Source organism: Dermacentor variabilis, chromosome 2 (assembly GCF_050947875.1).
Source record: "Dermacentor variabilis isolate Ectoservices chromosome 2, ASM5094787v1, whole genome shotgun sequence".
NCBI classification, from domain to species: Eukaryota; Metazoa; Arthropoda; class Arachnida; order Ixodida; family Ixodidae; genus Dermacentor; species Dermacentor variabilis.
The window spans coordinates 132,810,071-132,954,249 of NC_134569.1; the positions used below are offsets into that span (position 1 = coordinate 132,810,071).

Here is a 144,179-nt window from a genome sequence, read left to right on the forward strand (position 1 = left end):
TTTAGTTTCGATCTTAGCTGCAGTTTCGGCTGCAGGAGCTGCTTCTTCAATGTGTGCTTGAATTTCCTCTGCCGTTTTGGCTTCTGCTTGAGGTTCCGCTACTTGAACTAAAGCTCTGGTTTCTTCAGATAACTCTACCAAGGAACAAAGTGTGGCAACTGGCCCTTCTGTTGATGCTTTGGGTTCTTCAAGCATGGCATGCTCCGTAATCGCGCTGTTCCCTTCAAATAGCTCTGCCGTCGAACTTGGAGAAAGCCGATTCGTAATTTCAGGTGGCTGAATACGTGCCTTGGCTTCCAGGTCACCTCTTTCTTCTGTTGCAGTAGTCTCACTAGGAGATTTAGTTTCCACCTGAAGTGTAGTTTCGATTGCTGGTGCTGCGCCATCACTGCATGCTTGAACTTCCTCAGCTGCTTTGGCTTCTAGTTGAGATTGACATACTTCCACCAAGGCTCGGGTCTCCCGAGATATAGCCTCATCTTCATTCTCTAGCTTTTCTGGGTAAGCTGAATTTTCCATTGATGTTTGAATGTCAGATGCTTTCGGTTCGGCTCCTTTCGCGACTTCTTTTTCTTCTTCGGACTTTATATGTCGGTGACTTGGTGATGTCTCTGCGAAAGTCGTTGCGGTAAGAGCTTTATTTGTAGCTTCTGCGGTGGTTTCTTCTTCAGGTCCGAAAAGAGCTCCTGCGAAAAGCGGAGTCTTTTGAGAAGCTTCATCCTGCGCGGCGCTAATGAATCGATCTGCCTTGCGAATTTCCACAAGTGCTGATGCGTCCAGCTTCTTCCTTTCTTCTTGCCCACTTTGGAGATGGTCTGTTGAGAGTACAGGTGAGATAACAACCATGTCTGCAGCTTCAGTTTTATCTTGATCATGCTCGCTGAGGAAGTCTCTCGGCTGATATTCCGGCTCGGAGTCGAGTTGACCGATTCTAACCGCAGGAGCGGGAGCACGATTCTCCTCCGCTGGTGCTTGAGCATCTGCAGATGAAAGCATGTGAGTCAGAAGGGAAAAAACTACAGTGGTGGCTAGTGATCTGGGAAATTTGAATGTTGTTTATTGTGTTATTGTGATACAAAGTGATCAGGAGTGCCCATTAAAAGCACTCAAGTAGTGAATGAGTTGAAGAATAGCTATTGTGGCCGTGAATGAGTCGCATATCATTTCACTGCTTTCCTCACTTATGAAGAACAATAACTTTACAAGGGAAACGTTTCTCTCTCAGTTGTGCGACCTCACTTTGCTTTACTGGTTGTGGAAGAAAGTATGGTACAAGTTTTGTTACGAGTAGGAGTCAAAACAAGTTTTATATTTTTGTTACATATGCTGATTCTCTGTGAAAAGTTTTAACAGTGTGATTTTAGTGTACAAAGACAATACGATTTTCCAAGTTTGATTTGAATGTCCCACTTTAGAGACGTAAAACCCATGCACTGTTCTGCCACCTTCAACAAGGTTTATAGTGTGTTAATCCAAATCGAAGGCTGGCCTTGTCCTGCATTAACGCGATAGCGTTAAGGAGCCCGTGCCGCAGAAAATCCGGCGTCCCGCGTGGGCATCCGGCATCGGGCGTCGTTTCGGCAAAAACCATTTTCGGATCACGCATACCCAGTCCTTCCATGTGACGCAAGGAATTGACCGAACTAATTGCATTTCTCAAGTTAAAATACGCATAAGAATCGTAAACAACGACTTACACACAACCAACAGACATGATAGCTCTCGGATTGGGATTTTAATATACGAGAAAACGCAATTCTCTTAGGGGAAAGCTCAAACGAACCCCTTTGCAGTCATTTCGACAATTCATAGACAAGAGACGGCTTCCGCTATTTGCGCACGCTGGCGCGTAAATATCTCGAAGTCCACGAAGCGGCGCGCCCGCTTCCTTGGAACACTTCCAGAATGCGCTCGCCTCCGCCGCATCGTGGCCCATGCAAGAGGCCGCGCTTCTACCAGAAAGCCCGCCTTCGTGCATACTGTTCACCGCGAGCGTTTCCCGGTAAACATCACGGTTACACACGCGGCAGTTGTTTGGGAAGGGTGAGAAGCAGTCACGGATATTTCAATGATATCACGTTGCACTCTCAAGGCGAAGCCTAAGCGCACTCCAAATGTTTCACTCAGACACGTGATTCAGCAAGACAAGCGAATAGGACGCTGCCAAGTAATTACAGCTTAGTTAAATGGAGAACACACGTTGTGTGCGCATGCTATTTCCTAACGGACATGTAGTGTGAAGGAACATAAACGCAATTTTTGATCTTGCAATGATAACGTGTGCAGATTGAACATCGAGGGTTCATGGAGCATACGACAGAAATAAATTACAAGTATTAAAAACTACAAGTGTAGTTAGCGTAGGAGCATTTCTCGGTTTCGTAATGGTCAGCGCTTGGTGCATTGTGTGACAATACAGCTCCACCAGTTCTTAATGACGCAAATTATTCTGTTGAGCATTGCGCAACACAATTTTTGGCAGTTGTCTTCATCCTGATATTTTCGTGCATACTGTTTTTATTGGTGTAAATTGGGAGATAAAGCACATTCAGAGCCAAAATATCATGGCCGAATAAAAGAATATGATATTTGATACTACATATATTTTTATTTCTATGCAATCATAGCCGACGCTTAAAAGGTGGCACGAGTACAACATGCCACCTGGCCCGACAGCATTCTTTTTTCGTCACGGTCTCCGAGATCACGCTCCTTAATCTCGGTACAAATTTATTTATTTATTTATTCAAAAGAACCTTACAGGCCCTATGGAAGGGCATAAAGTAAGGGGGGCACATTGAACAGTAAGAGGTATAAAAAGTACAAATTTCTAATAGGAACAGTGCTATAAAAAGATTACCATGTTACACAATATTGAAGGCACTAGGAATACAAAGCAATATCTGAAGGCACACGAACACTTGTTACTGTTAACAGAGCAAAGGAATTCCGTTTATGAAAATGATATGCAACACGGCAAAAATGCACGATAACATACACTAGATTGGTCACTCGTGAACGGTATTAAATGGGAAAAGCATGAGTAACTGAGAGCGGAACGTGTCGGGATTAGATATGGAGGCTATGTTATCAGGGAGGTCATTCCAGAGACGGATGGCACGTGGTAGTGCCGATGAATTAAATGCATTTGTTTTACCGTATATGCGCATGAAACTGAACTGATTATGTAATCTGCGTGAAAAAGAGTGGGGTATTTGTAGTTGCAACCGGGTTCGTTTATTAGTGTAAATATATTTGTGGAATAAGCACAGAAGAGCGATGTTACGGCGGATATCTAATGGCGGCAACAGTAGGTCTAGTTTAATTTGTGTAATGCTCGAGTTTATACTGTAGTTCTCACTCTAGTGAACACTCTAGTGAATACTCACTCCTAGTGAACATTCTGTTCACTAGGAGTGAGTATCACGCAGGCGTGATACTCACTCCACACGTTCTACAAGGGAGCGGGGATATAAGAGCTACCGCTGTAAAAGATAAGTGCACACACGTTTTTCTCCATCACAAGACTCGAATAAGGCTATACAAGATTCCTGCCTCGCACTCGTCGTCTGATCTGTAGCGGTGACCAGTTGATCACGTAAGCGCAGGTGAACGCTTCTCACCCTGCACAAGCCGTCGCACGGCTTCGAGCCACACGTGACCGCAAGAGACTGACGGTGTGTCCCACTTAGTTCCAACTATAAAGGCTGTCGAACTTGGAATTAGAAAAAAAAAACGGGTTATTTTCTCTATGTTGGAACGCCTTGACGTCAAAGAGTTACGACTCGGTCTCGTTGGAATGGCACTTTCGGAAATTACCGGAACTGTAGCAGCGCGAGAACACAGGACTCAGTTTGGAGTTACACGCCTATCTTGACATTGATGTCAAACACTCGACGCCATTTGACATCCACGCTCTCTCTAAATCGAACGGTTACTGCAATTTCTTCTCGAATAATCGTGGGAATAAAAAGATGTCCATTAATCTCTGACATTATTTTAGGCTATGGTGCTGCTTCAATTTGTCATAGCATGTCACTGCAGTTCAACAACTCGCATTCATCCCTTTTTTGAAACCTGCGCTTCCTTTTTTCTTTTAGAGGCTGATGACTGCCGTCATAGCAGTACTGAGAGTTCACGGCTCAGCAACGACGACAGGCTTTCAACACAGTCGTAAGTCAGGCTGTCCGTGTTCGGTTGATCCAACCCTATCCTGCAGCGCTCAGTTACCCACCTCATCTATAACGCCGAATTCCTCGGCCCTGCATCGTTTCAGACTTCGATTCTGTCTCGACGAAACTGTCTTCCTTGTCATCCCCGCCATAATTCGAGGATCACAGCTTAGGACCCTGCTTGTGCGGCAAAGACAGCAATGTAGCAGCCTACAGCAAGATTTGGAACAAACTATGCCGAGTGGCGTCGATGGGCAATGCTTTTTTTTTTTTTCGTGTGTGGTGAACGAAGCACTTGCGTTAAGATACGTTAGCTCAATTTTGGATTGCCATTGCACTCACGACACGTATTGCGTGGTGAAATGTGACCCTGAAGCACTGCACGACAAGGCAAGGAAACATTTCGTACTTCAAAAGAAATTTCACACTCAACAACGATTTTATCGTTGAATAAGGCATGTAATCGCTGAACTTAGCCTGAGCCGCACGTACACTTAGCGGCGACTGACAAGCGGTTTTCTTGTCTAGAAGCTATGTGTCTTTAATCTGGACGCTGTGCACTGTACAGGAGATCCTACTCATTTTCTATATTGCGCCTGTTTCGCCTAGCAGTGTGTCACATGTCTGATGTAAGTGCTTGCCTGGAGTATGTTAAGCGTTTGGAGATCGGTCCACCTGTGATCTTATTGCCCAAGTAATGCGAAAGCAAACAGCAAGCAACAACAGCCTTTTAAGTATTGAAAAAAATTTAACAAAGGCAGAAAATGAGATCAGCTACGGCGGTACCACAGTACAGTTCACTAATGCACTCAGCGTTTAGCTGTCTACACACGATTTCACGATAAGTAGGTTTACACAGAGGATTGCACAGGATGGAGGCGTAGTTTTTACAAACGAAAATATTTCTTTCGCTTTACGATATGCTAGAGAATGGGCTTTACGCACACAACGGCTGAACTTATGTAACTGAAAGTTGTTATATTTTATAAATTCAGACATTTATTACCTCACTTTAAGCATAGTTTGTACATTAGGCTATTATACTTGTAATTTAATAAATTGCAACGTTTGAATGAAAAACTGAATTGGCAAGTGTACAACTCTATAATCACTCAGCAAATACTAATAAGCAAATAGGGCCCAGTATTTGATAAACGCATAAAGCGAACAAGAAAAGTGAATTGAATTTAAACAATAGCTTCTAAGCATGTGTTAACACGACCCTCCATGGTTTCTTAGTGGCTTTGGTGTTGCGCTGCTAAGCACGAGGTCTCGGGATCAAATCCCGGCCACGGCGGCCGCCGATGGGGGTGAAATGCAATAACACCCGTGCACTTAGATTTAGGTGCACGTTAAAGAACCCCAGGTAGCCAAAATTAATCGGGAGTCCCCCACTACGGTGTGCCTCATAACCAGATAGTGGTTTTGGCAAGTAAAACCCCATAGTTTATTTTCATTTAATTTGTTAACACGATTACTAATTATTACGAGAAATGCAACACGCATCGTCGCTCTAGCCTTGCCCGCTTTATCTCTCGTTATCGGCTTCCATACCGGTCAGGCGTTCTGCCTGCAGAAGTGCAAGGACGAATTAAGGTACTACGTTACATGCACGGCCTGTCAACAGATTTTTATGCCACGACCTTTTGCGCGTTAGGCTGCTCTCTAGGTATTGAAACAATATTTCGTGAAATGCAATAAAATGAGATCAGATACGCCGGTTCTATAGTATAGCAGCTTACTCAGGCACTGAGCCTTTAGCTGTCTACACACGCTTTCACGATAATAAGTAGGTTCACACAGAGTACTGCGCAGGATGGAGGCGTAGTGTTTATACACTAAAATATCTCTTCCGTTTTACGATATACAGGAGAATGGGCATTTAATTTACGAGACACATAAGCTGCCTCACTCGGATGGTGTACGCGACGCGAACGGTTATGGCGCTCAGCGAGAGATCGCGGATTAGATTCCCAATGGCTACGGCCGCATTCTGAAGGAGGTGGAATGAAAGAAAGATCGCGCACTTAGATTTAGGGGTTCATTAAAAAAAAATACCAATCGGCAGAAATCAACCCCAAGCCGTCTGTAGCTGTAAGGCGTTTTACCGACAGTGAAATGTGATTCGCCTTCATGTTTCAATGGAAGAGTGTCCGTCCATATATTCATGAGAAGTCATGGCGTCACGCTGGACCTGCCGCCCTGATGAGTCGCGCGAGCACTACACTTTGCGTCAAGCTGCGCGTTTTCCGTTCAGTGCACTGTCGCAGAGTCCGGCGGTACTCATGCGCGCCGAATGAAGGCACATATTGCAATTTTTACAAATGTATTGCATTGTCGCGGCAATCTCGTTTTGCGGCAGCGTCAAACTGGCTAGAAAAGTACTCAACGAAGTGATAGACCACACGGCGGCCACATTTCGGTGGGAGCGAAATGCGAAAACACCCGTGTACTTAGATTTAGGTGCACGTTAAAGAACCCAGCTGGTCGAAATTTCCGGAGTCCTCCACAACGGCGTGCCTCATAAACAGAAAGTGGTTTTGGCACGTAAAACCCCATCTGTTGTTAAAGTGATAGACAAAGAAACAGGAACAGGTGTATCTAAATCTTCCGAAACTTGCTAGCCACAGGACAATAGCGGTAATGTCATTGATATATATATATTAGTCACATCATAAGAGTGAGTGAGTGAGTGAGTGAGTGAGTGAGTGAGTGAGTGAGTGAGTGAGTGAGTGAGTGAGTGAGTGAGTGAGTGAGTGAGTGAAGAAACTTCATTGCTTGTCCGGCGAGGACGCGAACTCGTCGCGCACCCGGCTAGTCCCACGTCGGGACCGGCAGGTCTAGCCCACCGGCCCGGTCGCAGGCACGCCGGACGGCCAGGATTTGCTTTTCTAGAGCGGGGCTACGCAGAAGCGAGTCTCACATCTCCTTGATGAACTTGGGGTATGTCAACCCGCACTCGCAGAGCATGTGAGCTAGAGTGGAGGTCTGCCCGCAGGACGGGCAGGCGTCGTCGCGATACACGTCGGGGTAAGCCTCATGGAGAGCGGACAGACACGGATACGTGCTGGTCTGTAGAAGCCTAAGCGAAACGACTTGCGCCCTATTAAACTTGGGGTGAGGGGGTGGAAAGACCCTTCTGGACATAGAGAAATATTTAATAATCTCGTTGTGAGTAGCAGGAGCGTCCCTGCGGCCGTAGAGAGGAGGGGAGTCAGTGCTCCTTATAGAGGAAGCGCGGTCTCGTGAGCAGACTCATTGAGGTTCGGGGGAGCACCCTCGACCGTCCCTACGTGAGCGGGAAGCCAGTGAATTGAATGGTTTGTGAGAGCATATGGACTCGAGCCGCTAAGAAGACGAAGAGCTTCCTTGGCGATGCAACCCTTCTGAAAAGGCCTAACTGCCATTTTAGGATCACTATAGATTTCGGACCCACGACCGTCTAGCAGGGCGAGGGCGATGGCGACTTGCTCGGCGACTCCGGGGTCTGAAGTGCGAATCGAGGCGCTATTGGAAATCTTGCCGCTCGAGTCGACCACAACGACGGCAAAGGTCTTCTCGTCACTGTACTCCGCGGCGTCGACGAAGCTTGCTCTAATGTCGTGTTGCTTCATCTGTTTGAGGATGGCTGCTGCTCTGGCCTTGCGTCTGCCCTTGTTGTGGACGGAATGGACGTTTCGGGGCACAGGGGCCACTACGAACTTGTCTCGAATGCACCTAGGGATCGGGGTACTGACCATCGGGAATCCCGCAGGGTGGTAACCTAGCTCTTCGAGGATGCGTTTACTTGCCGCTGTGGTGGTCAGGCGAGTGAGTTGCGCGCGTTCTTGGGCTTCGGCAATCTCTTCAACGGTGTTATTTACCGCCATCCTGCTGTTAACAGTGCAAAATGCAGACAAGAGACGAGACAAGAAGCCACCACAAGCGCTGACTTTCAACAACGTTTATTTTGAAAGAAACACGGCTTCTTATAACCATTGCCCACACGTGTCGCAGTCACGTGGTCGCACATCATGTGAAGCACGCACTTTTTCTTTTTTGCACTCAAGATAGTGGTTGCACATGCAAAAGCTCAAGTTATTTTTTGTCAGTAACAAGGACGGCGTGCTAATGCATTGGTCACGAAGTCTGGTAATCTGGGCTGCCTCAATTATCTCCCGGACCAGCTGGTCATTGTGTTTCTTCAGCACTTCACAGCGTCTGAATTCTGCGGCGCAACATCTTGAGGGGCAATCCCTGACATGGATGCCTGGATTCCTGTTAGCCTGCTCGACGAAGTTTGTGTTCCTTTAGCCTTTCATTGATGCATCTCGAAGTTTGCCCTATATACCTTTTTCCACATTTCAAAGGTATTGAATACACCACGGCTTCTGTGCACTCCACAAAACGATTCTGGTGATTTATCGTGCACCCTTGCTGGTTTATCGGCTCTTCAGCATTGACGCGTCGGCAGAGGCTTTTTAGTTTTTTCGGGGCAGTAAGCACTACATTAACTTCATCTTTGCGCCCAATCTTTTTCAAGCGGTGAGATAAGTTGTGCGCGTATGGCAGGGCCACGGTCCTTCGCTTCTCTTTCATTTTTGGCTTCTCGCCACCTGGCTCGCCAGCAGGATGGAAAAAAGGATGGAAAACCAACAGCAGGATGGAAAACCAACAAGCCCAAGCTGCTATTCTAGCGTTATGTACCCCCAGCTTCAAGAGATCCTCGGTATGGGTCCTGATGGGTAGCCCAAGAGCCCGCTTGACTACTTTGCGGATGAGAACGTTGAGCTTGTCTCGCTCAGCTCTGAGCCAGTTGTGCATAGAAATAGTGTACGTGAGGTGGCAGAGTACGAAGGGATTGACCAGCCTGAGAAGATTGTTTTCCTTCATGCCTCGATGCCGGTTTGCGATTATGCGAACGAGGCGGAAAGCGTTGTCCGTCTTTGCGATGATCTTGCGGAGAGCAGTTCCGTTCCCGCCGTTGAATTCGACAAACATGCCCAGGACCCGAATAACATCGACCCTGGGTGTCACCCCCTCGTCACAAGTGCGAAGTTTGATGCTGCTTTCGGAGACTGGCTTCCAATCTTTGGGTCTGCCTCCCTTCTCTTTTCTGTAAAGCAGGAGCTCCGACTTGGCGGGGGAGCATCGAAGTCCGGTGGGGCGGAGATACTCCTCGATCACGTCGATCGCCTCCTGCATGGATTCTTCGACTCTGCCCTCGCAGCCACCGGAGCACCGTAAAGTGATGTCGTCGGCGTATATGGTGTGCTTGACGCCCTCTACGCGTGCCAACCTCTCGGAAAGAGCAATAATACAGATGTTAAACAGTGTGGGTGAGATGACGGCGCCCTGAGGAGTGCCCCGCCCTCCGAAGGGCACATCGTCGGAGCGGAAGTCCCCATTGCGAAGCTTGGCCTTCCTGTCCGTTAGGAAAGAGCTGACGTAGCTATGGAATCTGGAACCGAGACCCAGGTCTGAAATGGTCTTGACGATGAAGGTGTGGAGCACGTTGTCGAAAGCATTCTCATCAGAAACCAATGACACCAAGACCAGCTGAGGGAAAATTATCTGCAGTCCTGAATTGAATTAAAGAAATGAGAAATAAATTGAAATGCAAGTGGATGAAGAAACAAGCGGCCGCAGGTGGGATAAAAACCCACGTCTTCGCATTACGCTTGCGATGCTCTTACCAACTGAGCTACCACAGCGCCGTTTTGCCATCCATTTTCATGAGTATTTATGCTTTACTACTACAGTTGACCTTGGAGTAAGCAGTGCCCACGCCCTTGTACAGTGTACTGGAATTAAGGAAATAAATACCAAGGTCGATCCAAATAGGTCGCGAAGCTTCGTGCGAAAAGCGGTTCAGAACAAATTGTCACCACAATCAGCAAGGGTGGCTATAGGAGCAGCGACTGAAGCGTCACCATATTTGGAGGGAACAAACATTGGGAAAGAAAAAAGCGGCTTTTAATTAAAGCGAGACAGAATTAGATTCGTTCATTGAAAATAAAACACCTATCAATTATATATATTCCTGATGAATAAAGAAAAGACACATCTATCTTATTTTATTATTATAATAAATACCTTCTTTCAGCGCCCATCGTAAGAGGTAGCGGGGCTCTGACGCCGCTATGCCGCTATCACTTGCAATGCAATGCGGCTCTTGAAGTGTGCAGAAAGAGGGGGCTCGTAAAGTTCACCTGTTACAATACTCCTCCCTCGCACGTCGTGTTGCTTTGCTTGTCGACTTTGCTTGTATGAATTTGGTGACGCGGATAGCTTCATTGTTTCTTTAACTGTTCAGTCAAAACTAATGCGTCACGACCGCTAGATAATTGTTTACTTCAGTTATTTTCGTGGGACTGCTCTGGCCGACGGGTTTGCCGTCTGACGATGGGACCAGCACTCTACACCTAAAGCTTTTGCCGGCCTCCAAGGAAAGTATGTTCCGTGCAGGGGTGCGATTTCGACACCCGTAAGGCTGACCTTTTTTTCCATCGCTTTCGGCGCTGAAAGCTCGACACACCAATCAAGTAGAACGGCGGGGCGTTTGAATACACAGCTCTAATGTCAGGCCACCAAAAGAAATTCCGAGCCTTCGAGGACAAAATGACGCCACTTCTGTTTTTAACGGATATGGCGTCACATTGTTTCTTTCTTCCGCCGGGAGTGTTCCCTCCTCACACACATGGCGCTAAGCTCCATGAACCACCAATGAACCGCCATATCTTGAACGTACGAGCGTATGTGCTTCTATAGAAGCTTCGCTACCAGGCGAAGAATAAGAATAAGAATAAGAATGGGCTTGGGTGCGTTTGGCAGGCATTCTCAGATCATGAAGAGCAGGTTGTCATTATCCCTCAAGAGAAAAGTGTATAATAGCTGTGTCTTACCAGTACTCACCTACGGGGCAGAAACCTGGAGGCTTACGAAAAGAGTTCTACCTAAATTGAGGACGACGCAACGAGCTATGGAAAGAAGAATGATGGGTGTAACGTTAAGGGATAAGAAAAGAACAGATTTGGTGCGGGAACAAACGCGAGTTAATGACATCTTAGTTGAAATCAAGAAGAAGAAATGGAGGGGGGGGGGGCATGGGCAGGACATGTAATGAGGAGGGAAGGTAACCGATGGTCATTAAGGGTTACGGACTGGATTCCAAGGGAAGGGAAGCGTAGCAGAGGGCGGCAGAAAGTTAGGTGGGCGGATGGGATTAAGAAGTTTGCAGGGACGACATGGCCACAATTAGTACATGACCGGGGTTGTTGGATAAGTATGGGAGAGGCCTTTGCCTTGCAGTGGGCGTAACTAGGCTGCTGCTGCTGCTGATGATGATGCATAAGCGTCGGCCCGGGGTTTCACCCTACTCTGCACTACCCCAGTTCAGCACGTTTGTGCATGGTGGGTAGTGAAGCTTGTGCTTTGCGAGGGCACCCCGAGCCTACTGGACGGCCCGTAGCTGAGTGTCCTTGCCTATAGACTGCACTTCCCTTTGAAGTTCGGGTGGGTATATCCTGGAGGTAGCTTCGGTCGGGAACCTGGCACTTCTTTATACCTATGAGTGCATGTTTGTGGTCTTCTATTCCTATCCATGAAGTGGAGTTGTCGTCATTTTAAGGTATGACGCTTCTAATCTTACGGACCACTGTGCAGGTCGCAAAGGCGCAAATTTCGAATTCGAGACTATGTGTGCCCACACTTCGTGGAAATTCACATTTTTAGCACATTTCATGACCCGTAAAACTTTGTCACCGACTTCACGTGCTACCAGGATCGAGCGCGACCATGCCCAGTTAATGCAGCGCTGGTGCTCATTAATGTTTGCGTAACTAGAGTACACTATCCTCGCAATGTGAGTGTGAATTGTGTCCCTGCCGAATTTCGATTCCTCCGCCGCTGGTTAGGTTGCGCATTCTGGCATTGCTATCACTGTAGAAAATTTCAGAGGAAGGTAGCCCTATAGAGAAGCAGGACTGACCAACAAGCCGCGTATCGGTGAACTCTCGTTATAAGGTGACGGAACAGCATGCGGCAGTGCACGTTGCCAACGCAGTCAGATATCGACAAATGAATATGTTGTGGAAAGAAGTGACTTGAACGGATACTGATAGGCAGGCTGCGTGTTTTTAAGCAGGGCCCACGCCTTAGTATGGTTTACGAGAAGTAAAGAAATAAATACCCTGACATTCCGAACTTTTCTCCTTATTCGCCTCTGTGAACAGTAATTTCCGGCACATAACATTTAAAAATTCAGCCGCAATCGTTATTGCTATCTTTTGAGAAATCTAACGCTAACAGCCTTTGTCGAGAATAGCTTCTCCTGATGCATAAAACTGCCGACAGCGACGGTGCACTTCATGACATTGCGCTTAGCATGCTATTTCACGCTCGTATTAGACGCAATATAACCTCTGAACGAGCTAAATTAAATGACAAAATGTGATAATTTGGCACCAAAGGGAAGGAGGGAAGGAAGAGCTGCTATGTGAAATATTGGGTTGAAACGCGACAAATCAAGTGAGAACATGTGTAGTGGAGAAGTATGACTGCCAGACAGGCGATTTTGGGTACCGTTAAATACTTTCCCTTTCTCCGCAATGTTATGCAAAAAACGAATAAGTATTACTTTTGTACCTACAGCTGTAACACACTGTAATCACGATAAGCACAGAACGACAGCAGTTCCTGCACGGTTAGCAGAATTTCCGCACTCACTCGGCTCTTCTTTCGTAACGGAAACTTCTGCCGGAGGCGGCTGAGGCCTTGCAGCACGTTCAGTGGCGTCTTCCTCGGACTCGTCTTGTAACACCAGCGCCATTGACGGTGTATGCCACGACGAGAGCTCCCGGCGATGCTTCGACGCGGCGGTAGGGCCCTTACCCTCGGTTAATGGCTCTTTGGGCAGTTCTGTGCCTTCACTTAAATCGGAGAGCTCGGACGCTGGTTTAAGCACTAGCTCTGTTGGCGATTCGCGCACTGGCTCCTTGGCATCGGCCACTGGGGGTCCAAGCCGATGTTCCGAATGCTGAGGCTGAACAGTCCTCGGCTCCGTTAGTCCACTACCATCGTGAGGCTGCTCAGATTTCGGCTCCGGAATGGCGACAGCGACGCTTTCGCGTACGCTGCTAAGATTGGAGGGCTCGGATGATGGTTTCAGAAGTGCCCCTGTTGATGGCTCGCGCACTGTCTGCAGGGCATCGGTCACTGGGGGTCCAAGCCGAGGCTCCGAATGCTGCGGCTGAACTGCCTTCGGCTCCGCTAGTCCTCTAGCATCGTGAGGCTGCTCAGATTTCGACTCCGGAATGGCGGCTGCGGAGGCGTCGTGTACGCTCGCTTTCGGCGTCGTCGCCGCTGAGGACCCATCCGTGAAGGTTACGGCGCGACGACCTTGGCCCTCTCGTTTATCCGTCTTGAGCACTTCGGTAGACGCCCCCGTCGGAACGCTGGACCTTAGTGGCGTAACCGTTCTGGCGTGTGCTGGCGGCATCATCTCTACAGTGGTTGTGGCAACCCTGGCGCTCACCCTCGTTTCCAGGACGGGCCTCCTTAGCGGCGCGCCCAGCAATACGTTTGCGCTGATCGGAGGCGAGACGGTGCAGGTGTACTCCACGGAGCCGGCGGGTGACTTGGGTGCCCTCAGGTGTACCGACAGCGTTGAGCCCTGGCGCCTCGGCATGCTAACGTCGTCTGGTTCAAACGTGGAAGAGAGCACCGATCTGTCGGAGCCAGAGTGGATTTTATTGCTCGCTAGGGAGAACTGGAACTCACTGCCGTCGTTGACGACGCGCCTGCAGGCGCGCACGTGAGCGCCCGAGCAGGCGTTGCAGGAGCCGGCGCTGAAGCTGCGCCAGGCTTGAATTTTGCCACCACTGCGCTCGCGGGACGGCGGAGAACGGCTTCCCGCGGCGTCAATTTCGTCCTGGGCGGCCAGGTCGCTGCGGCCCCCGCGGGTCCCGTGGACGGCCGCGCTGCTGCCGCTGCTCCGGCTGGTCGAGGCGCTGAGCGCGAACACTCCGCCCGGCGACATGTGGCCGCCCAGGCAAGGGCGTCCCGGCGTGAGCCAGCGGTCCTGGCTGCGCGTCCCTCGCAGCACCGACCCCACGCGTACTCCGGAGATGGTGACGCCCTCATGGATGACCGAATGTGGCTTGGACGGCGGGGTCGGCCGGGACGGCGAGCCAGACATGACTCCTTGCGACCGCTCTCCGAAGTTCCTCTTTCTCTTCTTTCTTTCGTCGCGGTTTTACGCAAGCAATGCTTGGCCTGCGTCCCGATACTTTTGGCGGGTTCTCCATGCTCCGTATCTCCTCGGCGTTGTGTAGTGCGAGATTCTAGTGCTTGCTGATGGTGAGCTATTTACATAGAAAGCGGATGATATTAGTGAGCTCTTGTTGGCTCCATTCTTTTTCACCTTCGCGTTATAAAACTAAATCAACAGGGCGTCAGTGCACTGCGGCTCACACTTAGGACCGTGCTCACATACAAGGCGGATTTTTTACTGATAAGTTCGGTAAAGTTCCGCTTGGCAAGCCTTATTACCTTTACAATAACGCGCAGACCGAGTCTAGACATAGCATTTCACCCCATTGCGAGGAAACTTGCAGTACTTAGCAAATACACTTCGCCGGACGCTGGCCTAAAGAATAAAAACCCATCATGGAAAGCAGTATTGTTTCATTGACGTGCAACATGGTATCACTATTCATTCATTATATGAAATATCTCCCCAACATGCAGATTGCGTCCAACATTACCTTGCTCAACAAAAATAGTAATGTACCTACAACAAATGCTTGAGTACCCGAATCGACAAAGCACATAGAGATAGGATTCTTATCAAAAAGTTAAAGTAGGCTCGGGCGCCCTATGGCCTGACAAGAGCAAGGTAGTGATAGTAAGCCCCTAGTAAACTGAATGGATACATTCGTCTAAGTCATAGCCGACCCGAAACGTGAAAGAAATGTTCGGTAGCACGTTGCACTCATCTAAAATGTGAAGGCGAACGGCTGCTGCACACTTGGTAATGCATTAAGTTACAAGATCGGAGGGGTCAGACTTGCACGACATAATGAGCCGCAGTGTGAAGTAGACGTGGAGCAAGCCGCTATCTGTGAGGTGCGTTGCCGCCTCGCATCGACGCGTTGCTGCTTTCGCAGTTCCGCTTTTCTGGCTCGTCTTCGATGCTTACCTGCAGCTTCGCGCGATCGTATAGCGGAGCCAGACCCGCGCTAAGGACGTTTCTCTTCGACTTTACGTTGCATCCACTCAGCAGGAGATAGCAGCACTCGCGGTCGAACGCCTTCCTCTCGCCGCTTCGCATACCGCACCTCTTTTCTCGCTTGGCGAGCGCCCTCTTGTTCAAGTCTTGTTCGTGCTAGTAACCAAGTCACAGCAAGAGCATCCTCGGCCGTAGCGTACTCCCGTGTGGGGGGCGGGGGGGGGGAGGGGGGTTATGCACTGCTTTATTGAGGATTCGGATGCTTCTTTTGAGGTTGTCGTTTATTGAAACGTATGCTGTTCTGTGAGGTACATGGGTGATTTCAATGAATGTATAAGCCACTGCATTTTTATTTGCTTGCGGGGCTATGAGCCATGCTGCTGCTGATAATTGTTGTACCACTCGACTAGACGCCATCCTAAGTGGGTATGAGCCATTGCAACGAGCCACTTAAGGCTTCATTCACACGAGCAAAAAACAGTTTCAAGCGCGTACAGGAGGCATTCGCAAGCAATAAGCGGTAGCTTATTGCTTGAGAATGTCTCCTGAAGAAAGGCCCTTGAAGAAAGAAAATTGTGCCAAGCCAACGCCTTTGTTGGAATCTTTGTGAAGCGATGCTTTCGTCAAGCGGTTAATTAAATTCTATACAACTGATCCTCTTCTGCACAGGGCTTACGCGCCTGCTAGCAGGACGCGGAGATCCTCACCATGTGACCCATGCGACAGCATAGTGCACTAATTACCTCCAGGATCGGCGCACCGCACTCGGAAGGGCCGACCACGAAGATAGTGCAATAGTAAATTGCGCTATCTCTGTGACTGGCTATCTTAATCGGGCAGAAACCAACCAAGCAGACGCGTTAAAACCCGGGAAAAAAAGCACAGAAAGCTTTGCTTCGTTGAAGGAATTATGCGCTTGATGGCGTATAATTTGGTGCAGTTAGGATATTACGTACTATTCGTGGTTTCACCATGAAATTTCGTGCAGAAAAAAGCCGGCTACCAGCACCTATCCAGGGGTAATGCAGGTGGGGCTACATACAAGACATTTCGTTATATACGAGTGCTGTCCTGCCTGTGAGCTATTCAGGACGGTGGCAGCCAGCAGCAGCCACGGCCAGGAAAATCGGGGAGAGTTCGAAAAGAAAGATTCGCTTTGCTGGACGGTGTTATGACAATATGGCGACATGTTTGTTGCGGCACAGCACACGAGGTGGTGGTGGTAAAAACGTTTATTTCCTCTGAAAAGAGGGAGTTACATGGAGGGTGCTCTGGAGTCAGGCTTAGTGCCCTTCCCCTCACAAACACTAGGTGGAGTCCCTAGTACGGGACCCCAGTGGCTTCCGCTGCCGCCATAGCTCGTTCGACCATCGCCTTTTGGGCTTTCAGGTCGCAACAGGCGAGTAGGGTCGCCTCCCAGTCCTCCCGGGTGGGGTTTGGGTGTGGAGTAAAAGCAGGGTTGGAGGGGCACGCCCACACCATGTGGTAGAGGTCCGAGGACCTCTCCCCACAGTGCGGGCACTCCCCGGAAAAGGCAGGGTCAAAGTGCGTTAGCGAGGCCGGGCACATCATGGTGTTCGTGACAAGGCGGAGCTGCGCAGCAGAAACTCCGCTGCCGATCCGATTGAACGCGACGCGAGGTTGCGTCTACTTGTCTTCGTCATTTCTGTACTTGGCACTGTGTGTCTCTCGCGCCTCCGGAGACTGCCGAATACCCCGTGCGCGAGCCACGCTTGCGCCGCCTATAGCGCGACAGCACAACGGCGGCGGCGCCAACGCGTCTCGAGCGCCCGTATAATTTCTATCGCAATAAAAATGGTAGGTGCATGAGTGAGATAACCGGTGCTTCACGAGAATGACAGAATAGTAGCCAAGGAAAAGAAAACACAGTCGAGGGCACCAGATGATTAGGTGATGTAAAGAGACGAGTAAATTTGCAGACGTAGGCTAGAGTCTGTCGTTGCGATACAGAGATATTTTGAGATTTCCTGGAGAGGCTTTCGTCCTGCACTGGACATAACATAGTGCGATGATGTGGTGCACAAAGTGCATGCTATTCTCGTTGCCAGTGCGTAAAAATAAGCCAGAGCCTCATTCCTACAGTGGGCAGCTGAGAACACGAACGCTTCCTCATTAAACGAATGGCGGTTGAACAGAGATATGTCTCTGGAGCCCTGTTCAACGACTGTTATTCACTTCAAGCAGCCGTCTTCCTGTGCACTTGTTTTCCTTGGCTTCCTAATAAGCCGCACGATGTCAACGGCCAGTTTGGCTTGTTTGGTCAAAATTGCTGTCAAAATTACAACAATCCCTTTTAAACGACACTCGGGCGTTCCTTGCTGCATTCGCTTGTGTGCACGATAATTGCTAATAACTCCTTATGACCGCCGAAAACGACCTCACTACCTGTCGTCTGAGTTTCTTGAATTCGCTTAATATGTCGGCAGCCGGTGAGTGTGCATACGCAGTGTACGAAAGGCGGCCAAGGCGAATGCGGCGACGGAGAGCAGACAACGAGAGAGGAACGTTAACGATGTGGGCTACGGAGAGAAGGCGATCGCGAAGGCGTGGTGCTCGCAAAAAGTCGCAGTTTCGCTCGAAAGGCGAAGCACCGATTGCGAGAGCAAATTGGTAGATAGCTATACGAAGTAAGAATAGTGTAGTTTTATCAGCCGTACAAACTTGCAAAGATTCACTTACTAACTAAATTAACAAGCACGGTGTCACGTGCGCCCAGATAAACATGAACACATCTCACTCGATGACCGCGGAAACTCGCTGTCAAAACGATGGAGTGATGAATCGTGGCAGCAGTAGCGAGCCAAACTGACCTGCGTGCATCTCTCGCTTTAACGCGAACGAAGCGTAGAAAGCGCAGCGCATGCGAAGCTACCGGCACTACGCGCAGTCTGCAAGCATCGCAGATCACTTTGAAGATGGGGCGACACTTCAGGCGGGCGCGCACTTCGGCAACGTCGCAGATGGCTTTCAAGATACGTGGCCCGCACGGCCGCGCCCGGCGGTGAGGAACCTCCCCCTCCACTCCCTCGGCTCACCCCCATGCCTCACGCGCAGCAGAAGAGGGCGCGCTAAGGCCCCACCCCGCCTTTCTCGCTCGCGCACGCGAGATTGAGCCGCGTTCGTCGGCTGACCCTCGTATGCTTTCACTCGCACAAACGGCATACGACGCGCGGCGGCGATTTTATCGCCCTTGGACTTTACACAGACCCACACGGCGACGGCGACGGCAGAAATACGCTTGGAGTGTCCCTGTAATTTCTATCACAATAATAAAGCGAACGCACCTGGCCTTCTTATTCATTGTGTACAACGCGAACTCTCAGCTTCTATTTACACTATACAATAACCGTATAAGGGAGAATGCTACTAGGCAAAATATATATCTTTTTATTTGTACTAGCGATTTCAAAATACTGTCATTCATGGAGTTATTTATGTAGATTTCCAATACGTCATTAGTTTTTGTGTAGCTGCTGTAGTTTTTGTTAGTTACGTCCTACACAAGTGCAAAATATATAATCTCTGGAGGCGATTCCTTGTCTATTAAATTTTCGCGAAAGGCATCCTGCTGTAGCTTATTTCGCTCTTTTTAGACTGCAAAGTGCCGATATCTATCCAAAGTGCATGTACTCGTATAATTTGTTGAACTATGCACATACAAACACAGATTAGAACACTTCAACTAATTTTTTTGCTATCCCACGAGAATAACCTTGTGCACTTATAATTGCCCTGCACTAACAAAATCTGGCATACATACTCTTCAAGATATGTAGAATGCTGATATCTACTTGAAATTGCAATATCTTGCGGCAGTAGTTGCGAAAGTGCAAGGTTATATTTCATGGGATAGAGGAAAAAAATTAGTTGTAATGTCCTATTTTTTCTTTCGCCTAATTTCAGTGACTGTGCATGGTGTTTGGCTAAATATAGGCACTTTGTGGTCTACAACGAGCTAAATAAGCTACAGCACGATGCTTTTCGTGAAAATTTTATACACACGGAAGTGCCTCCAAAGAGAGAGAGAGAGAGAGAGAGAGAGAGAGATAGATAGATAGATAGATAGATAGATAGATAGATAGATAGATAGATAGATAGATAGATAGATAGATAGATAGATAGATAGATAGCAGCTACACAAAAACTAATTACATTTTTGAAATCTGCATGCAAACTCTATCAATGACAGAATTTTCAAATCTCTAGTACAAGTAATAAAAAAACTTTTTTTTAGCAGCATCTCCCCTTGTTTTCTTATGATGACGTTCTGGAATGATTAAGAAATACCACTCCTCTTGCATGCTTGGGCCTAGTTAAGCTTCTTTTGTTTTCAATAACACTAATTAAGAACATTTGAACACCAGCCGAACAAAGCCAGCAACGCTTGCATGCGAAAACAATAATTATCCTTAATTGCGGCAACCGTCAGCGCTAAACACGCGCTTCGAGCAGGCAAATCACGAGTGATCGAACGACACATGTAGCTCAGCATTAGTCGGGTGCTTCTAGTGTCCGCTGTCCAGTGTACTAAAGACAGCGCATTCACTATAGGGGAATATGTCTTGCACGAACAGTAAAAAGCGGTAACATCAAAGAACAGACTTGACATATTTACAGCTTGGCATCACACGGCGTAGCTACATTCAGTTAACGATGCGCATTTACTGCGGCGTAATCACGGCCGACATGTCTTCAGCATGGTTAGCGCAAAAGCTAGGTTCGATACTTAGGCAATATTAACAGCATGATTACAACGCAGCACGAAGTAACTCGACGCACCGACGCTGTGCGAAGTCGCGCCGAAAGTAGTACTCGACAATACGTTAGACACGGTAGCCGCTTAAGTCTTCTTTGAGCCCTGCCGAAGCGGGATGGACAGCTGTTGCATTACTGATATTTACCTGCCTGACAGTAAGTTGTGAAAAAGCTTGTTTTTGCTTATAACGTGTCGAAGTCTTTCGTTTTTTTTTTCTTTACCAGAAGCTTCAAAACTTCTTTCACAGGCTCATGGCCCGAGCACAAAGTTTGCCTTCGTAGGAGTAGTTCTCGTCGTGCTAGTTGGTGATGCATGGCTTTTAGAAGAGGGGCGCAGCTTTGCAGAAAGAGAAGCGCCACCTTTCCATGCGTCTTTGGCAATAATAGGGAGTCTATAGTGCGCGCGTTCTCGAAGCAGGCGTGAGGCTGCGCCGGCGCGCGCTCAGGACGATATTGTAGACGAGGCAACCTCAAGCTTGCCCGCGCGGCACCAGCGCCGGCCGAATGCTCTCCGAGCGGACCGAGGGAAGTTTCGAAGGTCGTCGCTGCGCTAGCGCGCGCCCGTGTTCTGTACGGCGGCAGCGCTCGCGCCCGCTGTTTTAACGCGATAGCGTTAAGGAGCTCGTGTCGCAGAAAAGCCGATGTCGTCGGCGTCGGTGTCCGCGGCGTTGGCCGTGAGCGATAAATCACGGCAGGCACTTCATAAATAAAAAGCAACTTCCAAGATGGGCTGGGTGGGAATCGAACCAGGGTCTCCGGAGTGTGAGACGGAGACGTCACCACTGAGCCACGAGTTCGATGCTTCAAAGCGGTACAAAAGCGCCTCTAGTGAACGCGGTGTAGCCTTAGAAACGAGCTGTTTCTAAGGCTCAGGCGTGCGTCGCTTGCTCAGGTGCACGTTTCGTTGCCGCGCCGAACGCTCCGTTGCTCGACGCTCACCGCGTCCGATGCGGGGCGCGTAGTCGCTGCGCCGTAGCCCATTGTCTTACACGCCTTGGCGGGTCGACGGGAACGCTGTCGCGTTCCACTCTTGAAGGCAAAGCTTAAGCGTCCTCCAATTTTTTGCGACAGCGAGTGCGACCTCGTCAGCCAGGAAAGGTGGCACGCAATGCTGCGGCGTTGTTGATTGCCACGGCAGCCTCGAAAACACTCAAGGTCGAACGCCGCCCGTGAAGTTCCACAGATTTCCGGGGGAAGTGGTACGGGAAGAACAGAACACAAGCATGGATGACTGCAGTGCGCCGAGCCAAGTAAGTCTCGCAATTTCGCATTCGCCTGCGATATCACGGCCGCTCGATGAAAATGGAATAGTGATATGCTTGTTTTTAGCGCACGGCCGTTTGTTTAGTCGTGTCGCGTAGTTGAATTGTGGCGACATCCGCCGTTTGTTAGCGGTAAATGCATGCGTGTTGCGCCGCTAAGCTCGACGACGCGAGCTCGATTCCCGGCCACGGCGGCCGCATTTCGATAGGGGCGAAATGCAAGAACACCCGTGGTACCGTGTACTTTGATTTTTGTGCAAGTTAAAGAACCCTTGGAGGGTAAAATTATTCACGAGACTCCCCGTTACAGCGTGCCTCATAATGATTTCGTGGTTTTGGCAAGGTTTTGGCACTTAAAACCCCCGAATTTATTTGATTGCACTGTGCTTTTTCTCGCGATCGGCATGGACGAGCTCAAAAGAATTACTTCCCTTTTCCAAACGCTGCAACTTGAATTACTAGTTGTGCAGGTAACGAAAGGGGCCGCGCGCTACTATTGTGTGGCATCAGTCCGTATTTAAGCAAGCCGCGGTCATCGCGTGCGTCGGTAAGCGGCCGAACGGAAAGCAGCCGCTCTAGACGTGCGAGTTATGTTTGTTGTTTGGCCATGCTTTTTAAGTTCACAATATCCGAGCATGCTTTAAGGTTATAACCACTTTTCACATTCCTGTTTCACTCTTCCTGCCAAAAATCTTCGTTTCCTGTAGTAGCCGACCATCGGCGCAAGCTATACTTTAGCTGCTCGCCCGACGAGGAACTTCATTTGCTTTGGTGAGGCATGTATCGCTAATGCTTTCGCTCGTGCTGCTGGTCCCAAGTTAATTCCTGGTTAACATGGTCTCGGTTGATTTCGCGGAGCAGTCTGTACGAGCCATTTCTCATGAGCAGTGAAAAGATACCTTGCTGACTAATGCAATTAGTTACAATGACTCCAACTCTGCATTGAATAAGGCGTGATACACATTAAATATATATTGCAGCATGATATTAGGCAATATGCGCCTATGTAGTACCAGAGTCCTTTCTTAAGAGGAAGCTTTAGCTCGGGCACAACTCTGACGCGGCCTATTCAAATACATGTAAAACGCAAAAAAAAAAAAACGTTTTTCTGGGATAACTCCTGGACCAATTTTAATGAAATTTGTTGTATTTGAGTGAGAATGTTAAATTCTAGGGACTGTTGCCAGCGGAATTTCGATTTAGGGCTTGATTTTTGTTAAAAAGATTTTCAAATATTGAACCGTTTGAAAAACATAGAAGCAAGAATTTTAAAAATTCATAGCTCTGCTTCAAAAACAGATATCACGCTTCTTTAAACGGCATCCATTAGATAATTCAAAGCGGACAAATTCGATGTATTATTTTACATCTTACGTGAATTTGTTACGTTGGTTACAAGGGCTTTGCAAAAACTGTAGTTCCACATTACTAATTTTTTTATATTCTTGTGTAACATATCAATTTTGTCCGCTTTAGATTTATTAATAGGTGTAATTCAGAGAATTGTATTATCATTTCTCGTTGTTGAGTTAACTTCATAGTTTCGTTTTTTGAAAATTTTCTATTTTTGCCAACTTTTAATAAAAAATTGAGGACTTAAATAAAAAATTCGAAACCAACAGTCACTAGATTTTAAGTTTTTCTTTTAAATGCAACAAACCTTGTCAAATTTGGTGCACTGGTTGCCGAGAAAAACGAATTCTCCTTTTAAATGTATTTAGATAGGAGCTTCCTCTTAAATTTTCAATTTTGAGCAGATGTGTGTTTTGGCTGTTGTGCTCTAGGATTTTGTGGAATCTGGTAAGGAAACTACTTTAGTGTTCTGGTGAAGCAGCGCACTGACCAGGACAAGGCGCACACACAAGAATACATGACACTCGCTGTGCTTGTAACACTCCCTTTGTACTGGTCAGTGCGCCGCTTCATCAACACGGCATGATTATTAATCACCAACTCGCCCAACTTTATATGTTATATATAATGTTATATATAAATTTATAACATATATATATATATATATATATATATATATATATGTTATAAATTTATATATAACATTATATATAACATATAAAGTTGGGCGAGTTGGTGATTAATAATCATGCCGTGTTGATGAAGCGGCGCACTGACCAGTACAAAGGGAGTGTTACAAGCACAGCGAGTGTCATGTATTCTTGTGTGTGCGCCTTGTCCTGGTCAGTGCGCTGCTTCACCAGAACACTAAAGTAGTTTCCTTACCAGATTCCACAAAATCCTAGAGCACAACAGCCAAAACACACATCTGCTCAAAATTGAAAAATTAAGAGGAAGCTCCTATCTAATATATATATATATATATATATATATATATATATGAATTATTAGTCGTGTCGCGTAGTTGAATTGTGGCGACATCCGCCGTTTGTTAGCGGTAAATGCATGCGTGTTGCGCCGCTAAGCTCGACGACGCGAGCTTAGCGTCGTCGAGCTTATATATATATATATATATATATATATATATATATATATATATATATATATATATATATATATATATATATATATATATATATATATATATATATATATATATATGTGTGTGTGTGTGTGTGTGTGTGTGTGTGTGTGTGTGTGTATATATATATATATATATATATATATATATATATATATATATATATGTATATATAACAATATATATTTATTTAATACAGTCGAGCGATTTAAATATACTGGAGTTCGTAGCATGCAAGATATCTTTTAGAAATAGAAGCGCACGGTAGTGATCATTTTCTGATCCTGGTAAAACATCACCACATACGGAGTGAGGGTACCCGGCGCTACTCAATATATACTAATTGGCAAAGTTTTCGTCACCATTTAAGTAACTCGTTGGGTGAAAATCTGAGCTTTCAAAGTTTTGCAAATATATTGTGTGAGTCTTACGAGATCTGCACAAAACAAGTCACTGTTCCAAATGAATACGCTGCAGTCGACGGGGAATATGAATGTCTAAGAGCAATTAGAAGACGCGCAGAACGGGCTTATCGCCGCAGTGGAAAGCTGGATGACTACAAGATGGCACAGAAAGTTCGGTCAACTTCGCGCAGACGCTTACAAAAATTAGGTACGAGAAGGTGGCGAGAATACTGCGCGTCGTTCTCTCCGTTTACTCCAGTTCCCAGAATATGGTCATTTGTCCGATCTTTTAGTGGTCCAGTTACCCAGAGCCATCCCTTCCGAGCCCTTGCCGTAGCTCGAAGCACTCCGGAAACATCTGTTGCTGACGAATTCTGTCAACTTATATGCAGACCAGGAATTCCGTTTACTTGCCTACAATTTAAAAGTTCGACAACACTAGCAGAACAGAAAGTTCGTGCGTGCTTTATGTCACAACATCCTCAACTTGACTGTGAGTTCAGTCTAAATGAATTGAAATGTGCTCTTTCGTCATGCCGTACAAAGACAACCGCAGGCCCAGATGGTGTCACGTATATGATGTTAAAGAACTTAGGTCCAATAGGAAGAATGGCTCTTTTGGAGATATTTAATGATATCTGGATAAGAGATACTCTTCCGGATTCATGGAAATTAGCCCGGGTAATTGCAGTTCTAAAACCAGGAAAGACTCCCCTTTTTCTTGACTCCTACCGACCCGTCAGTCTCACAAGCTGTTTTTCCAAATTAATGTAGATGATAGACCGTCGACTGCAGTGGTGGTGTGAATACACAAATGTGTTTTCCAATTACATGACCGGTTTTCGACAAAATCGGTGTACAATGGATTCAGTATTAGACATTGCCACATGCGTCGAACATGAACGTAGTTGCGGAAATGTGACAGTAGCAGTATTTTTAGACATTCAAAGAGCATTCGACACTATAAGTCACATACACATCCTTGCTGGTATGTTAGAGCTTGGCCTTCACGGTCGAGCACTGCGATGGGTATCAAATTTCTTAAAAGACAGAAAAATATTTATGGAAACAATCGAAGGAGAGAGTAATTATCACAGCATCACGCAGGGCGTTCCGCAGTGCAGTGTTCTCAGACCGTTTTTATTCAACTGTGTCATGGCAGCCTTGCCACTAAAACTCCCGTCTGGTCTACAGTATTCGCTGTACGCAGATGACATCTGCATATGGGCCTCTGGATCTCATATATAAGACATTCAAACAACGCTACAAGAGGGTCTTGATAATATCGACACCTTTTTAAAAGAAAGAGGCATGAGTCTTTCATACGCAAAGACAGCCGTACTTCCTTTTACTAAACGACAGCTGAATAATTTCCAACTTACGCTTGAGTGAGTGTAGTAATAAACTTACTTCGGCGACTCGCTGGCACAACGTGGGGGGATCAGTCTCTTCACTATTACAGGTTCATAACGCACTCATAAAACAAAAAATTGCTTACTCGGCACCTATTCTCCATGGTTTATCGCAAACTTCTGAGGAACGTCTTCAACATTTACTGGCAAGAGGGCTGCGAGTGTGTCTTGGGGTTCCGCACACTACCTCGAGTTCTTTAGTAACTGCTGAAGCTCGTCACCCACCATTTCCAGTCAAACGAACGGTTGAAACATGCCGACATATCTATCGCATCTTAACCCAACACGAGAAGCATCCATTAAACCTTGCGCTTACCGAAAGAAACAGAAGCAAAATTCACGATGTTGTTCGAGAACATAAAGCATTATTACCAAGATTTGAATTATTCAAAGTTGATGTTTGTTACCCTCCCTGGATGTTCTCAAACATGTCCTCAAATAGAATTATCGGTTGAAAGGATTATATCTAAGAGAGACATGTTCATAGTAGCCGCACAACAACTGGCACTCTTCCAAATTTACTCCTTATATCCCCAGTACACCCACGTTTATACAGATGGTTCGTGTCATAAAAATTCCTCGACTTCTGCATTCGTCATTCCACATTTAGCGCTAGAGCAAACATTTAAATTATCCCGGGAGACATCTTCCACCGTGGCAGAACTGTTTGCGATCCCGTGTGATTTGCGTTTCATAACATCAGAAAAACATTCGCAAAAATGGGCTATATTTAGCGATACGCAAGCCGCTCTCACATTACTACAGAGCAATAAGAAAAATTCTTTGAACACTTCGGTATTGTATGAGACACACAAAGAACTTACAAAAGCAAGCGCAATGAACCACGTAACTGCATTCCAGTGGATGCCTGGGCACTGCAATATTCCTGGTAATACTGCAGCGGACTCAGCTGCGAATCGAGCGCACAATAACGCGGAGACAACCAATATTCCTCTATTGCGTAGTGAAGTCCGTCTGCTCCTGAGACAGATTTCTTGTCGCCTCAGCAAAACTACCTGGTTTGATCAGCAAACTAAAAACTCGGAGTTATACTTTATAGACCTATGTATAAACTTATCAATGCCGGAAAATCTAACAGACAACAGAAAATTTGAGACATTGGTACACCGCCTGCGTCTTGGTACTGCGTTTACAAAACACTTCTTGTACAGGATAAAACGTGTCTAGTCCGCAGTGTTCTTGTGGACATCCAGACGAAGATGTGAATCATCTTCTTTTTGAGTGCACGAAGTACGATCCACAAAGAAGGGTACTGCAAGCAAATTTGCTGATGTTAGACAGAAGACCATTCACTCTAAAAAAGATACTTGGCCCATGACCAACTGCGGGCCTTCAAAAAAGAGCACTTCTTGCTCTGAAAAAGTTTTTAGAGGACACCAGCATTTTGGGAAAATATTAGGTATCAGATGATCCGAATGCGCTAAATGAGTAACACAAGCGTTTTCCGTGGTTCATAATTGGTTTATGTGGTGATCGCAATTTTTACGCTATATGTATAATTCTGTTGTGTACTTGCAGTGCATTACATGTGTTGTGTGTTTTGCCTTTACAAAATATCTGACTTTATATATGCGTACGTGGACTGAACTAATGAACAGAACTTTGCGACTGATGTACTGTTGGACTGTATAATTTTTATTCATCCAGTGTTCTACTGAGTGCCATATTTCGTGTCGCTATTCTCCCTTTTTACGGAAATTTGTTTTCTTTGCCAAGTGACAAGGAGTAGCCGGTGCCACCATAATGGCGCCAACCTCTCCTAATATTCACTTCAATAAAAAAAAAACGTGTACAGTTTGCCGAAAACATCTTAATTTGTGATTTGCCTGAATCTAATTGGCCCAGAGGGTATAAGGAGCTATAAGCTAGGCCACGTTGCTGAAGATGGGAAGAGGGTCTTTCTCGTTAGTATAGTGCCAAGCTTATTAGTGCATAATGCATGTGTTCTTTCTGTGCTCGCAGTGCTGACGACACTCCCTCGGAGCCATCAAAAAGCACGCGAATTTGCAGCACCCATTTCGTTGGCAATTGCAAGAGTGACCTAAGTCAGCATTCATCATCTATCCCTACCGTCTTCCCACCTGTGTACAGAAAGAAAGCACCAGATCGAGAGAGGGCGAAAAGGTATGACTGGCAGTGTGCAAATACCATAACTTGTAGCGGTAACACTCTTGTAGAATAATATATGCAAACAATCACAGGAACGTTACCTTTGCAAACGTATTATTGGGAGTAATTTAATTCCCACAACAAATAGGCACACATACTGTCTCATTTCTATGCGATGCAGATGGGAGCGGCGTCTAACAGACCAATGGCAATCACAGCAGTCTTCTCAACAGTCAGCACCACCGGGACATGCGCTTTCGTACTGTGGCGACACAGCTCTTGAGCAGCAGCAAGAGACATGTGAAACAGACTCCAGAACATGCCTCTCTGAGATGACAGAACCGTCAACAAGCAGCCCAATCGATCTGCAGTCATCGAGTACAGTGGCGAAGCCAGAAATTTCGTGTGGGGGGAAGGGGGGAAGGGCTCACAATGCAGCTCGGCCACCTCCTAGGAGGAAACATTAGGTTGGATGCTCCTATCTAAACACATGCAGAAGGAAAATTCGTTTTTCTCGGCAATCACTGCACCAAATTTGATGAGGTTTGTTGCATTTAAAAGCAGAACTTAAATTCTGGTGATTGTTTGTTTCGAATTTTCTATTTAGGTCGTCAATATTTTATTAAAAAGTGGCAAACATCGAAAATTTTCAGAAAACGAAACAATGAAGTTTACAACTCTGCAAATCAGCACTGAAAATTGACATCACAATTCTGTAAATTGCACATAATAGTACATCTACAGCGGACAATACTCATGTTACACATGAGTCTCAAAAAATTAAGTATTATGGAAATAAGGCTTTTGCAGAACCCTTGTACATAACATAACCAATTCAAATAGACATATCGAATTTGTCGGCTTTGAATGGTGGAATGGATGCCGTTTACAGAACCAGGATATCTGTTCTTGATGAAGAGCTATTAATTTGTAATCTTCGTGCTTCTATTTCTTTCGGAGTTTCGAATTTTTCAAAATATTTTAAACAAACTTCGGGTCCTAAATCGAAATTCCGCTTCCAACAGACACTAGAACTTAACTTCCTCTCTTAAATTAAACAAATTTCATTTGAACGATTCAGGAGTTATCTCAGAAAAGCGTTTCTGCGTTTTACATATATCTGAATAGGCCGCGTCGGAGTTGGGCCCTAGCTAAAGCTTCCTCTTAAACAATTTGCCTAGGGATTAAATACATGAATAATAACTGTATTGTCATTCCAAAGATGCTGCAAACAAATTCTTGAACGCTACGCACTGTCAATCAAGCAAAATATGTATTTTTTCATAGAATATTATACTCGTATGTGCCAAAAATTATGCCCAACATAACTGATGTCAATGCTTCCATGTTTTTGTCTATTTACTAAGTAAAGAATATATCACACGAGCTTTAGAACTACATCAGTTCGAAACCAGCAAAGCAGTGCATGCCGCTGATATGAAAAATGTAAAGACCATGAAATGAAGAAGTTGAGGACAAATATGTTAATGAAACTTTGTCATTCAAGATCCTTGTTTACATTCCTGTACATATGCAACGGCCAGTGAAAAATCCCAATGATGCTGTCATTTGTTCCAATGTATTACGCAGGAGCAGCTGTCCCCGGTCGTGTATCGTGAGTAATTGCACCGAAATTATAGTCGCAACAGAAAGCACGCATAAAAAGCAGGAGTTCTGCACAATTTACGAGGGCCAGTCAAATGAAAGTGAGCCAATGCGAATATATGACAAACGGGGTACTTTATTTAAAAGTAGCCTCCATGAGCATTTAGACATTTGTCCCATTGACTAACGAGTCGCGTAATTCCCGTCTCATAAAGCTCCTTGGGTTGTTGCTCCAAAACGTCTGCAACTGACTTTCACGTCATCGTTCGAGACGAATCTGGTTCCCTTGAGCTGTTTTTTTTTTGGTTGCCCCAAAATGTGGAAGTCGCAAGGCGACAGGTCTGAGCTATATGGCGGATGTTGCAGCGTTTCCCGCTTGAACTTTGCCACTTTTGTGTTAACCACATCAGCGACGTGTGCACAGGCATTGTCGTGGAACAAGATGACCCCATTCGTTAATTTTTCACGTAGTTTCTTCTTGATTGCAACATGCAGCCGATCCGGCGTTTCACAATATCAGAAACAATTGATAGTTTCTCAAGATTTGGCAAATTCTATCAGTAATGGCCCCTGACGATCGAAAAAATAAAAGTCAACAGCACCTTTCCGGCGGGAATGACGGCCTTTGCTTTCTTTGGGGGTGGTGAATTCGAATGTTTCCATTGTAAGCTTTGCCGTCGTGTTTCAGGCTCGTAGTGGTGGCATGATGGTTCGTCTCCGATCACAATTGCAGACATGAAATCGTCACCCTTATTGTGATACTGGATCAGATGTGTAAAGGCAGCGCCGAACTTCTCCGTACTCTGGCGGTAGTTCAAAATCTTGGGCACCCATAGCGCACACAAGAGCCGATAACCGAGATGTTCATGAATTATGGCGTGAACGGTGACGGTGAACCGATCCGTGACTGATGTTCACACGCTCTGCCAGTTCATCGGTGCTTATCCTCCGTTCTTGTGTCATCAGCTCATCAACCTTCGCAATTTTGTTAGGGGTGATTCCACGATGGCTTTGGTGCGGTCTGGTATCGTCTTTGCAACTTTCACGTCCTTCTTTGAACCGTTTGTTCTAACGCTTGACAGCGGCCAATGCAATGCATTGTTCAATGTTCAATAGGACTTAGTCAAGCTGCTGACGCAGCTTTTTTCCTCAAGACCTGTCCATATTCAAATGTATATTGTACATGAGAAATAAAGCACTTACTTACTTACTTACTTTACTCTTTACTTAATTAATTTACTAACTTACTTACTTTGCTTGCTTGCTTGCAATGTACACGGCAGCCATACAGTCACTAATTTCTTTTTGGGAAACACCTTCAGCTGTCAAAAACCTCATGGCACCACGCTGCTCAACTTCTGGAGCGCCCATTACGTCTCGCAACCATGTTCAACCCAGTGTATGAGCACATTAAAGAACATTTATCCTCACACCTGCGTGTCACTTTTGTAAATGAGAGATGCCTGTGTGCTACGCGCAGGCCTTGCAGATAATGAACAGGACCATAATTGCGCAGGATGGGTGGGCTCACTTTCATTTCACTCGCCTTCGTACATTAGAAACGCGAAGATACAATAGAATATACAAATGCCAAGACACAGCTTGATAAAGGGCAAAAAAGTGCCACTCGAAACAAAGTTCACTGCACGTATGCACAAAACCTCGCAACAAGATATCTAAACGTACGTATAAGTCTCCAATAAATCTACGTATCTAAGAAAAAGTCACGGTATATAATGGGTCAAGCAAGGCAAATAAACATGTTGCGCAATCACAGATTCACAGAATCCCAGATTCCTCCCCCATTCCATCCACTCCCTCCGATGTATCGCGCGCGACGGAAAGCGGCGCGCTTGCTCCTGCTTTCTCCCTCGCGCACACAAGACTGAGCCACCATCGTCGTCTCACCCATTCCAGCCCCCCATCCCCCTCCCGACGCTTTCACTCGCACATACAGCATGCGGCGCGCGGTCATGAAGTTATCGCCCTTAGACTTTATGCGGAATATGAGGGCGACGGCAACGGCAGGAATGCGCCTAGAGTGTCCATATAATTGCTATCGCAATAATATAATAAGAGTGTCCGGCAGCTGAAGCGTCCCATGGCCCATTACTTTCCGCAAAAGGAGAAGCAACAAAATCGAACTTTTACCATGCGACAATTCGCTGTGCCACAACAATGTCCTTTTCTTTCCTTTTGTGGGACGGGGGCACCGAAATGCAAAAGCGCAAACGAAAGTATCTCCACAATCGAATGCCTACTTTGGGCACCTAATTTGGCTACCGAAAGAATATTGAAGAAATCGTGAGGCGTTTCTGAAGAATCGTAAGACCTTGTGGAGAGGTTGTGCTCAGGCGAACGCGGTGCAATCCATAGAGTCCCCACAGTGATGGCGGCGAGCGACCATTGTTTCTTTTTCTCGTCTTCTAGCTAGAAAGCGTCCACAACTCTGCCAGGCGAAAATGCACTCGGCCAGAGGAAACCGAACGCGCACCGAAGTGCGCCGCGCGGTGGTCGGGGCAACACGAGAAAAACGCATGCGCTCTGGCTGGCTCTGGCAGCCCGCGGGTAGGGGAGCGAGAACAAAAAAAAAATTGAAGAGGCTCAATGTGTCCTCGCGATTAAAAGTCAAAGTAGAAAAAATAAATAGGAACGTAGTTACCTTGGCTGGTTAGTGTCTTCACTGGATGCTTTGGCGCACGTGAAAAAAAATTTTAATATTTTTTTATGTGACATGACTGCACGAAAGAACCACCACAACGCTTCGTCTTATCGGGCCTCGCTGCGGGCTTTGTCAACTTGTCTGATAGTGCGTTGATTTGGCTTGTCTCGTTGTATGGCCCGATGTGCGACTTTGGAAAAGTTAATGAACCTTTGGCGTCAAATATTTATGGGAACATTAAACTTACAATGTACCGCAATTGAAAATCTAAAGCACACGTTTGGAAATGTCAATGCACCTTCCACATCAAAAGTTTATGAGAACTTTATACCCATAAGGTTTCGGAATTGACATCCACGCGCTTCGTAGATTCCATGATAGAGTGTAGATTCCGCGGCCTCCGCGAGATGCCCCGGCGAGCCCGTTCGCCATCAAAACGTCTTTGAAACTTTGTGCTCGGATGGGGCTGCTTGCGTTATGTGACTCCCGGTGCATGGGCGTTGCCGCGAAATCCAGCCGGAGTTCGCAATTTTTGCGGTGAAATGGCTTTTCGAGCGTGAAGAAGACGTTCTAGACAAAATCCAGAATGATTTCCGGAGCCGGGGCTTGCTTTGGTCGGCGGTGCATGGACAGCACGAAAAAATTTCGGGGGGGGGGGGGGTGAAGCCCCATAAGCCCTCCCACCCCCGGCTACGTCCCTGATCGAGTAGTATGACAACAGAAGTTCCTGTTGCCAGAGTGCGGACGAAAAGCGCGGACGAAACAAAGTAAACAAAGCGGTGACTGCGCCACGGCGCGACCGCGCTGCTTGACGTTTCCACATTGGGGGTGCTGTCAGGAGGCGCAGTAGGGCCGCCTGGCCATGGTTTTCTCGTCTATTGAGGGTGAGAAGGCAGCCGCGATTAGCCACGATTGCCGTTGCCCACGCGCAGGTGAGGGAGCCGCACTATCGCTGAATAGTCGATGCACCCCTTGTTTTACTTCTTTTTTTTTTTGCGCTTCTCTGCGCTCTGATATTGGTTGTCTAGGCAACTGATAGAAAGGCTGTCGCTCTGCCCACACGGCTAAAAATGATAGTTGTAACATGCGCAGTACACAACACGAATATCGAATGAAATTATACGTTCAGTACGACGGTTCATACCAGGCCGCGACGGCCGTATTTCGAACTGGGAAAATGCAGAAACGCTCGCGTACTAATATTTAGGCGCACGTAATTATATTTAGACGACGTCTCCCATGACCAATTGTACAGTTTCGGAAGGTTAAAGCCCACAATTTAAGTTTAATCTTAATGTAAACACAATTGCGTAATTTGCGTTTAGCTGTATAGGATTTTATTACTCGTCCAGCCAGGCTAACATATCGAGCATATCTATTACCCGTTTCATTAAAGCTTCGCTTCATATATTTTTTAATATGCATTGGACCTATATCTTCTTGTGCTTATAATGTGTGCGGGGTGACATTATTAAAAGGCAAGTGCATAGGAGCGTTTTGTAAAACCGCATCTGCAAAATTTTGCATAAGAGGCAGCTTGTAATCATTAACCTAACAGTAGCTTCTCCACAACATTTATTTGCTTGCGGCAGAACAATCTTTACAGGCAAGCAACTTAAAACCAGTTGCAACTTGCAGCGGGACAGAGCGAGGTGGAGGTTCAAGGACATAGAGCCTGACCTACGTCACTCGCCAATTTCTGTATTAAGCTGTTAGATGTTGTTAGATGTATTAAGCTGTTAGATGTCCAATCCACGAGGTGTGCTGTATAGACGTGGGGAAGTTCGCATGATGTCAAACTTGCAATCATTATCCACGAAACAATAGCTTCTCCACAGTATTAACACAATTGTGGCAGAGCATCTTTTACAGGCAAAGGCACAACTTTGGGAGTGGTAGAATTGAGATGTATAAGGGAGAGGGGGAACATGAATCACTTGTAATTCTTCTCTACTTCACAGTAATTCGGCGCAGGAGTGCAGGCTAAGAGACGGGCACTAGTGCAAGAGATTGTGCTCGACAGTGTGTTTGAGGTTGAGGTGAAATAACTTTCACGCGGAGGGACACAGGAGACCCACATAATCGCGCTCTGAACGACTGACACCAGCTGCAGCATCCACTCGAGTGCCACATTATTGTGGGACAAATTATAAATTACAGCTGTCAACGTTTACTACCACCAATAATAACGACAACAAAAATCCTCCAGTAAATTTTTTTTAGATTGGTTGGACCGATACAGAGAAGAGTATTTAGTTTCTGAAAATTTAGTCGAAATGAATGAGTCGATGTGCACGCATGCACTGAACAAAAGGCCGTAGTGACTTAGTCTCACAATTTCATGGTTGTTAGGACGATGGAGAATCGATGACTGGTTCATGTGCAGGAGTCCAATACTTATTATTATGATTATTCTCTTGCGTGGCTACGCGGCATAACTTCAAGATAAAATTAAATATAAGCATGCAGGCCTTTTCACAGCATGGCTGTTTAAGATTGAGTACTGGCCGCGCCGAAATTTAACAAAAAATTCCGCTCGGCGAAGTGGAGAAGGGGAAGGCTAAGCGAGGCGGAGGAAGGCTAAGCGAGGGGGGGGGAGAGGGACCACTGTGTAAGAGAGATAGAGATCCTTGGTTGGGAGGAAAAATTGGGGTAAAGTGCAGCGCAGTAACTGTCTCTCAGGTGAGGACACCTCAACCGCGCTGCACAAGTGGGAGAGGGAATTGAAAGAGGGGTGAAAGAGACGCGGCGGCGGCGGCCAGAACGGCGTGCGCGGGCAACTTGGTGGCCTTCGCTTATGTGGCACGGTGACGCGCCTAGTCTTGATGAAGCAGTGCTTCCTGCGCGGCGAGAGCCGTGTCACACATTTGACGTGCGTTGGCGTCGATGGCTGGGCATTGGACCAGCAGGGCACGGAGAGCAGCAGCGAGAGCAGCAGCGAGAGCGGCTATCAGCGCGTCTCTGGGGTCGCTGCTCGGAGCGGTTGAAGGGCCGAGTGTCGGCTCAGCTGCGACTGTCTGAGTGCTGCGGCCGCGCAGGGCGTCTCTGTAAGATCGGCCCTGCGGGGTGCGAGCAGGCGTAGACGGAGCGGCTGTATGCGGCTCGGTCGATGCGGTGCCGGCCAGCTCAAGCGCTTTTTTGCGCGAAAGGGGCCGCTCAGACGATGACAGCAACACGGACGCTTTTCTCTCGCGCTGCCACTCGGGACAGCTGGGCTCAGTCGACGGGTGACGGCCACCGCAATTAACGCAGCGTAGCTTCTCTGCGGTGTAGTCTCCTGTGGGATGCGACTCACCGCAGCGGAGGCAGCGGGCGTCGCGGAAGCAGGTGGCGCCGGCGTGGCCGAAGACGCCGCAGCGGTCGCATTGAAGTGGTCGGGGCAGACGAGCACGAACGGCGCTATGCTGTTTAGAGAGTCGCACGTTTGTAGGTACGACGCTCCCGACGAATGTGACGGTGACGCTTGTGCCACTCCGTGAGCATGATAGCACCACGACGGGGGCTTCGAGGTTTTCTCTCACTGTGCGGGCGTCGAAGGAAGGGTCCACCCCATAAATGACACCCACACAAGAGTTGCTGTGCAGCGCCTTCGAGCGCACCGCCACGTCACCGATGTCGCACACTTCGAGGAGGGGCTCCAAGTCGGCGCCGCGCGTCACATCCGCAGCCACCACGTTTCGACGAAAATTGACGCGAACGCGTCTCACGCCTGGCACAGAGCGGCGATACTGTCCCGCGAGAGGGCCAGGAAAGTCGCTTTGCGCTCGATGGGCCGGTAGAGAACCGTGACGTTGGTATCATGAGCGACACCGCCGTCAACGGGTGGTGTGCTCGGCTCGAAGTCGACGAACCGTCGGAATCGGCGTCTCCTTCTTGCGGCATTTTTTGGCTGCACCGCTGCAGGCAGGCAGGCTTGGGCGTCCTCGGCAGCCGCGAGCGGCAGTGGAGAGTTGCTGATGTTGTGTTCCCCTGTTCCCCCAGGAGCTGCGGTAGGGGTGGGAGCACTCGGCCGGCCGTCGCCGGACGAGGGACCGTCGGCTGGATCGTCGTCATCGACGGGAGCAGCCACCACCGTCGAGCGTGAGCTCTCCTCTGCCGCAGGTGCGGTGGGCTCGGCGTTGTTGTGCGGAGGCGACGAGCAGGCCGCCGGCGACGAAAGCGAGGGGCTCTCCGGGCGGACAGGACTTGCCTCGGGCGAGGTGGTCACATCCGTGCGGGAGGACGTAGTGTCGGCACCAATCATGCTTGCGGTTGGTAAGAAAAAAGTGCCGGCACTCTCGTTGCTGTAGCCGGTCGACGGGCAGCTGGCACAGTCGTCGGTAGAGACGGCCGAAGTGGGTGGGGGGGGGGGGGGGTCTCCTCGGTGGTGTCCGTTGAAGCGGACGGTGCGGCGTGGTGGCCGCTGGCAGCCGTCTTCGGCGCATCGAAAGGAAATGCGTGGAAGGGAGCGTCCAGGGCAGGTGGGGCGCGTGCGGGAGGCGTCGCACTCACTTGCGTGGACGGGGATGACGGAGCGGAGCTCGACGAGTCAGCCGACAGCGCACGTAGCGAACGTGCTTGCAGCCCGCGCTTCCATCGCAAGGCAGGAGGCGATCTGCCGGTGCGTGGTTGCCGTCCAAGTGGGTGGTGCTGCAGCGCTCGTCGGTACTCCGTGTCGTCGTTGAAGCCAGGAAATGGCTTCTTCGGCCTCTTCCTCTGCTGCTTCTTCGGAGGGTCATCCATAAGAGATGGGGCCTCCGTGCAGTACTGTGGCTCAGTAGATCGTGCCAGCTGCCGTGCGAGTCCTGGCAAGGGCTGCGCTCATGAGCGCGGTCGAAGGCGGAGACGTGCGCGCGCGAGAAGTGGCGGGCGAGTCGTAGTCGTCGGAGCGAGGGGCGATGCGACCATTCGCTTCGAGTGTCCGGGAACGTCTCTGTGTATGAGCGCGCGGCACTGCGCAGCAGCTGCAGTGGAGAGGAGGCGCGTCGTATCGGATCGGCTGAGCCTGGTGATGACGTAAGCTCTGACGTGCAGGTGGAAGAGAGACGCTGTGTGCCGGCGGAATCAGTATCTGGTCTACTGTCGAGATGGGCAGACCGAAGAGGATACTTTCTCTTGAAGAAGAAACCGAGCGAATGCGAAAGAGCAGGGAAACCGCTCGTGAGTGTGTGAGGCGTAAGCGGGATATTCCTGAATATAGGGCTAATGCTGCCGAAGCTAAGCGCCGGAAGATGGGTGACGATCCCGAGTTGCGGGCCAGACAAGCAGAAGAAAAACGGCGATACGATGCCGCACATCGGGATGAACGACGTCAAGCGGCTCGGCTACGAAGAGCACCCGATCCTGGCTTGCGCGTCATAGAGAACTTCAAGCGAAGAGAGAGGATGGCTACTTTTGATGCGGACGCACAACTCAGGTGACACTTTCTGAACGTTCAGTTTGGACACAGTTGTGCGGTTTGTGATAGACTGTGGTTCAATGTGAATTTAAGCAAGACAGGCAGTGTGCGTAACGAAGAGCAGCGCGAGAGTTCTGCGAAAGGCACTTCCCGATGAACTTTCTGTGGCTGGCATGTCCGTGTGCAAGACTTGCAAGGACTCTTTTCTTCGCGGGAAGTTGCCTCAGCTAAGCAAGATGAATGGCTACTGCTGTCATCCGAGACCGTGGCATCTGTCTAAGCTCAACGACGTCGAAGAGCGTTTGATTGCATCGCGCCTCCCCTTCATGATTAGGCGCCTTACGTTACATTACATTCACATTACATTACTTCACATTAGGCGCCTTACGCATGGCAGTGGACAGTTTGAGATTCGAGGCCAAGTGGTGAACGTGCTGTCGCATTTGGAGGAGTTGAAGGTCGTAGAGAGGAACTCGGTGAACAGGATTTATTTACATTATTTACATCTTAGACAAGACATACATCGACAGTCTAGCGTGACTCCCAATTGGAGCACGCAAGACGACGCATACAGCAAACAGCTTACGAGCACACAGCTCACTAGTACATTTCGAGCACGACGACGAGCACACACCAGCTGCCGACAATCGCTGCTTATAAGCACTTGGTCCCCCCTTGATTCCAAGTGGACGGAAACGTTCGACGTCACCGTTCGACGTCACCGTAGACCAGCCCTTTTGGAGGAGGATGAGGACTCACATACACGTGCCGCACATACACACAGTTGTAAAAGTCCGGAGCCGACGTCAGAGGGGCTTCGTAGAACGCTGACCCGTTCCGGGTAGCACATTGTCTTGCGTCTTGGTCGGAACGCGGGAAGGAGCCTTCGTCGACGTTCCCGCGGCAACTCCCCCACTCACAGCAGAACAGGGCGGCGCTGTCGTGCCGCGCACAGAGCCTGCTTCGTCGAACTCCTTCACTCGCAACGGCGACGAGGCTAGAGCGCAACGGTGGCGGTTTCAGCACAAAGCCTGCTTCGTCAAACTCCTTCACTCGCAACGGCGACGAGGCTAGAGGTTGGCGGCGGCGTTCCAAGATGAGGTTACCACCGCTGGCGTAAATGGCTGGCAAACTTGCACTGCAGCTGGCCGTTCTTAACAGTGCCCACTGACGTTCAAGACACTGTGAGTGCTTTGCCACGTAGTGTTCCACACGATGTCGCCATCAATGTGCACTTGAAGCGGAACCTGATGTGTGTGCAAACAGTTAAGCAATGCTGATTGGTTAAAGATATGCATTTGACTAAGCCGTGTGTGTGTGTGTGTGTGTGTGTGTGTGTGTGTGTGTGTGTGTGTGTGTGTGTGTGTGTGTGTGTGTGTGTGTGTGTGTGTGTGTGTGTGTGTGTGTGTGTGTGTGTGTGTGTGTGTGTGTGTGTGTGTGTGTGTGTGTGTGTGTGTGTGTGTGTGTGTGTGTGTGTGTGTGTGTGTGTGTGTGTGTGTGTGTGTGTGTGTGTCATGCAGACACTCCTCGCGCTTTACTTCATACCTCTAAATACACTTTCCCGGACTGTCAACGTCTCATGACACGTGCACAGTACATGGCGGGCATCCGATGCAAACGCAGGAGCGAAGCACTTCGGGCACTGGATATTGTGTTGTGCGAGCGTGAGAGCATAGGGACGCGAATTAGCCGTGCTGAACGAGACAGGTTCGATGATCCAGCACTGCTTCTTCGCGTTCTTGACGCAGTCCTTGTGCACTTCGCTAGCGCAGAGCGACGAAACTTCACCAAACAGCCTATGCGACCAGAATCACACCCCCTGAACGCCGCCTTTTTTATTGGCACGAGCATCGAGATACACTCTTGTTTCTTGCGCAGCACTTCGAGTTAAGCTCCCGAGACGACTGGGGAGGAAACTCAACATATACCAGAAGAAAATAGCACAGTACCAAATTCATGGTCTCGTTATAAATACGATATCAGAGCATACGTTTAGTTACAAGTTGTGTTACTGAAGTGTCTGGAATAATTAGAATTATTTAGAAATCACTGAGACGACCAGACACGAAATTCAAAATAAATCAGGAAAAAAAGAAAAAAAAAACTACAGTACAAAATTCATGGGTTTCATTATAGATATGAGATCAGAGCATAAGTTTAATTACAAGTTGAGTTACTGAAGCGCCTGGAACAATTAAAATTAATTATAAATTACTGATTACCGCACAACAAAGCACAGAATCGAAGACTTTCGAGACCCGCCACATGAGCACGACTTCGGCGAAATTACTGAAAATCCAGGAGTAGAAAGCGGAAGTAATGACGTCACATACAAAAAGGTGGCATGATATTTAACCGGCTGTATAATCCAAAGCAATTGCCTCCTAGTTCGGTTCATGCGTTGCTTTCGCCAGAAGTTAAGCTAAAGAACACCAACGCCGAGGTGCGAGTGCCACTTAGAGACACCTAAGTCAAAGATTAGGGTTGCCTACCATTTTTCTTTTCATGCTTCCGGAGGCGCTTTAACGGTTGCATGTAATATCAATGCGGAGTCTTACTGCAAGAAGTTCGGCGTAACCAATTAATTGACGTCAGCATAAAGAAATTTCTGAAGAAACGTCTCATCGTCTTTCGCGTTTCTTAGACTGAATTTTTATTAAACTGGCACGAAGTTTCTACACGGCGACAGCGCTTCATTAATAAGAACGCCGGCGTACTTCTTGGTTTTCTATTTTCGTCAGGCGTTCGTTCAAGGCCCCCGACTTGACATCACTTCCTCCGGCAGGGCAGGGCGTGCAGAGCTGTGTCTTCACTGTTGCGCACACATAACATCTACGCACGTTTGCCTCTTTTTATGTAGATGAGAGCAACGTCGTGAGTTCTACCAATTACCGGCCGTGGCAACCGCATTCCGATTAGGGCGAGATGCAAGCACGATCGTGGGCCGTACTTTGGGCGCACGTTAAAGATGCGCAGCATGCCATAAAATGCGGAGCTCTCCACTACACCGTCTCTCCTTCCTCTGGTGTTGCGTTGGAAGTTTAAGCTGAATTAATTCACCCCACAGTAAAAAAAAAAAAAAAGGAATAAGCCACTGTCTTTGGACTGACGTTAGGAACAAGATCAGAACCAACCCTCTTCACAGAAACATGCATCCAGAATATAATGTCGAAAGGAGAAAGGCAAGAGCTAAAGCACTTTTGCAGGAAATAGAACAGCAGAACCAATTGGCAGCTATAGTTGATGCAGCCTGGGTGAAAGGTAAAGAAGCATATAGGGCCATTGTCTCAAATTATCAAGGGAAGGTGCAAGATGCTATCACTATTTTTACCAAGGACCCCATGGTGGCGGTACAGGTGGCAATTGCTCTAGCCATCAGGAGTAATAAGTGGGCCTGCATTTACAGTGATTCGAAATCCGCTATAAAGTGTTTTGATAAAGGCTACGTAGCTGGTGTAGCAGCTAAACTTTTTGAAAACATTGGGATTATGAGAACTGAAATCCGATGGTTTCCTGCGCATATGGGGAAAGTGGACGAGACACGGATAAACCTCAATGAGGTTGCTCATGACTTGGCACGAGGACTTGCTAACCGTGACAGTCACAACCGAGCCGTTCACCATCAAGCCAGGGAATCTAGAGATCATTTAATAACATACAATGACGTTACCAAACACTACTATTTAGGACGCAGGCAATTCCCATTGCCACATTCAAAACTGAACATGGCTCAGGCAGTCTCACTGCGCTTATTGCAAAGAGGTACATATCCCACACCGTACACCATTAATAAAATATATCCAGAGAGGGAGATTAAGATGGACTGCAACGATTGTAATGGCATCATTGGAATCAGACATATGCTGGCGGGGTGTCCCGCGACTCTCCCCAACCTCGTTGAAGAATGGACACAGTGGGAGAAAAGGATTCAAAGCCCATTGTTTCAGGACCAACTAAGGGCCGTCGAGAGGGCTCATGATGTCGATGAAAGGTTTGGCCTGACAGTGCCAACGTGGGAGCGGACCGCCTTGGCTTAAGAAGTCGAGCCTCCGGACCTCATTACAATAAATGTTTTCACACACACACACACACACACACTGGCTTTGTTTTAGCACGTCGTCTTTGTGAAGGATAGAAGACGCGATAAAAAAGAAGAGTCGCGGTTCACACACGAAATATATATGTATAGCGATATATTCGACAACCACACGAAGCAAGATTTGTAGTTTTAATGCGCCGCATAAATATCAGTAAACATTCCTCTGTTAATTTAATTAACGAGCATGATGCCATGCACGCACAGGCAAACATGAAGAAACATCACCCAGTGGCTACGGACACTCGGTGTCACAAAGCTGGCGGGATGAAGAGCGCCCGCAACGCGGAGCGAACGCGTCGTGTTGTCTCTCACTTTACCGTTTCTCGGAAGCTTGCGGTTACACGACCTACAACCCTAGGCGTGCGGGAACACAGAGCAAATGAAACCACAAGCCATCTCGGGCTCACCCTTAGAGTTTGCAGCCGCCGCAGATTACCTCCAAGATACGGCGTGTGGTTTGATTGTTGTGTTCATAGGAGGTTGTGGCCAAGTACTGCACCAGGGTGGCCAATCCTGCTCTGGTGAGGGAGTGCGTTACCGGTTCTGGTCACCGGGATCAGGCCACACTCCAGGCCTGTTTGTGCAATTTTATCAACACGCGGATTTTTTTTTTTAATCCGGTGGAAAATTGCCGGCACCGGGATTCCAACCACGGACCTCTTGCACGCGAGGCGGGTGTTCTACCTCTACGCCACCGCTGCAACCGGACAGGCCGCCATTGGAATATGAACCTGGCAACGTTTAACGCTAGAACGTTATCTAGTGAGGCGAGTCTAGCAGTGCTATTGGAGGAATTAGAGGGAAGTAAATGGGATATAATAGGGCTCAGTGAAGTTAGGAGGCCGAAAGAAGCATATACAGTGCTAAATAGCGGGCACGTCCTGTGCTACCGGGGCTTAGCGGATAGAAGAGAACTAGGAGTCGGATTCCTGATTAATAAGAATATAGCTGGTAACATACAGGAATTCTATAGCATTAACGAGAGGGTGGCAGGTCTTGTTGTGAAACTTAATAAGAGGTACAAAATGAAGATTGTACAGGTCTACGCCCCTACATCCAGTCATGATGACCAGGAAGTCGAAAGCTTCTATGAAGACGTGGAATCGGCGGTGGGGAGAGTGAAAACCAAATACACTATACTAATGGGCGACTTTAATGCCAAGGTAGGCAAGAAGCAGGCTGGAGACAAGGCAGTGGGGGAATATGGCATAGGCACTAGGAATAGCAGGGGAGAGTTACTAGTAGAGTTTGCGGAACAGAATAATATGAGGATAATGAATACCTTCTTCCGCAAGCGGGATAGCCGAAAGTGGACGTGGAGGAGCCCGAACGGCGAGACTAGAAATGAAATAGACTTCATACTCTGCGCTAACCCTGGCATCATACAAGATGTGGACGTGCTCGGCAAGGTGCGCTGCAGTGACCACAGGATGGTAAGAACTCGAATTAGCCTAGACCTGAGGAGGGAACGGAAGAAACTGGTACATAAGAAGCCGATCAATGAGTTAGCGGTAAGAGGGAAAATAGAGGAATTCCAGATCAAGCTACAGAACAGGTATTCAGCTTTAACTCAGGAAGAGGACGTTAGTGTTGAAGCAATGAACGACAATCTTGTGGGCATCATTAAGGAGTGTGCAATGGAAGTCGGTGGTAACTCCGTTAGGCAGGATACCAGCAAACTATCGCAGGAGACGAAAGATCTGATCAAGAAACGCCAATGTATGAAAGCATCTAACCCTACAGCTAGAATAGAACTGGCAGAACTTTCGAAGTTAATCAACAAGCGTAAGACAGCTGACATAAGGAAGTATAATATGGATAGAATTGAACATGCTCTCAGGAGCGGAGGAAGCCTAAAAACAGTGAAGAAGAAACTAGGAATTGGCAAGAATCAGATGTATGCGTTAAGAGACAAAGCCGGCAATATCATTACTAATATGGATGAGATAGTTCAAGTGGCTGAGGAGTTCTATAGAGATTTATACAGTACCAGTGGCACCCACGACGATAATGGAAGAGAAAATAGTCTAGAGGAATTCGAAATCCGGAAGGTAACGCCGGAAGAAGTAAAGAAAGCCTTAGGAGATATGCAAAGGGGGAAGGCAGCTGGGGAGGATCAGGTAACAGCAGATTTGTTGAAGGATGGTGGACAGATTGTTCTAGAGAAACTGGCCACCCTGTATACGCGATGCCTCATGACCTCGAGCGTACCGGAATCTTGGAAGAACGCTAACATAATCCTAATCCATAAGAAAGGGGACGCCAAAGACTTGAAAAATTATAGACCGATCAGCTTACTGTCCGTTGCCTACAAAGTATTTACTAAGGTAATTGCAAATAGAATCAGGAACACCTTAGACTTCTGTCAACCAAAGGACCAGGCAGGATTCCGTAAAGGCTACTCAACAATAGACCATATTCACACTATCAATCAAGTGATAGAGAAATGTGCAGAATATAACCAACCCTTATATACAGCTTTCATTGATTACGAGAAAGCGTTTGATTCAGTCGAAACCTCAGCAGTCATGGAGGCATTACGGAATCAGGGTGTAGATGAGGGGGCCCTACCCTCCGCCTAGCCTCCAGAGAGCCACTGACCTTTAGCCATATGTAAAAATACTGGAAGATATCTATAGCGGCTCCACAGCCACCGTAGTCCTCCATAAAGCAAGCAACAAAATCTCAATAAAGAAAGGCGTCAGGCAGGGAGATACGATATCTCCAATGCTATTCACAGCGTGTTTACAGAAGGTATTCAGAGACCTGGATTGGGAAGAATTGGGGATAAAAGTTAATGGAGAATACCTTAGTAACTTGCGATTCGCTGATGATATTGCCTTGCTTAGTAACTCAGGGAACCAATTGCAATGCATGCTCACTGACCTGGAGAGGCAAAGCAGAAGAGTGGGTCTAAAAATTAATATGCAGAAAACTAAAGTAATGCTTAACAGTCTCGGGAGAGAACAGCAATTTACAATAGGCAGCGAGGCACTTGAAGTCGTAAGGGAATACATCTACTTAGGGCAGGTAGTGACGGCGGATCCGGATCATGAGACGGAAATAATCAGAATAAGAATGGGCTGGAGTGCGTTTGGCAGGCATTCCCAAATCATGAACAGCAGGTTGCCGTTATCCCTCAAGAGAAAAGTATATAATAGCTGTGTCTTACCAGTACTCACCTACGGGGCAGAAACCTGGAGGCTTACGAAAAGGGTTCTGCTCAAATTGAGGACGACACAACGAGCTATGGAAAGAAGAATGATAGGTGTAACGTTAAGGGATAAGAAAAGAGCAGATTGGGTGAGGGAACAAACGCGAGTTAATGACATCTTAGTTGAAATCAAGAAAAAGAAATGGGCATGGGCAGGACATGTAATGAGGAGGGAAGATAACCGATGGTCATTAAGGGTTACGGACTGGATCCCAAGGGAAGGGAAGCGTAGCAGGGGGCGGCAGAAAGTTAGGTGGGCGGATGAGATTAAGAAGTTTGCAGGGACGGCATGGCCACAATTAGTACATGACCGGGGTTGTTGGAGAAGTATGGGAGAGGCCTTTGCCCTGCAGTGGGCGTAACCAGGCTGATGATGATGATGATGATGACGGCGTGTGGGTCGCGTATGCACTTAGCCGCGCGGAAATCCATGCGCAGCTACGGCTGGGCTAGAGGACGCTCGCACTCAGCTGCCCACTACCCTTTCCTCTTTAGAACGCGCTTGATCACGTGACCTTCAACAATAGGCGCGCACCAAGCCAACACTCTTCTAAGCTCACCCTCGCACGCTTGCACGCACACCCACAGCACACGGCGCGCGGCGCGCGATAACACCTTTCGCCTTTGGACTTATTAGAAAAGACCAATGCGACGGCTAAAATTCGCCTGGGCATCCACAATTATAAAAAATGAAACTACACAAGTTGCCAACAAAATATTGCAAAACCAGTTAGCCCAGCCTCCCGAAGCGGCTGATGAATCAACCAAACGTAAGTTACGGTCAGAAACACATTGCGCAGGTAAATTTTACCGCGTTTACATCTTAAGTAATCGTAAAATAATACACGTGGAAAACATATTTCGTATTATTCTTCTGCAGCGTATTGAATGGATAGCAGAATGCATTCCTCATATACGACCATCAACTGGGAAAATACGTATACGATCCCGTGTTACACAACATGCTCTGCTTTGCAACCATGAAACTTTTCTCGTCTAGAGTAATTCGGTAAGGCTTATGCGTCTCAAAGTACATGCAAGCTGCTGTAGTCGTTCTTTTCTTAATTTTGCGCGTAACTGATTGGCAGCATTCTCTAGTGAGAAAGAATCTTAAAGCATGCCCAGAAAAATCCCGCAGAGAAAAAAAAAAGTACTCTCGAATTTTATCGTCCCAAGCTGTCCAAAGAGCTGGAGTTATTGCCGTAGGCTTCAACTGATGGAATGAACTGTGAAGTAGTGTGCGGCTTGGTGGTCATGGGGGTGTGTCTTAATTCTTCTTGTTGCCACAGACAAACAGCACGCTTGTGGCATCTGATGCACTCTAGGTGGCTTCTATTTGGTTTCTCTTATTGAACCAGTTTTTAAGACTGTGATGCGCGGTGCTTCAAGAGTCGATGTCGTATACGAGTGGCAGCAGACTTGGCAAATATTTCTGCCGCATATCTTTATGAGAACATGGCGCAGACTCCACGGAACAATGTTCTAGTTTTAATAACAAATACCTAATTTTTCGCTCGTCCTCATAGTTACACATATATTATTTCTGTACACTGTGCTTCAATCATGCTTCAATATTTTTTTTCGTGACAAGAACGGTCTGTCGATAAAGTTTGAGCAAACCGTTCCTAAGCTCCGGAATTTTCAGAAGGCCGAATGTCATCCTTCTGCGGTGCTGAAGAATAGCAAGTATCAAAATCTTCCTAACTAATGTACTCTCAATCTTAAATAAACTTTGTAGAACTAATTAGTTTTGAAACAAACACGCTTTATTGCGTGTTCCCAAAACGATAGCGCCTGGTATTGTTTGCGCAGGTAGGCGAGATAACCCACCAGTTTATCTTAGTAGAAGGCGCCGCTTACCTTCTGCGCTTCCTTGCTACCATTAACCCGAAAAAGAAAAAAAAAGAGAACGTGCGCTTGCTTTCATACCCTGACATAAGGGGATACACTAGTCGTCGTGAAAGCGTGCTGTAATTTCATCGTTCTGGTTAATTTATCTGTCATTTTCCGTATTCTAACGGAGTCGCTGCTTTTCACGAGTATCTTCAGCTTTTACCCATTCTTTATACCGCCTTCTCATGTGTTAGCCTAAAAAGCTTCTGCGAGAGACGTTTCGTTTTGGATTTTGCTCGTACCACCAAAATAAGAATCTATTCCATCTTGGCGACCTATAGCTTGGTTCTTCTCAATAATTACCTATACACATATTCAAATTACGATACTAGCGGCAGGCGCCATCTTGCATGCGCCTGCTTCTCGCGCGAGCCATCTCCTCATAAAGAAGCGAAAGACGACGACGACAAAGGTGTCGCGTATTCTTTCTCGCAGCCCGCACCCCTCGTAGAGGAGCTGGACTTCTGGATAAAGTTGGACCTACCGCAAGCGGCGGTAGAAGCCCGAGCAGCGACTCGCGCCGCACCGAGGCCGTTCTCACGCTCATCACGACTGCCCGGAGCATCTCGTTTCATGGAGGAAGAGGCCGAGGTCTCCATAGTGGAACACGACCACCGACGACGGCGAGGCGCGAAGCCCTTCTACTACGGCACCGCGCTCGTGCTCTTCGTGTCGGCTTCGTTCTGCGCGGCCGCCTACCTGCCGGGAGTGTTCTCGCGCCGCGTCTACGTCATGGACGAAGTCGTGTGCGCCTCGAGCAGCTGCCAGGCGCTCTCGAGGCTCATCAACGGCTCCGTCAACGGAGACCTGGACCCGTGTGACGACTTCTACGCGTACGTCTGCGACGGCTGGCGCCGGTCGCATTCGCTGCGACCCTCGGAGTCGCGTCGAAGCGTCTTCGACGAGGTCGAGCAGAGCGTGCGCGCCCGTCTCCACGATGCGCTCTGGAAGACATTTCGCCAGAGCCTCAGGAACCGCACCGGCAGAAATGTGTTCGCCAAGCTGGCCACCGTGTACGCCGCGTGCGCCAAGTCTCTGACGCCCGAAGGCAACGGAGTCGTCTCGATGCGCAAGTTCCTCAAGCATATGAACTTGGCGTGGCCCGACGAGGAAGCTCCGCAAGGCGGCAACGCCACCGACCTCCTGGAGCTGTTGGTCACGTTGTCCATGAGGTGGGACGTGAATGTGCTCTTCTCGTACTCCGTCAGATCGCTGAGCAAGGAGAAAGGAGCCATCGTGCTGGGCCTTCCGGCGCCGCTTATACCGGGCAGACTGACGGACGCGAAGAAGTCGCTCTACGAGAAGCTTATTGTGAGCCTCGCTTTCCTGTTCGGCAGAAGAAGCGAGTACAACGACTTCGCGCGGCGCCTCGTGGCCGTGGAGCAGGACATCGCGCGCTTGAGGGACCAAGACCACGTTCTCCTCACGTACATGGTGAAGGATCTGGGAAACCTGTGCGCCGACTTTCCGTGGCAAAAGTGGATGTCTGCGTTGAACAAAAACCTTCCGCCTCAGGCGGCGCTGACGGCGCAGAAGTCGGTAATCGTGCGGCACCCTGCGTACATTGGGCGGCTGCTGACGTACTTTCTCGGCCACGAATATCCGGAAGACATCAAGGCATACCTGGCCTTTCGAGTGCTGCTCAGGTACGGCCAGGCGATCTACGACATCCGCCACGTCCAGGATATCGTTCTGCACGCCGAGAAGGACGTCCCCGCCGATGAAGTGATGCGGACGTGTCAGCAGTGGCTCGCCGACCTGATGCTTGACACCTGGAACTCGTTCGTCTCCCAGTCGCTGGCCAAGCGCGCAGACATCGAGCGGCTCACGCAGCTCGTGTCGGACATCAAGAACGTCTTTTACCGCCGCGTTCGCCGGGCCGAGTGGATGGATGCGGCCACAAAGAACATATCTGTCCAGAAGGCCCAAAACATTGCCTTCAACATACCGAGCTTCGAGAAGACCACCGCCCTCGACAAAGCGTACGAGTCGCTCTTGTCGGACGCGCGCGGGGGGAGCAGCTTCCTGGACTTGGTCATACGGCTGGTGGAGCTCAACCACGAGATCGACGAGCTGTCCCTGTACGGCGTCATCGGCCGCAGCGATTCGGCCACGGTGCACTCCAGGGTCAACGCCATGTACGTGTACAGCCTAAACGTCGTCAACGTGAACGCGGCGCTGCTGGCGCTGCCCTTCTTCGCTCAGGGCGCGCCCTTGTCGGTCACGTACGGCAGCTTGGGCGCCATCGTGGCGCACGAGATCATCCACGGTTTCGACGTGAGCGGCCGCCTGTACGACGAGGTGGGCAGCTTCGAGGACTGGTGGAGCAACGCAACCAACGCCGCGTACCGCGAGGCGAGCGCCTGCTTCGTCGAGCAGATGCGAAGCCTCGCCACCTCGGAGAACGCAGGCTCGGTAACGCTCGAAGAGAACACCGCCGACAACGGTGGCGCCCGCTGCGCGTACGAAGCGTACGTGCTCGCGGCAGAGCGAGCCCTCAACGTCGTGCAGCTGCGCGGGCTGGAGGCGTTCGAGGAAGAGCAGCTCTTCTTCGTCGCTTATTGCTACAAGTTCTGCGGCATCGAGCGGCCTTCCTCGGCGACGCGGCAGTTCGCCACGCACCCTGCGGACAAGCTGCGCTGCAACGTGCCGCTCCTCAACATGCCCGAGTTTGCGGCCGCGTTTGAGTGCGAGCCCGGAGCGGCCATGAATCCGGCGCGTAGGTGCACAGCCTGGTAGGACGGCGCGCGCGGACGCCATCGGCGCTGTTTGTTCGCCGTGCAATGCTGCGTTTCGCTTATCACGTAGAAGCTACAGAAGTGAAACAGACTGCTCGCGATCGATCAATAGACCATCGCCGTAGGATTCTACACTAATTTTAGAATTTATTGCAGGTAAAAACTGATGTTAAACACGGCGTTATAAAGGGACATCTATTACATTTGACGAGTTATTTGGAAGCGAAGTTCGACATAACGCGAACGAGTCAACCAATTTAAAATTTTAAGAAATCATCTGCGAACAGTACGGTCCGAAGAAAATGAAACTTCCATAAATAAAAAACGCATCTGTAACAACGTAGTGCTTGAATAAATCGTCCGTCATGTTGTACGAGCAATTTGTTAATCTTGTCCACGTAGTCCTAGCGCACCGACCTGACACATGTAAGTGCGTAGTGTGCACCAAATTAGCGATTCATTAGTACAGTGTGTATAACGCTCCTGGCGAGCCGCGTTTCTCATTAGTTGCGGAGGACTCCATTTTTCCCCACGGAAATGTCAAGTTCTCGGAGGTGCACCTGACTGCCTGCCGGTAATACGTGGTTCAGCTGCTCGGGAATTTCGTCTTCGTCCATTAACATTACGAGTCCGTTCAGTTTGGGCGCCGATATTCCGACGAAGATGGGACGGGACATGACCGCAGATAATTCATGCCACAAATGGGGCCTGGACGTCGTGCTCCGCGGTTTCACAGCGTACAAAGTTGCGGTATCCAGGCTGCCCCTGCATTTTCCCGGAATCATGGCTGCGGCTGGCGACAAGGACGTCGAAGGGGTAGCCGGTGACGTCGTACGGTCTCGTGACTGGTCCAACGATTGCCTGAGGTACGAGCGACCCTTCTTGCGCCACGCCAAACTCGGGCTGCGGGACTCTCTGGCTACCTCGGTCCTCGCGTCTCGAAAGCCAGGTTTCGATGCCGCTTCTCCCGCGTCATGTTTTTCCTGCAGCGGCACCGTGCGAATAGTGAGGGAGGCGCGTTTTACCGCTTCCTCAGGGCGCTCTGGAGTCGTTACGTGATGGGCTTCAGCCAGTGCCCCCAACGAGAGAAGAGGCACGTTTGTGGAACCAGGCGATCGAACGGGAGCTTTGCATTGCTTATCTGAAGGTGGGGATACGGGAGCCTCGAGCGTGGTTTCGATTACCTCTTGTCTGCCGGCAGTGCACTCCGGAGATGCCTTGAGGAGAGGCGCACGAACGTGGAATTCGATCGTCTCCGTTTCATGGCTCGTGCCACGTTTCTCGGAACTCTTGGCTTTTTTACGCCTTCCACGTTCCTTGCGACTCGGTGCCTCTTGATCCACCGGCATGCCTTCCTGACCTTCTGATAGGGCCTGAAAGTCTTCCATTGAAATGTCTGCTTTGACAGCTGCTCCGTTCGTCGGCAGACCCATCATTAATTTGATGTCCGTTTCAAGTGCGTCAGTTGCACCATTTGTACCTTCCTGCGAGGCTGCCAAAGTAGAGCGAACTTTGCTTCCGCTTTTCTCCACTATTTCGTGCTCAGGCCGTTGCTCAGGCAGCTCTAGTATCATAAGTTTTCGATCACCAGTGGGCTCGAGTAATCGTTCCGTGAACCCAGCTTCGTAGTCGGTCACCACGCAACCCGCCCGGTCGTAAGTGCGTCCCGATGGCGATGCTCGAGGACACGCAATTTCGGAATCGCGCACGTGCTGTCTCGTGTGGGTTTCCTTCGTACTTTTCAACGGCAATTTTTCGCTATCGTGTTCAACTTTCTTGAACACATCGACTGAAGTGATTGAGTCTACGCATTCGCCGAGAACAGCGTTTGTCTCCTTACACGATAAGATGGGCCCTGTACGTTCTGAAAGAATAGCCTGCTCCACCTCTGAGGAGGCGCTTCGGTGAGCGGTTTTATGCCCGCACTCGGCCTCCGCAAACAAGGGGGCGTGTTTAGAGCGCGGAAAACCGATACAGCCGCAAGCTTCAAGCTGTGACGATGCGTTGTAAGAAATATTCGCCGGCTCCATGACTGGCCGTTCAATAAAGGCTTGAGCACTCGCACGGGTACTGTTTACACTCTGACGAGGGACAACTACATCATGTGTACAGATGCTAATGACGTCTTCCAGCACTGTCTTCGAAGACAGATGCGTGGCACTGTTAGGGATGAGAACATGCTGACCGTTGCTCGAAGCGTCAGAATGGGCGTTTGCGTGTGTCCCTCCGTCGCCGACCGGTACATTCTTAGAATCCGCAGGTACGAAGATGGGATAAGTCGAAGCAGGAACAACTTTACCACCGTGTGAATCGAGCAGGGTATGAGGCAGCGTAGGGGACACGTCACTTTGTTCACTCACTTTGCGATCAGACCATTCAGGCACAAAGGAAAAGGTATCCTCACGCTGTTTTCGTCCTGAAACGGCCGCATAAACTGGGGGCGGTGACAAATAACTATCAAGGTTTCTTTCAGCGCCTAAACGTCCATCCCGGGTCATTGCGCCTACGGCATCAGCTTCTTTAGCTGCATCCGCGTCAGCCGTTCTGTGTTCTCCCTTCGATCTTTCTGCAACAACTCTTGCAGGAACCTCGGGCAGACCAGAATCCGCTAGGCCTAGTCCCGTCTCACCAGCGCTTGGCTTCGCTAAAGCAACGGAATCCAACGGAGCTAAAGCAGCTGAAGCGTCTCTCAACATAACGGTACTTATGGGACGATGGCGAAATGTAAGCGGAAGCAAACCCCGCCCAGCATCATCTGGACTTCGTGCTTTAGAGTCGCTAAGGCTTTCTGCTCCAGGAGACTGGCCGTAAGGCGTGCCCGGTGATGCGTGGCGCTCACTGCGGCTCGAAAGCGACGAGGAGTCGTGAGGCGACTTGCCGGAACGCTCGCGCGAGGAGCGCAAATAGTACTTTCTAGACAGAACTAAATGAGAAAAATCTGGTGAAACTTTCGCTAGTTGATCTAAGTGCGCCGTTCCTCTGTGCAGAAGATCCTCTATGGTTTCGTCGTTGCCCCACAAGAAAAATTCCCTGGAGATCATGCTTGGCCGTTGACTTAACATTCGGTTTCTCCGCTCCCTCTCTTCTTTCCTCAGCGCAGGCTTGTCATCTGGGTCCGGAAACAGAGCCTCGCCTTGCTTGAATATGGCATCTGCTGACATGAGCGGAACTTGTCTGATTGATTCTTTGTGGTGGTGCGTACTACTTGTCGTCGGTCTATCTATAGCACTAACTTGTTGCGAGTCACTGGTACGCACTTGTTCCTGTTCGAAAGCGCCGTAAGGTCTCATCGATTCCGAGTCCGCGTCCGGAGGTTGCGCGATTCGGTGCGGCTCTCGATGCCTGTGCTTGTGCTTCGTGAAGTGCTTGCGCCTCGAATCATGCTTGTGTCTCTTCCTTGGCGATTTACCGGGCATCTTAGCTTCGTCGGTGAAAACCTCGGCCGTTTCTCTTCCACCGTCGACCGCGGGCAGGGGCACGCGGTCCTCGATCCATTGACTGTAACACGGCGCTGCAGCGTCGGCGTGATTTCTCCAACTAGCCGGCGAAGCGCGACTCGAACACACATTCGACGCGGCTTGCCCACTTCGTTCCTGGACTGCGGGAACGTCTGCCACCGTTGTCCTGGGTATCCCATCACGGTCCAACGGATTTGCGCTCCCGTGACAGCGATCGTAGTGGACTTGCTCGTTACGAGCAACACTGTTCTTGTGTTTCTTGGGAGCCTTTGAACACCTTCGCTCACTCTTCTTGCCTCTGTTGTGACGTCCTTTGTCGCTGGAGGGATGCCCGAAGTCTTCCCTGAGCAGCTCGGTGGCCGGGCTTGAGCATCGCTGCTGGTGAAAGTTCAGCGTCGAGTGGGACTTCTCGGCGGGTCCGACGGGCCCCGCACGGGGCAACGTGGCAGGTTGCGGCGTGGCCTGCGGCGGCACCGCGCTGCTTCCATCAGCGGCGGCGTGGTCGACCTCGACGGAGTAGTCCGGCGCTGCGGAAGGGTGCCGTCGGTGTGAGTGACTCGAATTTTGCGCCGACATGGCGAGTCCCAGGAGCGTTCAGGGCGGCCTTGGCAGGCCGCCCCTGGCACGAAAATTTTGTTTGGGCGACGTCATTTTGATATGCCGCCAGCGATTGCGATACCGAAGAACGATCGAGCTCTCTGGTCGAAAAACAATGCGAAAGGAAGGTGTAGGGCGGCCGGAGCAGTGTTGGAACTTTAGGGATTTTGTCGCTAGACTTACTGATTTTCTTGTATGTTTAACAACAACCTTCCTCGATTTAGAAACTGGCAACCTATTTAGCGACGCGACAAGGCAATTGGTGACATTTCAGCAAATTCGAAGTTGTGAATATTGCTTCGAAAATGGCCTTTTAAACGAATTTTATTATTCAAACGCTATATTTTAGCGGCCAGGCTGTAGGATGCGCAGGCTGGGCGACTATAATAAGTAATCGTTCCCTTCACGTCGATAGTTCTCGCACTGTGCTTCACAGCGCATAGTGGCTTTCAAAGAATTCACAGCAGACTCACAACATGCATGTTTTCTTTATTATTATAATTTTTAGAATTCTTTACGAAACTGATTTGAGAACAGGTCCAAACGCTCCCTGTTCTGCACTTTCACTAGTACGTTCGATTACAGGATTACAGGGCAAGAGTATAACCGTAAATAAATTTACATGAACCTATTGCAATAAATTTTAAGGTGAGATCCAAAATGCAAAAAAGCAAAAATTAAGACACATGTCCACTTTCGAAAGGCGTAGACATTGAAGCGGATGGGCTCTTTCACGCGGGTGTGAACACATTCCTCCCGTTTCATTTGGCATTAGGACAAATCGGTACTGCGATGAGCTTTCGGAGAGATCAAGGGACGACCGCGCACTATTTGATCGGCATAAAGGTCACGTAGTTGTCGTCGCCGTGTTTTAACATTCGACCGAGTGCTTGTCGCACAAACTAGATTTTGTTGCAGGAGCGCCGAGAACTAGCAGTAGCACCGAGAACTAGAAAGTTTGCAGGGTTACTGTGTGGAACCATGTGCCTTTGGGTGCTCGTCTTCTTTTGAATTAGTGCTGCATTTGCAGTTTCACCACCTGAAGATAAAGGGCGGATTTCAGCTGTCGTCGTCCGTTGTTGTGTAAGTGTAATAGTTAAGTAGCCCACTATACACGCTGCTGGCATATTCACTGATTATTTCTCACCCACGTGGACCCTATTGCCAAAGGTGAAACGTTTCGATAAATTATTTACGCCAGAATACCTTGCATTTGAGTTTAAAAAAAAAAGCCTACGTTACTTAACCTTTATTGAAAATTTCTATCGAAAGCTATACCAGCCTCGCAGCAAAATTTAGCAACATTATTTTCTCGCTTTGGCGACAAGCTTTAAAATGGCAACACGCACGCTGCAACACTTGCGCGTTGCAGTATATATATATATATATATATATATATATATATATGTTGTAACGGTAACGAAGAACGCCGCAAGAAGAGGAAGAGAAGGGCAAACAGAAAGAAAAAGAATTGCAGCAATCGATCAGTGTTGCGTCGGCGAGCCCTCATTATTATACATTGCATGTATGATCGCCGGATAATAGAGTTCGACTGCGTTTTGTTTCCTGGTGGACCTGCATGCAAAATTTGGCCTCTTATTCTGTTAGAACGAGAGGCATTACGTCTATGTCTTGGGCTTCCTAAATTTGTCGCTAATGATATATCAAGAAGCACGCCTGCCTTCTCTTCTCATGCGATTTCATATCCTAACAGCACAAACTTTTCTAAATATATACGCATCACCACAGAGGAGATCACAATATATTTTCATTTATGAATCGGTCTCATTTTTTTAACTATCGATGCTATCGCTCACGTTGCCCTCAAGTTGTTTTCGTGCGAAAACTTATTGGAGCTAAGAGTTCACCTGTCAGAGTTGGCCTTACTAAATTATTCGGTTCAAGTCCCTAAAGTTGAATTTGATATTTTTTTCCAAATAATGCTAAACATCTTCCCTATCAATATCTGAATACTATTTTGCAAGACCACCTTGCACACCTGGGTACAAAGACCGTAATAGCAACTGACGCTTTCGTGTCTGTGAAGAAAAGGCAGGTGTGGGTACTGTAGCATCACATCTAAATTGGTATTTTTCCATTCGGCTACCTATCTTTCACACCTATCTTTCAGGCGTAATTGTTGGCAATTGCCTTAGCTTTACACAAATTACCACCATCTCTGCAATCAGCCGTAATCTTAACTGATTGCCTGTCTGTCTGCCCTTCACTAACCACACTCTATTCTCCCAAGACACTTACGTCTCGCTCGTCTAGTGTGGGTGCCAGACCACAAAGGTCAAGCCTTAAACGTATATGCAGATGCACTTGCAGTAGCATTCCATGATGGTCCCATAATCCCCATTTTACCTACGCGAGCCTTCATAATTGCGGCGCGATTAAGAAAATATACCGCTGCAAGTAACTTCGCACAAACCCGCCGTGGTTGCTCAGTGTCTATGGTGTTGGGCTGCTGAGTACGAGGTCGCGGGATCGAATCCCGGCCACGGCGGCCGCATTTCGATGGGGGCGAAAACACCCGTGTACTTAGATTTATGTGCACGTTAAAGAACCCCAGGTGGACGAAATTTCTGGAGACCTCCACTACGGCGTGCCTAATAATCAGAAAGTGGTTTTCGCACGTAAAACCCTATAATTTAACTTCGTGCAATCATCGTTGACATCTGGTTTCCCGCATCTCAATTTTCCTTGGAACAACAGATGGTACTCCTCTAGGAAAATTAAAGTAACGATTACAAGACTACGGTGCCGAGTCCCTCCACTGAACTTCTACCTCCGCAGGTCTGGTCTGTCTATATCGCCTTTGTGCCCTTCATGCAATGAGAGTGAATCTCTGCAACACTTCTTTTTCACATGCCGCCGTTTCATTATTCAACGGAAAAGCTTTTCAGAAGAACCCTTCCAAAAGCTTGGGTTGAATTTGACTCTTCCTGTAATTCTTTCATTTGGGGCTACTGTAATAGGTTACAGCCAAAGAAACATTTGTGAAGCCCTCTGCATCTTTCTGCAAGAGGCAAGAAGAATTGCACGCTAGAATTCTTAATAATTGTTATCCCTACAAAATTCTTTATGTAATACTTAGATAATTGATTATTCATATCTGTAACAATAGCCACTTTAAATGCCATCTGCAATATCAATATTTTTTTCACTCTAACTTGTAAAAAAAAATTGATAACGGTTCTTTCACCGCCCGATTCATGGACGATCCCCCAGAGTGGGTTTCGCCATTTCACCAGGGAACAAAAAAAAAAAAAAGTAGCACTGGGTCACGGGAATAGTTGGTTTTTGGAACTGCTGACATTTGGCTGTGTCGTGTACCGCTTGGAACCCGTTCAAGGCGCCGGGCTGTCGTTACATTTTGGTGGCAGCGCTCATGTTAACCAACAGCAAGACGTCCCCAATACGATGCCTTCGCTCACATCGATCGGTGCCATAATTCACGCCGGCACCGTCGTCGGGCACTCAATTGGATCACGCCCTTTCGACACCACCACTACGCAACCGTCGCCACCATCTAAGGCTTCAGATTTTGGTACGTACGATACCATCAAACATTCACCATGCCGATTCGGATTCCATTCACTGTCAGCCTGCGCCTGACCTAGCGGCTATCCTGGACTCTTTTGAAGCACGCCTTGACCAGCGACTGCTCTCCGTTAAGACATTATTCCAGCGTATGTCTTCCGCGGAGAGAAGCATCACCGACCTCACCCCAGGTGTTTCAAGCCTCGTGTCGCCTGCTTCCGCTGATCAAGTTCCACCTGTCTCGGCACCTCAATCTCCCTTTCCCAATTTCGTCATGCAGCAATGTCACGGACACTTCCCAAGTTCACCTACCTTTGACGGTACCACGTCGTGGCCTGCTTCTCGTATGCAGTTTGAGTCTGTTGCTTCTTTGCACTCCTGGTCACCTCACTACAAAGCTCATATGCTCGTGGCTCAGTTTCGTTCTGCTGCCGCTGAATTTCTAGAGTTTCTGCCGGCGTCCAACCGTTCCAACTACGCAAGTCTCGTCTCGACAATTGAGTCCCGCTATGGAGATGCCCACCTAGCATTATCACGGCATTATCACCGAGCGAACTTCGCCGTACTACTCTTGTTCGTCATAAAATCAACACTGGCTCCACTGCACCCATTCGGCACAACCCTCGTCGCCTTTCTGCTTCTGAACGCGCTAAAATTACAAATCAAGTAGAAGATATGTTACAGCGTGGCATCATATCTCGCTCGTTCAGTCCTTGGTCGTCCCCAGAAGTTTTCCTGAGAAAGACGGACGGCACTGCGCGATTTTGCGTAGACTATCGCTGCCTAAACAACATTACCAAGCCGGATGTATACACACATCCCCGCTTCGACGACGCCTTAGATCGGCTTCACGGGACCAGATTTTCCCCTACACTCGACCTCTACTGGCAGTTCGGGCTCGACGATAACGATGCAGAGGACTTTTATCACACCGGATGGCCTGTACCGTTTTAATCGCCTTCCTTTTGGGCTTTAACGCACGTGCAACGTCCCGACTAATGGATCGGATCCTTGAACACTTTGGCCGATGGCGTTCGTGTATTTATATGGCATCATGTTACGCTCCCCCGTTTCACGAACACCATAGCTGTTTGGAGCTCGTATTGTGGGCCCTAGATGACAGTGGGCTCCGCTCGAAGCCTTCAAAGTGTTTCTTCGGCTATTCAGAAGTTACCTACTTGAGTCATGTTGTGAGTGTCCACGGCATCAGCTCTGACCCTTCGAAGCTATAAGCTTAAGCAAGCATTCCGCCCCCTACAACGGCCAAACAAATTGAAAGTTTTCTGGGCTTCGCTTCCTACTTCCACCGTTTCATCCCTGGCTTCGCCGCTCGCGCTACACCCATCAATGAACTTCTGAAGAAAAATCAGGAGTGGCATTGGGGCCCCGACCAGGAGTCAGCCTTCCACTACATTAGGCGCCCCTGACAACGACACTTGCACACTATCAAGATGACGAGCATCATCCACACTGACGCCAATGGTCTTAGCTTTGGGGCGGTTCTTTACAATAAGACACCGAAGGGAACGAGAAGCCCGTTGTCTATGCCAGTTGCCGCTTCATTGAACCGGAGTTCCACGTTTCAGAACTTGAGTGCCTCGCGGTAATCTGGGCCACTGAGAAGTTTCGGCCTTACGTCTATGGCAAGCATTTTACTATTGTTACTGACAACCTTGCACCGCGCTGGCTCAAAAAGAAAAAAAGAAGAGACGTAAACGCCAAACTTGCCCGTTGGGCCCCCAAACTTCAAGACTACAGCTTCATGGTCGTTAATCGTAGTGGCTCTTGTCAGCAAGACGCCGACTACTTTTCACGCAACCCTGTCGTTACTAACTGCTCTGCGCCGGTATTTGCCGTACTCGGCCTCCTAGCTGCAGAATCAAAGGATACCAAAATCTACGACATTGTCCGGCATCTCTCTGTTGGTACCAGTACACTTAAGCGCTGCCTCGAGAGTCTTTCATCAGATTATACAGTCCGAGATGGCATCCTTTATAATCGACGTACAGGAAGTGAATCGTACCTACGTGCGGTGCCTCTGGCCTTACGACCATCCACACTTTTCATGTGTCACGACACCCCCTCTGCTGGCCACCCGGGTCAGCAGAAGACTTTGACTCGCGTTAAGTAAAGGTTTTGGTGGTCTGGCATGCGCGCCGATGTCTACCTGTGAGTGTCATCTTGCACCATTTGTCAAGCTCGTAAGGTCGTCGCAAACTCACAACATGTGCCCTTACAATTAACCAATCGCCCCTCCTAACGAACCGCTCATTACCCTGGGCATGGGCCCGTTTTCATGCAGCAAGCATGGCAAGAAATTTCTCATTATGGCCACGGACTACCTGACTAAGTGGGTAGAAGTTCGAGCTGTCCCAGATATGACAGCCGCTCATGCCATGTCTTTTATTAACGAGTGCCTCATATTCCGGCATGACACACCGAAGTTGCTGATTTCCGACGGTGGCACGGTGTTTGTGTCGCTCGCCTTCAAACCTTTCTTGTCTAAACATGGGATACGACACGCTGCAGCGTCCCCTCAACATCCACAAACAAATGGCCAGGTCGAGCGCACCGACCGTACCATAAAAGACGTTTCCTTCCGACGTCTGTCCCACACACGACGACTGGGATGACTACGTCGCTGCTGCGGTTTTTGCTATAAACAGGTCCCAACAGGAAGTCACTCGCGCCACGCCGTTTCAGCTGCTCTATGTGAGGACGCCAAAATTACCGCAAGAACACGTTCTTAACTTCGACACGTCTCTGCAAGAATGCCCCGCAAAAGTGGACTCTAGGGAGGCCCTGCGCCAGGCTCGCCTCCGAGATCGGTTAGCAATACTGCACCCTCAAGCGCAGTTCTTTCCAACGGGGCGATTTAGTCATGGTTCGACGGGCACTGCACTTACATCGGCGCTGCGAAAAATTGTTACCCCTGTGTTGTGGAAGCTCTGGGTCGTGTGACATTTCGTTTAGCCGCGATTCCCGAACTTGATCACAACTGTCGCAAACGCAATTTTCCTACTCATGCCAGCCAAATGAACCTTTAAGTCCTTCGTGAAACCTGTGCTGAACTCCTCTCTTACTCCTGTGCAAACTCGAGGGTAGAGGGGGCAGCGGGCTTAACGGTAACGGTTTAACGCCGCAAGTGAAAGAAGATGGCAAGGGCAGGCAGAAGGACAGAGTAACAGTGGGTCAGGGGAATAATTAATTTTTGGAACGGCTGACATTTGGGTGTGTCGTGTACCACTGAGAAATCGTTCAAGGCGCCGGACTCTTGTTACAATCACATTGTAGTTTTCGCATGTCAAACGCCACGAATTATTTACAATGACTTAATACGTCATCATACGTCAAAATGTGAGCCGATCTCACAGATAGTGCAGTAAAATAAATGAGGCCGTCCAACGCCTTTCTTAACCCCTCACACGCGGGGTGAAGCGATAGAATGCCGTGCGCAGTGAGTCCGCCCCATTCTTATCCCACTCTCTCAGCAAGACATTGACCTTGATAGACTTCAATTGGAGGTTGAATCGCCTTCTAATCTTGTAGGTTTCTTTAGAAATAGCTCCCGATGGATGAAACTGAGGGCCACCCTCCTATATATACCGACACGTGTCCAAAGCTGGCGTCACGCGATCGACAAGCGCGTCCACAATGAGTCAGGACTGGAACCACTTACAAAAATTGTGCCAAGAAAGGATCAATAGTCGATGCGGAAAGAGAAAAGTTGCGCGAAGGTTACATAGGAGAGATAACACTCGAGATTCCGCCATTTTAATGCGTAAGCATTCCTTGGGGAGTACCCAAGCAAAATCTGTCGGTGACGCATAATTCTGTCTGTGAATAAATGCATAATTGGCGAAGTTAAAACCTTTTATGTATATGACGGGTAGCTTTAGAATCGATAAAGAGGAAATGGCAAATGAAGAAAAAATAATAAAGGAGAAGCGAGATAACCATTCTTGTCATGTCCCCTTATAAGCTTACTTCTCCGTATTACTTGACTGCGTGCAAAGAAGCTTACTTTTGGATCGCGGAGTATAAAAAATGATAGAATAGCTGATTGGTAGTTAATGCAGAGAAAATGAGACATCCACACAATCGTAGCAATTGCTACAAAGGGAACCCATACGGGTTCCTCGAAAGGGAAAAAATTATGGGGTTTTACGTGCCAAAAGCACTTTCTGATTATGAGGCACGCCGTAGTGGGGGACTCAGGAAATTTCGACCACCCGGGGTTCTTTAACGTGCACCTAAATCTAAGTACAAGGGTGTTTTCGCATTTCACCCCCATCTCCTCGAAAGAGAAGCCTCATAGTTGAAGTTTTTTTTCCTTCAATTATGAGGCTTTTCTTTCGAGGAACTCTTATGGGTTTCCTTTGTAGCAGTTGCTACGATTGGGTGGATGTCTCATTTTTCCTTTATTAATTACTTCTCTCCACCTTGCGGGTCTCCGCAGAACTATTACGTCAAGCTGATTGGTAGATGTGATAATAGTGTAATAGTAGATGATTGCTAGTCTGAAGAAATAATAAAATTGGTGACGTCACCGCGCCCACGTCGTAACATAAAAAGAAACAAAGTAAAAAGTTACAAAGACATTTCATTTCGTGAACGCGGGTGACGTGCAAGCGTCTGGGTGCCATAGCGCACACGACGCTATATCGGCTTTCGGTGCGCCTAGACGCCTACATGCACTGTCCGCATCGCAGATCGTGTTCAGGACAGGGCTCGCGCGGTCGCGCCATACGCAGCAGCCGCCGGAGTAGAAGGCCCCGTTGTAAACATTCACTTACTATCTCAATTACCTAGCATGGCGTCAGCGCGCGCGGGCGAACATGAACACTTCCCACTCGATGACCGCGGACGCTCGCTGTCAAAACGCTGGCGTGAGGAATCGCGGCATCAGCAGCGAGCGAAGCGACCTTCGTGCTGTCTATCGCTTCAACGCAAACTGAGCGGCGAGAACACAGCGCACGCAAAGCTACGAGCCGTGCCCCCAAAGCAGATTGCGCCTCTGGTCGCAGCGTCTGCGATCAGAGGCGGTGGCAGGCGCTGCACGGGGTTCCGAACGCGTTGCTCGAGGAAGTGGTGCTCTACTAACGGTTGGCTCCCGCGTACGCGTAAGGCACGGTGGTAAGGGAGGAGCACCCCCCTCCCCCACAACAGAGTGCAATGTAGTGCCGCAAATAACCACCTCCCAATGCATGCGCAACGTATTATTTAATAGTAAGCGAGGTTGGTTCTTCATAAATTGTGTCATTATCCATTAACAGCGATCAGTTCAGCAACGCAACTTCAGGTATATGCGTGTCAGATTTGGTGCTCAAAGTGGTAGTTTAAAGAGTACGAAGTACGCTTAACGATTTCTATCCTCAAATTTCTACGTTGTCGTTACCAATACTGCTAATTAAATGTGCAGATGAAATCTGCAGACAAACCAGAGTCAGCACGGAGGCCCAGGCGCCTTCCATGTTCGCCCTCTTCGCGGTTTCAGACAAACACCGCCTACTTCACGAGCTGGCCAGTTATTACACTTGCGCGTGAAAAGAAAATACTGTGCAGTCGAATCAGCACAGAAGAGAAAGAAAGAAGATGACGGAAATGAACCAGCAGCTACGGTGACACAGGAACAGCGAGACATTCGAAGCCAATGAGAATTCGGTTCCCAGCCTCTACATTACAAATGCAGGTTGTCCAATTCACAAAAATATTATACAGAACGCAGCAATAAAGGAAAATTGTAATCGCGGGTTTGTATGGAAGTGATTATGTTTGTAACTTTATGATATGGTCTAAGCAGGATGGATGTGACAAGCAACAAAAGTGCTACAGAGTCTAAAATTTAAATTAAATTATGGGAGATCAATTGTTACAAAGGAAACCCATACGAGTCCCTCGAAAGAAAAGCCTCATAATTGAAGAAAAAAGAAAACTTAACATGCCAACACCCCGATTTGATTACGAGGCACATCGTAGTGGGAGACTCCATAAGTTTTGACCACCTGGGGTTCATTACCTTGCACCTAAATCTACTGAATTTCCGAGAATGTTCTACTAATGCGTAAGCATTACGTAGCTCCGGAAAAGCAAAGGGTAAACAAAAGCAAAGGGCTAGGAAAAGCAAGCAAGCAAAAGTGAAGTAATAGCCGAACCAAGGAATGCTTATGCATAAGTAGACAATTCTCAGAAGTTCTGTAGCATTTTTTTTTTCAAGGACACAAATTTGTCACAAACAGAGAGAGAGAGAGAGAGAAAATAGGGGGAGGGAGCTGCATAATGAAAATCAGATTCTACCAGCATGTATGTAACTGCCTACATGCTACTCTGCATAAGGAAAGAGACCGGGGACAGAAAAACGCTAAGAGCAAGAACGTGGTGGGTGATAGAGAACTAGAGTAAGGGCAAGTACATTTCTATGAGAATACTTGAGAAGAGCACAATAAAACTTGGCAAGATTAGACAATACGAAAAGAGTTTCACTTGCTCATGTTGTCTAATCTTGCCCCATCTTCTCATGCTGTTCCCAAGTATTCTCGTAGACATGCACCAACATGCTTAGTTCCCTTCGGCAAGAATATATGCGATGAAGGCATCACAACTATATGAAAAAACAAATTATATGGCCATACAACATGCAGGGATAATTAATTGTTACGTTTAATTGAAATGTTGAAACCAAAAAGGGATATGAAAGTGAACGAAAAGATAACTTCCCACAGGTGGGACCCAAAACCACATGTTGAGGTGCCCAAGCTCAGAAGCTCTAATCTAAAGACATGGTAGTGGAGGAATAGTTTTTCTTGGCAAACACTGCATTGACTTTGATAAGGCTTGTTTCAATTTATGCAAACAATTTTTGAAGAAAAATTCTTGCAAATTTAAAATATTTCAGTGTCAAGTTAACAATTCTGTATCGCAGCAATAAACATTAAAAAAAATGATATCCCAATTCTGTAATCTGCACCTAAAAATACATCTAAAGAAGACAAATTCGATCCATTATACATGGCTTTTAAATCTAGCACTAACTTGCGAGTAGAACTTTTGCAAAATACCTCATAAAAATTGTAGAAATTCATGTAAGCTGTAAATTGCAAGTGTGAAAAAGTTACCATAAATATTCCAAAAGCTGTTCGTTATAAATTGGAATAATCTATCCATTTCTGGGCCAATCCCCTATAGTGAGTAGGAGTCACATACTTGGTAGGAAACATCAATCGTTGCTTATCGCCATTTTTCCGCTCAAAGGCACATCAGGAAGAGGACGACGACTGCGCAGCGGCCATTTCTTTCAGACTTGGACGCAACACCATATTACATTTGTTTGCACGAAATGTTACAACAGATGCATTTTACGAAGCTGCGATATATATGCATATATATGTATGTATATATATATATGCATTAAATGCAGTGTTACGAGTTCGTAAGCTATTAACTTCGACACTGCTTATTTCCATGTTGCGCTGTTACATTGATTTGATGCAAGATGATGTGACCGATGTGATTTTACAATGAGTTATGACCATGTACCCTAGTGCTGAATGACAAAAGGAGCTCATATAGCAAGAGGGCATATATAGCGTATATGGCAAGAGCAAAAGGCTACGAATGGCTTTGTCAGGCCTTAGTAAGCTTTTGCTTTTGCTGCCGTTTCTGTAATAGGAACAAAGTAAACTTCGCCTAACCTCACACTTCTTTTTTTAACTTACCAGATCTCGAGAATTTTCGTTCCATTCCAGGTCCTTTATGACAATTCTGCTTCCTACATTCATTTTCTCTCTCAAACACCAGAAATTTCATTCAAATCGGCCCAGCGGTTGTCACATAAAAGCATTTCTGCCTGTTACATTTATTTGAATAGGGAAATCGAACTGGCACTGAGCTGAAGCTTCCTCTTCAGCTACTGCAACGACCATCCCTCCCCCCACACACATGTTTGGGCATTGTATACGAGCATACGAGATTAGCCCTGGGATTCCTAGCCAGAGGCACTCACAGCCGAGGCGGCAGCCCGGTCACGGCCAATCAGTAGAAACCCAACTTGAGGAATGATTTTCTTCATGCCAATATAACACGAGCGTTTCTAACTCGCCGCATTAGGCTTAGTGTGTCCCAGGCTAGAAAATTAAAAAAAAGTGCTTGCTACTGCAGTTGGGGAATCAGCCGAAACCCACATATGGCTCGCATTCCTCCAAACCATCATATTGCAGACACTACAGGTATACAGCTTCTGCCTCAAAAGAGTTCGATGCGTGCAGTGCATCGTCTTCCCTGAGATGACCGTCTTTATGTGTACGCCAGCTCTAGCTGTATAACATTAAACTTCATTGGTATTCTTGGTATAAACATTGATTGCTGTTTCCCATGTGGCAGGGAGCCGATTTCTTCCACCTCCTGATGAAACATTAGCATGCATGATGTGCAGATAGCACAGTGTGGCGTGTCGCCGTGGGACAAGATAACATTTACTGCGCTGAACCGGTTCAGTGTAGCGAACCCGATCGCGAATCATTATAGTTTTTTATTTCTCCAGACCGGAACCGAACCAGAATGAAATCGGAGCGCCTTGGACCCAAGCCTGGACTGAACTGGCATTTTTCCCATTCAACACCCCGAGTAAAAGGTCTTGAAACTTGCCAACTTCAGTTTTTGGCAACAACAAAATCCCATCTGCACTCACAAGAAAATTAACTAGGCATGGGCAGATGCCATCAAAATCCCCGAGGTCACGTTGAGCTGGTGTAGGAACCGGGAATGTCAAGAGTGGCATCACCACCCGTCTTTCATATTAGTCTTTTCTGGCTTACCAAGCCTCTTCTCTTGGTAAGATTGTTTAATTTTTTTGGTATGGTGGACATTTCGGCTTGTTGGTGCATGATCTTCATGTTGTGCATTTTTTGGTATTGTAGAAAAGTAAATTGTAATAATAATTTTTTGCTTTAGCATCACTCTCTCATCAAAGGGTAACTCAAAAGGAATTTTAACCCGGATTGGTAAATTATTCTAAGGAAGAGTAAAAAAAAAGGTCAGTATCAGTATGAGCAACAGCTTGGCAAGCTAGAAAACATGCAGTAATGAAAGACTGGTGCAAAGTTCCTGCATTAACTTTTAGTGATGTCATGAGATTTGGACAGCATGTCCTTGGAATTACATTTAGTGTCTTATCAACAAACAAGCGTACATTGCATTCTAGACTTGACTTGGTTACAGTTGAACCGAGTTATGACAAACAGGTTGTTGCGGTAAAAATAGTTTGATTGGTACGTTAGGCAATTCGAGAAACTTGCCAAGCATGGTAGTTGCAGACTGATTGCCCGCGGACCCAAGCTCTGCTCCACAAACATGGCTGCCAGTCCGGCCAGTGATTTCAAGCTCAATCGCCGATATGGGCAACGTGGTACAGTCATATTAAGGACAAACTTCTTGGAATGACTTGCCACCCACCACACCCACCGTCTAAGCCCAATCAGCGCCGCTTCGTCGGTGTCGCTGACCGAAGTTGCAGTCTGGTGCCGAGTGCGAGACATGGTAATGATAATAATGCTATTGTCAGTAGGACTAATGCGATCTAGTAGCAGCTTGCGAAAATTAGCAAGCATGAGGGCTTGCAGATAACGCTATGGGCGAAAATTGAAAAATTTGGGGGTGCGAGTCTTACACAAAGTAAAAACAATTTCTTTTCTCTATATTCTCATTAAAGGGGCCCTGAATAACTTTTCATCTAAATGAAAAAAGGCATTTGAAGTAAAGTCAATTTCAGAAATACTTTGCCACAAAAAGTACTTCAATGGGTTCAGCAGAAGCGGAGTTGGCAGTCAAACACAGCCTCTGCTGTGCTTCCTTTCCTTCTTCAATGCTTTGCACTGCGAAGGCTACAGCACAGCGAGGCATAATGCCCCGCCTTCTAATAGTCACCGTGATGCGCAGTCCAAATTTCATTTTGGATGTTAACGTGGACACCACAACTTTCAATTCTGGTGCCTACAATGCACTAAACGTAAGCCAAACGCAGCTGTCCTCAGTGAGCCAGAGTGCGCTTAGCCAGTGGACTAGTGGCAGCATCCCGCGGCAGCCACAGTATCTTTGCTCTGGGCACCACTGAGCCATTTCTGAGCGTCGGCAGACGGCAGTTGGTTTCACCCAGAGGTGTGTCATTAACATAAAAATTTAAAACAGTGTTTTTCGCTTATTTGAGCTATATTCCAACCTATTTAGTTGACTGTGTCAATTAATATCCACAATAACAGTAGGAAGATGTGCACTGATCCAGACACCCTTCTTGTTTGGTGTCGGCTATCGACCAATAGCAGCCGTCTAAGGGAATGTTGAAATAAACTGTCCAGGAAAGAGCGAGTACAGGGCATTCTGTTGAAAAGAGTATTTGAGAAGGTGACTTCACGCTCCACTTTTGAGCCCCTTGCATTGTGCACGAGTGCAGAATTTGCCCGTCATGTTCACAGCAGTATATGCCATGTGCTGAACATGTGTTCTTGCCAATCTCGAGGGGTGGTTCAGGGCCCCTTCAATACACAGAATTATTCAACAACTTGCCAAGCTTTAGTATGGATGTACAACCACCCAATATCCATACTACTTGTCAGCCAACAGAAACACAGACAGTAGTGCACTCCCACCAACTACAGTGGAATCTCGAAAAACGGAAATCGCTTAAATGGAACTGCCTCTTAAACGGAATACCATCTTCATGGTTGGTTGGTTTTGTATTCATGCAATTGTATTCAGCTTTGTCTCTAAGTAAATGGAACTCCTGATAAACGAAACCAATTTCCCTGGTCTCTTGAGGTTCCAATTAACGCCTGCTCACAGCCTGCTCAGTACAGGCTGTGAGTGTATGGTGGTTTAAAATAGCCTCCGAACTACTGCTTCAAAACAAATCCTGTTCTTTGCATGTCTATTTTGTGCCATCCCAAAAGGATTCATGAAATAAAATTTTAAAATTAAATGTTTGTTTTGTTTTCACCTTGAAACAGCTTCAAACAAGTCATCTAACATGTTTTGTGAAAAATCTGAATTTTGTAGGTTACTCAGCAGAATAAATACAGTGTATAGTAATGATTGTTATTGTGTATGCGTACAAGGAATATCATGAGCAAAGTTTGCACTAGCCCCATTTAATACCTGAATAGGTGTCTTTCTTTTATGTAAAAACATTAACCAGTGTAAACACGAAATGCACAGAGCAGCTCTATGAAGGAGCAACAAAGGCAAGAAAGAGGAAGACAGTAAACAGGATATTTTTTGTGAATAAGCCCTTTCCTTTTAGTCCTTTGTTGTGTGCAGTTTTCATTATCTCCAATCTGGCCAATCCCCCTCATGGGTATATGGGTGTGTGCCAGGTATTAAGGCCACAACAACACGCTCGCAAGGATTGCTTCTTGCTATTTCGCTCACTACACCACCCAAAGATATTGACATAGCAATCACACATTGCTAAACTTAATTGCTTCTACAAATACAAATAAAATTCTTAAAAAATTTTCTGGAGTAGTACTTCATAACTGAATGTTCTCTATAGTACCACCACCTGATTATGAGGCCCGCCATGCTGAGGGGCTCTGGATTAATTATGACCACCTGCGTTTTTCTTTTTAATGTGCACTCGAGGCACTGTACATCAGGGTTTTGGCATTTCTCCCCATCGGATGCGGCCACTGCAGCCAGGGGAGCAGAACCTCGGGCTCGGCAGCGCAATGTCATAGCCACTGGAATACCTTGGTAGGTACACACAAAGACACACAGCAATTATGTCTCACAGTAAGTCCCAACTAGGCCAACAAGTTTTTCTCAAGCACATCTTATTTCATTGTGTGTGTGTGTGATAAGAAAAAAAAGAGAGCAGTAACTGTTTCCACATATGTCAGAGTTATCGAGTATTGAAGGAAGTTTGTAGTGTACTTTTTTAAAGGACAAAAGAGTGTAAAAACACACACCTTAGTGTGTGTTTCTAGGTCCTTGTATGCCTGTCTGTGCCTTTCTCGCTGGAGCCCAAAGAATGTTCAAACAACTAGCCCGCTAACTTGTGCTCAGAGGCAAGACACCATTTGTATTCAAGTGGTCATAGCAGCCTGAATTTGAAACAAAGGCCTACACATTTCTGCACTGGTTGCCATTTCTTTCCTGTAAGTAATTTCTAGTTATACCAACTTGTACACCAACGACATGTTTCCAAAAGGGTTCCACCTTATATTTTCACTGTTGCACGTGCCAAGTGTGTGGACCCTTGAAAAAGTTCCGAGTAGAAGCCCTTGATTTCACCTCTGTGGTAACACGTAGAATGGTGATCCCAAAATTGTATTGTTATGGCTTTTCCTTCCCACACCGAGTTGTGGTTTTCGGCACCTTGTAGTTTAGCTGCCTGCTTGCATTCCCTCAACATTTCTACCCTGGAGCCTCTTTTCAACAGCTTTAAAGGACGAGCCCGAATATTTTAACTGACTGAAAGTAGATCACAGTGACTCGCAGACGTGTTGAAAATTGCAAAAGTGAACAAGAGTTGTGTGCGAGTCATCACAACACTTGGCCGAATTAATTTTATAGGATAGTATGTAAGACCAACTGCTTTCAACATTTCAAAGGCCTCAACATGAATTGAAGATGAGGCAAATCCTGTTTTTTTTCCCCCATAGTCCTAAGCTTTACTCACCTATGGCTTAATGCAGTAAAGCAAAGATTACAGAAAACTTGAACCCAACACAACCAAGTGCATGAAAGAGTTCAGCCTAAGGCAAAATATGACTAGAGAAGTGGTGCAGTTCAATATAATTAAGCATGTGTTCAGACTGCTTGCAATAAAAAATGCAAAAAAGGTTCACGGAAGACTTCTCGAATGCTTGCTGCCAGGCAAATATTAAATCACAAAAACAATGAAAGGATGGCGTGCTCTGCTTTCAGCGTTTACATACAGCCTGGCTAATCACTTGTGACTATTGAATCTGCAGCAGCAACATTCCCTTTTGCTTGACTTTGCTTCTTGCAAGCCCTGGAAATAAAGAAAAGAGAAGAGAAATTAATCAATTGATTAGTATATGAGAATGCTAAAAACATGACATTATATGCTATTGGCTTGTTTCAAGCTAAAATTGCTACTCTTGATATGTACGTTTCATGTGAACTTCAGAGGCAGTGCTTAATGTGTGGACACAAAAGCTGCAGTTCACACCTTTAATTAAGACTTTAGGCCAAATATTTTGGTTTGTACCCATGATTAACTGGTTGGGTTGGTCTAATGTACCAGAGCATCACCCTGGTCCCGACAGACACTGCAACGTAAAGGCTCTACATTAACTTTAATCACCTGGTATTCTCCTTTAAAACATGTAACTAATTCAAGTGAATTAGTGTTTCCGCATTCTGTCTTCACTAGAATGCAGCTCCAGAAACTGGGAGTTCAACCTGCAATCTTCTGCTCATCAGCAGAATACCATCACAACTCACTAACAGTGGAGGTTGACTTTAACAATGTATAAGTTCTATTTCTAACTTAAAGAATCTTAAGGAACCAATCATATGGTCCCTGCACGTTACCATTTCTGTGCACAACAATCTATGCCATAATTTTAGATAAGTGAACAGCCTGAACAATCCTACGGCTGTACCAGATTTTAGTAATACTTAATGTTGCAATTCCTGCCAAATAGTTTGTAAGCACAGCTGACTATGTTAAACTTGGTTCTCATCTGTCGGAATGTTTAAGTTAACAGGTATTTTTTCCATCACTAATGTTCCAGTGAAAATGCATACACTATATCTACTACTAGAAGCTCACATCACATTCACCATGATGCGTCACATTATCATGCCTCCAACGTTACCAGACACACAGTGCAAAACAATGTTAATGCTTTAAAGGCCAACTGTAACAAACTTTCCGGCCGCATAAAAAGCCCAATTTCAGATAATTTAGACATGCAGGCCTCTGTGCGAAATCTTACGCTTGAAATACAGGTCAATGCGTCACAAAGAGCTTGCAAAAATCGATAATTTTCATACTGAAACTGGAAAAAAAGAAAGTGCCAGCAGTGATGTACAGTGAAGAATGGGGAGAACCAACACCCGTGCTGTTTGCTTTCCCAAGGCCTCCTCGAGAGGAAGCTATGGCTTTCCTTACTTGTTTCCATTTTGGTGTATCAGTGAACTGGTCCCACACATTTGCTAGCCACAGAGTTGGTATACTTTGTTCACTGATTTGTGCGCTGTGACAACGCTGTTATAGGCCCACAATGTTCTTATAATGCGAAGTATCCATCGAGTCCAAACATTTTTCACTATCTTATTGTCTATGTTGTCTAAGTCTATGTCTAAGCGTGTTGCATTTGCGTCTCCGACCAACAAAGAAACGCTCGTTCGTTGTGCACTTGTCTGCTAGTGCTGCGGCAAAACTGATAGCGGCGCTGCTGCAGGTCACGTTTAACGCACAGTATAAAATTTTAACAATCTTAGCAACTCCGGCATGGTGTATCCAACTTCACCAGCCATTGCCTGGCACGCTGGAAGCGCTAGACTCATCAACTGATCACAACTACCACCATCTGTAGTAAAGGATGATAAGTAGCCGAGGCTTGGCATGGCTGGGCTAGAGGGGCTCGGTGCTAAGTGTGCGTAAACTGACGGCCAGAAAGGCCAGACTGTGGCCGTGATAAAGCTTCACATATTTCACTCTGCCAGCAGTGCATACCTGCATGGCTTGCCGCTGCATCTACACCATGGCTGCTGCGCCATGTTCTCCTTTGTGACAAACGCAGTATGCGGTTCCTGCTCGTTTCTGGCGCTGTGTCAGAAAGTGTGTTATTTGTCTACTTCGACGTGTCCGATGTACAGACACACAAAATATTTTGAAGATGATGCCCTACCTGAAATGATCGCTCGATAATGTTGTCCTGGAAGACAATTCTGAACGTTACCAACATTTGGTTTTTGTGTGCCAATGCGGCATGTAGTACTTATAGTCAACCCAAGAAAGCGTTTGCCAAGCAGATCAAGTGACTGTGCTGTAGAAATGTAGCTTGTGAAGCTTTGTAAACTGCAGTTTACATGTTTTGAGCACATTGGCTGGTCCGTGTCTCCCTTGCCTGCTGCGCCGCTGTGCGTGCTTTTGCTCTGAAAGCTGGGACAGGAAAGATGTGTTCGGCATTCCTCTACTCAGTGTTGTGTGCTGCACAGCCATTGCTTATGTTTGAGTATGTATTTGAGCACCTGACAACCATGCAATGCATTGGCATTCTTGCAACAGCTCAAATCACGAGTGCAAAAGGGAGAATGCACGCTGAGGGAGACGCCTATCACCTCGCAAATGATGAGCGAGCAAGGTACCTGGCTGCCTAGGCGCAACAGAGAGGTCAACAATTACGTACGGTACTTCAATATTCGCCATACCCGCATCGCTACCGTAACGCTACCGCTTTGCCACCAGGTACACGTGTCGTCTGCATAGGCGCTATTTAATACTACTAATAACAAAATCAGGCAATTACCAGCCCTGTGGCTTTGCCAAGACTACTTTGGGAGTCTTTGCTCGGCATTTATAGTCAATTTAGCCCAAGCGAAATCTCATTGCAGTTGGCCTTTAAGATCAACTGCAGTAAATTTACTTCAGGCTACAATGTGACTCGCAAGGCTATCTCCTGTCCACACTACAGGCAACTGCAGTTGCCACATCTGGTACTAATGCTTCAGTAGACCTCCAGTAGACTTGACGCTACAAACCACAATAATCCAGTGAGGAAGGTCCATTATATTCAAAATACATTCTGCTGCACTTGAACCTCGCTATGATGAAGTTGAAGCGGGGAGCCCAGATTGCCTTGCTATATCCGTTACATTGTTATGTCCGAAATTGCAATTTACTGCAATACATGCCCAATGGAGTGCACAATTGTAAACATGAAAATAAGAATACGACCTTGCAGCCCGTGGAGCTGCTACACAGCCCCGCATGCAATGAAATCTGAATAAAACATCAAAAGAATCCTCGACGTACAACACATAACTTGGCACCTGACACTACAGTCTTTAGATAGCTGCCTTCTGTTCAATTGTGGCGGTTGTTTGTGCCTGCTTTGACTTGGCTCATTGTGGTTGAGAAGCACGTGGCACACAGCACAGTGCTCCGCTGTGTGATAAAGGAGGTTTTATTTATTTATTTATTTCAGTACTCTCAGGGACAGAGGCATTACAGAGAGGAGGGGCATACAAAATTGGTGGCAGATTTCTTAAATTTATTGATGTCGGTGATGGCAGCCATGAAGGCAGGGAGGTGGTTCCAGTCATTTCCAGTTCGAGGAATAAATGAATTTATACAAAGGCTAGTTTGGCATTGCGGTATTCCTACCTTGAAGTTGTGGTCAGTGCGTGAAGATATACAAGATGGGGATAGGAGTAACTTATCTTTGAGAATAGGGTTGGTATAATAAATTCTGTGAAAAAGACGTAAGCGAAAATATTTACGGCACAGAGAAAGAACGGGAAGAACAAGTGCAGATTTCATTGCAGATACGCTCGCTGTTCAGGAATAATTTGAAACAATAAAACGGGCGGCGCGGTTTCGAACAGACTCTAAAGCGTTAAGGTTATCTGATTAGGATCCCAAATGGAGCAAGCGTATTCTAGTTTAGGTCTGATTAACGTCCTATATAGATGAAGCTTAACAGTGCTGTTAGAAGCTATGAAATGGCGCCGTAGGAATCCGAGCGTGCGGTTAGCCTGGTTAGATATGTAGTTGACGTGCATTTTCCAGGACAGATTGTGTGTTAAGTGAATACCCAGGAATTTGTACGATGAGACAGATGATAACGGAGTGTTGTTAAGAAGATAGCGAGGGGTGTATTCAGGAGGACGGCTGGAGATACGCAGGTGTTTCCACTTAGTGGTGTTAAGTGTCATGAGCCATTTGCTGCACCATGAAGAAATTGCGTTCAAGTCCGATTGCAAACATGCTTCATCAGAGGGATTAGTAATTGAACGATAAAGCACACAGTCATCTGCGAAAAGATTTATATGGGAGATAACATTATCAGGAAGATCATTAATGTAAATTAAAAACAGTAGAGGACCTAACACAGAACCTTGTGGTACTCCAGAAGTTACGGAAACAAGAGGCGAGTCATAATCATTAACTGAGACATACTGACTACGGTTGGAAAGAAAACATTTAATCCAGCCTAATACCTGATCGTTAATATTAAGAGCACCAAGTTTAATTAATAATACATCATGAGAAACAGTGTCAAACGCCTTAGCAAAGTCTAAAAAAAATGCAATCCACAATAATGTTAGCATCCATAGAGCGAAATAAATCATTAGTGAAAGACAGGAGCTGTGTCTCACACGAAAAAAATTTTCTGAAGCCATGTTGACATGAATTGAAAAAGTTGTTAGATTCAGGGAAGGTAATAAGATGAGAATAAATAATGTGCTCAAGAAGTTTACAGGGAACACTGGTTAATGAAATGAGCCGATAGTTTAGCATTGAAGCTTTACTACCTGATTTATGCAATGGAACCACCTACCCACCTTCCGATCAGGAGGGATGGTACAACTCTGTAATGACTGTTCAAAGATTGCACAAAGAATCAATGATGAGCAGGTAGATGTACTTTTCAAGAATTTCGTTGTAATGCCATCGACGCCTGAACAAGATGAAATCTTCTGTTTTTCAATTTAACATGTCAAACCAACCGAATCAATGAGTATTGGATCCATGGGTAAAAAGTCAGATGTACAAGGATGAGGGAAAACACTCGGCAAGGTAGAAGAAAAACACGAGGCAAAAAATCATTTAACACTTTGCAGCAATCGCTCTGGTGTATTGGAGTGTTGTGATCATTGCAAAGATCTATTGTATTCGGCTTATTCCCACTGACCACATTCCAAAATTTCCTCAGATTATCTCCAAGAAGGAGCGGGAGCGTGTGCTGGTAGAAATCTTATTTTGCTTCATACGAAGTTTGCTTATAATCCGTCTTAGCGGTGGCGTAAGCGTGCCAGTATTCGGCCGTTTGAGTTGCCTTGGCCCGCCGGAACAGTCTTTTTTTCTTGTTCAGTAGGCGCCGCAGATGCGCGTTAAACCACGGGGCATGAGAGTTGGATATAATGTGTTTCTGAGGGATGAATTCATTAATTAAAAAATTGACTTTATCTTTGAATAAGGTCCAATTTTCATCAATGTTGTGCGTGTGGACACTTGGAATGAAGTCAGTGACAAAATCCATTAGTTCGCCGTTTATAGATTCAAAGTTAGTGTTTTTATAGTCTCGGAAAACTTTTGGCATTTTGGTAGCGGGAACAGATATGCGCAGTTCAAAATAAATGAGGCAATGATCACTCAAACCAGGTAAATATCTTAAACATGAAACAAGCTGCGGTGTAGTAGTGAGAAGGAGGTCAAGAATGTTAGCAGATTGGTCAGTAGATCGTGTAGGCTGAAGGACAAGTTGCTTAAAATTAAAATCCATACAGAGGTTGATGAAGAGAGAGCACTCAGATGAGCAGTCAGATGAGGGAGGAGAGTCATGCCAGTTAATTGCTGGAAAAGTGAAATCACCAAGAAGGAAGAGTGGATATGAGGGGAACCGGACAATTAACTCATTTATTACGTCATGTAAATCTGAATTAAATGTTAAGGGTGAACTGGGCGGGCGATAGCACACACAAAAAAATAAAATCACGATATCCGATAGTGAAACGCGTACACACGATTTCCAAACGAGTAGCAATATCTATAACAAAACAACTCAAGCCGTCACGTACGGCGATCAACACTCCGCCACCAGTACGCGAGATACGATCATAGCGAAAAAATTTGAAAACTCTTTCACATTCAAAGATTTCATAGTCTGCAATATCACTCGAGAGCCAAGTTTCAGTTAACACTACCGTTAACAGTTAACACTACCGCTTTGAAGGTTAGGCTAAGCAGCGCCCTTAGCATTGAGCCGGCAGTGTTGGTTGAACTACTTGTGTGGCCGTCTCAAAATCTCTCCGTAACAGGCAAGGTGTTGCTTGGCGCACCATTGGGAAGAGCTTGAAATTGTTCTTTAAGCAGATTACATCTGCATAGGCCTCTAAAATAACCGCTGAGTTTTGCGAACAAAGCTGTACCCAGTGACAAAAATCAACTGCCACAAAATTGTTGAGCATGTAGAAAGCACTGTTTTGATGTGCTAAATAAATACAAAGCAGCCTCCATGCAAAATTTTGTTTGAAATGTAAGCAAATTCATCACATCATCATCATTAGCCTATTTATGCCTACTGCAGGACGAAGGCCTCTCCCTGCGATCTCCCATTACCCTCTCCTGCGCCAACTGATTTTAACTTGCGCCTGCAAGTTTCCCAATTTAATTAAGGACAGTAAGTACATTGAGCGCTAAAGCCATGTGCCAATAGCCTCACTAGAAAGAGACGGTGGTGAACTGTTGTGCCAAAACTTCGAAGGGACAGAAACGAGGCATTACTACTGCAGCAAGGCGAATGCGCGCCTCCGGAGATACTGCTGCAGGATGGAGTTGGATATCTGTAGGAAAAGAGTGGCCCAGCGCGAGATGCAAATGTCTGTTGTGACGCAGCGCACACGTTTGCTAGATAGTCAGAAGCGTACACTTGCATGCATGGAAAATGCGGGAAGCGATTCATCACAAGCAGCTAGCAAAAATGCTAGCTGTTTCCACATGAGATCCCGTGTGGTTGTACCTATCACACGGCTGTGCATCAGTCGAGAGTTTTAGCAGAGTGTTACCATACATTGTGAGCATCACCATATACCGGCTGCTATGACTGCAGATGTGCAGAGTTTAGCAGGCTCCAGTATAAGTTTCCCAGAACACTCCCGCCATATACTGCATTTGCATAACAACATGGCCACACCGGCTGCACACTTCCATTCTAATTCGCTGGTGATACTTGCTCTCACTTGTCACAGCAAGAAACAAGTGGATAAATCGGCTATTTATTTCATATACCATACACCGTGTAACATATACAGTAACGCTCTGCTAACACTGTCTAGTGATGATGCAAAGTGCATGTACGCAAGTTACAACCTTTGCCAGTAAAGTTCCGAGACTGAGTCCATTAAAAATAATGCGTTTAACATTGAAATCATTTGTGCAGCACCCCTTCGAAATAGTCTCCCTTGCAGTCTATACACAGCTTCCAACGCTTCTTGAGGTTTTGGAAACAGTTGGAAAACGCTTCTTTTGGCAGAGCTGTCAGCTCCTTTGCCGTGGAGTCCTGAATGGCCTCCACGCTCCCCATCCAGCGACCTTTTAAGGCTCTCTTCACACGAGGAAACAGGGAAAAATCGCATGGGGAGAGGTCAGGCGAGTATGGCGGATGGGGAAGTGCAGTAATGCTGTGCTTGGCGAGAAATTTTGTCACGCAGAGAGCAGTGTGCGGCCTTGTGTTATTGTGGAGAACGCTCCATTGTCCAGATGCCCATGAGTCAGGGCGACGGCGTCGCAGTGCATCACGCATGTGTTGATTGTTGAAACTCCTGAAACTCCATCACGCATGTTGAAACTCCTGATTCACCGTCTGCCCCTGTGGGACGAACTCGTGGTGTATGACACCTCTGGCATCAAAAAAAACTATCAGCATTGTCTTTGTTTGGTCTTCTGTCGTCGTAACTTTCTTGAAGCCGGAGAGCTTGCGGACCGCCATTCGGCACTCTGCCTCTTTGTTTGAGGATCGTATTGAAAACACCATGTTTCGTCTTCAGCAATGATGCTGTCGACGAACGCAGCATCTTTCTCTGCCTTGGAGAGCAAATCAGCGCTCACTGATGCCCGCGTTTCCTTCTGGTCCTGTGTGAGGGAGTGAGTGCGATGCAAGTCTGGCATTCAGCTTTCGTTTCCCCAAGTTCTCACGCAAAATTTGGTGGCATGTTGTCTTACTAATGTCGAGAGCATCCGATAGCATGCAGACTGTAATGGTGTGGTCTTGCTGTACGATCTCCCTGATCTGAGCCACATTGTTTTCATTCAGTGAGGTTGCAGGGCACCCCGGCCTTGTGTCGTCTTCCACCGATGTTCTTCCCAAAACGAACCTCTTGTGCCACTCCAAAACTCGCGCCCGCGATAATGTCTCGTTGCCATAAGCGTCACGAAGGAGCTCATACATCTGTGTGGCTGTCTTGCGAAGCTTCACACAGAATTTTATGTTTACACACTGTTCGAGGTGGACGTTCACCTCTCAACATTCACTCAAAGCTGAATGCGCAGACGACTAGTGACAACATATTTTTCTACGTGTAGTGCCATCAAGCGGCTGCCACAGCAATTAACATACATAGCTCAGGTTAGCTTGAAAAGATGGCGCTACACATATGCACCAACATTTGTTTTGGGGAATCATTTCTAGAGAAGAAAATATATCAGTCTCGAAACTTCACGGACAAAGGTTGCATCATTGTTTCTAGGCCACAAATTGGCGCGACGCGCTACCAATGGGCTGTCAAAATCTGCAGGAGACACTTCACTGGCCTGTTGAAAACATGATGCTTGCATTTCTTTTACACAAACGTGACCACCAAATATTTTAGACAATATTATTGTTCAATCTTAAAACGATTATGGCATATGACAAAGGTACCTTCTCACAGGATGGTACTTCATCATAATGAGGTTCAACCATACTGACACGTGTGCTTGTTTATCTTTCTCCAGTGACCGCACAAGACATGCCTGCAAGATTGGAACCCACTGGAATGTTATCTATGGTCCTATGCACTGTCTGTTGTTACCGAAGCATGTATAATCTGATCGTATACGTGACACAAATTACGTAGTACTTTCTGGAAGACACGCAGGCACCAGTGATTACTCTGGAAACTTCGATGACTCATGTATAAAAGCCGACGCGCTTGACCGTCAGATGAGCTTTCGGTGATCGCCTACCGTGTTCGTCGCTACCACTGTGCTTTTAGTTAACTTGCTTTTGTGGGCATACTTTCACCCAATAAAAAGTTCCTTTCATCATTCACAGTGTTGCTGTTGTGTTATACACAGTCACCACAACGAACAATATTCAGAAACCACACAGAAAAAAAAAAGAACACACAGTTACATGTGCGTAGATCTTGTACTGTCATTCGTAACTGGTGATTTGGCAGTGCAAGAAACAAATCAATAAAGCTTTGGCATGGCGGCCTCTTAAAACCTGAAGGAGTGCTTACCTGGTAGTAGCCAGTATGGTAGCCTGTCATATACCATGACATAAGCATGGAGGCCAGTGCTTCCTCGTTGTTCGGGAGGTCACCATGAGCAATGGGAGGTGGCGGTGGAATGGATTGCTTCTGAAGGTGAGTGAAAGACAAAAATGAAAATGTGTGAAGGTACAACATGACCAAGTACTTCCCTAGATCAATAGTACAAGGCAATTCACATATCTTAGAACAAACTTCAAAGTCTTTGTAAATTAGTGCTGGAGGATGAGGCCATAGGCAGATGCTCACAGTCCCCCTCCCTCCTCGTTCACTATTTTCGTTGAGCCCCCCACCCTCATTTTCTTTGATGCTATTCAGGATCGTCACCTTGATGAGGCTAGTAGCAGTCATCTTGAGTTACTCAGAATATTGTTTTGTGACTGCAATATTATAAGCTCTACAAAAGCGTAAGGTAAACACAACAGCCTAAAAAGAATTGTCATGTATACAAAAGAGAGACCTTATGGAAATTATAACAAGAGTGTCATTTTGCTCAAACACAAAGATATTCATTTTGTTCGCTAGTTAGGGCTGCTAAAGGCATGCTGAAACACATGACATCCCTTTTACAATGGATGGCAAATACTCTGTAGAGAGCAGCAGTCAAGATAGCTGCACACAACATGAATCTCTCCATCATGAAGCTGTAGAAATGAACTTAACATTAGATTCTATTGTGTATCTGGGCTCTAGCATTGCAGTGATGCCCTAGCAGCAGCACTTCAGTTTTACCACACCAATGGCACTGCACTTCAGTGGCACAAGTTCTTTACATAAGTCTACAACTTGCAGCCCAGTTATTCCAGGTGCAAGTCTCGTCCGTCACATGAGCATACTTGTAGCATGGCTGTTCTTGTGTTTTTTTGTAGATGAGTGCATTGCTTATATTACGAATACTGCATTTCTGAATTTAAGTAACAAACTGTCGTAACAGTGACCGTGACGTATGAATGGACTGTTCTAGTTGCAATTATTTTGCCATAGTGGTGCAATGGCCATACACTGTACCTGGAGTGAGTAACACTGCGAAAATTCTCAGAGATTTCAACCGCCTATGAGCATCAGTGCTTTGCTTCCAGCTTCTGAAGCCTTGCTTTGCTAGAATGAATGGGTTGCGATGATTATTTCTTATGGGATTTTTCATCTGGTGAGTTCTCTCATAAGCCTTTTCAAATTGAAGGCATGGTCCTGCAAGGTAAAATATATCAGTTTAATATTCAGTTACATGTGGACTGCCAAGTAGCATGTATGAAGAGGTCAGCCATGATGCATCATCTAAAAGAGTCAATGGGACAAAGTAGGTGAGGACAATAATACTGGTGACACCTAGTAAGGTGAAACTTTGTGCCATATGCTGATGACCTATGACAAAATTAATGATTATGTTGCATGATGGATGAAAGAACTAACTGCACAAAGCTTGGTTGCACAAGCATGTGCTGTTGTTCATTCTGTAATGCAACAATACATCAGATGCTTGAAAAATATGTTTTGATGCTGCTCTGAAGGCAAAACACTGCAGTTTCCTAATAAAGAAATGTGCATGTGCATATGTGTGAGTAGATATTCATGAGCATTTCCACGCTGAAGGCAGTCTTTAATGGTCACATCTGTGTTTTATGTAAATGTGTCCTTCTTACGGCAGTGCAATTCCAGTAATAGGAACTTTAGTACCCGAGCATGTGTTCTGCCACCTTAAAGGAACACTAAAGAGAAACATTTAAATCAGTTTAGACTGATAAGGTATGCATTGAAACTATGTTTCTGTTAATTTTGCAGTATTAGGTTGATATTAGGAAAGAAGATATGAATTTTGCGACAAAACCCAGCTCAGCTATATCAGTGCAGTGCTACAGATATTAAAGTATTTCTTTGATATTCGGGCTGTTGTGGCAAAATAAGATTTCTTGAAACTTCGTAAGTTCAGTCTTGGACTCATTTAGAATACAGTGGAGTCGCAACAAATAGAAACTGCTTAAACGAAACTGCTGCTTAAATGGAACACCATCCTCGTGGTTGGTTGGTTTTGTATTCATGCGATGCTCTCTGCAATGTATGGAACTTCTGATAAGCGTAACCAATATCCCTGGTCCTTTGAAGTCCCGTTTAAAGAGCGTCCACTGTATATAATGTACCTTATCTCTACCAATAAAAAATTAACTGGGCCAGAGCCTATAGTGTTAAAATCCCCGATGTCATGGCAGGATGATGTGGGACTTTAAGGCAATGCCGCGACCTATCTTTCGTATTTGCGTCTCTTCTGTCTTACCAAGCTTCCCTCATAGCAAGTGTGGCCTTTTTTTGGTATTGAAGGAGGCTAATTTACTAGCACATTTAAAATTATTTGCCTCTATAATGTCCCTTTAAAGACTCCTTGCTGTTACTAATTCTTTGTTACGGTTCTAGAGTGCTGCTGTGACTGGTAAGCATGGCCAACTGGCAAGTCCAGAGTGCATGTTTGTACAACTGTAAAAGTGGCCGCAACACCATGTATTGCGCAGTACAGTGAGAAAGCCTTTGCATGAATTGCCAACAATAGTGACCAATGAGTGAAAACTCCAGATTGTCCATTTAAAACTTAGTACTTTTCATGGCGTTTTCAATAGGGCATGTTTTAGGTAGACATCCAAATCAGATTTAAGATTTCTGTAGTGGTACTCTGTATAACCAAGTGACATAGCCATGTTGTGTACCTTAACGGAACTCTGAAACACTATTCTAATGAAAGAATGACCTCATTATTAAAGGACGTTGCCTCGTGAATCTTCCAATGCAAAAATCTTTTAATCCTTCAGGTTGTTAGCAGAGTTTGACATAGTTATCGCACCGATAAGTGGCTTCATCTTTTCTTTCCGTCTTCACTAGTGCACTGGAAACTACAGAGCGAAGAAGCCAAGGAGGCCCTGTCCAAAAGTTGAGTTTCTTGGCAGCAAGGGGGCCTGACCACAGCACCCTAAGGCTACACTAGGCGACAGCTAACTCGGAGGCCACATGCAGCATACGCAGCTACGCACAACTCTCATGTGTAGACTGGCAATGCAAAGATGAAATGATTTTTCTGTCTTTTTGAGATCTCAGACACATATATTTTAATTTTATCTGACTCACAATTGGCAATACTAATAATATTACTCAGGATATTCTTACAATCATGAAATCAGCCAACAGCTACTGACAGATCCCGCTGCTCGTGGTGACACTGCACGATGACAGCATGGAGGTGAGTGCAAGTGGTTATTCACTGTTTCTGGCACGAGGTTGTAAATTCCTTGCTGCATGCAATGAAATAATATTTACATGTTGAGAAACATTTTACTATGTTCACAAAGTGTTTCAGGGCCTCTTTAGTAAATAGGTGCGTACTTCTAAACATAAATATGTAATCCGCATTATTGTGTGGGTAGTATAATACTAATACAACAGGCAAATAGCTTTTGATAAACTTCACGGGGCTTTGGAAATGACAGCCATATTGTCTACACATAGCAGGTTTGAAGGTGGAGCAACTGTAGTGAAGCTAAGGCTAACTAAGAAATGGCTGCTATTAATAATTAGGCATCTCTTTACAAGCTTGTGTGAGTCTAATTTAAAGAGATACTGAATAGAGATTTTGCATCAAGATATTTAAACCAAACAAAAGCTCAGGCATTAAAAGTGGAAAACGCAGCACTGTTTTTGGAAAGAAATCAACATAAAATTATGAACTTAACAATTTTCTGATAAACAAGCGCACCTAGCAGCTTTGCTGCAATACACAGGATGTGACATTAATACTACCGGATGCTGCTGATGTGGCCTCCGAGGCCACGCTGCTGCACTCACTGATTCCCCATCGACCACCTGCTCATGTAATCTGCACCCCGGCTCGTCAAGAACAGTATGAATTGCAATGAACGACACGCAATGTGTTGTTTCTTTGTGGTGCTGCATCCAAAAATGGCAATGTGCATATTTTGGGTGCTTCCCACGAGGCAGTGCCTTCACCGGCACCCGCTGAAATGGTGACAGGGCCCAACGCCAACTTTGACGGGCAAACAAAGATGCCCTCTTTGAGGCGACAACCTCTGTGGAAGTGGTAACGACCGTCATGGACAGTCTCCTGATCCTGACAAGCTGACCGTCAGGGAGAGCAACGAGCCAATGTTGATGACTTCTGTGGAAACAGTGTGAAGCCCTGTGGCGTGCACTCCACCTAGACTCTGCACCTTGTATGTACGCTCAGAAGGTCTCTAAAGCTTGTCAACAGGCACAAAACAGACATCTTTGGAGGACGCTGCTTTGTTTTACACTAACGTTGTTGATAAAAGCATTCCTACACAAGCGACAAACACTGCGCGCTATCAACTGACAATTCTGCAAGCAGCCGCTGATAGGGCCGGTAGGCAAAGCTCGCCGAAAACCGCAGCCGATGGTGCTTGAGAGCTAGCTCCACCTCATTACAGAGCACTTATTTTTGCCTACACAATTAACGTTTGTACAAGTAGGTGACCCGTAAACAAAAAAATTGCCTTTCTCGACAACCCTGGTAAGAAGAGCAAATGCGCAAACCAAGGGATACTCCTCTCGCTGAGAAAGTCGGTGTATGCTGCATGCCTGCGAAATGCTCTCGCACTACGGCTCCTGATCTCGTCAGTAGTTGCAGAACAGGAGCTATTTCGACATAATCTTATTCTAATAATTACCATTTCATGTCAGAAACAAACTGTAGCCAGTTCTTGTGCGGCTACAAGTGGCAATGGATGCGAATGCGTCGGCCGGGTTGACTGTACCGATGAGGAACAGGCACACTGAAGGCACCGGCTATGTGTCAGGCAACATCACACATATTCGGAATTCTGCTTGGCTGTGGCCGTCCGATCGCCCCCACCGTTGTATAACAACATCCAGGCAGTTTGTCATTCGTTCGGCATACAATTTGATGCCGCATCCCGTTGTAACTTGTTCGAAACCACAGGTGCGTGAGTGCTAGCACAAGCGGACACCAGATCGTACCTTGTGTCTCCTCCAGTATGTCAGAGTCACAGTCGTCACCTGTGCATCACTTTCCTTAGTCTTTTGCATATTTATGAGCTCACAAGTGCAAGCGATTATGCTTCAGCGATACTTTGTACATTCGTTTTTGCCTGCGCTTGCCCTGATAGTGTACTCTTTTCCTCTTTTAGAATCCCATTTACCCGGTGCAAGATAGCAAACCGAATATCCTACTTAGTTAACTCCTCTCCATTTCCTGTCATTCCTCTTCTTCTCTCGATGCGTTCACACAGCACAGCACAAGGTGTGCAAGCAGCAGCTAAGCTATGCCAAGAGCTCACTGTCTGTATCTGTACGCTGCTGCCACGGGTAGGCGTGAAGTCACCACTATCGGTGCGCAACCCCACGCGGGCTAGCTTGCGGCTGGCGCATTCTCATCAAACTCTGAGACTACAGCCATCTGTTAAAAAATATGTGCTACAAACATTCTGTATCTGAATATTCACGTCTTCTGAGTGAAATTCTGATGCGTTCTTCAGTTTTTCAAATTTTTGTTCAGTATCCCTTTAAGTGTGAAAGGCAATAAAACAAAAAATATGTTGTAACGCATGTGAATAACAAAAAGCACGACGTTTGAATTACACGCAAATAGGGTTCAGTACTCTCGGTTAAAACAAAAAAAAAAAAAAAGAAGAAGAAGAAGAAAAGGGAACAGCTTAAGCAAAGAAGGGCCTGTGTGCCCACACCTCAGCGACTATCTTGCATAAGGCGACTGCCAAACGAGTTTATAAGCAAGAGCTGCTTTTTACACTTGATGCTAAGATTCTGTCAGCAAGTTGCACCTGCCAGTGACATTTAGACTGTTGAAGTTCTTTATGCTAAAGCATTTTGGCCCCTTGGTCTTGCAAAGAACTTGCCCTGGATGCTTAGCTATTCTCATTTTTCTGTAGCCCTGTGATGAGATATGAATGGAATGAAGTCGCATATGTCAATAAGTAATTGCGTTGTAGATGCAAGAATGAGTGGTAGATATTTCAAAAAGACACTAAAGATTTGGCCATTACCTATTGCAGCACATATCACAGTTTAGTGAACTTTACCGGGAAAAAAAAAGGTGCACATTAGAATTGAGTAGTATATACGGTACTTTTGACACCCGTAGGGTACAACTTATTTGCCAGCACTGGGGCCTAGGTGCGAAATCCCACAAAGGAAAGCTTGGCCTTCATTTCCTGCAGTAAGCCTTCTTTTTTTCCACGAAATGACTGACAAATGCAATTTTTAGGCTTTCTGTAGCTGCGATATGCGAGGCCATGGTCCCAAGATCTTGTTCAAGGTGAACAGTGTTCTATCTAGCTGATTGAGAGTTGTGCAGAGGCCATGTCTTTTGTGTATATGGCTTTAAACAGCTCCTATGTGTGATTTAGTTTTTAGGGACTACTTTGCCAGCATCCACTGATTTTATGTTTATCTTCAGTGTCACTTTAAGGTACACAATAATTTATTCATGTGGAAGAAATTTTTTTTTTATCTCACGAGCAAAACACTTTGTATACACAGTTGAAAAGTCATTGGGGGAAGTGAAGAGCTCATTTACTACTTGCCGTTTCAAGAACACATTTCCTTGAACCCTGTTTTGTTAATCTACATCAAGCAAACAAGTCCAACTGCAACTAAATGAGGACATTGCTATTAGGTACTACAACTGCAACTAAATGAGAAGGAAGTTATTTGGAGTACGCTTTATACTAGACAAGCAGCTTACTCCAGGCATTGGCAAGGCAAGGCAAGGTATGATTATGCTAGTCGTAGAACATGACTCACCATAAATGGAGGGAGCCTACCTAGGAGAGGCTCCAGTGGCGGAGCTGGTGGTAGTGAGTGTGATGAGTGAAATGGTGTGTCCTGAAAAGACAGCACAGTAAATAATCCTTGGTTAGATATTTCATTAACATGCTGTGGATGCAAATCAAGTAAACCAAGCTTTAAAAAAAGAAACATAGTGGCAAACATTTATTCAATGGTGTTCACTCAGAACTGTAATCCCCTGCACAGCTCGAACACTACTCCATCTGTCCTGGCTACATTTTTCAGTACATCAAAGCCTTTCAAAACATTACAACTTCAGTGATTTGTCCAGCTCGGAACTAATTTTCCTGCAAGCTTTTGTCATAGAAACAGCCACCTTCTCAAGAACTTCTTTCTTGATTGATACACTGTCATCCTTTTTAGCTACAGTACTGCTTGTTATGGCCTCCCAGTGTTTGCACAGATACATATTCATGTATTTGCAGGTACTAAAAAGCAACAAGCTTTCGTCCACTCAAGGCCAGTAGGGGCTGAATATATTAGATATCCTGCATTTCTTTTCTTGGGTGTTAAGCAAGGGTATGCGAATATCCGAAAATTTCTAATATTATCGAATATTATATTTATAATATTTGAATTTGACTCAAACTATGTATTCGTCAATTTTCGAATATTCGATTGGATACGAATATTGGAAACAAATCGAATATATTGCTGACTGTGCGGGAAAAAACGTGGCTCTTACCACTTATTTCTATCTAATCAAAGAAAGTGTGCATGATTTTGTGCTGAATTTTGCAAAAATTTCATGCAGCTGGCGATATTTCACTTGTAAAACATGCTCAGCCACTGGACGTAGAAGCTTTGCAGAAAAGCCAGCCTCTCAGTAACAAGGTGCACCGGTTTGCCAACAGCAAGGGCGCACTCTTTTAAGTTTCAGCCCCAATCCTGAGCTTATTACTTTACAGCAAGTGCAGTGAGTAACAGCTGGTACAGGGTCCAATGCGTCTGATTTTACAGGAAATTGATGCAGTATAATAAGGTACAGGTTGGCAAGAACAGACAACGGAAATTACTCAATTTTCCAAAGATAACATGAGCCAAATACAGTCTCTTTAGTGTAACGGCTTTCTAGTTGAATGTTTTACCTATGATAATGCAATGGCAATGTTCCAACATTATGTTAAAGTAAACCAACGTGCATATCATTATTCAATATTTGATGCGAAGTGTTTGTATTCGACTTGTATTTGAAAATTTTGTTATTCGCACACCCCAAGTGTTAAGCAAAAAGGAGGCATATACATTGTTCCATATTTATATATATAAATAATATTATCAATGTGACATATCTTGACCACTTGCTCACACTAGGTGGACAGAGTTCATTAGTTTCGCAACAACTGCATTTATTATTATCACTTGGAAAAGAAGGGGCAAATTACAAAGAGAAATTGGATATAAGTCAAGTCTTGATAAACAGAAAAATTTTAATAAATGTAATTTACATTTTCATCGAGATGAAATATTTTTGAATTTGAGTGACCCTTCATGCAATTGTATTTAGCGTTTTCTCTCAGTAGATGGAATTCCTGATAAACGGAACCAATTTCCCTGGTCTCTTGAGGTTCTGGTTAAAGAGAGTCCACTGTAACCCGATTTTCATAAAATTTGTTCAGGGTGCAAAAATTGAGAATTATTGGGTTTTACCCCAAAACAAGGAACTCTAGCTACAGTCGAACCCAAGTATAGTATATTGAACTCGTAATAAAATGGGAATTAGCTCCATATATTGTATAATTTGACACAGAACTTTTAAAGAATTTGACAATGTATAAAGTGCATCTCATAATTTATTTACGAAGTCGCAAGAAGTTGTTTATAAGATAAATTTCATACATTGTGAAATTTCTAAATACTACATGTACCGCGGGCCACATTAGTGCAAATTTTTGTTTTTAATTTTCAAAGCACTGTTCAGCACACATTTTTCAACATTGTTGAGTGACTTGGAACAGCTGAGCCCACAGTCTTCCACTGATTTACAGTGGTGGCAAACAACGCTCAGTCCACGAAGTGCATTCAAACATGTTTAGTCTTCACAGTTACTGGCACCAGCGAGATTACTAGCGAGACTGGCAACGAGACTGGCAACGATGTCTTCATCGGCGAGCTTTCTGGTAGTCTCAACATTGCTGTCAACGAACACGAAGTCAGTTGCTGCCATCCCCTCACATCACAAACGGCACCCAGAAAGTCGGATGGCTGGATCCACAAATCATGTTCCTCGAGTGATTCATCCCACTTGTCAGATAATATGTTTGCACCAGCCCCACCAGAAATTCTCAGACTAGAATGATGAAAGCAGTTGTGAATTGTTTCGTTTTTGAAGTCATTCCATGATGCATTCAACACTAAAAGTGCACTCGGGGGATTGATTTTCAGCTCTTGGCCAGTGCAGAGGTATTGCAAGAGCCATCGCACGAGGCACTTTCTGTAGCTTGCTTTCAGTGCAAGCATGATACCTTGATCTAAAGGCTCCAGCACTGACACTGTTTGCAGCAGCAGGAAACAATGTTCAATGTTTCTAATGCTGATGTTACAACAGTGAGCAGAGCAGTTATCAATGAGCGAGCAGAACTTTTTACCTTGGCTTATCAAGTCGTCATTCGAAGACTTGAGGCACTTGCCAAAAAGTTCACTGGTCATCCATGCTTTCCGTTAAACCTGTAGGTCACCGTAACAGCAAGTGTTTCTTTAAGCATCATGGCGATTCGCTCTTTCCAATCACAAGTAGTCGAAGCTTAGTCAATCCATCCACGTTGGTGGTGAGCAACACTAATATTCCAGCTTTGCTGACTTTCTCACAACTTGCCTGAACGACTTGTCATCAGACAGCATCTGCCAGAACAAAGCAGTCTTGTCAGCATTAAATATATTATGCGGATGATACCTTGTTGTAATGACATTCTGATTTTACTCTATCTACTTGCTGACATTGTTAACATCCACTGCACAGCTCTAGTGATGCTCTCTGAAGCGCTGCAACCAATTAGAGCCACCATGAAAGTCAGGTCTATCGAGATTGAAAGTGAAATCGTTCCCTTTCTATTTGATCATGGGGCCAGAAACAGATGTTTCGTGACCAAACATTGAGGAACCACTTTCAAACTGCTGCCTTGACATCTTCACATGCAGCCGTGCATTCTTATCAGGCACTGAAGGCAGACAGCCTCTTCTTAGCCTTAGCCTTAATGCCAGCCTTGTTCTTCAATATCATACTCAGAATGCTTCTTGGGATGATGCAGGCTGCGACGACACTGGACTTCTTTTCTCCGCATTTGACTCTGATGATTACCTCCAGCTTTGCTGAGAAGGGCTGGTGCTGCCGTTTCATGGCAGCCATCATATTAGAACAGTGGACAAGCACAGCAAAGCAATACGGTGGGACAACACACAATCAAACAAGTGAGTCTATGTCTGATGCAATCAGGAGGGAGCACCATGCGACAACCTTGCCACAAAATAAATAAATGGTCTCCAATGCACACTGTGAAGGTGGTTGGCTAGCAAAGCTGTAGTACCACCTGATCCGATGGGCCAATGTGACGTAGCTTTGAACTGGGTCCACCCGAGCCTGAACATGACGCCATTGTGCATATTAATGTTGCTCTTTCTTTGGTCGCTCATCCTATTCATGCTGCTCTTCAGGCGTCCTAACTGTGCATGGCTTGGTTTGAGCAGGAACCGCTGCATCCTATCAAGCCTGAGCATGATGCTGTTGTGCATATTGATGTTGTTGCTCCCGTTGCCACTTATTGCGTTCGCACTGCTGTTTCAGAGTCCTGACTATGGGTGGTCTTTCCATAGTGCCATCAGAACACAAATAAAATGAGTTGCTAGGTGGCTTCTTCTTTTACATGACTAAGTGAAGTTCTGTCATGCCCTGCTTCGTATGCTACAGTTGCCACTTCCCAGCAACTGCAGCTTATGCAACCATAACCTTTACCGGGAAATGCTTGCAGCAAACGCTATGCGCAATGGCATGCTTGCCATTCTGGCTCTTTTTTTTCCCTTTTCCTCACATGGCCGGCATTGGCGCAGGTGCTGTGGAGGCAAGCACCATCTGGTGGTGCTGCAAGGAAGCCAGCAGTGCACATGGCGGGCACCTCCTGCTGTGATTGGTCGAGTTTTTGCCCATGGACACGAGAAGTGCATTGGGGGCTAGAGGTACACAGCTTCGCTGTAAATGGAGGAATCAGAACTGTACGATAAAGTTTTTCAAACCCTTGCAGTCAATAGCATTCCATTCAAGTTTATTGTAGAGGCACTAACAGAGAATATAGCTAGTGCTCACAGCTAACCAGGTTTGTCAGAAAATCACTGCGCGTTCTAGGTCATGAGATCCGCACTTCTGACATGACCTAAGGAAATGCTCATGCCAGAAATCGCACAGTTTAGAGCACAGGTGTTTACTGACATTTTTTGCAGACTTCGTTGTTTACTACATCCAGCTATATTCTTATGTCAAGGTTTCCATTTACAGTGAAATCCTAATAATTCAAAATTTCTTAATTCGAATTAACAAATAATTCGAACTTATGATTGGTCCTGGCAAAGTCACGTGAATAAGGAAATACTGTAACAAATATGAACTCTAAGAACCATGCAACAATTATTTCGAACTGAACTTCTCGCTCTCACGGACTGCCTTTTGGAAAAAAGGTCAAAGCCTGATGCATCACTAGCCACCATAATAATGTGTACTACGAGCCTTTTAGCTTGTGTGATATGCTAGACCCACAATGCTCACTCCACCTCTACATGAAACTAGGGGAATGTGCTGCACTACAGCAGATAAGCAAATAATTGGTGAAGTAAAGAATTAAGCTTTTAAGAGGTTCTGCTTTGCCAAAAAATGACTAGCGCTAAATGACGAGCCGTTTTATGATACGGATGCAGTCCACAGAGCACACCAGTGTAATTTAACCTTCTTTTATCATTTGCAGCTCAAGTTAATGTCTCATTTTCGAGAGGGAACTTCCAAATACACATGGTAAGGTATCAGGCTTCAGTTATACGGTAGTTACCAATTGATAATTTATGTAGCTTTGAGGAAATTTCGGGCACCCTACAGTGTGCCACTCGAGAATTCGAACTCCTTGTTACTCTGCCTGCATGAAGCTGTCTCAATTTGGTCCCCGAGTTGAATATAAAAGCGACATACATTGGTGACCTGGACTAGAAACAAGTGCTACGGCCTCAAGATGCTGTATCCCCCCTTCAACACTTTCCATCATCAACGTTAAATTGCTTGTCCCTTGAAGGGTAGACCTCGAACAACGGATTATCTAGGCAGAGTCGCAATTTGCTGCATAGCACATCACTGCAACATCTCCCTGAAAGTGAATAAAACAGTCTGCCTAGTCACTTAGTTGATGCAGCTCTAGCCAACTCTGCCAAAACAACGGCACACGCGAGTTCCAAGTGTCCAGGTTTGTTGCTTTATGTGTTCAGCAACTCCTCTCACTGCCATTAAGAACTTTTAGTGTTTGCAGTCATCAAGCAGCTTCAAACAGCCCAAACTCCACCCTTCATGTCTCCATTGAAGAGGGAAACAACTAATTTTTTAATGACGGTATATCTATATACCTGGAAAAAAAAAGAGCTTATTTTCTATATAAATGGGCAAAACACATCGAGAATAAACATAATCAATGAAAAGATATTAAAGGAATGAATATATTGTAGAAACTTTTTCAGCAATAGGAGAAAAGCACCAGGCAAAAAACAGGAAGTGGGCTTCCCTCCAAGCCATTCATGGCTTTGTTTGTAGTTTGTACAGATGACTCTCATCAGATGTGAATCATCAGTGTGCACTAAATTTGCTTTACATATGAGTGTGACACCAGTGCAGCCGGAAATCTTGCATCGATCTGACTCCTCTGCCCATGCTTCCAAAAGAAAGCAGGTCACATGCCAACCTTCCTCCTTTTTATTCTGTGTTCTTGCTCTAAATCAATGAATAACAGGCAGCAGGCACTAACTTGCTGCCTGTCATTCAATGTTGGCCAAAAGCATTTAGCCAGAAAGTTCTTACTCAATACTGAAACTCGGCAAGAAAAGTTTTTTTCCTGGTATGTTGCCTGCAGGCAACACTCATTCCTAAACAGTTCAGTGCAGGAACTGCCGGACAGTGACTGCTGCAAAGAAATCGGCGAATGTACAGCTATCGCAGTGTGGTCGGTCTCTGTTCAAGTTGCAGGGAACGGTGATTTGATACATTTGGGGAACTTGCTTTCGACAGCCATGATAATGTTCAAACGATAGATTGACCAGTTTGGATACAGGCATATGTGCATGTTTGCGCCAACAGACTGTCCAGCTTTCCTGGCCATTTGTGAAATAAAGACTTATTTTTTGACAAATTCAATATTTCGGACTCTGTTTATTCAACTTTTAAACAGCCCCTGCTGATGTACCGCGCACATTATTGAGTGCAATACTTTTCAAAGGTGCTCTCTTTTATGCGAAGTCCACTTTATTTGAGCAATTTTCTGGCCTCCTTGGAGTTCAAAGGAATAAGGTTCCACTATACCATAGGCTGAGATCTGCTCTACTCACAGGTTGCCTCAAGTTTGTCCCTTAGAAACAAAAAAGAAATTAATTTTTCAGGAAAATATTACTCACATGGTACTGGGAATAACTATCACTCATTCGAGGACCGTGAGTTGCCGGTGCGCTGTGGTCGTCTTCACTGGGTGGTGTCGGAGACCCATGGGCCTGTGTTGCAATAGTTCAAAGATGTTAGCAAAGAATTGTCAGAAATTTTCACAGCAATACAAGAATGCAGACTGCACTGAACATTCACATTATGCGAGACGTGTCCAACATGTGACAAATTCTTAACGCTACAAGGGGGCCAAATGAAGTCACAATGCATCACGAGGGCAAAAAACACCAGCTGCCATGCAGGCTGATTACTGCATTTGAATCACTCAACACTGTCCATATGGCGTTGTCGTCTGAGTCAGAGCAAGAATATATAAAGGATGCAGTAAACAAAAAGCTGCAGTACTTCATTAACAAGGTTTCCACCGACAATTTTAATTTTAAATGGCAGAGTGAGTGCAGCAACATGCATCCCAAACTGTTGGCATAATTAAATTGTGTAAAGGACAAAAAGCCAAATTTTCAGATGGAACAGATCACCAGGTACAACAGTGACATGCTTAACATACCTGAAAAAGGAATGGCGAGACTTCATGGGCTTACAAATGTCAAGATGAGGGCTGATGGATGGAAATAAACTTTTGATAAAAGTTGCACGAACCAGGGAAAATGCCACAGAAAGGCTGGCTGGAATTTTCAATAGCTGTACCTACATTTTCGTCCCATCTGACCTAGAGACATGCTAAAGGCAAACCTGAACTCTAACTAAAGTGACAAACTATGACCTTCGAAATGTCAATTTGCTATGCTTAGAATTTGCTATGCATCAGGAAATGACTCAGCTGCTGAGAAAATTACAAGCGAAGACAGCAAAATACTACCAATGAAAACAGGTATGGATGCACCAGCCCCATATCAGTGCAGGGCAGCTGAAAGAGAATTAACTGGTTCTCTGATAAGGAATGGGGGAGAGACAGACAAGTTACAACCACCAATAGAAACACACTGCTGCGATCTGTGCAGCCAGGCACAACTTCAGTCACACATACAACTGGCAATGCTTTAGTCATTTAAATTTGTTGACTGGAACATAACACAAAGGTTGCCAGTCCATCCTGTCAGGTATGGCTATGATTATTTCTCTCATGTCGGTATACCTTGAATATAGTGCCATCGCGACCTCAGGCTGCACTGTAGAAGACGAATGCAGCCGGGAGGCCATTTCCCGTCTTTCAGTACTGCTGAAGTGTGATCAGGCAGTGTGTGGGAGAGGGAATGGTATGAGTGCCCTATTGAGCTGCAGAGGTTTGAAGGATGCACGAATCGCTTGGGCCTGGCTTCTTCAACCATGCTTGTGTCCCTCCAACATTGGTGGACCGGACTAGAAGCTATGGCCTCAATATGCTGTATCCTCCCCCTTCAACACTTTCCATCACTGACGTTAAATTGCCTGCCTCTTGGAGGGAGGACACCAAACTATGGTTTATCCAGTTGGAGTCACAATTTGCTACACCGCAAATCCCTGCAGATCTCACAAAGTACAACATTGTGGTGAGCAGCCTGCCACATTATTTGCTAGTGAAGTCTTAGACTTGTTGCTTTCGACACTAACAGACAATGCATATGGCCCCTGAAGGCAACACTAATTTGCACGGCTATGCCCCCCAAGCGCCAGCGGCTGCAACACCTTCTTCACGAAGCTGACCTTAGTGACTGCACTCCAAACTATCTGCATCATCATATGCAGAAATTATTTGGCATGGCAGCAGACAGACTTGCCAGTGTCTTGCTTTGGGAAATTTTTCTTCCGAAAATTCCCCCAAGCATCCGAATGGTCCTGCTTTCTCAGGAGAGAAAGAATTATCCAAGCTAGCTGACGAGCTCAAGGAGGTCCCTTGGCCACCAACTGCAGGCACCACAAACAAGCAACGTCAATCCGATTAGCTGCAGAAGATGATTATGAAACTTTTTGGCTCGTGGATACTGTGGACGTCCTTCAGACTGCCTTATGCTCAACGGGCCAGTGTGCTATGCAGCCGCCTCCCCAGCACCGAAAGCTATGCTTGTACCAACGCAAGTTCACCAGAAATGTACGCACAAGTCTATACCGTCCTGCAAGATCTCGGGGAACACCCTGGGAAAGCACTGAAAGCAATCAGAAACACTGCTGTCTGTAACATCACTCCTCCGACTTCTTCCTAACACTCCCACAATGGCTTGCACTTCCTCGTCCGAACACTTTCTCGTTCGGCAGACCGAAAGTGCCTAAATGCACCGCCTCTGAAAGCGGCGAACAGCCTGACCATAAATAGCCATTTCTGCTTTTCAAATGTCTTAAACGAAGAATAAGTACAAAAACTAAGGACACTAAACTGGCCTGAGTTAATACTCTGACTGTGACACATCTTTTTACAAATATAAGCACTGAAACAACAGACTGGCAGCTTAAAATTCATGGCCTAAAGAATATTGCTCCATTCGGCATGGCCAAAAAATGGAAAGAACTAGCTTCCAGAGATGATTTCAGAGCATTTTCTTATGTCGCTGATCAATGCAAAATAGATAACGAACGTGAGAGGTAAGTATATTACTCCGCTTGCAACAGCCGCGCCGTCCTGGCACACTGTCCTGACATTAACATATTAGGCACTTTACTTACATTTTCTCGTTTGGCTTGTTCGGTCTGCCGCTGGCGTGCATATTTCCCTTCTGATGGGAGCAATTCTGAGAGGTAGACCTCCTCTTCATTGCCGTACCCGACATAACGAACAACGCACGTGTCATGGTCCATGGACTTCACTTTGGCCTCATAGCACTGCCCGTCAACTGAGTAGACGCACCTGCAGAAATCTCCAACTTTCCATTCCTAGAATGTAAGTGACCATACAAGCTACTGTCAAGGCACTGAGAAAAACAACCGAAATAGTGCTCAATGCACCCAAGATTCGCTGAATTGCAAGTACTCAAGATGTAGACATATACGCCTTAGTCAAGTAACACTGCCCTCATCTGCTCCGTGCCTGGCCGATAAACAGGACACCTGAACAACACCAAGAATAGCAGCAAGGACACACAGTGCAGAAAAAAAAAATGTGTGTCATGTGAGAGTGCATATTTGATTTGCATCCAGCAATGAATGTTCAATTAACCACTTAGTGGCACCGTAATTTATAACAATTTCTGACCAATGTCAAAGTCAAAACAATCATATTGGATAAGAACAAGCATTATTGCATACCAATTGCATGCCTACTGTTATGCGTGTTAAGTGGATAATTAAGACACTCAGGAAATAAATCTTAAAAGTTGTTTTTGGCTGCTAGCGGTGGTATCTGAAACCAACTCGAAAGCTTATAAGCCAATGTTAAAGTAGATACACTTGGCCAGTCTTTCAAAACAAAATTTGTAAGATGACGACTTTGCTTAATGATTGAATAAGCGCGTAGAAACATTCTTGAGCAAAGTTACGGCTACCTGAAGTGAAATAAATACAATCATATCGCCAACAATTCATGCTGTGAAACGTCGGTAATAAGGTGCCGTACTCGGGCTTTCTGCTGGGTGTGGTGAGCATCGTTTTTCTTGTTTCCTTTCTTCTTTTGTTGTTTATGGGGACCCGCTCCAGATGACGTCACCTGTTTGCCAGATCCTATATCATTCTGAAACGAAATTAATTGATTGAGAAACAAGCTTGCGGACACATTACGCACTTATGTCGACAATGCATGTATTCGAAAGAAATACCTCATTCGTAGAGACTGCACGGTTGTATGCCTTTATCAACGCTTCGTCGTCAAGCAGATCATCGCTTTTGTCATCCTAAAATGAAAAACCGGATGAATGCTAGCGTACGCAACGCACGCGCTGAAGCGAATTTCACGCCGCGAACTTGTCATGAGTGCACAAAACTGCCTTCGCGGACACTTACCTCGGACACCTTGTACACTACATCACTGTCTCCGCCAGCCATTACTTGTGCAACAGTCACAATTTGGAAATGGAAGTCAGAAAGATAAAAAAACTAGCCGCGAACAAGCAGGTGTCAATTAATATATCCACCAGTACAGCGCGATCACAGCTACGAATACTAAACAATTGTACATACGACAGAAAAAGTGCACAACGCGTGATGCGCTTGTCGATAGCGATGACTGGATGCAATACAGCTTCGTGTTGTCTCATAGAGTTTCCTCCAATATTGTTTGAAACTTTATGGTCCCACTCGTATGGTATCACCATAGTAACTTTATGAGTAGCGCCAAGGAGGTTAAAAAAGAAATTTTAACCTCCTTAGGTAGCATTCGTACTAGAGAACACCTATAATATTTAGATGGATGAGGGAAAGAAAAAAAAGAGACGAAAAAAAATTATTTTTTTTTTTTGGGGGGGGGGGAACCTAGATTCCTTTCCCGGCAAATCTCCAACAGCGACCGAGAACCGTCCCCTTCGTTAAAATAAAGGCTTGAGTAATACATTCATTTTCCCTTCATCCATTCGCTGGTAGCATAGAGTTTCCTACAAAATTCAAGGTACGGGTATGCAATGTTGCGCACTTTGAAATTGTAGTGTCAGGCCATGGGCTGAGAATAAATTTATATTTGAGTGGCCGAACATTGGCATTGAGTAGCTCTTTATTTTTTTCGCATGCAATAACCCTGTGGAGCGCAGTTCGTGATAACATTGCTTAATTCATGCTCGGATCGGCCAATGTTTCACGAAGTACGTATTAACCGGCCACGGGAACTGTTAAGAGCAATGCGCAGGCAAATTTTGAAATGCCAGTGATAGCCACAGGGTTTAAAAGAATCTTTTCGAACCTCGTTTTTGGCCTTTTTAGAAGCGTTATATGGAACGCTTAAAAAGTTTACCCTCTTCCGTGGAAGCACCATAAATGGCAGAGTTCAAACTTGGAGTGAATCGGTGCACAGAAAGCTCGAAGTGTCTGGGGCAATTAGGCGCTTTGGAAATAGTCACTGAATATTGGCGCTTTCCCAATTTTTCTGCTTTGAACAGAGCATATGGCACAGCATGTCGTACGTGCGAACGATAATCTTTTTATCTCTGTAGCTTAATTACAGCCTTTACAGAAAGTTGCTTATTTAAGTATTCCAGAGCGTCATGTGCTGCAGTTATTCGATATATTTCCTAAATCGCAAAAGAGCTGTACAAATTGCCAATTTCAATGTCGATGATAATAGTGTGCAATGTTCAGCTTAATGTGGGGTAAAACTTTCGCGTTTCCGGATTAAATAGAAGCCTCGCAAAGAATTACTGAACTCTTGTTCTTTTTTTTTTTTTGCTTATTTTCGCGTGTCATGCGAGGTTAGTAATTCGTTTCTCCGGGCTCCTCGGTTAACTAGACGTGGTACCTTGTTTATGTTTAATAAGGGGCATGTTAATTTGCACGCAAAGTTCGAAAACATGTGGGTTAATTGCGGCATTTGAAATGAATTGCGCATGTATGCGAGTGCTGCAGAGGGGCATGTTTGGATCCCACCGATGGCATCGGTTGTTGGGAACTCGGCGCTGACGCCCGTGGTTGTACCTGGGTCGCAAGCCCCAAGGGTAGCGTTGGCCTGGCGGCCTGGGGTACAACTGGAAGCATCCGAAGGTCCCGGCAAAGCATGAGTCGACTGGTAACAACAAAACAACTTGTTTATTTTAACATCGCAAAGAGTTGGCGGTCAGGTTGACCGAAGTAGAGAGACGGGAGAGCACTTTACTCAACAGAAGAAATCGGAGCCCTCCTTTTGGCGTCCGGGGGCAGCTGTTTTTATACTCTCGCAGTTGAGGGCAAGAAGGAACCCCTCAATAGACGAGCACGTGATTGTACAATGGGCTAATGGTGACGCACACTGTCGTAGCGCCGCCGGTCGGGCACAAAGACTGGGAGGAGAGGGTGACCCCCTTCTGTCGCATCGCCGCCGTTCGGGCACAATGGCACATACACTCACACACGCACATGAAGACACGTGGCATCGGAACATGCCTGGAAACGCCTGGAAACGCCTGGCGGGGAGCGTTGCGGCGACGCCGAACGGGCCAAAATGTCTGCCGCCCCGCCGCAGTCGCGCCTGGAAACGCCTGGAAACGCCTGGCGGGGAGCGTTGCGGCGACGCCGAACGGGCCAAAATGTCTGCCGCCCCGCCGCAGTCGCGCCTGGGAACGCCTGGAAACGCCTGGCGGGGAGCGTTGCGGTGACGCCGAACGGGCCAAAATGTCTGCCGCCCCGCCGCAGTCGCGCCGGCAAAACCGCGTGTCGCAGGCGAAACGCAACAGGCACAAGTGTGTTTTTTACGAGCGGCGCGCAATTTAGCCCGCTGGCATGACATAGCTATAGCTATGTCATGCAAGCAGGTTGGTCTTAGTGGCTTATGTAGTACTACATATGCCTCTAAGATCAACCTTAGCAAAAATGGGCGGACCTTTATGCCAAATCTGTATGCCAAGTTAAATGCGTGTGGATCAAATACGACTTGGGCAAAACAATTTTTAGGCAAATGTTCACAAGTGTCAAGTTGCCGTTGTCAGCTACGTTTCCCAATGTCCCGAGAGAACTCTTGAGTTACGCAAGCTTTACCTTACGTATAATGGAGGGCATCTTTAGTGCAATGGGTTGAAAAATTTTAGCGTTACTGGCCTAATTACGAGCGTTGCATATAACTCTTGAACACTCCTTTTTTGTATGCCTATGCGTTAGAGAATGTTCGTCCGGTGTTCTCACTGAACTAAGCGAGGCACTTTTTTTCCGCCTTGTGAAAGTAAGAACCAGGTGATGGGTGGTGTGTAGGAAAAGTTCAATGTGGATGGGTTTATCGCGGCTTTTGTAATAAATTACTTACGCAAGCGCTCCGGAGCGTTATCAGTGTGTTTTACAGGAGGCGCAAAATTTGGCTCGCAATCCTGACATAACTGAACATGTCACCAAGATTAAATTTAGCAAGGATGTGAGGAAAGCATTGGAAAATTATTGTGCGGGAAGTAAAATGCCTGCGGAGTAAAGTGATCCTTCGGTAAAAAATTTCTTAAACGTGTGCTTGAAAGCGTTATGTGAACGCTTTCCGCTGTTTTAAAGCCTTCCAATTGAGTAAACTGTGCACTTTACAGAATTTTTTTTTTGCAAAAATAAAGGACACGTTACGGATCACGTGTATGCAAAATTGAAAGTGTTTCGTTTGGTTATGTCCTTTGCAATAAATTGTGTAATCAACGGCTCCATAGCACATATGACTGACATTTACGAGTGGCGCACAATTAAACCCCTTGCTATGACATAACTAATCGTGCCGCCTAGATCAAACTTAGTATTAATGGGTGGACAGCTACGGCAAATCAGCTTGCGAAGTTAAATGCATGCGCATCAAATACAGTTTCTGCAAAAACTTTCTGAAACAAGTGTTTGCAAGTGTCAGGCTGCCGTTACCAGCCGCGTTTCCCAATGTTCCGAAATAACTCTGCGTTACAGAATCTGCATATTTAACAGAAATGTGGGTCACCTTTATTGCGACGAGTGCCGAAATATTAACGCTGTTGACCTCTTTATGCGAGTGAGAAACTATTATTGAACCCTCGTTTCTTCGCTATTTGCATGCGTTATACGTCGGTCGCCCGGTGTCCTCGGTGAACTAAACTGGGCACCTTGTTTCATGTTTGGCGTAAGGAAAGCCAAGTGATGCGTTCGAAGGGGGTGGAGTTATTGTGACTTTCGCAACAAATTACCTGTGTAAGTGCTCCGAAGTGTTATGAGTATGTAAAACGGGCACACCCCCCAAGACATGACGTCTTACTCCAAAACCTAACTGCCAGTCATGCCATGCTCAAGAGCACGCCCCATACATGATTATTCTCTTCCGCCTCTGATGCTTGCTAATTCTGCAAGGCTCCTTCAGCTGTCGGAATGTAATGTTTAAATGTAGCGTCATCTCTGCCGCCCTCTCCTTCTCAGCGCTCGTTTTCCACTCTCCCGTGTCTCCACATGGACGGTCGTGCACCGCCGACAATGACGTGCGTATCATTCCTGGTGTTTACAACATAAAGCTTGAACACGGGATTTAAATAAAGTCTATCGACAGAAAATTTTAACCCAGCTTTTGCTTCTATCAGTTTTTATATGTTTGCTCTACACATGCTCTGTCGAAAAAAAAAACTTTTTTGCAATGTTTTATTGTCACTGCAGTTTTATTGTGATGTCTTTGGATGCAAAAACATAAACATTACACCACCTTATACGAGTATAGAGTCACGGGCCTGAGCCAGTCCTGGTGGCGCGAGCCCGGGCAGGGCCTGGTGGCACGTGCTCAGGCCGGGCCCAGGCTTGTTTCTTTGTAGAGAGATACATATGTCGCTGCACAACCACGGTGGCTGGGAGTGGTGTTAGGAGAAAGTTAGGCTGTTCATGTGTATCCCTGTACATCCCTATATTCTGTAGCTCTTGAGAAGAAGGATGTCCATAGCGTAGCCCTATACACCGATTTTCTGTAGCTCTTGAGAAGAAGGCTGTCCGTGGCGTAGCCCTGTAGGTCCCTCTTTTCTGTAGCTCTTGAGAAGATTGCTGCCCATGGCGTAGCCCTATAAACCCCTATTTTTTGTAGTTCTTGAGAAGAAGGCTGCCTATGACATAGCCCTATACATATCTCTTTTCGGTAGCTCTTAAGAAGGCTGTCCATGGCGTAGCCCTATACACTCCTGTTTTCTGTAGCTCTTGAGAAGAAGGCTGTCCGTGGCGTAGTCCCGTACATACCTCTTTTCTGTAGCTTTCGAGAAGAAAGCTGTCCATGGCGTTACCTTGAACATCCCTCTTTTCTGTAGCTCTTGAAAATAAAGCTCTTTCAGGAAGGATGAAGGCTAAGAAAATCTGTCCTTCCTGATTGCTCCATCACAACACTTAAACCTTCAGACCCCCCAGAGCGTTCTCGTGACAGCGCTTGCCGGCAAGCCCAGCTATTCGCATATACGCGCACATGTCGGTTGCGGTTAACAGGCGATTTTTCGAAGGCATGACGACAATGCAGTTGAGCTCTACCTTGATAATGTCGCCCATTGCCCATTTTCACAACCTCCGCAATACCCTTGGCTGTTTCATGAAATTTTATAAGTTTATGAGAGATACGTTCACAATGGTGGTTTACATTACGTGTGAGCGCATATGCCACCACTTTGAAGATTCGCGATGCGTGTGTATGAAGCTCAGCGATAAAAGTTGGCACAGTGTCAAGAATGAGGTCAGCGGCGCAGCTGTCACGGGGAGTTATGGATGACCTAGATAAGAATAGGCGAGCGGCGCTGCGGATGACGTCATCAGTACAACTGGCGCGGTGCCAACTAACACAGGTAGCGCGGTGCGGAGCCGATGGATTCAGCGCCCGACATAACTCGGAACTCGCAGAGACATGTAATTAGTGCTGTATATCGGCGCTTGGAAAGAACAGTTGGTGCCATCGCTGTGAAGTAGTATGGACGGAACGAGTACTTCTCGTGATCACACAAGAGGTGCCGGCAGGCGAAGCTCCCGGATCGGAAGAAGCGGAAATGTGTGGGCGGGAAGAAGGAACAACAGCAGCGGATCCTAGTGAATGAGATGTGAAATAAAATAGTTCCTTAATAATGTAAGCAATTGTGCTTTGTTGGAGTGCATGGGCCGAAATATAAGGGAAATAATTAGACAAACAATTAGGTAAACAAATAAGATAATAATTAGATAAACAATGACGCTATAGAAGTGAGAGAAACACTGGTTCACTTCGTGGAACGACGTTCGTTTTTCCTTTTAACGTGACAGCGTTAAGGGTCTCGTGTCGCATAAAATCCGGTGTCGGTGTCTTGCGTCGGACATCGTTTAGCGGAAAATCATTCCGAACTACAACCACGCAGGCCCTCCGCGTGGCGTAGAGGCGTTACTAAACTAATTGAATTCCTGATAGTAAGGTTTGCCAGAAAAATCGTAATGCACAACCTACCCACGACCTACAGACACGACAGCGTCGGAATGTAATTTGAATATACCACAAAACACAATTATGGTACACGGAAATTCAAACACAAACCCCCTTTTCAGCATTTCTACCATATTGACCCTCTTCGCGGAGCAGTTAGTTCTAGAGAAATGAGACGGCCCTTTCCGAGGCATACAGGGCCAGGAAATACCTCGGGAAACAGAATATAAATACCTTGGTGTATGGATAAACGAAGGCAATAGATATATGGAAGCACAGGAAAAAACAATAACAGTGAAGAGGAAGAGAAATGGCAGCCATAATGAAGTACAGAGCGCTATGGGGATACAATAGGTACGAGGTGCTCCGAGGTATGTGGGAAGGTGTAATGATTCCAGGACTTACTTTTGGAAATGCAGTTGTTTGCTTTAAATCAGGGGTACAATCAGGACTCGATGGGAACCAAAGGTCAGTGGGACGCCACGAATTGGGCTCTCACGGGAAGACTGCAAATGAAGCCGTGCTGGGTGATACGGGCTGGACAAGTTTTGAAGTGAGGGAAGTAAAATTGAGTATGAAGAACGACTGAGGAATATGGAAGAAAGTAAGTGCGCTGGGAGACTGTTGATGTATCTGTACAGGAATAACATTGATTCACAGTGGAGGAAAAGAACTAGGAAGCTTACCAGCAAGTATGCGGCCTGTAGGGCGGGCAACACAGCAACAAAGAAGGTCAAGCGGAAAGTCAGAGAGGCTGAAATAGTCTCATGGGTGGCGGCAATGGAAAAGAAACCTGCCATGAGTAACTAAAGAGGAAGAAACGAAATCAGGAAAGAAACAATATATGATAACTCAAAGGGAAGCTCATTACTTTTCGAAGCGAGATCAGGCTGTCTTACACACTCCTATAAAGCGAGATATAAGAAGGAAGAAGAAGCATGTGCTTGCTGCGGTAAAGCTAGGGAAACTATGGAGCATGTTTTGTTAGAATGTGAAAACGTCTACCCAGCGGTCGATTTAGGCACCACTGGCCTCCTTGGAGCCCTTGGGTTCAGCGAGAGCAGTGGAAAAGTAAACATGTCTGCAGTAGGGATCAGTAAAAGGCGATGGGAGGATTGGTGGAAGAAAAGTAGGGAAACGAAAAAAAAAAATACGGAGACCGAAAAAAGCACAGTTCGCAATAGGGGATCAGAAAATTTGGTTTTGGCAGTTCATAGTTTTTTTATTGTTTAACCTAGGTAGGACATTAGGCGGTATAATAGCAAGAGCTTGATGGCACAACCCACCACCCCGTTTTAAAGGGGACGCTCATAACATCCATCCATCCATCCGCACGTTACCTCAGCGACAGCGCACGAATACGAAACCACTACCGCTTTCACCTTGCTTTTTTGCGATCAGCTGTCGGAAATGCAAGTGAATTTTCGCTAACGGACTGTGCTCCAGTCATGCTGGATTGAATCATGTGGACTCAAGACATGAGCAGTAGTTGGCTGCAAAAATAGTGGCTGGCATATTAAGAAATGGGATGAATCTGTATCGCCAAGTTCGTGGACCGCTGCTGCAGCTGTCCGTACGTGTTACTGGCACTTCGAGATGTAAGGCTTTCCTCAAGGATACAGAAACTTGTTTATCCACCAGCGTCGTATCGCTAACCTTCAAAAAAGAAACAATGACGAAGGGAGTAGCGCCGCTTCCTGTCATAGTAAGTTTCGCGCGCAGTATCAACACACTCCAACTGGCACGGAAACTTACGCCCACTCTATCGCCAACGTGTCAGTGAGTGAATGGGCACACACTTGAATATATGCGCACCATATTGCGCACCATATGCGCACAATAACTGATGGACTACACCGATAGCGCACGAATGGTGGAAGCTGAATGTTTCATGATGGTCCGCAAGAGTAAGCGAGTTACAAGGAATAATACAACTTTACTACAAAGTATTACAAAGTACAGAACAGCTACGTTTCAACCCTTGCGCGTAGCAAGAACTAAATTATCGGAAGCGAGCACATCCGCGAGCGATTAGGCAGAAAATAATCAGATAGTGACCGCGCCGAGGAAGTCAGAAATGTGACAAGCTGCTGCTTCAATATATTTGCCAAATAAGGAACGAAGAGCAAAACTCACTAATCCTGATTCGATTGATGAGCGAAAAACTTGGACAGCGTGAAATACATATTTGGCCCGCTTTTAGAACAAGCACTATCGCTTTGCTTGCTCCGTTTGGACATAGCTTAATCAGCTCCGAAAGCACTTTTGCATGTTCTCTGAATCTGTGGCCAAAGCTTCGTGTCGTCCAACCATTCACCGTCTACGATATCTGCCGAAACAGAGGTTTGCTAAGCCGCGCCGGCGGCATACAGAGCTATTGTAAACGCGGAAGCAACGGAGGCAGTTGATGCGAGCAACGGATGCGGCACCACGTGATCAAACATGACAGAGCCCACGGGATCGTAGCGAAAAGGGCCAACAGAGCGGCGCGGTGCGCTCGGTTCCTTGCAACAACACCATCCAGATGGCGCTCGCCTCCACGCATCCGTGGCCTACGTAAAGAGGGCGCGTTTCTACCAGAAAGCTCGCCCTCGTGCACAGCGTTCGCCGCCAGCGTTTTCCGATGAACATTACGGTTGTTACATAATCTGCAGTTGCCGGGAAGCGTGAGAAGCAGTCTGGGATCTTTGAATGATATCGCGTTCCACTCTTAAAATCTAAGCTTAAGCGTCCACTAATTCTTGTTTTATGTGTGTTTGTGTGAAGGCAAAATTTTATATATTTACTCTTGGCGTTCGGTGACAAACGCGCTCCCGCTACTCGGCACAAATCGGCGCATCTGTATCTGCGGTGAGGTGCCACCACCGGCCGCAAGCAAGGGCGAAAGAACACCTTGATATTCGCGTCGGTGCGGCAAACCTGAAAGTGTGCATGTCGCGAAGTCACATTACACTGAGTCGGCAAGGCAGTGACGTTGATTGCAAGGGGCGAACGGTTTAGGATTATGCGAGTGATAGAATGGAAAGTATTTCCACATACATCTAGAGACTGCAAGTAACAATTATGTTACAACTTTGGCCTACTTTCAATCTTAGCTGAATCTCAAACAAATCTCCTTCCAGCGGCCCCGCACGTATATAAAAAGCTTCATCGACATCACCATATAGCTCACCCCATCGTTCGTCCAATCACGCTGCAGCGCGCGCAGCGCGGGCACACAACGGGACACCAGGCCGGGTGACACAATCCACAGCTACAATGTCTCGGCGTCATTGCCATGAGCCCTTCCAGTGCAGTGGCCCTCTTATCTAACCACCTCGCAAGACATGTATACCCCGAAGCAAAACACTTTCACGCTCGTTGGGGCATCAGGCCTGTGCGCGGAATGTATCGGCGTGGTGCGGTCAAGAGGCGATAGGTTGACTTCAAAGCAACGACGCTGCTTTTGTGAACCGAACGGTGGAAGTCCCGCCTCAGTTAGCCTGATTACGCGCTCTCTGACGGCTGCCGTGCTGGTTAGCACTCCGCCGCCGGGCGTGTCGGGCTACGCGCGCGTCCGCCGCTACTACGTCTAGCCGCCCGCACAAGCAACGCTGAAACTCCACTGAGCAAAGACAGCTATTCGCTTTAAAAATTAAATTATGGGGTTTTACGTGCCAAAACGACTTTATGATTATGAGGCACGCCGTAGTGGAGGACTCCGGAAATTTCGACCACCTGGGGTTCCTTAACGCGCACCTAAATCTAAGCACACGGGTGTTTTCGCATTTCGCCCCCATCGAAATGCGGCCGCCGATGCCGGGATTCGATCCCGCGACCTCCTGCTCAGCAGCCCAACACCATAGCCACTGAGCAACCACGGCGGGTCTATTCGCTTCAAGATGTACACAATAACGACGCACTAAGCGTCACCAATTGTGTCTTCCTTTTTGCGTGTTTTCTCGATTTTTTTTTGGCGAATACGTCCTTCATCAAATACCAAGTGTAGGCCAAGAAGCAGTTCTAATATTTGCTGCATTGTGCACATAGGTTTTTTTGTGCAAGTCTATCTTACACCGATTTGCCTTAATCAAACGCAAAGTCTGACTGTTTAAGGAGTCTATTTGCTATGGGTACCCGAGTAGGGATACTTCCGAACCGAGCCGAATAATAATATTCGAGGAAAACGACCTCCGAATACAGAATCGAATATTTTATTATTTTTATTTTTTTATGGGGTTTAACGTGCCAAAACCACTTTCTGATTATGAGGCACGCCGTGGTGGAGGACTCCGGAAATTTCGACCACCTGGGGTTCTTTAACGTGCACCTAAATTTAAGTACACGGGTGTTTTCGCATTTCGCCCCCATCGAAATGCGGCCGCCGTGGCCCGGATTAGATCCCGCGACCTCGGGCTCAGCAGCCCAACACCATAGCCACTGAGCAACCACGGCGGGTAATATATTATTTCTAGACACAGTGAAATATAAGCTTTACGTACAGTCGTCTTGGTAAAGAAAGGGGTGTATTGAGATTATTTGCGTGACTTATTTACTAGCATATTTACATGCATGGAATGCCATTCGCAATGGGATGTCCGCTCAACTTCAGTAACTTGTATCAAGCGAGGAACAACTGATTTCATGTCACCTGGTGCACCATGACAATGAAGTAATGAAAAAAAGAAAACGAACATGTCCCCATAATTACATCACTGTGCATGTAGATTACGTGTTGAGTTCGTTCAAGGAGAGACGTGTGATACTGTATACAGGGTGTCCCACATAACTTGAGTCCCCGCCGTGGTTGCTGAGTGGCTATGGTGTTGGGCTGCTGAGCACGAGGTCGCGGGATCGAATCCCGGCCACGGCGGCCGCATTTCGATGGGGCCGAAATGCGAAAACACCCGTGTACTTAAATTTAGGTGCACGTTAAAGAACCCCAGGTGGTGAAAATTTCCGGAGTCCTCCACTACGGCGTGCCTCCTAATCAGAAAGTGGTTTTTGCACGTAAAATCCCATAATTTAATAACTTGAGCCAAGCTCACGTTGGAGCTTGGCCTCCTCACAGAATTTGTCGAGGGATCAATTACATGAATACTAACTGCATTGCAATTGCCAAAGATGCTGCAAACAAATTCTTGAACGCTACGCACTGTCAATACAAGTAAAATATGTATTTTTTCATAAAAGAATGTATTCTTATGCCCTAAAAATTGTTATGCCAAAAATAATTGATATGAATGCTTCCATGTTGTTTGTCTATTTATTAAGAAAGAAAATGTCACACGAACTTTAGAACTATATCAGTGCGAAACCAGCAAAACATTGCATGCCGCTTATATGATAAATGTAAAGGCCGTGAACTGAACAAGTTGAGGATAAATATGTTAATGCTACTTTGTCATTCGAAAGCCTAGTTTCCATTTTTGTACATATACAACGGCCAGGGAAAAATCTCAGTGACGCTGTCCTTCATTACAATGCACTGCGCAGGAGCAGCTGTCACCGGTTGCGTATTGTAATTGCACCGAAATCGTAGTAGCAACAGAGATCACACATGAAAAGCAGCAGTTCTGCAAAATATGCATTAGAAATTCGAAGTACAATGGAATACACAAATGCCATGAAAAAGATTGTTAAAAAGCAAAAAGAAATGTCTCTGGAAACAAAGTGCACTGCATGTATCCACAAAACCTCGCAACAAGATATATATATATATATATATATATATATATATATATATATATAAGTAACCAATAAACCTACGTATCGAAGCAAAAGTCACTTTATGCAGGGTGTTTCAGCTAATTTTAGCCGGAGTTTAAAAATATGCCGACACACTCTAAGACGACGCGACCAAGTGCATGTTGCTCACTTTTGTACGTAGTGTGTCACGCTATATTTTGTACTTTGCTTAATTAGATTTTTAGTCAAGATTAATAAACCAACTTCAGAAGTAACGAAGTTAGGAAAAAAATTCCATTTAGAAAATTGCAGAGCGGTTTGCAAAGCGTCCGAATAAGCAGTTTCTGTCTATATATACACTAATACCTAATATATATATATATATATATATATATATATATTAGGTATTAGTGTATTTATGTTTACTGATGATGCCCGCGAACTACAACACTAGTGACATGCCCGCTTGCGCATCGTGATTGCAGGGCTCCCCAACGTTCATCGCACAAACAGCCATAGGCGCGCTACCACTTCAAAGGCGACAGGGCAACCACGTAGGTGTCGGCTGTGCCGTTTACGCCAGCGATGTTCTCCCCTCGAAAAAGTTCGTTATAGCGATAAGCAGACGCAGCGGTTATCGCTTGTGCTGCCAGAAGCAACAGGTCCGTCATTTCGCGATACCTGTAAGCAAATTCATCATCATCATCATCATCATCATCATCATCATGGTTAGGCCCATTGCAGGGCAAAGGCCTCTCCCATACTTCTCCAACAACCTCGGTCATGTACTAATTGTAGCCATGCCGTCCCTGCAAACTTCTTAATCTCATCCGCCCACCTAACTTTCTGCCGCCCCCTGCTACGCTTCCCTTCCCTTGGAATCCAGTCCGTAACCCTTAATGACCATCGGTTATCTTCCCTCCTCATTACATGTCCTGCCCATTCCCCATTTCTTTTTCTTGATTTCAACTAAGATGTCATTAACTCGTGTTTGTTCCCTCACCTAATCCGCTCTTTTCTTATCCCTTAACGTACACCTATCATTCTTCTTTCCATAGCTCGTTGCGTCGTCCTCAATTTAAGTAGAACCCTTTCTTAAGCCTCCAGGTTTCTGCCCCGTAGGTGAGTACTGGTAAAATACAACCATTATACACTTTGCTCTTGAGGGATAATGGTAACCTGCTACTCATCATCTGAGTATGCCTGCCAAATGCACCCCAGCCCATTCTTATTCTTATGATTATTTCCGTCTCATGATCCGGATCCGCCGTCACTACCTGCCCTAAGCAGATGTATTCCCTTACCCCTTCCAGTGCCTCGCTATCTATTGTAAATTGCTGTTCTCTTCCGAGACTGTTAAACATTACTTTAGTTTTCTGCAGATTAATTTTTAGACCCACTCTTCTGCTTTGCCTCTCCAGGTCAGTGAGCATGCATTGCATTTGGTCCCCTGAGTAACTAAGCAAGGCAATATCATCAGCGAATCGCAAGTTACTAAGGTATTCTCCATTAACTTTTATCCCCAATTCTTGCCAATCTCTGAATACCTCCTGTAAACACGCTGTGAATAGCACTGGGGAGATCGTATCTCCCTGCCTGACGCCTTTCTTTATTGGGATTTTGTTGCTTTCTTTATGGAGGACTATGGTGGCTGTGGAGCCGCTATTGATATCTTTCAGTATTTTTACATACGGCTGGTCTACACCCTGATTCCGCAATGCCTCCATGACTGCTGAGGTTTCGACAGAATCAAACGCTTTCTCGTAATCAATGAAAGTTACATATAATGGTTGGTTATATTCCGCACATTTCTCTATCACCTGATTAATAGTGTGAATAAGGTCTATTGTTGAGTAGGTAAGCAAATAAGGTAAGCAAATTGAACATTCCTAAATAAAAGAAAACTGTTTTCAGAAGGCTGAAAATGGGGGAATAAGAGTATCATTAATAACCAGGCGCAGTCTTTCACTGAATTTACGGTTATTTTTCATGCGCTTTCACAGCAAGCGCTCTAAGAGGTCACCTTCTGCAGCGATATAACAATGGGACCTTCTGAGAACGCTTGCTGTCGCTGCCTTAGGCACCGTCGGTGAAATGCTGTGGCAGACTTCAATTATCTTCTCCTGTAAGGCTTCTGGAGTAGTCGTTTCCGTCGTGCATACGTGATCCTTAATATAGCCCCAGAAGAAAAGGTCAAGAGGATTGAGGTCGGATGACATTGCCGGCCACAGCACAGGCCCGTTTCTCCCTATCCGTTGCCTTGGGAAAGTAACATCAAGGCTTGCTCGTGCTTGACTGTCGTGCTTGACTGGCCCCGTCGTGCTGACACCGCATTGCGTCAAGTTGGGCTAGTGACATGTTGCAGAAGAAGTATTCAACCTGCCCCTTGAGGAACTCACATACCTCTTGCCGGTCACCCTGCATAATGCATCAAACAAGGCAAATAAAGATGTTGCGCAATCACAGATTCACAGATCACAGAATCCTAAGGTCCGCACCCCCCTCCCTCCACTCCCCCGATGCATCGCGCGCGATGGAAGACGGCGCGCTTCCTTCCTGCTTTTCTCCGTTGCGCACACAAGACTGACCCACCATCGTCGGCTCCCCCCTCCACCCCCGCTACGCTTTCACTCGCACATACAGCATGCGGCGCGCGCTGACGATGTTATCGCCCTTGGACTTCATATGGAACATGACGGCGACAACAGGAATGCGCCTTGAATGCCCACCTAATCGCTGTCGCAATAATATAGTTAGAGTATTTGGCAAGTGAAGAGCCCCTTGGCCCATCACTTTTCACAAAAGAAGTAACAAAATCGAACTTTCAGCATGCGACAATTCTCTGCGGGGCAACAATGTCTTTTTGTGTGTGTGAGGGGGGGTGGGGCACCGAAATGAAGAAACGCAAAGGAAAGCACCTTGGCCACAATCGAATGCCTACTTGGGGCACTTTATGTAGCTACCTAAGAAATATCCAAGAAAACGTGCGACGCTTGGTCCACAGAGAACCATATGCATGCTGCTCGTTATCCTACGTTGGCGAGATAAGACTTTCCGTAGACGTTGCGATAACATCGAAACGATGGTGATGGCCTCAAGCGCGCGTTCCAGTCTGTCAAGTCCCCACAATGGTGACGGCGAGCGACCATTGTTTCTTTTTCTCGTCTGCTAGCCAGAAAGTGTCCAAAACTCTCCGAGGCCAAAATCCGCTCGGCCAGAGAAAAACGAACGCGCACCACAGTGCGCCGCGCGGTTGTCAGGTCAACACATGAAAAACGCATGACCTCTGGCTGGCTCTGGTAGCCCGCGGGTAGCGAGAACAAAAAAAGTGGAGAGGCTCAATGTGTCCTCGCGAATAAAGTTCAAAGTAGAAGAAATAAATAAGAACGCAGTTACCTTTGCTGGCTTTAGTGTCTTGACATGCATGGATGCTATGACGCAGGGGAATAAGATGTTCACATTCTTTTCTGTGACATGATGGCAAATATGAACCATCACAACGCTTCGTGTCATCCGACTTCGTCTCATCGGACTTCGTCTCATTGGACTTCGTCTCATTGGACCTTGCCAACTTGTCTGATAGTGTATTGATTTGGCTTGTGTCGTTGTATGGTCCGATGTACGAGTTTCGAAAAGTAAATGCAGCTTTGGCATCAAATGTTAATAAGAACAATAAACCCACAAAGATCCGGAAATGAAAACGTAAAGCATGACTGTAAGGTCGCTCTGATTGTTCGTGTTCTTAAGTGTCACGAATCGGCCACGTGCTTCGTGTATAGAGAGGGGGCTTACTTGCCCCCGTATCAGCCGGGCGACAGTTGCTTTGTTATGTGGGGTCACAGGCACCGCGCGGTGTTGGGTGACGCGTCGCGGCAGGCGCCAGGAGGGCGAGTGCCGATTCCGGGAAGTCGGTATTGTGCGCACGGTGTTGGCAGTCTGCCGACGGTCACACGAGTCCACACAGACCAGCCTTGAAAGGGACCGCTGTACAAGGTATTGTGGGTCTGGCCCCCGAGTGCCTGACTAATTGGAGGCGCCGCCGAGGTTAAGAAGGGCTTAGCAACTCTGACCCCGTGCCGCATGCAGTGAGCATGGACCTAATCTTCTACGCGTCCGGAACGCAATCGCCGGCCTTGTTGGGTGCGACTGCCTGTGTGGTGTCGAAGGCTAGCTTACAGTGCACGCTGTAGGAATGCGGGGCACACGTAAAGAGTGCATTCGGACGACGGCGTCTTGGAAACACGCACTCGGAGAACTTTGTCTTGTAGACAATAAGTTTGAAGGACAAGGAGGGCCATCAGTCTCCCACGCGGACAAACTTTTGAGTACGGCCGCACTACGTGGTATCGATGCCCCTGCTTCCGAAACAGTTGCGGCCCAGAGACGCCCTTGGGATTTGAGGCGGCCTAGCGATAACTTGTTCGGGCCTGGCGTGTTTTGCTGAGCCCGTCACTAACTACGAAGAAATGAGAGGGCATCGGAGTTTTAGGGAAGAAGGAAAAGAGCTTTGTTTTCCAATATGTTTATTTTGAAGAGTAAGCCCATCCCTGTGGGTTGTGGCTTAACAAACGGTTGACTCTGATTGGCAACTGAACCTGTGGGACGGGCCAACGGCCCTACCGCCTTTTTTTTTCTTTGTGTAATTGGGCTATAAAAATCGGGACGACATGCTGTCCCTCAGACTTGGCTGAAATCAGGATTACTGATAGATCAGTGAGGCTCCATACCATGTACGTTAGACTTGGCTGAAATCAGGATTGCTGATAGATCAGCGAGCCTCCGTGCTATGTACGTTAAAACGAGTCTGGGCTCTAACAGTCATTGAGACAGTCGAAGAGTGAGACTTTGTTTCTCAATTGTTCAAATTTGTAATGTATTTGTTTTACCTGCCATGTATATAGAAAAGTTTACGTATAAATATTTCTTGTACATCTGATCTCATCGCTTCCTGCCTGCGTTTGATCAACAACTGCCGATCATCGTCCGAGAAGCTTCAAGTTCCAGCGGTGAAGCGAGGACAGAGAACGAACGAAACTTTACTATGACTTTGGAAATGTCAATGTAGCTTTCGCACGAAAACATTATGTGATCTTTGTGCCTCTAAAGTTTCTTAATTGAAATCCGTGCGCTCCGTAGATTCTGCGGCCTCTGCGAGATGCCGCGGCGGGCCCGCTCGCCATTAAAGCGCCCTTGAAACTTTGTGCTCGGATGGGGATCTTTGCGTTATGTGACTCCAGGTGCATGGGCGTCGCCCCGAAATCCAGCCCGAGTTCACAATCTTCGCGCCGAAATGTTTTTTTCGGGCGCGAAAAATACATTCTAGAGAAAATCCAGAATGATTTTCGGCGCCGTGGGTTGTTTTGGTTGGCGGTGCATCACAGCATGAAAAAATTTAGGGGGGGGGGAGAGAGCTGAAGCCCCATAAGCCCCCCTCCCCCCCCCCCCCTGGCTACGCCCCTGTACACGGGTGTTCTCGCATTTCGCCCCCATCGAAATGCGGCCGCCATGGCCGGGATCTGATCCTGCGACCTCGTGCTTAAATAGTAGTTAAAATAACACGTGAGAAAATCTCAGTGGAGAGATAGAACCGCTAGCAAAATAACTGGCTTGCTGCTTCTGTAAACTCATAGAGTGCATTGCAAATTGCCCTATGTCTGCGGCAAAAGTGGACAGCTCCAATTAGACTATTAATTGAGAATGGAAGTTGACGGAAAGGGAATTCAAGTAAAATTTTACCCAAGGAGGTGAGAACATGGCAAGAAAAAAGAAAATGATCAATGATTTCTTCTTCATTACAAAGAAGCAAAGGTTAAAAGTCGGGAGTCCTGACCGATAACGTGTCAGTCGCAAGGACTGACACTTTTCGGTGCTCTTCTTTTCCACAAATAATAGCTGACTGGGATAAACTAACTGAAGCATATCGTCAGAGCACGTGATCTGCATACCATTTGTGTAAATGATGTTATTTCGTACATTAGTTATAGTTGTATTATATCCAAGTTGTTTAAATTTTGCTTAATGACCTTACTACCAAAGAATTTGTGTGAAAAAGGTGTTACACACTTGTTTCATCCTATTCTTCTGTGTAAATAATCTTGTGTGTTCTGCTCACCCTGCTTGGACTTCTTGTCCGCAGTATTTTATAAATAAATAAATAACTGTAAACGTTTAGGGACGCGACTCTGCATCGGAAGCCTGTCAACGAGACCTCCCATTCGCCTCATTATGACGGCTCCTCTTCATCGTCGTTTCGCTTCATGTGTGTTGCTTCTCGACGTTTCTCTTCTTCGTCGACTTCGACCATTACGCAGCAGTATTGACACGATAGGATTCGTCTCTCGATCGGGCCGCGCGCATCCCTCACGTGCTAGCGCAGTGCGAGCTCGGCACTGTAAAGAAGAAGACTATGGCTGTCGAGGCGGTCGATTCCCTAACGTCCCTGCTGCCCCGCAAGCTCTCCGACCAGCTTCTGCAAGGCGGTCGCCGCAGTCTGATCTTCGCGGTGTGCGCCTGCGCGTTCGCCGTCGCACTCGTAACGGCCGCGGCTGTCTGCGTGCTCGCCCAGAAGAACAGGTTGTTGGAACCGAGCTATTCCGCCCCGGCCGACCGCAGCGGCGGGGCCGCGGCCGCCATCGTGTTTCCCGCCGCCTACCGGCGCCTCTTCCAGCAGCCCACGCGTCCCGCGCCGCCTGAAGGGACGACGTCGGGACAGCAGGGACAGGAGCGCATCACGCAGGACGCGCCGCACATCGTCGACCGGAACGACCGGTGGAAACTCGTCAGGGTAACCCGAAGGCGGCGCTCGCGGGCTCGCCTTTTCGCCGGCGCTTCTGTACAAGCCCGTGCTGGGACGCTGCAACCTGCCGCCGTTTCGACGGCCAGCGCTCTCCGGAGTAACGGGACGCTTGCCGAGCCGGAAGCGTCCGGGCCGCAAGGAGACGCGACCCCGGAAGTAAAGGGGCGCGACAACGTTTCCGCGGAAGTTGGCCGGCCGTCGCCGAACGGCGCCGCTCCAGATGTTTCGGCTAGCGCGGTTCTGAGCTCGGATCCGACTTCAAGAGGGCGCTATCGCGCGAAGGACGGCAGTGAGGCGATGGCCGAAGTCACGCCGAACTCGCCGATCGTGGCGTCTGCCGAGACCGAGAAGCCAGCTTCGCCGATTTCTACGGCGTCGCAATTAGCCCCGTCTGGGGAGCGGGGACAGACACCGTGCCTGCCAACACTAAGGAGCCAATGATGAACCACAGTGACGACGGCACAGTCAGTGCGAGTGTTCATTGTCGTCCAGCTTTGCGACTCCATCTCCAAAGAGCCAAAGTGAAGGTGCCGGTAGTGTCCTCGAAGGAGCGCTACGAAGCGAGCGAAATTTTGTCACGCTAATGCCTTGCAGGCCATTATTTTTCGAGCAGTTGACATTGCGGGAACCGGCGCTCTAGAAATTAATAAAAAATGGCAGGGAATGATAGGAATGGTAGGGCCATCTTTATTCGTTATTTTACTTTTGTCCCAACTTTAATGTGTCTAAAGAAATTTGAAGAAAATTTGCTATGCTTATCATTTTGCCTAGTTTCGTCTCGTAGCATGGCTCCGCGATTTAAACATACAGGTGCTTTTTTTTTCTGTTCGCAGCGAAGAATGAGACCTGACCTAACGTCTTTTTTTTTGCGCCAACGGACTCCCAAGCTGTTCCAGTTTAGGCTCAAGCTTGCACAACTTCATCGCTTTTTGTGTAGCTGGTATGTCTTACACTATATACGCGAGAGTCACTGGTGATTCCTGTACCCTGTTTGCGGTTGAACGACACACTTTACATCGTTCTCACGGGGAAGCTATGAAGATGCGGAGATAAGATTGAGCATAGATAAGAGTAGAATAACTGAGTATAAAAGCTGGAAAATTTCAAGCTTCTTGGTTAATTCGCATACTCTTGTTGCTATGTGTGCTAATTCGTAGCCAAGTGAAACGCAGTCACTGACAGCGCAGCTTTCAACGCGGGAGTAATTATCAGCGTTCCTTTTACACAGATGTCAAATAAATGTCGTCATCGTGCCCTTATTGTCGTGTGAATGTCCTCGTCGTGCTGCATAGCCCAGTAAATGACTTTAGCCCCTCAAGTGACGAATTGTGATCGACTATGGATGCTTATGTGAAACATAGTTTGATGCCACGGTGCTTGAGGCTCCACTGAAAGCAAATGGAGGTGGTAGAATGACTCTCTGTGCATTTTTCTGATGAATCATAATAATTACAGAGTAACTAAATAGTTGAATATTGTAAACTAGTCATGCTACGTTTCTTCATAATAAGGATTGAATCCCCCACTAGGATTACATGTACAAGTTATTTATTGGCGGCAAGTATTTAAAGAAAAAAAAAACATTTCCAGGTTTCTACCGTCATGCCCCACGTCAAACCTCACGTAGAGCACGGTAGTGCCTTCACCAAAGCGGTACTCTGTAACGATACATATCACTCAGAAGTAAAATGGGAGTAATTTAGGTTAGCAGGATGTTCAAGTTACCCTAAGCTTAATGTTTGTGCTCTATTCGTGACTACCACTGCACAGAAGTGGCAAAAATAGGTAGCGTCTACAAATGTGGATGCCGTGACTGAAATGGTCAGGATGCTATATGTCATATTAGGTCATTACTTGAACAGGGAGAACTAGGTGATTTCCTGCATGTTCACATAAATGAAACTTCCGCCCGTTTTATTTGGGTAAAAAAATTCACGCAGAAACTTCTCTGGGAATTGTCTAAGTATGCGTAAGCATTGTGCCACTCGCTCATCAGCATGCAGCTCGGTGTCATTATCAATGTTATGAAACTTGAATCGACCAGTATAAACTCCTACCAACCTTCATCGATCGTTATCAACCTTATCGAACATGATCCGACACTTATCAACTCTTATAGGACCTTATCAAGGATGTCCAGCGAAGCTGTTGCAACCACCCCCACTACTATTGCGGAAGGGGTATGCATTGCTTTATTGATGGGTGGGATGCTTGTTTTGAGCTTGTTCTTTATTGAAACGTATGCTGTTCAGTGCGTCGTATGGGGGATCTCAATTGATATATGCACTGTTCGCTTCGCTTTGCTGAGCACTTGTAGCATCTGCCTTACGGGGTACGAACCATTGCATTCTTGAGCGGGTCTTCTTCGCTGGGAACGCTGTGGTTGCATCATGCATCGGCTCAGTCTTTTTTCGTGTGCTGTGTCCAAATTTTTGCAACGACTCTTGTGATTTTTGGACCACTGGTGCTGTAAGTGACCCGCTGTCGAATGACACCTCTTCAGTGGAAATCGGACCTGTCATCTTCAGTTCATCGCCGTTTATTCGAAACATCCGAACCCCCGCGCCTCTGCCGCGCAACGCCGGCAGCGTGCGTCGGCGGTAGCAGCTGCAGCAGCCATGACTCAGGACGGCGTCGTCGACAGCGCCGACATGACTCCGGAAGAGATCCTCGATTGGCGCGAGAAATTTATTTACTCCGACGCCAAGAAGCCTTCGCCCACCTCGCCCAGAACCCTCAAAACTCGACCTCAAGTAAGTTACATTCTTCCTCGTCCTCCTCCACTTCCAGCTGCAGAACACAAAATAATTCTTCGTGTACACGGAGGCATCAACTGAGCCAACATACATCCAGTCTCTCTCCGCGACATCGTCATCAAGTCCACTGGTCTCTCCACGGCTGCAGCATCGCTAGATCGACTCCGGGCCAACGAAATTAACAACACAATCATAATAAGCACTCCCTGCATGGACAGGGCTGATCGCTATTTGAAGATCGCCATCCCCACCATCATGGGCAAAAGCTACGATGTCTCCACGCACGTGGCAGACCCGAAAAATTCATGTAGGGGTATCATCAAGCTACCGGCCTCCCTGGTAGAAGAGAACGTGTTGGCTAACCTTCGAGAGTCCAATACAGCAATCCACATCCTAGCTGCTCGAAGAATGGGCTCCACAAACTCCATCCTGGTCACTTTCGAAGGCACAAAGGTCCCCTTCTACATTGACTACCTCCGCACAGACCCCCGCTGCCGACCATATCGACAAAAAGTGGAGGCGTGTACTAAGTGCCGGCAGCTTGGCCATCGCCAAGATGTCTGCGCCAATGTAACCATATGTCTCTGCCCAAAATGCGGCGCGCCAGATTCTCCTCGGGACCACAGCTGTACTTCCACTTGCATCATCTGCAACGGAATACACGAGACTGGTTTCTCAGAGTGCAAACTCCGTTACAAACCACGGACACCGCCCCCGGCACCTCCAGAGTTTAAATTGACACTTCCGTCCAGGAACACTGTACAGGCCCCCAATCAACGCACTGGACAAGAGAAGCCGCAGAGCAGCTCTGGCCGCAAGAACACTGAAACAGCGGCGCAGCTCCCATCATCGAAGCAAGCTTGGCCTCCGCTGACTCCACGCAACGAGGAGAGACCGCCCATCAACCATACAAAGGTGAGCTGGGCAGGAGTACTCTCCCACAATAGCAGCTCTTCACAAGATGCTGATAGCTCTCTCATCAAATACTTGCTTAATCAGAACGAAATGCTTAAAAACGAAATCAAGCAGCTCAAAGCAATGCTCCCCCCCATCGTAATCACTGACACTCCTGCTGCTACTTCCGAACCACTGCCACAAACGCTTGCGCCCACACTCACACGTCCTCCGCCAGAACAAATGGACACTCTTGCGTCCGCTGCTACGACGGAAGCCGCTACTTCAATGCCGCCTTAATCACACACGCAGCCCCCACCCGCAAAAAGGAAGAATGCCGAAATAACAGACACCGAGAACAGCGTTGAAAACGCCATATTTGTACTCACTGGCCGCATGGACATCCTCGAAAACAAACTTGTTGCCCTTGAAAATCAGCTACAGTGCAAGCTTGACGCATTTATTTGTGAGGCATCTGCACAGTTTTGCCGGTTCCAAGAGCTAATCGAAAGCTGGGGAAGACGCTCCGCGACGTCACAAGTTCCCATCCTTCAAAACGACAATAATGATGAAGCCAGCCCGTAGTCTAGTTATCTGGCAGTGGAACTGCAGGGGGTTCCGCAACAAGCGCGCATGTCTAACACTATTTCTACAGAGTCTTAACGAGCACGCTGACATTATAGCCTTGCAGGAAACACACGGGAAAGTCACGCTTCCTGGATACAACACATTTCAAGACCCTCACATAGACAAGCCCAACACTGCCATACTTGCAAGGCGTCATCTTTCTGTTAAATGGGACACATTCAGCAGTACTGCAATCCCCCACGATTTCATCGAAATTCTACCTCAAAGCGACAAACAACCCACCCTATGCGTGTTGAATGTTTATAGCCCTCTCAATGCTCGACAACACCGCTTTGAGCACATACTTGCCCAGGCCAAGGCTAACGCCAATAAACAGCCGCTAGTCGTAACGGGCGACTTCAATGCCCCCCCCCCCCCCCATCAAATGTGGGGCCACTCCGCATCCACTCCTAAGGAAAGAGCTCTATGGCAGCACGTACAAAATCAAGGTTTCACCATCTACAATGACTTTACTCTTCCTACCCGGCTAGGAAATAGCGTCAGTAGGGATACATCCCCTGACCTCACCCTAACTCACCGCATCACTCAGGCGACTTGGCAAAACCTCCAAAGCAACTTAGGAAGCGACCATTGCATCCTCGAACTCCGTGTAAATTTTAAGCACAGACCGCTAGCCACAAAACTACTAAGGCTTACCAATTGGACGGAATTCAGAAAATCTCGCTGCAACACTAACGAAGAAACCATTACCGACATTGAGCAATGGGCGGACGCCTTGCAGGCAGACGTAGAGGCCCATACCACCACTCTCACCCTTGGCCACAATTGATTCCAAGCTACTACACATGTGGGAAGCGAAGCAAGCCTTACTTAGGAAATGGCTAACAGCACGGTACAATCACAAACTCCGAATCAGAATCGCCAAATTAGACTCTCAGATCCAACAATGCGCTATAAAATTGGCGGCACAGCAATGGATTCAGGTTTGCGAAGGAGCGCATGGTAATCTCAGCACTAAAATGACGTGGCAATTGCTCTGGCACCTGCTCGACCCCACCACATCTAGGACGCACAATAACCACCAGATGAATAAACTGCTGCATGAACATGCAGCCGACCTGCCGACCACGTTCAGCAACCTGGCCTCCAAACATATGCCCCCTCCTAGGCAAATACCCATGCCCGACTATGCTGGTGAACCCAATGAGCAGCTTTGCAGTCCCGTTACAGAAACGGAGGTTCGACATGCCTTCAACCAAGTACGAACCACCACGGCACCAGGCCCAGACTCTGTGACCAATAAAACGCTTCGCAACCTCGATGAGCAATCCATACGCAAACTCACCGAGTATTACAACCACTGTCTTGAAGAGGGGGAGATACCCCAACAATAGAAAGCAGCCAAAGTGATCCTCATTCCAAAGCCGAATAAGCCAATTCACATTGATAACTTCCGTCCAATTTCTCTCACTTCATGCATAGGGAAGATCTTGGAGCACGTAATCCACCTACGCCTCTCCAAATATATCGAACATAATCACTTGTTCCCTTCGGAAATGACTGGCTTTCGCAAATTTCTTTCTTGTCAGGATGTCATGCTAAGGCTCAAAGAAGACATCATCGAACCGAGCGGCGCACGTGACACACAAGGGTTGGTCGGCCTCGACCTCAAGGGCACCTTCAACAACGTGTCCCACTTGGCCATACTGCGCGAACTTGGCAGTATAAACTGCCGGGAGCGAATCTATCGCTATATACGCAGCTTCCTCACGAAGCGCACTGCGACGCTACAATTAGGCAGCGAACAATCTGGCCAAATAAGTTTAGGAAGCAATGGCACGCCCCAAGGGGCAGTACTTCCCCCCCCCCCCTTCAATTTGGCTATGCGACCTTTAGCTTTCACTCTCAAGAAGATTCCTGACCTCCGATTCACACTGTATGCGGATGATATTACGCTGTGGATGACCGGAGGTTCCGACGGGCACATCCAAGACACCCTCCAAGCAGCAATTGATCAGGTCGAACAAGTAGGTCACGAGTTGAATCTCAGGTGCTCCCCCACCAAATCACAGCTTCTCCTTCTGCGCCCCACGAGACGCTTCAGGACTTCACCCCCGAATATCCAACTCACGATTGAAGGGCACCCTATACCCCAAGTAGACAGGATAAGGGTCCTAGGATTACACCTCAAATGTAACCGAACAAATCAGCATACCTTGCAAGCACTACAAACAACGGTAGATAATACGCTCCACCTGATAGGGAGGATTCCCAACAAACACGGAGGGCTTCGAGAGAAGGAGCTAATTCAGCTAATCAAGGCTTTTGTCTTAAGCAAAATCACCTTCGCACTACCGTATCTCTCACTCTCTAGGCAGGAAGAGGATACTGTGAATTGCTTGATCCGCAAGATACACAAAGTCGCTCTTGGTGTTCCAATTAGAGCGTCCACACAAAGGGTGATGGCCACGGCCACACTAAATACCCTTCAAGAATTAACCGAAGCCCATCTATTATCGCAATACCACAGACTCACCACCACTGAAGCTGGGCGTGATATCCTGAGGCAACTTCATCATGCTCCACCATTTAACGAGAGCAAGCAACATCAACTTCCTCCGAACATACACGGCCAATACCACATCCAACCCCTACCCAGAAACATGCCCCCCGAATTTCACGTTAAACGCCGCAAACTTCGAGCCAAGGCGCTACAACGCAGCTATGGACAGGCTGAAGGAGTCTACTGTGTGGACCGCTACAGCCTACACCACTAAACATCGTTATGCTCTTGCGGTCGTAGACAACCAGGGCAACACTGTTTGTTCAGCATCAGACAAGACCACCTCGGCGGACGACGCGGAAGAGGCCGCCATTGCACTCGCATTGGGGCTACCCGATTGCGACGTCATCATTTGTGACTCTAAGACTGCTACCCGGAACTTCAGTAACGGCTACATTAACAACCTCGCGCACTCTCTACTTGTAGCTCACCCACCAGAAACGACATCGCTCTCGTATGGCCGCCAGCACATCAAGGACTCCATGGCAACGAAATGGCTCATGCCGCTGCTCGAGGATTCACGGACCGAGTGGCCGCAAATATGAGCCTAACTCTAGAACCCCATGACTCCTAACAACACACCAATAAAGACACACTAGTCACATTCCATGAAATTAGCGCACATTGCAGACACCAACGCCTTATGTATCCACCTCTCTCTGTGCCTAGAACGCGCCAGAGCGAAATACTGTGGCGACAACTACAAACTTGCACTTTTCTTACCCCGCGTACTTTGCACTTATTCTTTCCCGCCACATACCCGAGACCCAAGTGTCGCTTTTGCCCTGTCCCGATTGCAGGTCTCTCCCATATCATGTGGCAATGCCCCATCAAAACTCCCCCCCCCCCCCCCCCGCACGCTCAAATCATTAATTAGTAGCGAGGAGCTGTGGTAGACTGCCCTGCGCCGCTCCGATCCCACCCTACAGGACCGAGTCCGGAGGTGGGCTAAGTAGGTAGCGGAGGCCTACCACGACTGGTAGACGGACTTCTAGCCACATAATGTGGTGACGGACGCCTGCTGGGACTGGAGTACTTGGACCTCCCTCTTTCTCCCCCCGGCCCCTCGCCTCTCTTAAAAGGGGAATAAAGTTCATTCATTCATCATTGCATTCTTGCTTGCTTAAGGGGGTATGAGCCACTGCTTACATAGGTACGAGCGACTGCGTTTGTCTTACGTGACGGACGGACAAGTTTCTCGTTGGGTAGGCATAGAAAGGTTTGCTCATTTCAAGTGACTCCTGCCAGGTAAACGAGGAACATTACGTCTAGGATGTTAAATAGCAAGTAATGTCAGTTCTTACTGACTACAATAATGTAATCATAAATTCATTTGTATATTAGGTGTAAAGTTTCTGTTCCCACTCGCTCGTCTGGAAGAAACTGAACGCCCAGAGTGTAAAGCACTTACGGTTGATGAAACCTGTACAGTCAGTTTTTAACGCGAAAGTGTCCTCTGTCTTCTTTGCGCGTCTTTGTTCATTTTTTTTAGCCAGTAATGAAATTTTTGTTTCTCACGTCGTGTTTTGCAGGCTCCGCGTTGTATAGGCCAGCTGGGAGTTTTTATGGCTGTAGTGGTGAAATCTGATGGCGTCATCCAGCAACGCCGCCTGCGTAGAAGCCCCGAGGCGGCCGTGTACACGACCAGGCCGATGAACTATCACTATAGGAACAGCCACTAAACACAGGCCATCTCGCCATGTATATATATATATATATATATATATATATATATATATATATATATATATATATATATATATATATATATATATATATATATATATATATATATATATATATATATATATATATATTTCTCGGTAGAGAATAAGGTGAGTTACACCCAAGGGCGATGCACCGACTGTGACAGCAAGGTATAGCTTTGCGCTTGAAGTTCTCGGACTATAATCCAACTATACGCGGGTCAGACTAACTCGGACGCGACATACGCGGCTGCGCCAAAATTTGTGGCCCCCTTAAAAGCTTTATTAACGCGTCCTCTGTAGCGCCTGTGATGGCCTCGCAAGAGGCCCGCTATACGCTGCCTGCAGAAAAGGCGCGCCAGTTAAATCAGACCACTTTCATGTTTGAGTACTGATGTTGTTTACCACACTTAATAATAGTCTGAGAAGATTTAAGACAAAAGGCGTGCGCTGTGGATGTTATATATGTTTCAAGAAATTTGCTTGCGGGCTGGCGTTCTCAAAATTCCGAGGAATAACTTAGTCAGGAAAGTAAGACCTGCTGTGAGCAACCTTAGTGATGGGACAGTGCAACACGTTAACCCGTACATAAGGCATGAATGAGCACATATCATAAATAAAACTAAATACATACGGAGCCCCGCGGTAACGCCGACGACCACGGTGAAAATTATCTTGGAGTGTCCACTATAATTGCTATCGTAGTGAAACAAGGGGCCTTCGCCTTCGCCTTTGAGGAGGCCGTGGCTAGATTAGTGCACTATAGCCGGTTCCCTTGAGCACTGCCATGATGGCTTTTGATTTCCACGACCGGTATCCCACGATTGGTGTAATACCGGTCATATATGTAACGCACGAAATGCTCCTCGCTCAATGCATGCTTTCATCCCATTTTTTTCAAATTTTTTTTTTTTCAATTTGCTAATTTCTCTGCGCTCGGCTGCTTCTGTTGCCAACTGCTTCACTTCTCATGCCAACATTTAAAATTATCTGTTGAAGATTTCTTCACTTCTCTGAAGCTCATGCAACGCTCCTTGCTGAATGCCCACTCTGGTCCCATCGTATTCCTTCAATTTCGACCTCTGGTTTTGATGACGTCTACTTCTCTGTGGCTGACTTCTTCACTTGTTCCCTCTTGTTCTGCTAGCACATCACATACCCAGTGTTGCATGTTAAGTTTCACATGCCCGGTGGTTCATCTTTTTTATTCGGACGAATATCCAGTGGCACATTCTCCAGTTGTCCCTATCCGCTAGCAGCAGCTAGCAGCCAACAGCGAGCACCCGCAAACTGAGAGGTTAAGGCAAAGAAATATTTTTATTACTACTTTTACACCATTGTGGCACATATCCAATGTGGAGAATTGAAAAAAATAGTTGGCACATACCCCCTAGCACTTTGTCTTTGTTTATTTCTAATAGGAAGGGGTCCGTAGGCCTACGTAAGAGGGAAGAGGAGTTAAAACAGGGCGGGTAAGCCGGCGGTACGCACGAAGTCCAGGCGGCTCCAGGGACAGAAGTTGGAGCTCATCCATAGGCTTCTGGGTCCACTGCTCGTATGACCAACAGGGAAGAAAACGGCGCTCGTTAGGTGGACAGAGGTAGGCAAAGAAATAATCGAATTATGGTATTTTACGTGCAAAAACCACGATTCAGTTATGCGGCACGCCGTAGTGAGGAAGTTCGGATGAATTTTGACCACCAGGAGATCCTTAACGTGCCCCCAATGCGCGGGACCCGGGCGTTTTTGCATTTCGCCCCCATCGACATGCGGCCGCCGCAGCCGAGATTTGACCCCGCGACCTCGTGCTTAGCAGCGCCACACCAGGCAAAGAAAAATTTGTTTCAATAATACGTGTGGTCACCACCAAAGAAGTGCTCATTCGCGGCAAGTTTCGCTTCCTCTGTGAAACCCAGCTGTCAACATCAGGTGTACTTCGACCTAGACAGCGCAAGTAAATGTCCGAATGCGATAATTTTGATTTGAAATAACGCAATGAAAATTAGTCGGCTGAATCTGAAGCCAGAATGTTTGATGAATGGTCTGTACTTCCATTTTCATTTTAGAATCCAACATCAAGCGACAAGCTACCCACTTCACGAGCAATTTTACATGACCAATGCCCCTCAGCAGTGGGCGTAACCAGGATGATGATGATGATGATGATGATGATGGTGAACGCCCCTTAAAGAGATCTCTTATGAAGTCATTGCCGAAACGAAGTGTATGTAGTCTCGGTGCTGACAATTTTTACTAGTATGGGTGCAATTAATCACTTTGCATGCAGTATATGTACAGATTCTCGAACATATAGCACTTTGCTTGCGTAAATTCTTCATGCTCTCATGCACTCACAGTTATTCCACGAGCGAACGGCTCTGAGTCCTCGTAAGTCATCATTGGCTCACATCTTAGTCATCGTGCTTCTTTCGCTTGGCGTGCTCAAATTATCAAGAAGTGCCAAGAAACTGTCCGTTAAGCATGCATGGTTTCGCGTTCACCCACTTTGATTGGGAACCATAATGTCGTATATTATTTCTTTTTTGCAGATTTTAGGCAATATAAGGCAAAACTATTCCAATATGTTTTTATTCCAATCTCTTGCTGTCACATTCACGTAATTGCCGAGGCAAGCATCGGGCGTTGACACGCAGAGTTGCCTGAACAGTCCAATCAAGCGCTCTCCTAGTTTGTAGGAGGTCGCTTTTCTGTGCTTTAAAAACGAATAATATTGCCTACTATGAGCGGTCAACCTCTTCTAATTGTCTGCGAACAGGCTAGGAGCACGCTCATGTGGAGAGGGCTTCGATCGGACCGAGCCAGCGCACTGAAAATAGATAACCGCATGAAAAGAGTGGTGCCAGCGTCTGCGATTGGTCCGCCTTCCCTTAGTTAGCTTGCTGTTGCTGGTCGAAAATCGCGGCGGCATGCAACAGAAGGTTAAGAATGCCACTAAAACGGATCCTCAGCAAAGAAGAGTTGACAGAGCGATGTCGTAAACGTGCCGAAACTGCTCGATAACGTTACATGGCCACGCAAAAAGTTTTGTTGTATGCAAATAAACCCACAATATCCGGCAGGTGCGAGTAGCCAGGGCCTGAGCGATCGGCGGCAGCCATCTTTTATTCCTTTCGGAACGGGGCAGTCTCCGGCTATGCAGAAAAAAAATATCAATTTTGATCGACATATTAATGCATCTTTAAAGCGTTCACGTCACTGTGACGCAGTGAGATTTTGCGGTTTTGTGACGACGCGTGACAGACAGGTGAAGTTCGCGCAGCCCGAAAATTTTTGACCAATAACAAAGGGCTAATGGCGAAAAGGCATGGAATTAGAAATAATATTTTTCTTTTGCTCGGTCCAATCACGCGCAATCAATATGTGCACGTGTGAAGATGGGGAGCTATTGCGGTTTTCGTGACGTCACGTGACAGACAGGAGAAGGGGGGTGGTCCAAAAATGTTTTTGACCAATCGCGGAGGGCTGATTGCAGAATTGGAACAGAATAGTTTGGAATAGCTTTACGTTATAGCACCCCAGGTGGTAAAACGTTTCTAGAAGATCCAGAAAAAAGCCTACGCTCATGTGATAACCATAAAAGCTCTGAAAGGGAGTGACCTTATGTAGTATAGACGTGTGGTGTATTATGGACGACGGCAGCTGGACACCGGCCGCTATTGGTAATAAGATATCGCTGCGATGCGGAAGTACTATGTGGGTCAGACATGGCGCTATATTATTAATAGAATACGTGAGTGCCACGGGCCAGTGCGAGCAGAGACAGCGAACGTGGAAGAGAGCGTGGCAAACCATTTCGACGCTCGCATTATGGTTATCGTAATATAAGCACCTAAACTGGCTAATACTTGCTCTACGTTCTTGTTTTGGCGCGTGGTTTAGAACGTGAAAAAAAAAAGGGACAGTGGAGAGACAATGAGGCGCAAATCCGCAACTGTTTAGTGTCAGTCGTGATGACACCGCCATTAAACAGTTCGTAGTTGGCACGTCACTGTCTCTCCTCAGTCATTTCTTCCCGTTCTTAACCACGCGCCAAAACGAAATGTACCACAGCAAGCCTGAGCACCAACTTGCTCAAGAAGAAGTACTTTTGAACTAATGCTGTCGACAACGAATGTAATCGTTCGGAGCCACACGATGGCAAATGAAAAAAAAATGAAATGTAGGTCAACCTCTTTGTGTAAGCGGACAGAATAAAAGCTCAAAGGAAGACTTATTTTATGGGTGCGCATGGAGCTTTCGCTGCGATATCTTTACAACGTGCCTTTTCACATCCTTAGAGCACGCGTATAGCACTGCTCCACCCCTCAGTGTGTTGATATTATGACAAGTAGGTTGTTACGAGCCTTCACCGAAGAAGGGGTCCTAGGCAGAGTGAGTGCGGTAAGGATAGCTGTTCGCTAGGATATTACGTTCGTGGGGTAATTTTACGTGTCTTTCCAAGAAAAATAATGGCTAGAATTTCGGACGCGAAGCGAAGGGGCCACGCACAACTTTTATTGCATCTCTGCTTCGTACATAGCAGAGCGTACACGAGCGACGACAAGAGAAAACACAACGACAAACGCTTACGGTTTGTGTGGCCACGAGCGGCTACAAGACAGGATACGACCACTCTTTCTCGTTGACGTTCAGCGATGGCACGCTTCCAAGCACGTCACCATTTTGGAAAACCGAGGGTGCCTCTACAATCTTTCACGATTTTGAGAATGGGAGAAGAGAGCGTAAGCGTGCCGTGGCTGAACTTGCTTAAAGAAGAGTCGTCCTATATATATATATATATATATATATATATATATATATATATATATATATATATATATATATGTATATATATATATATATATATATGTATATATATATATATATATATATATATATATATATATATATATATATATATATATATATAAGAAAACATATTTCAGTTCGTGTTCTACACTGCAGACCGAGGAAGATGAGGCTAAAGGTGTTTCACAACACCTGACAAAAAAGGCCCAGCCTTCCTTAGACCTTGGACCTTAGACCTTGGACCTTAGGCCTCCCCTTTCTTTCTTTCCTTCTTTCTTTCTTTCTTTCTTTCTTTCTTTCTTTCTTTCTTTCTTTCTTTCTTTCTTTCTTTCTTTCTTTTTGCGATAAGCGGACGACCAATAAACACTGTGGTTGTTGACACTTCGTCTTATGGCTTCCTTCGTTCTGTATTCCATATTCGCGCACTTTTTAAACCGAAGCTTTCTTTCCCTCGCACGTCGCATGCATATCATAAGGGTAAACACAATCGTACTCATGAAAATTAGCTGTGTAGTATTTAATTAACAGCCTCACCAAGGCTTCGCTTCACACAGATTCCAAAATAGGCGCGTTGTATCTGCAATTTTTTCCCTAGTAAACTCTCGCTGTAAAAAAAAAAAAAGGAAAGAAACAAGGAAGCTGTTCGCACTGCGTGGTTGCCGTGCATTTACGTACTGTGTAAATCGGACGTGCTTAAAGTGTGCAAGCGGGCGATTTGATCACCCATCCCTGGCCAGAAAAACGTACTATAGTTGTCGCCGCAATAAGGCCATGTATGGCAATGCCGCATGCTTTTCATGGGCACCTAATCAGCCGATCTCAAACCCGTCATCTTCCGCTGGGCGACTCTGGCAACAGTCCTCAGCTCATCCTCAGCCGCCCGTTCGACGGTTCGACCAGTTCAACCACTCCAGGCAAGCAGGCAAGTGGGATGTGCACTGTACGTGACGTGCTGTGACATATATATATATATATATATATATATATATATATATATATATATATATATATATATATATATATCTATGCTTGCCAGTGGGGCATGCTGGCGTTGCGTGCATAGCATGAAATCGGCCAAATTTCATTCGCATACACGCGCGGGCGGAATACAAACTCTCACGGGTGAAGCAGCACGGTTCCACGTGGCGAGATTTAATGAGATAACTCCTCAGGCCGTTAGGACATCGATTTCCAAACCGACCTCGTTTCCTTGGAAGTTATGAATCCAAAGGTAAGGCGTACTTCAGCGCTGCATCACTGCTAAGGAGCCCACGTGGCAATATTTTTGGTGCCTGCGGCAATCAGTAATGAATTTTGCACCGAAGCTGTTGGGGCGACTAGAAGCGTTCGAAAGCCTTGAACGCATGTTTTCACGGCGCCCTGAGGAGACTTGATAATCCACTGGGTTTCCATTTCGAGGAAATGTGAGAATGTTAGGAGTAATATGCTGACAAAATGATAAGCGTCTGCATTAATTAATAAACAACAGATTCTTAAACTCTCGTTTTCTGCCGGTTTGGAGGCGCTGTATAATATTGCTACAAAATTGTCCCGGTGTGCTAAGTGAAGCGAATGAGGCAGGAATTTTCTATTTGGCCAGAATAGGCGCAATATTTATTTATTTATTTATTTATTTATTTATACTGCAGCCCTATTGGGCAATTGCAGGAGTGGGTGTGAAAAGCAGAACAATGACAAATAACAGAGGCAATGTAAACAATACAGACTAAAAGAATATCATAACTACTTATTCAATAGTCGCTAAAAGTAAGTTTAAAGCAGAGAACGATTAGGAGGCAAAGAATTACAATAGTCAATTACACGGGGAAAGAAACTGTATTTAAAAGCGTTGGCCGTACCGGAAAAATAAGGCGCGATGTTTAGGTGATGGCGACTTCTAGTATTAGATGGTTTCGAAGGAGTTAGGTAAACATCTGATGAAATCAGACAACAGGAGTTAATAATGCAATTCAGAAACTTTAGTGATACCGTGCTGATTTAGTGATGGATGATTAGTAAATAAATCTTGAAGTATGTGCGTTAAATACAGTCTTTGGAGCACATTGCTTATACAAACGTTCCAGAAGAAGCGTATTTTACCAACCGCGTAGGACGTTTGCCGAATATTCTGAAGGAACTCAATCTGCAACAAAGTGTGCGCAATAAAGGAATATAATCTTATGAGTGATATATATGAACATATATATCACTCATAATATATATATCACTCTCTCTCTCTCTCTCTCTCTCTCTCTCTCTATATATATATATATATATATATATATATATATATATATATATATATATATATATATATATATATATATATATATATGAGCGTCAATTATATACATGATTTGTAAAAAACATTGCTACAGCAATTGCTTGAAAGGGTTACAAGGCCACTATCAGCAATGTTTCTCGGAGTGCTAGAACTGTACATGGACACCGCGTTCATATTTGGTAGAAATGGGGACAAAACTACGAGTGATGCGTGGAAAATGTTTACCGTTCCGGGTGAAGGTTAATTGTGGAAGATATTCTTTTTCTTACACTAGCCTTCTGCTTATTTATGTGCGATATATATGAAATTTGTAATAGCTTTCCAAAGTTCCCTTGGTCAACTAAACGAACCTCTTTGTTGACGCTGATGAGAACAAGGAGTACCTCTTGGGCGATGCGTAAGCGGAGCTAAAAGTGTGCGGGTCAATCGGAAACTCTTGCAGTAAATTACCTATTCAAGCGCTCCCGCCAAACTTAATGAAAACGAGAGCAACGTGATAGTTTAATGCGCATGCTACTTAGTTTTAACACACACACACACACACACACACACACACACACACACACACACACACACACACACACACACACACACACACACACACACACACACACACACACACACACACACACACACACACACACACACACACACACACACGCACACACACACACACACACACACACACACACCCACACACACACACACACACACACACGCACACGCACACGCACGCACACGCACACGCACACACGCGCACGCACGCACACGCACGCACGCGCACGCACACGCACACGCACACACGCACACACGCGCACACGCGCACACGCGCACACGCGCACACGCGCACACACACACACACACACACACACACACACACACACACACACACACACACACACACACACACACACACACACACGCACACACACACACACACACACGCACACGCACGCACGCGCACGCACGCGCACGCGCACGCACACGCGCACACACACACGCGCACGCGCACACGCGCACACGCACACGCACACACGCACGCACGCAGCGAGAACAGAATACCTCTACGCAGGTATTTCTTCGGTTGCTCGTCGTGCTGCACGCGTCGCCGCATAACCTGCTATCGAACACCTGGCATGCCTGCTCTACCGTATAAAAAAGTCTCTCGTCGCGCTATTTCTTGCCGCTGTGGCAGAGAGCGCACAAAAGCAACTGCGAGGTCGGTGTATCGATAAATCGAAAATCGGCGCCTGTTCCAGTGACGCGCTGGAGCAGGCGCCACTTTTGTTTTTCGTCTGCGCCACGTTTCTTTTATACTTCTCCTTGTGGGGGCGATACGCACTATATATCTACCTGTGAGAGCAGCGAAGAGCAATCCGCGAACCGCGTTTATTGTGTTATTATATTACTCGAGGCTAAGACATTTTAGTTTGATATTTTTCCATTTATCTACGTACTTCCGTCACTTTTTACCTGAAAACCCTTTTTCACGACATTGACTTACTTTTTTAGTGGCAAAATTCAAGAATGCTGGTGTACTCGGATTCAGGCGCACGTCAAATAACTCAGGTGGGCGAAAATTCGTTCAGAATTCTTCATTATGGTGCCCCTCATAGCCCATTGTTGCTTTGAGACGTTAAACAGCGCCAGTATATGAAAGCACAAATTATGAGTCAATCTATCAATGCTTATTTAATGATTCGTTGATTACCTATACTTTTCTCAACGTAAATTGGGCACGGAGCTTCGCACACACGACAACTAAAAGCGGCCTGACCAACTGAATTTTATGTTCAGCGTAAGTATATTGATTGGCAGATGGACAGAATAGACATACATTGCTGACGGGAGATTGAGGCATAAGCGCGACTCGCACAGGAACTACGCCGAAAGGAACGTTAAGTGAAGTCACAAAATAAACTACGCTATCTTTACCTGCTTTTCAATACGCTCAACAACCGGAATTATACCCATAACTGGATTTGTTTCGGCATTGCCCGCGATAAGCAGTAATTTTCAAATGTGCATATTCATGTAGGCATGCATATGACGAAATAGCCGAAGCACAGAGAACGGCGCAACTCGAGCGTCTCTCTGAAACGAGAACCGGAAGACAGATACTGCGGGACCTTGGCCTCGAGCCGAGGGAAGGCAAGCAGCAGGAAGACGTACCTATAATGGATAGCATCAACATAAAGCTCAGGGTCTGTCCGATCCCGAGGAACGTGAACCCCGAGCACAACAAGGAGCGGAGGTTGGCGAGGGCCAGGGCTTTCGTGGACCTCCATGCCAGAGAAGAAGGCGCCGTCTGCGTGGACGCGGCGGAGCATCGAGGGAGCAGCGATGCATACGCGACGGTGGTTGTCGGGGCATCGACGGGTGCAACGAAGACCGCGGCGAGCGTCCGCACTCGAGAAGCGCACCGGGCGGAGGAGGTGGCCATCGCCTTGGCCGTCTCCGACCCCGGATGCACTACAGTGTTGTGTGACTCTAGAACAGCAGTGGAGAACTACGCCAAGGGTAGGGTATGTAGTGAGGCCGCGCGCATACTGCGCAAGGCCGAAGACGTCGGACGCAAAAGTGCTGTGGTGATCAAGTGGTTTCCGGCCCACATGGGCAGTAACGTGTCAGAACGCGGGAACGTGAACCACAACAAGACGGCCAACTCGGCCGCGCGAGGACTAACCAACCGCGCAGCTGCAAGCACGGCCGACTCGGAGTGTTGGTCGTGGTGCAGTGCCAAGGACAAGATTACCACCTTCAACGAGATAATGAAGTGGTACAGACTGAATAGACAGACTATGCCGCCACCTCACCCGGGGCTTACTCGGAAGGAGGCAGTGTTATACAGACGGTTACAGACGGGGTCCCTGCTCACCCCGGTGCTAGCTAAGCACGTGTGTCCGAACGTGTACGCGAGTGACGTGTGTAGACTTTGCGCGAAGGAGAGAGCCACCGCGGCTCACATCCTTTGGGACTGCAGCGCAAATCCGCGAGAAGCCAGCGAGAAGACGACGATCCCGCCGCAGCTAGAGGCTGCAACAAGGAGCTATGATCAAGAGACACAACTCAAGGTGGTCCAGCAGGTCTCGGCAGCTCTAGAGAGGCAGCGACCACGCGAAACCGAGGAGAAGGGGGGCAGCACCCCCAGGAAGGGGGCGGCGGCGCTCTCGGACCCGCGGAAGTAGCGAGGGACCAAGACCTCGAGGAGCACAACGCACGAGACTGACGTAGTGGCCGCGTCGCGGTAAAAGCTTGTCCTCCTTGCGTGGAGGGAGCCTAACCGATTCTGCAGGCATTTTCAATAAAGTTGTTCTCTCTCTCTCTTCTGATTATTATATTCGTCTACTTTAGTTTTAATTTCTAACAACCGCAGTAGCCTGCCAGAAGTGCTTACGGCTTGTGGCTAACCTCTTCGAGTTTAAAGCCCTTTTTCTCATTCATCTATTCATTTAGTATAATACTCGTAATATACTGAATAGTGAATTGTGAGAACAATATCTTTTTTAAAATTAGGAATGCGGCACAGTGACCTATTGTACATCAGAATAGACTCCTGTTACACTTAGCGCAAGACTTACGAAACATTAACAGGCATTCAGAGCCGCCGAACAGCCGTATGCTTAATAAACCGGCGATTTCAGCCTGTACATCTGTTATAAAATAAAAGACGAAACACACATTTCTTATAAAACCTACTTTCATAATCAACACGTGCACAATCCACTTGACGTCTCTCTCAGGCTTTTCGTAACCAATCTGTCCTATGAACGACCCGGGCTCGTGATCGGAGCGGGCTTACGTACTTGCGTAACTTCGGGATAACAAACGCGTCTTTAAGTATGTAGCCCATATATGTATGTCAACTCTAATGCACGCCTAAATGGGGAAAAAAGAAAACTTAAGCCTGATATGGCTTTTCGTGTCAATAAATTTTTGTTGCTACTTTTTTTTTCCTTCCTACAAGAAGTGTCATGCTCAGATATACAAACAATGACGAAATTGACGAACGAAAGCATTTACGTAAAGTATACATTCCGTATATAAAGCCGGGTGCATGCAAGAGTGTATCGAAGTCGTAAACATATTACTGCCGTTACGCTTAGAGAAAATTGACAGTAATTCCATATACGCGCACGACAAAGATATACACGGAAGATAAAGTGTACACGGGAAGTGTGTTTCGAATACCGCGAGTTGATATGATAATCAAAGACGTAGCGGCAACGTGCAAACCCAGCCCACGATGCTTCAACTTTGTCTATGTGTCTAGGGAAATAAAAGTGTTTTTATTTTTTACCATTACAAAGATGAACAAAGGGCTACTTATTCTGCGTGCATGAAGATCGATCGATCGATTGATCGATCGATCTATCAATTGATTGATTGCTTGATTGATTGATTGATTTTATTGACTCGCAGTTATATTTCATACAAATTGCACAAAACTAGTTTCCCCTTCGAAATAACTTGCATGCAGTGGCATCTCCAGACAGATAATGTTGCTTTCATCACCTAAGTGTGGGTTTTATGCCAACAAACGAAAATGGTTTTGTGACACGCCAGTGGGTGATATAACCGACTTGAAAAGCGATCAGGCCCCTGAGCTGTGTTTCCGGTCTCAAAAGAATACCTAGCGCAGTGCCGCCTGTGCCATGAAAAGAGCGCGGTGGTCGAACACTACTAAACACAGCCGTGCAGTTCCTCAGCGATCACAATAAAGTCCCTCCGCTCATTTGTTGTTGCTTACCGGAATGGCCCACCTGCGCGCAGCCGGTGTTGTCGCAAACGACGCTTTAACGAGGCGCTCGTTAATACGGGAGTTTAGGGGCTCCTCTACGATCTCTTAATGGGAAGACTTGTTAAGTAACGGCTGATTCGAGAAAACACTTATTTGGCCATGTCTCGTTGGTTCGTGCGTTCGTGCAGGCCAAAGTCTATAGCCCACTGCCACTTTGACGACATGAATTCTTAGGCCTTTATTTAAAGCGAACAAGCAAACAAACAAACAAACAAACAAACAACCAAACAAACAAACAAATAGACACACCAAACTTTTGGGCAGTAACAGAAACACTTTTTCAACATTAAACGCACTGATATTGAACGTGTTGTGTACGAACGTTTTCCTTGATAAGACCTATCTAAACCACACGTTTCTTACTTTTTGTCACGGTCAACAGGTTTTTGATATGGTAGCGCCCTGTTAGTTTTGTTTAGGTTTAATGCACTGTTACTGAAATCGCTGTTTAAAAATCTTCAATGTCTGATAGTTTAATGTCATTTTCACCGTATATTCGAAAAAAAATCTTGTTAAATTTTGAGCAGATTTTCTTTGCCAGGTTTAGAAAACTGCCGCGTCCTAACCGGCGCGTCGTACACGGCAGCGAGACCTTTCTCTCAGTTGGTCATAACGTCAATGTTGCGTCGTGAAGGGGCCACCTGTAGAGGAGGAGAAGGTTCTGAGAATAGTTCATTTCCGATCAGATGTTGCAGAAAAACGATCTGCCAATTTTGTGCACAGTGACATCAAATTATCAAGTGAAAAAGTTTCCCGAACGCATCCGTGATATCATTTTTATGCACACGAACCGAGTGTGGTAGCGCGCATTTGGTTGTTGCAGACATAAAACGACGGCGTGAAAACACCCGTGCACTTAGATTTAGGTGCACGTTAAAGAGCCCCAGGTGGTTCAGATTGTTCCAGAGTCCCCCACTACTGCGTGCCTCATAATCAGATCGTTGTATCGGCACGCAGAACCTCATAATTTATTTTAATGTTTTGTCTAAGCGTGAATCGCCAAAAATGGCGGCACCTTAAGGCTTCCGTAAAAAAAAGAAAAAGAAAAAAAAGGACACATGTGCGGAACTCAAGATGGTCATCAATGTAAGCGAGTAGCTCGATAGATAGATAGATAGATAGATAGATAGATAGATAGATAGATAGATAGATAGATAGATAGATAGATAGATAGATAGATAGATAGATAGATAGATAGATAGATAGATAGATAGATAGATAGATAGAGGCGGCCACTTGTACGAAGGCATGCTTTGCGGCGCTCGTTTGAAACATGTCGATTGTTCTAAATTGTGGCTTTAAGGCAATCGAAAACATCGAGGCGCCTTTTCGACCAGCCACGCTTGAGAAAGGACGTCAACTTTACGACTACAACCATATATATCGTGTCAAAGAAGTAAAGAGCGTGGACACCGCAGCGAAGTGCTTAAGATAATTTACTTAAATTATGGGTTTAATTAAGACTAACTATACGAGTGTTTTCGCATTTCGCCCCCATTCAAAAAGTGGCCGCCGTGGCCGAGATTCAATCCCGCGACTTCGGGTTTAGCAGCCCAACACCATATAGCCACTAAGCAACCATCGCGGGTCGTGAGGTGTTTGTCACAACAAAGCAGGCGTGCTTACAACATCGAAATCAAGGTAAGTTAACAAATCATTATTTTATTCTACTTAAGGGAGCAGCTACGGCCGTAGACGTTTATAAACTGTCACTTGTAGCTTCATTGCTTGGAGCGTGCCTTGCACCTCACAATCGTAGAAGTAATGACGAGTTGGAAGGTAAGTGTTTTGTTTCTCCATTGACAAAGTGCCTCGAACGTATTCTGGTATGTTGTTCGGGCTCCAATATGAGAGATCATCACCGCCGAAACATAAATAGAGAGCAGTCAGCTGGGACTAAACAACGCGAAGGCTGAACATATATGTGCTAGCGTGCGCGATAGAAGTGATAATTAGCGAATACTCGACCTGTGCCGCAGTGCGCTCAAGCCTTAGTGCTGTTGCTCCAAGCGCGAGAAAACATCGACACGAACGAGCCCGGTTCTAGCAGCCGAGTCTGGATCCTGGCGCAGAAAGAAGCTGCACGTTGACTTATTAATGCTCAAGTAAAAAAAAAAAAAACAAAGCCACACACACAATGCTTACAAGGCTCCAGCACGGAGCACTTAGGAAGCTAGATTTGACAGGTAATAACAACTACGCGTTTGTTTTGGAGTAAGACGAGCTAAACAACTGCCTAAACCAATTTACAACAGCGGGAATCAGATCGCGCGTTTTTTACACAGCTGTCGCTTTAGTGTGTGTTTTCAAGCGAAGCTTGTATTGCCTCACTCGTGTCGCCGTAGGTTTTGCCGTACGAAAGAACTGCGGATTCGAACCACTGACCTCCGGGTTGCGAGACCACCGCGTTAGCTTGTTAATTCAGCGACTGTCGGTTTCTTTTTTCTGTGTTGCATGGAATTATGAGTAGTGTGAAACCAATATTGTTACATTAGATTTGAACATAGATGACAAACAAATGCACACATGGTACGGGGTCCAATGAAACTTCAAAATTTGGGCAAACAAACACAAGCGTCCAGGCGCGAAAATTCTTTAAGGGCGCGTATATCTTCGTAGCCTCCCTAGCGGACGGTGTCAGCACATTTCGGTTGCACACTAAAGCTGTCGTAGCGCCTCCTGCCAGCGATGGTTTCCCAAAGAGGTGCCACTTCGGTTTCTCTGCAGGGAGTACGGTTCAGCGTCGAACGAGAGTCTGAGAGACCGAACGAAAGAATGAGCGAGCGTGAATCACTCCCTTGCGTCTCCTCTCCCTCTTCGTTCCCGCCATTCCCGGCAACTTGGTTGCGCGAGAGCACGCGCCCTTTCCCTCGGCGCTTTTACAACGTAAATCCGACCACCAGCCACCTGCCTGTACAACGAAGTGTAGGCGCCGCGACGGCTGATTTGATGCTTTACAACGAGCACCACGTAGCAATGCCACCCTGATCTCCCCAGACGCCACTTGTGCTTTCACCTGACGAGTGTGCGGATGTCAGCGAGTGTTAGTCTTGCTGTGCTGCTTCAGGAATCGCTCAATTCGTGCGCCACTTGCTGTAACAAAGCAGTGCGTGTGGCGGATGATGAACACGTCGCAGTTGATGACGACGTGATGATGTTCTCGTAATTGACGGCCGGCGACGGCTTCAAATCCTTCTACGGAGAAAAAAATGCGATTGTCAATGAAGGCTGCAGGGATTTAGAGCCTGTAAACATACCAGCAAAGAGAGAGAGAGAGAGAGAGAGAGAGAGAGAGAAACTCAGTGAGCGTTTCGAACGAAGCTGCGTGCTAGTCTTAAGAAAGCAACCTCATAATGAGTTACACAGCCTGCTAATGCAAGAAAGAGAAAGGGTAAAAGAAGAAAACGAAAGGAAGGAAAGCAAATCCACGGCTTTACACCCAGTCAAATGTCACACGCTAGTGGGTGGATAAGGACGACGAGATGGCACTAGGACAGATTGAGAACGCCCACAAAGAAAGACGTGGGCGTTCAGTATACGAATACAGAGACAGTAGTACGTTTCGGTTATTCTTAGAACAACACATGGCTCCTAAGCCTCGTGCGTAGGTGTATCTTATGGCAGCGATCTTTGCACGTTTTTTTTTTTCGTTTTTTATCCAAGCTAGTGCAAGGTGAATAGGTTAGTAATGGAGACCGACTGCAGTGTTTTATTGGGCTGCATTGAGGCGGAAAGAAAAAAAGGCGCATATGCTGGTAAGCATTCTGAAAATAGACAATCATGTAAGTGCGCGCACTGCCACATTGCACGCGTATACCTGGTTCGAGACGAGCGTATAAAAATGAACAAGCTCTCGGGGAGCTGCAAACCACGAATAAGGGGGGGCAAGATCGATTTGTTATGTCAGCGCTCGTTTACATTACGACGATCAATCGTGCGCCTGCGCCGAGAAGGCCAGCATTCGTCCTTTTGTTTTAACTGCGGCTTGCGAGCTGGCCTCGTAGTTTTGCTGGTGTAACTATACGTCGGGGCATCCCGATATATCACATAATGCTTCGATGCGTGGCGTTGGAAACGCAAGAAGAGAGCGATGAACGAGCTCGACTTGCCCCGAAGCACGAGAGTAAACTCTGCACCTGCTGTTCGGCTAAGAAAATGTTAAGACATACAAGCGTTTGAGGCAACATCTTTCTGCGGCTTCATGATCGATATTGTTGATCGGGTAATTGCCCTTTCTTTTAGGGAAGAATGACTTATTTGCTCGAAAGAGGAAACGACACTTGCGTCATTTCTCTCCCGTCGTTGCGATTGTTCAATGCGACCCCTAAATCTGTTCCCCGGTTTGCTATTTATCTGCGGCTGTCACACGCTGGCCGTACTGCCATATTTATATTGCTGCAGTGTGCCTACCATTTCACCTACTATATTTCTCCCTGTGTTTTTCGTTTCTGAGGTGTCGCGGTTTTGTTCGTTTCGTTACGACGCTTCAGCGACGACTGCGCAGCAGTTTGCGCTAAACTGTAACTGTGTCACAGTGTGATGCTGTACGGGTATTTTCAATTTTCACGTTCAATCTCAGTTTCAGTTTACTCTTATGTAAACGTTTCACAAATCTAGAATAAAATTTGGAGGAACACGATATCACTCAGAGATCCCTGACTGCTTCTCGCGCTTTCCGGCAACTGCAGCTTATGTAACAGCAATGTTTTCCTGGAAACGATCGTGGCAAACGCTATGCACAAAGGCGAGTTTCCTGCTTTTTTTTTTCTTGGTGGTGCTGCAAGGAACCGAGCACATCGCGCCACTCCTAGACCTCAAACGGCAGCTGGAAAACGCTATCGCGTTAAAAGGGGTTTGTGCTTGAGTTTCCGCGTAACCGAATTTATGCTTTCTCGTATATTCATATTACTGTCCCACGCTATCATGTCCGTGGGCTGTGTGTAAGTCTATGTTACGAACTTTCTGACGCATTTTACTTTGAGCAATTCAATTATAGTTCAGTAACGCATCTTTACCACGCGGAGGGCCTGCTTGTGGCGGGCTGCGTGGTTCGAGATGATTGTTCGCGGCCGGAGACGCCGCCGCCAACGCGGACGCCGAATTTTTCCGCGACACGGGCCACCTAACGCTCTCGCATTAAGAGGAAGCTTTAGCTCGGGCCCAACTCCGACGCGGCCTATGCAAATACATGTAAAGCGCAAAAACGCTTTTCCGAGATAATCCCTGGACCGATATCAATGAAATTTATAGCATTCGAGAGAGAAAGTTAAATTCTAGTCACTATTGGAAGCGGAATTTCGATTTAGGGCCTCATTCTTGTGAAAATAATTTTCAAAAATTTGAAAGTTCGGAAAGAAGACGCACGAAGTTTATAAATTAATAGCTCTGCATCAAGAACAAATATCGCGGTTCTGCAAACGGCATCTATTAGATCATTAAAAGCGAACAAATTCGATATGTCAACTTATATCTTACGTGAATTTGTTACGTTGTGTACAAGGGTTCTGCAAAAGCTGTATTTCCATATGACTGAATTTTTCTTACATTCATGTGTAACATATCAGTTTTGTCCGCTTTAGATGTACTATCAGATGCAATTCACAGAATTGTGATGTCGTTTTTCCTTGCTGAGTTAGAGTTGTAAACTCGATAGTTTCGTTTTCTGAAAATTATCGATTTTTGCCAAGTTTGAATAAAATGTTGACAATCTAAATCAAAAATTGCAAACAAACAGTCGCTAGATTTTACATTTTTCTTTTAAGTGCAATAATCCTCGTCAAATTTGGTGCAGTGGTTGCTGAGAAAAACGAATTCTCCTTTTACATGTATTTAAATAGGAGCACGCGAGCTAAAGATTCCTCTTAAAACGTCGTAGACGAAATGGGAAGTATATTTTATGCGAGAAATATGGAAGTTATAGACCCCAGCGCTCATATTTCGTAACCAACGAGTTACGGTGTAAACATCTTCAGGAAACAGTGGATGAAGAAAAAAAAATTGATGCGGCAAACGTGGACATGTAGAACTGCCAAAGTTTGACTGGGGCGCTGTTACGTAGACTGAGGCACGGCCGCTGGTTAAACATTTTACGGGAGGTCCATAGGACTTTCTGAACGTGAAGGCGAAAGCTTAGTTGGACCTTCTGTTGATATGCGGCTGAACTTTCTTCTTCCCATTCACCAACATGCGGCCGTAATGCGACGCAGGCGCTCTGGGAATACATGACTGGTGGAGAGAGAGCTGCCCCAGTGCACATCTTGTGAAATTTGTTCTTGCACGTGCTGCCGCGGCCTCTCTATTCCCCAATTCTGCATTCCCAGAGTATTGCTTTCGTCGGGCCGATGCCTCAGCTTGATCCGTAGCCACTTCAAGCCGACGGCGGTTACGAAGAGAGGAATTTCGAGCTGCTGTAGCCTCGTCCCCCGTAGCGTACTTTCTCGGTCTTCCCCACCCGCGACAAGGGTACCTGTAACCAGGGTCTGGTGCGTCGTCACCCATAGCGATGTGGAACGAAGCTCTGAGCCCACGCAGCGACGTATGCAAGGCTGGCGAGGCCACTGCGAGCAGGGTGTTGGAACGAAATGTTTTTCGTTCTGGTTTTAGTTTCGTTCCACGAAAAGTTCTATTCCGGTTCTGCTCTGGAAAGAAAAAAAGAAAAGATTGAAGACCCATTCGACTTTGTGAAGGTGGTTAGCCAGCGAAGCTGCTGTGGTGTTACAAATTATGTCGGTATGTTAATACACCTATATTTCAGGCTGTCTACCAACCGGGAAACTCGGGAAAACCGGGAATTCTCAGGGATCTGGAATAGTCTGGAAATACTCAGTGAAAACTCACGGATGTTGCACTTCTATCAGGAAAAATAAGCTGTCATTTTATTGAAAGCGGAAGAAAGTCGCCCTAATTCTGGCTCGCGTAAAAGAGAGGAATTGTAAGGAATTGTCTTTGACGCCGTGTCGTCGGCTGGAGGAGTTGCCAGTGTACAGTCAACGACCTATTTTCCGGACGCCTGATTTCCGGATGCCCGATTTTTAGGCCATGCCGATAATGAGGACGGTTTCACCGCACCACCATGTAACCTTAGAGTCAATGTATGAGAACGTCTGAAATTTCGGGCGTAAGGACCCTTCGTCGTTCGATTTTACGGACCTTTTGTCACGACCGCAGGTCCGAAACGGCATTAATCAAAGCCAATACCACCGTTTTGATTATCTCGCTACCTTGAACCGGGGCTCTCGCACGCAGATCCAATGCAGGCCGCAGCCACCACTGCAGGAACGCGAGAAATAGCTGCTTCTACGTTCGCTATTAAGGTTCTTGCCATTCGGTGCCGTGTTTTTCACTGAAAAAAATTCGCCGCTGCCAGCAACGGCACCGACTCCGCCTCTGTAATCTTTGCGATTGGCTTCGAAGCTTAGAAAGCACAGTGCGTTGTATAATGCCGGTTCCCGATTTGCTGCTTTGCCTTAGCACAGAAATGTTGCGCGGTGAAACATACGTAAAGTTTTGCGGTGAAGCTTAAGCGTGGGGAGGGGCAATTGTCACGGCACCCAGTACGTATTCCATAATTATGCACACGTGCACCCGCCGTCTCCGCAGGAGTAGTACGAGCACCAATATGCCTAATAAGTGTACTGGCAGACCTTCTGAGCTTTCTCGGACGCGCCTGTGGCGATTTGACCCCTCAAGGGCAGTAAAAGACATGCATTCATTTTTTCGGACTGCCCGATTTTCATACGTTTTCGCGGTCTCTAGAGAGTCCGAAAAATAGGACGTTGACTGTACAACTGACCAAGAGGATGTTTCAAATGGTCCGGGGGCGAACTCATGGCGGAACGAGGACCATCGAATTGAGGAATGATCGGGAAAGGAACTGTGCCACCTCTTCTTTTAAGGAGCTTGAGCTCAAAAAGCAAAGTGTTGGCTCCTCACTTCAGTTTTCTATATTGAATAAAATAAACACTAGTTAATATTATTCAAACTACATTAAGTCGTTTTTTTAACATGCTTACTAGAGAGTGACAGCAGTGGGCGACATGATGTCAGCCCGTCTTGACATAAAACAAAGTTCTGTGTCACTCAGGGAATTTCGCAAAGGCCCTCAGGGAAAACCTGGAAAAATCAGAGAATTTGAATATGTCAGCTTGGTAGACACCCTGATAATTATGTATATGTCATTTATGCGAAATGCTTAGGAATACACAATCATTTGTTGTCTTGTCTCTTTTCTCTTTATTATATATTTATCTTGTCACGCAAGGGATGATGGCCTTGTGGTCGCTGTGATACACCGGCAATGGCTCTTTAACGACGTCGCTCTAAAGACGCAGCTGTTGTCGACGCAGCTGTGATGGAACACCGTTTGGACTCAGATGGCTGTTGGGACTCAGCGTGAGTGACGATATGCATTGACCGGTACGCAGTCCTAAGGAGTGCGCGAAACAAAACACGTTTGTTTGTAAATTGCGATTGAGCATACTTCCTATTTAATTAGCTGAACAAAACTTGGAAGGATTAGAGTTTTATTCTAGCGGACAAGCATGGTGCTGGCCGTTTCCTTCCATTAGAAGCCCATGTATTGACAGCAGACGGGATTTCAACAATATTTACAACTTCACTGTGAACTACGCAATTTGTAACCATACTCCCTCCGCAGATG

The 144,179-nt window shown here is 46.5% G+C and overlaps 3 protein-coding genes across 3 annotated transcripts; 2 read left to right on the forward strand and 1 right to left on the reverse strand.

Annotated features, from left to right (window-relative positions):
* The first annotated feature begins 21,180 nt into the window (after nucleotides 1–21,180).
* LOC142570451 (uncharacterized) lies at nucleotides 21,181–28,326 on the forward strand. The gene is made up of 3 exons (XM_075678834.1): nucleotides 21,181–21,407; nucleotides 27,713–27,874; nucleotides 28,041–28,326. The coding sequence occupies exons 1-3, from the start codon at nucleotides 21,385–21,387 to the stop codon at nucleotides 28,324–28,326; spliced, it is 471 nt and encodes a 156-aa protein (XP_075534949.1). The 5' UTR covers nucleotides 21,181–21,384.
* An 18,787-nt stretch (nucleotides 28,327–47,113) lies between these two features.
* Nucleotides 47,114–49,819, forward strand: LOC142572710 (neprilysin-1-like). Its single transcript, XM_075682012.1, has one exon. The coding sequence runs from the start codon at nucleotides 47,283–47,285 to the stop codon at nucleotides 49,446–49,448; it is 2,166 nt and encodes a 721-aa protein (XP_075538127.1). The 5' UTR covers nucleotides 47,114–47,282; the 3' UTR covers nucleotides 49,449–49,819.
* A 20,000-nt stretch (nucleotides 49,820–69,819) lies between these two features.
* Nucleotides 69,820–96,852, reverse strand: LOC142572711 (survival motor neuron protein-like). The gene is made up of 8 exons (XM_075682013.1): nucleotides 96,653–96,852; nucleotides 96,469–96,543; nucleotides 96,270–96,383; nucleotides 95,384–95,590; nucleotides 92,743–92,835; nucleotides 86,068–86,148; nucleotides 79,243–79,362; nucleotides 69,820–70,054 (listed from the first exon to the last, which is right to left on the reverse strand). The coding sequence occupies exons 1-8, from the start codon at nucleotides 96,692–96,694 to the stop codon at nucleotides 69,989–69,991; spliced, it is 798 nt and encodes a 265-aa protein (XP_075538128.1). The 5' UTR covers nucleotides 96,695–96,852; the 3' UTR covers nucleotides 69,820–69,988.
* Between the last annotated feature and the right edge of the window lie 47,327 nt (nucleotides 96,853–144,179).

Coding starts and splice junctions, on each gene's coding strand:
- LOC142570451 (XM_075678834.1), top strand. CDS start 21,385: ATGACTGCAGTGCGCCGAGCCAA. Junction 21,408..27,712: donor ACTGCAGTGCGCCGAGCCAA/GTAAGTCTCGCA, acceptor CTGTGCTCGCAG/TGCTGACGACACTCCCTCGG. Junction 27,875..28,040: donor GATCGAGAGAGGGCGAAAAG/GTATGACTGGCA, acceptor TATGCGATGCAG/ATGGGAGCGGCGTCTAACAG.
- LOC142572710 (XM_075682012.1), top strand. CDS start 47,283: ATGGAGGAAGAGGCCGAGGTCTCCATAGTGGAACACGACCACCGACGA.
- LOC142572711 (XM_075682013.1), bottom strand. CDS start 96,694: ATGGCTGGCGGAGACAGTGATGTAGTGTACAAGGTGTCCGAG. Junction 96,544..96,652: donor TAGTGTACAAGGTGTCCGAG/GTAAGTGTCCGC, acceptor TTTTCATTTTAG/GATGACAAAAGCGATGATCT. Junction 86,149..92,742: donor ATAGTTATTCCCAGTACCAT/GTGAGTAATATT, acceptor CTGTCTTTTCAG/GACACACCATTTCACTCATC.